General features: G+C 41.2%; 1 protein-coding gene across 2 annotated transcripts; it reads right to left on the bottom strand.

The window, feature by feature from the left end:
• Positions 1-24,050: 24,050 nt before the first annotated feature.
• On the bottom strand, positions 24,051-85,052 carry Zc3h12c (zinc finger CCCH-type containing 12C). Of its 2 annotated transcripts, none has more exons than XM_059267887.1 (6): positions 84,941-85,052; positions 59,493-60,244; positions 41,737-41,876; positions 34,698-34,932; positions 31,986-32,092; positions 24,051-31,430 (listed from the first exon to the last, which is right to left on the bottom strand). In XM_059267887.1, exons 1-6 carry the CDS (start codon positions 84,962-84,964, stop codon positions 30,034-30,036), a joined length of 2,655 nt encoding a protein of 884 aa, XP_059123870.1. In that variant the 5' UTR covers positions 84,965-85,052; the 3' UTR covers positions 24,051-30,033. The 2 variants fall into 2 exon arrangements, with proteins under 2 accessions (XP_059123870.1, XP_059123869.1); XM_059267886.1 differs by lacking the exon at positions 84,941-85,052 and adding an exon at positions 84,458-84,570.
• Between the last annotated feature and the right edge of the window lie 38,083 nt (positions 85,053-123,135).

Below are 123,135 nucleotides of genomic sequence, written 5' to 3' on the forward strand. Positions count from 1 at the left end.
GCTCTCCTCATACATCTTGGAAGTTGAGTGGACTCTGTATATTTCGGTTACATCATAAAAATGTCCAAAAGTTAGGTGTGGTGATGCACACCTGTGATCTCAGAATTCCAGAGGTGGAGGCAGGGAATCAAGAGTTCAAAGTCATCCTTGGGTACACCATGAGTTGAAAGCCAGCCTAGGCTAAATGCCACCCTGTCTACTCCCCATGCCAAACAATCAGACCATCACTTGTACTCCTGCTTCTACACCATAAATAAGCCGAAACATGGGCATGTTTGCTTTTTCAGCCTTGGCTTTTCAGAGAGATACTTCCAACTCCTGTTTTCCTTAGTAAGGAGGCCATCTTTCAGGAATTTAAGAACTGCCATTTCCTGATGAAAAGGCTGTGGCTCCTGTCTTGTCTGCTCTTTGACCCTTCAGCTCTGCAAATCAAGTGTTCTGACTCGGGCTTGTACACACTCCCTTAAGCATGACATTTTCCTTGTTACATACATCACCCAAGGGCTGAAGTGTTTCCTTCCTGCTTATATACACACCGCCTTAAGCATTGAAGTGTTAACTTTATCTCATATAGAGCTTTAAGGTAAAGCCTATGACTAAGAAAGCCCCATTTAGGTCACCTTTGTGTCTGTCTGTGGTGCTCCTGAGCACTTGTGGTTCCACATTTTTTATTTAATAACCTTCATTTAACCAAAAATGTTTATTAATTGCCTGCTATATTTGGGGACTTGAAGCAAGATAAGAATGACCATGGCCCTTCAAATACAAGACTCGAAATATTATTTTACCTTAATTCTTACATCAATTTGCATTTCTCAGTTACAGTATCAGTTTACTTTGAAAGTGTCAGTGCCATATTGTTGCTTTGTGCTATTTTGTATGCCTCGATTTCCTCCACACTTAGAGCTAACCTGGTTACTCCCATCTTTGAAGTTTATTCCCCTGTCCTAATTGTTCATTTTTACTTAATTTGAAATTTGGGGTTTTATGCTTGTCATGTCATTGGTTCCTAGAAACCTAGTGGAACTGGCTTTTGCTTTGTGTCTTATGCCTAGTAGCAAGCATGCTGTTAGGATTTGGGGACGTTTAGGTGACTTGGAAGCTTTTCTGATTAGATGTGGATTGTGACATTCTTCTCACACTGTTACAATATGTATAACCTTTTCACTTTCTCAGTTTGTGTATTCTCTTAGATGTAGAAACATACATTTCTTAGGATCCTAAGAGTATCTTCCTCCTCCCATTCCTTTTACTCATACTAAAAACCTATGAAACTCAAGTTAGCATTTGAGTCTTTTATACCATTATTCCATTTACATAGTTCTTTAAGTTCTGAATGCATTAGCTAAAAGACGAGAGTTGTACAATGATGAGAACGAGACATAAGGAAGGTCAGTAGCAGGAAAGTGAGCAGCCAGGATAATGAGTAATGGGTGTGGTGTTACCTACAACAATGTAGTTCCCAGGGAAGCTTGTTCTCTGATACATTACAGTGTCCATTTCATGGGTCAAGCTTTAAAAGTTGGTTAATAAAGATACCCTAGAGATGAAGCTCCTGATTTTAAGTCTGTAACTATAAGAAGATTCACTTTATACTCAGTCAAGTATGTGCATTAGGTGGGAGTTTGATGGAGTTAGAGATTTTGGTTGAATATTTATGGGCTTGTTTTGTGATAAACTTTGTGTAAGATGAGCTTGTTATTTTAATCACTTCAAGAGTACAGCATGGTAGTGCCACATTGTCATTGTTGTGCACCCATCACCAGCATCCATCTCCAGAGCATCTTCATCTACACTGAAGCAGTACTCGTTGAAGGACAGCTTCTTCCTGGTCCATGGTGGAAACTGTACCCGTTGAAGGACAGCTTCTTCCTGGTCCATGGTGGAAACTGTACCTGTTGAAGGACAGCTCTCTTCCTGGTCCATGGTGGAAACTGTACCTGTTGAAGGACAGCTTCTTCCTGGTCCATGGTGGAAACTGTACCTGTTGAAGGACAGCTCTCTTCCTGGTCCATGGTGGAAACTGTACCCGTTGAAGGACAGCTTTCTTCCTGGTCCATGGTGGAAACTGTACATGTTGAAGGACAGCTTCTTCCTGGTCCATGGTGGAAACTGTACCCGTTGAAAGACAGCTCTCTTCCTGGTCCCTGGTGGAAACTACATGTTGAAGGACAGCTTTCTTCCTGGTCCATGGTGGCTACTTTTGGTACTTTCTGTCTCTGAACTCTGGGGTTTCTAGGCACCTTATCAGAGTAAACCATACAGTATCTGTCCATTTCTGTCTGGCATACTTCACTTAGTATATTTCACTTAATATAATATTCACATTTTAATGCTTTTTTGTTAAGGTTGAATAAATGCTCCACTGTTCATCACATGTTATCCATGTATTGGTCTGTTGGCGTTTGGGTTGTGTCCACATTTTTACCATTGTACCATTCTACCATTTCCACATTGTTACTAATGGTGCTGTAACTTTGGTATGAAAATGTCAGACTCCCTAAATGGATTTGCTGGATCAGGTAATCCTATGGTTAATTTTTTGAAAAACTGTCATATTATTTTCCATGGCAGCTGTACCATTGTGTTCGTACTGGAGTGCACCTGGGTTCCAGGTTACTCCATCCTTGCTGACTATTGTTATCTTCTGGATACCTCCTTTTACTTTCCTGACAATGTAGTAGTAACTCATTGTGGTTCTGATTTACATTTTCTTGAATTTTGTAAATGAGAAAACATTGAGCATCTGTCTCTTCATGTACTTATGGCCATTTGTGTATCTCCTTTGGGGCATATTCATTTGCATTTGTCCATTTTAATTTATTTTTGGTTGAATTAGGTTTTTTAAAAGAGTTCTTTATATTCAATATTCAAGTTATATATTATCTCAGGATTTAGTTTTTGGTTTTTCTGAGACAGAGTCTCTCTGTATAGCCCTGGCTGTCCTGGAACTCACTATATAGACCAGGCTAGCCTTAAACTCCCAAAGGTCTGCCTACTTCTGCCCCTCAAGTGCTAGGATTGATGGTGTATACAACTACATTCGGTGAGAGTTAGAATTTTAATCCCATAACAAATATGAGTAGCAAATATTTTCTTCCATCCTATGAATTTCTTTCTCACTTTTGTTAATGTCCTTTGATTCATAAAAGATTTTGATGAAGTTTGGTGTATTTTTTGTTGCCATTACCTAGGGCTTTTGGTTTTTCTTTAAAAAAACAAACAAAAAAAAAACCCCTATGCTTTTGTTAATTTTAAGATCTTGATGTGTTACCCCGGCTGGCTTCCACCCCCTGTGCATTAACTAGCCTGCCTTAATCTCCGAAGTAGTTGGTACTGTACACGTGCTGCTGCCACAGGTTGTTGGTTTTTGGTTTTTTGTTTGTTTTAAGGAACAAAGTTTTAGGGTTTGTGTTTATTTAAGACAGGCTCTCCCTCCCTTAAACTTGTATCAGTTCGGTTTCAGGGCTGTTATCCCAAACGCTGGGATTACAGGCCACTGTGCCTGACTTAGGGAAAGTAGGCTTTGCTGAAGACATTGCTAAAAAGAAGACAAGATGGAAGAGTGCCATTTTCAGCGGCTAGTATGTAGGCAGGAAAAGTGAGTGGAAAATGTGAGTCACCCTGCGCTGACTATAGGATGCTGCCAGGAGTATGGGCAAGCTGGGAAACGGTGCCAGGGTACATCGGCGTGGTTCAAGGACAGCTGGTGGCTTTGATAGTTCACGTGCAATGGAATACATAACTAAAGAGTGCGGAAAGCCTGGAGTTGCCTTCTGTAGCTAGCCCGCAGGAAGGCTGTGGCCCGTGGAGGAGAGGCATACCTGGATGTAGTCTGTTCTCAGCTTTGCTGAATGTAGCCATGCTCTTTTTCTTCTGCTTGTTTTCCAAATGACCTGTTTGGGCACTCTTAGGACAGTTCCTGCTCTGTGACCTTTTGTGGTAAGGTTTCTGGTGAACTAGAATTGAAGATTCTGGGTTCTCATTTCAAGCCTAGCATCGTGCTATATTGTAATTCTGATTTCCTAATTCATAGTTTTGAATCAGATTGCCTGTGTCAGAGTATTTTCCTAGAATCAGATATGTAAAACTTCTACTTCAGAACTACTGGCTAACGCTGGCTAATATTCATGTACTTTTCAACTCTTGCTTGTAGTTGAAAAGCTGTTACCTCAATATGGTGCGTAGGACAGTAATTCTGTGCTCTCAGATAACCCTGATGATGTCATGACTGGAAGATGTCCATCCAACAGGTTTCTAGGGACTAGAAAGCCAACTTCTTCAGGTCATTGTGAAGGGTCATAATCAAGACGTGACCCAGTGGTGACTATCTCAGAGCACACAGCTACAGTTACTCACTGGCTGCAGCATCTTTGGGCAGTTCATTCTGGAAATTTCTATAAGCACAAGAGATAAAAGAAACTTACATGCATTCCATTCATATGGAAGCATGCAAGACTGAAATTCAGAAGGCAGCACGTGACACAGGAAAGTCATGAGGGGAAATAGGTTGGATGTGCTGTTTGGGCCCTGATGGAATCCCGGGGAGGAGGGGGGGGGGGGGGATGCAAGAAGAGAAAGTGGGCTTGGGTCAGAACCTTGGAGAGAGCACCACAGTGCGGCCAAGCTGGGGAGCACAGGGGAGGGAAGAGCACAAGCCTTGCACGGAGGGCTGACTCCCCTGAGCTCCAGTGCCATAAGAAAGGGGGGACTGTCAGGACACTTGTGATCACACTGGTATGGGAGACAGTGGCTGGAAAAGAGCATTAGATTAGATGAAGTGTACCATGTCTTCTGGAAGGTGTCCTCACAGACCTCCATGTCAGTAGTTCTCAACCTGTGGGTTGCAGCCCTTTGGGGGTTGAACAATCCTTTCACAGGGGTCGCATATCAGATATTTACATTACGGTTTATAACTGGGAAGATTACAGCTATAAAGTAGCAACAAAATAATTTATAGTTGGGGTCACCACAACATGAGAAAGCGTATTAAAGGGTTCAGCACTAGGAAGGTTGAGAACCACTGCTTTATGTGATCCTTAAGTCTCAAAGAACAGAGGAGTGCTCTTTCTAGCGGAGTCCTCTACTATCCCCAAGGCTCCCTCCAGCATGAATTCCACCTGGCACTCATGCCAAAATCCACAGGCTTCTCTCCAGTAAAGTGGCAATTACCCTTTGGGGCAAATATGTTCGATGCAGCACTTAAATGATTCAGTTCCCTCACCTGATCTGGTGCGGTAACACTTACTAATGATAAGGCCTAACGACTCCTAGATGCGTTAGAACAGCATGGTCAGGAGGAAGCAGAAGAGTCAAGGTGAGCATCAGGCCGATAGTCAGTCTCTTGGCTGCAGTCAGCTAGACTGGATGCTCCCTCTGCCCTGTGGCCAAGCAATACTGGTGGATGTGGAGAGCTGGTCTCCATGGCAGTTTGCGCACAGGCATCCAAGTATGTGACACTCCTCAGTAGTCCCCGTTGTTGGAACCAAGGGCATCTGCTATGTGAGCAGGGATTGAATTTGGGGACATAAGTCCGCCTCTGGAACTGGGTAAAGGGCAGTGCCAAGTAGTGGTGGGCTATCTTAGGTTATGGTTAGTAAAGTTAGAGCTGTGACCTGTTTGCAGAAGGCCTCAAGACAGAGCTATTGAACTGCTAAAGAAAGGTCTTTGGTGGGGAGAGAATGTCATTGTATTTATTCAAATATTTTAGTGCCAAGAACCTTCCAGACACTGTATACTAGCCATTCAAGACATCATAGTGACACAAGCCCTTGCCCTAATAAACTGACTTCCTGTGGGAAAAGCAAAAGACATCAGTAAGCAACATTAAATTGCTACACATTTCAGTACTAGATTGTATGAAACAGCCAATGTTCAACCATCCTTGACCTATAAAAGCAATTTTATTTCCACTTAACCTATGAAAGGGCAGAGTTGGATAAAACTTTGGGGGTGATAATCAGGGTTCAGAAGGTCATGAGCATCCCCATGAAGAGGTGGTGTATAAATTGCCACTTGAAGAAAGAGAACTCCTCCCTTTCCTTCACTTGGATCAGGAGGGTGGGTGCACAGGGGCTAGCCAGAACTGTCCAGGGCTCTCATGTGCTGTCTCTGGGGCACACATGGTTCCTCAGACACAGGAGCCCCAGCATAGCTGTACCTTTTAATCTAACAAGATAAGTCAAAGGCTTCCAGAAACCGCAGTAGAGAGGCTAGGATCAGAGGGAAGGAGGCCCTTGAGAAGTGAGGTCACACATAACACAAGGCAGGCTAATCATCCCAGGCAGTCTCAGCATATCTGGAGGAGAAGTATGCTAAATTCTCAGAACTGCGTGTGATTATTTTAACAAAGTAGTTAGTAGATGGAAGGTAAAATGTAAATTTGTGTGAAATCTGCCCCTTACTTCACAACTTTTTGAAAAAGCTTATCAAGCTCAGCAAGATATACTCGCCCGTGGGACCGCAGTAAACCTCAGTCTTGCCTGAAAGTGTTCCAGGAAGAGAACATCACCGCGAAGACCTTTAGGCAAGAACCGGCTGGACTGCTTCAGGAGAAGAAGGGGAGGGTTAGGACCGATGGCCGAACAAAGTCAGAGGAGAATAGTGGGGTGGTATACGAAGTTGAAAAGGAGCCAGACCACATCTTTCCTAGTTCATGGGGTTTAGGCTACATGTCCACGGAGCAGTTTGACCTTGGAGACCACATTATTCCCAGAGCTAGGCCCACATTGTTTCAGTAGAAGTTTGAGGGACAGAAAGCGAAGATACACTGGCTCAGAGATACAAGTGTTGTTGGTCCAGTACTTAATGAGCCTTGCACAGGGATGCTCCTGCCTGGAGGAAGGGGCACCTCTGCCTAATCCACAGAAATATGTCAGGAATGCTGCAGGCGGCTTGAAGTTGGTGAGCTATTGTACTTCGTAATGCAGTAGTTTGTCCAAAGACACCCATCATGGCAGTCTGTATTTGGACTTTGGTTTGCATTGAAGTGGGAACTGTGTATATCCACATCTCCTGTGTCTATATACCTGTCACGGCCATTCTGTATTAAAGTGACAAGACGTGCTTGAATGCTCTTGTAGGCCTGTCTTGTCTGCAATCCTCCAAGTGAGTATATCCATTAATGTAGAAGCCAAGCTGAATAAATTCTCAGTTTAAACGTAACAGGGTGGTGACTGAAAATTAACACCAATCAATGGAAAACTCAGCTGCTTCATCTTCAAGATGAGGCGAATGTGGCTTCGATGCAGACTGAGATAGGTGATGGGCCCTTGCAGGGAAGAGAATGCATCATTTGATTGTCTCTTAAAGCTGTCCAAATCAAAAGAAGCATATACCCCCAAGAGGTGGCTTTAGTCGAGGTGAAGAGCTATAGGCGATTAATGGCTATTGAGAGTAGAGAATCAGTCTGTTCCAAGGATGAGCCAGGGAGAGGTTGGTTATCCCCCCCAAAACGGTCAGGCCTAAACACATACATGTAAGCAACACTAAATGTGCTCAGCAGATTGTGTATGCATATATATGTACATATGCAACAGTAATTAAAGAAGAGGCCATGAATTTGAGAGGAAGAGAGCTGGACACAGGAGAAGCCTGCAGGAGAAGGAGGGATGGAAATGATGTGAATACACTACTTCTGTATGAAATTCTTTTTCAAGTTAAAAAAAAAACCTATAGAAAAAATAAAATTGGAGACGTGAAGAGAAACAGGCTTGTGCTGAGTTGAGTCAATGTTACTCAAAGGTGTTGAGTGTTTCAGGACTCAGCAGGAATTGGGGCATAGGCACTGAATTCAGGCTGGAGAAAATCCTGAGGTTGGAACTAGAGGGAAGAGATCAAGGGAGGGAGGAAGCCCAGTGGGCAGTGAGAAGTGAGGTCAACTGTGGCTTGAAGCAGGACTATAGTTGCCTGTAGCTAAGGGGCGAAGTTCTGTGTGTAAGAGGAAACCACTAAATTAGCTCTCAGAACTCAGTGTGATTATTTCAGTAGTTTGGGCCTTATTAGGGTATTTGAAAAGGAAAAAAATAGCGTGATATTTTACAGATGTCCTGTGTCTACAGATGAACACAGATCTAATTTACCTTTATGTTTTTATTAAACAATAGCATTTTTACTGTGGAATTGAAATGAAAACTACATTACTAAGAGAAAATCACTAGAGATGTGTTTAGATTTGTAGATACTAGCTATCCAGTTAGAGCAAGGATTGGGAAATATCTCTTGTTTGAGACAGGGCTCACTATGTAACCTAGGTGGGTGGTCTTGAACTCATGGTGCTCTTACCCTGCTTTCCTGAGTGCTGGGATTACAGGTGTGAGCCCCCATACCCAGCTTGACAAATTATTTATGTGACGATGTGGTTTTTGCCTTCATGAACCAAGTGTCACATGCGTGACTATAGCTAGCATGGGTGGTGTATAAAGGAGCAAGCCTGAATTCCAATATGGCTTCATTTATGTTTACTTCCACATTTCATGTACTTTTCATTGCTAGGGAGGCTTTAGATTTGGGAGCAACAGAGGGAAAAGGAAAAAAAAAAAAAAAAGCTTAAATCACTGTAAGAACCAGAACTGGTGGGACCATAGATTAGATTTACTTAGTCCACAAACTGGTTTGTCAGATTTAAGAATCCATAGCCAGGAAGATTGCACCAACCTCGGATGTATCCCATACTTGGCAGGTAGAGCTTGGAGGTTGGAAGAGTGCCTTTTGTTTGAGGCTAGTCTGCTTTCCGTAAAAAATCCCGGACTAGCCAAGACCGCACAGTGAGACCCTGCATCTGCAGAGGACCGAACCACAAATGGTCGGGTGTGGAGTTCTCAGCTGTCAGGAATTCTGCTGCGGTCACAGGGGAGGTTTGCGTTGTTGTAGGAAAGGGCATGTCCTGCCCTTTGAAAACCTTTTAGCATTGACTTAAACCAACATGCCTTCAGAGTCACCTGAAGGACATTGACCTTTGCTGACTGATGGACCGCATCTTCCAGCCTGGATTCTGTTTACAGCATGATCCATTCTATTACTCAGGCTTTCCACTGAGGTTTTTATTTGGCTTATTGAATTTTTTATTACCAGCATCAATTCAGTTAGGTTTTCTTCAGTAATTTTCTTTATGTCTCCTATTTTCATATCTTGAATTGACATCCTTATTTCTCTCTCTCTCTCTCTCTCTCTCTCTCTCTCTCTCTCTCTCTCTCTCTCTCTCTCTCTCGGTGTATATTCGTGTCTTGAGTGAGTATTGTTAGAGTCATTCTTTTCAAATCTTGGTGTGGTAGTTCTTCCAGGTCACTCTTGTTAGGTGGCATTATTATGGGTTTACGGACCTTATTGGGGAGGCAGGCTGTCTTGGATGTCCATATTTGTTCCTATACCACACATCTGGAGTAGTTTTTTGGCTCTTTTCCCTCTTGCTTCTTTGAGGGGAGGTGGTTTACAGTGTCAGGAGAGGACTGAGACTCTGCCCTTGAGGCTGGTGCAGGAAGTCCTGGAGTGACTTAGGCAGCCTCCTAGGAGGTGAAATATGGTCCCCTCCAGGGGGGCCAAAATTCCTGGGAGCTGCAGGTGGGTTTGGTTGAGGAGGCCATGACTGGCACCTGGTGCATGGTTCCCAGGCAGTGTGGATGGGGTGGATGGGCCTGTGGAGGGGGTGCCATGTCCCTCCTTGCTGCAGGAGGCTGCGTGGGCCAGGCTCCTCCTCGAGCGGGAAGGCTTTTCATGCTCTCCCTTCTGATTGCAATTACCATTCCTTTCTCAGCTCACTGTGTTGTCCAGTAATCAACAGTCTTGTCACTGGTCAGTACCATCCTGTCTTAATTGAACAGGTCTTCATCCCTTGTGAAGTTTCTCCATGTTATTCTGATGAGAAGTTCCTCTGTAGGACCCCACGTTTTTGTATAAATCTCAGAATTAGTTTGTTTTATGATGAAAAAGTTTTCAATGGGAAATATTTACAATATTAGAGACTCCTAAGAACAATGACATCATCTCAATTTATTGGCATGATCTTCCATCATGTGGTTAGGTAAAGTTGTTTAAATTGTTACAATAAGAACATATATCTTCTTGTTAGGTTTATTAATAGTCTTATCTCACAATCTTTTAATGGTTGTCGCTGAAAATATTCGGGGCTAGGGTGGAGAAATAAAACTAGTTTTTGTCTGCTGGCCTTAAGAGCATTGCTGAACCCCCGCAGTTTCTAATAACTTGCCAATTCTTTGGGGCATTCTAAGTTTTCTGCAGTGATGACAGCTCTAATCCTTCCAGCATTTGTAATTTCCATTCTTCTGCTTATTGGATGGCGTTTCCAATCCAGTGCTGAATGTTGGCGGCATCTCATTTCTCTTGAGATCAATGTTTCTAACATGATACCACTCTGTGTCCTAGGTTTGGGGACATGACCTTTACCGGATTAATGGAAATTCATTTTATAAGGCTTATTCATATTTTGCTAAGAGGTTCATTTACAAAATACAAAAGAGGGTTTCAAACTTACTCCATGTAATTCATGTACATAGTGAGATCACCGTTCAAGAATTTTTGGTTAATCTTCTGAACTAAATGAACAGATATATATATCGTTAAAGACAATTTATGTGTTTGAAATAACGCGATATAACATATGTCCTAGCTATGGCCGGTGCTCCACAAGTCCTGAGACACCTGTGACTATCCTGCCTATCTGGTCAGTATGTACCACCCTCTCCCCTGCAGAGGATGCATTCTTCAAAGAAGCTTAATCTAACAGCGCCACCTGCTGGCAATCTTGGGAATTTCTTCTCTCTCGCCCTGGGCTTCCTTTATCAGCGCTTGTCTTGTGCTTTTTTTCTCTTCACTCCCTGTCCTTCTCTGTCTAAACGTTAACACACACGTGAAGCTGTTCTTTTCCCTCCTTTGCTTTCCTTCCCTCTTGTCTCTTCATCGGTCTAAACCTACTTCAATAGTGATTAAAGATGGAAACCACAGAACTGTGAACCAAAGCAAACAGCACAGCCAGACGTACATTTGAAAGGGCATTACGGACCAGAGTGCCCGCCTGCCCAGTTAGCCATTAGCATCCTCCAAATGCTTGAAGTCCCCTGAAGATGTCCTCAAGTCTCAATTTTTTTTTTATCATTTTCTAACGAATTCTGCCCAGTTTAACAAGCTCAAGAATTAATGAAAAATTAATAAACTGTTAGTAACTCTCATTATTTCTATCTTATTTTGGTAGATTTGACACATTTGGAGTATTTTATATTTTACTGTTAGGGTTCAGTTTTTCATTATGGGTTCAACAACCTGGCTGCAGAACCACCATCCACTGCAGTTTATAGGGAGACAGCCCCCGACAGGTGCCTTTTGGTACTGCAGTTTATAGAAAGACAGCCCCCCCCCCCACCAGGTGCCTCTTGGTACTGCAGTTTATAGGGAGACCACCACCTCCCCCGACCTGCACAGGTGCCTCTTGATACACAGCTCACTTAAGAGACAGAGTCTTCTGTTTCTAATTGCTTCGCTGACTGGTGCAGCAGATACTGTGAGCTCCACTGTGGAGCTGTCTGATGAGTAGGTGTGGCCAGTGCAAGTTGCTGCTTTGGTGGGTTAACCTTCACCTTGCTTTTTTGGTCTGTATCTAAGTATGGCAGTTGACTATAATAAGGAAGACACCGTGGCCCCAACTGATCTCTGTAGCCAAGGACAGTGCAGCTATGAGGATGTTGTACTGTTTCTTTTCACCCCAGCCTACTAGGAGACAATACGTTGAGAATTCTTGCTCATTCAGAGATAGCAACTCTCGACTTCAAAGTGGGCACCACAAAACCTTCTGGGCCCACTAGGCTGGTTGTTACCCAAAGGACACAGGCAGTTCCTAGATCACAGGAGAGACTGTAAAATAATATAGAAAATCCAGGCTGGGCATGTAGCTCAGTTGTTAGGAGTGCTTGACTAGCTTGCAGGAAGCCCTGGGTTCCATCCCCAGCGCCACATGAAACCAGATGGTGGTGTACACCTCTACTCCAAGCACTTAAGAGGTGGAGACAGGAAGATGAGGAGTTCAAGGTCATCCTTAGTTACCCAGTAGGCCAAGGACAGCCACTGATGAAGTTCTGGTGTGTTATTGGCTTTAGAGCCATGATTGTTGTGAAACTAATTAGGCTGGGGAGAGTGCCTCAGCTCTTAGTAAACCCCCTGGCATCTGCCTCAAAGGGATCCCGAGGTATTCTTCTCTCCATGTTCAACCAGGAGAGTTTCAAAGGTGAATTTTAAGGAGAGTTAGAAAGGAGATCAGACTAGCAGTTGAGTTCCCCCGTTGGCCCTCTGACAGTCCAAGCTAAGAAAGATTTTCCTAGCTTCTAAACTGCTGAGCGTGCTGTCTGAGCCCCCCTTCCTCCCCTGCTCCTCCTGTGCTCCTCTGCATTCATGTTTTCTAACCTCTTGGTATCTCTTTCAAAAGGTGGGGACCCAAACTGTATGCACTGTTCCAGATGCGCTCCTGCCAAAGCAGCATAAAGCATATGTAACAGGATGAAGCCTCGCTCCTGATGAGGTAAGTCCAGCTGGCAGCAGCTGCTGGGGTGAGCCCGTGTTTCCAGGACACCTGCTCAGATCCTGGGGGACCTCCTCTGCCTGTTCACCTGCTGGCCAGGGCCTTCCACTGTCCAGATGAAGGAGCTGAGCTGAGCTGTCCAGATGATGAGTGCACTGTGGCACGCCATCCTGCCCCGTCTTGACCTCCTTAAGGGGCCACGTCTTCCAGGCTCTTTACCAGTCAAGGACGCCGGCCTCCACGGCAACCACTTTGCTATCAGCTCAAGTTTATGAAAATGAGATTTTTATCTGTGACCATGGTCAACTGATTGTAAGTGCTACTTTAGGTAGGCCATCCATTCCCTTGCGTTTGGGAGAGACTCTCTGGATGAGTGAGAGGTGGCTGTTAGATTGTGCCCTCATATGTGACACTTTCGATTTGCTGGGGTGTCAGAGTCACACAGCTGTAAGTAACAGCGAAGGGTTGTACATGCCCGTGGAGTCAGAAGACCAGAGAACTGGTTCATCAGCCTTATTAATAAAAGATTATGCACCTCCCTCAGTCTGGCTATTTTTAAAGATTCTTTTATCATGATGACAGATTGTTAGAAAATTACTTAATGTCTTTGGCAAAGACTGTTGTGACCCCAGTTCTAGATGAAACCACAGCACTGAAGTTTATCTTAGAGACTGTGATGGGTCCAGGGTGAGGTCCCCCAAACTTTGCGGGAGAGCTTCCCAAGCTTTGACCTGCCTGGTTACAGTGATAGATGCAGAGATCCTGGAAGATGCGACACGGGTCGATCCTAGCGATGTCTTCTAGACTTCTTTTCGTGCGTAAAACAGACGGTATATGCTCTTATAAGGTGAGGAAGCTTAAAATGACTTCCTTAGCCTTGAATTCACTTCTCTGAAGTGAGGTGCAGGTCACACTAGACTCTTGGACACCTCTGAAACTGTCCCAGTTGGAAAGTGAATTGGAAGGCCACAGTGCACTCATCTGTGTGTTCATTTGGAAAAGGGTGTGGCCGACTGTAAATTCATAGAATTCAGCTATTCTTATTCCTGGTATTTGAACAAAAATCTCTGCTGGGAACACATTCTACACATTCACAGATTGCTGCAAACAATATTCTCCATGGCTTTTCATCTTGAAACCTTGTCTTCCAGAGCAGAAACCCATTAATCCTTTTTTGTGTGTGATTAGCAGGAACCCCAGATTAAAATGGGCAGTATGTTCTCCTCCCTCCTGGTGCTTTTCACCTGTGAATACCTGTGCTCCTCAGAGTGCCTCCTCTAAGGAGGCTGACTCCAAGCCATTGTTGTCAGAGGCAGAAAAAGAAAAGTATCTGTGTGACTCACCAGAGCAGCCAAGCTCAAATGACAGATTTTGAATTATCCCGAGATGAATTCATGAAGGGAACAAGGGAGCTGGCAGTCACTGCATCTTTGAGTCTGAAATGTCATCCAGCTGTCAGCCTTTAAGGGCTGAGGCCTCTGCAGTCGATTGTCACTGGAAAAGGACTTAGTTGTCCTTTAGGCCTTAGTTCTCTGGGGCTTCTCTCCAGAACTGTCATCCTGCCTACCTGTGAGATTCTGCCGGCAAGAACTTAGAAGTGACATCCAAAGCCACAGACAGGAACTAGCTGGCTGGTTTGCTAAGTGGTGGAGCCCCCTAAAGTCTCAGGACCAGATCATAGCCAAATGACTAATCAGCTGGCACAGTGTGGATCATGGGCTTCCTGATCTCAAAATTCACGCCTTGGTTTCTCTGCAAGGTTCTGGGCTAATTTTTGCTTAAAAGGCCAGGATCCGATTTGACCTCAGGCTGCTCTGTGTGGGGGCCTGAGGTGTGTGCCAGACACATGGAGCTAGTGTCTGTAAGGGGAGCTCATGCCTCAGGCTGTTCTCTTCTCAGCCCCTCCTTCTCCATACCAGAAATGTCTGTGACTGTGATGGGCAGTGTACAGACTGCAGCTTTACATTCAGAACATGGTTCTGGGGTCAGAATGTTCCCAAACCTGCTGTTGTGATTTCTTTTGAAGCCCCAAACAATTCCGGATGTTCTGAGGTCAGAAAGAAGTCTGCACCTCCTGGCATTTCCTCCACACCATTCCATCCTCTGCACAGCCCTGGAACATTCCCTGAGTGCTAAACACGAGTTTTCAGGGCCATGCCCATTGCAACCCATCCTGGTAATGTGTATGTTGAATTTTTTTCTCTGTCTCCTGACTTTCCCATCATCTGGCTATACAGGTCCCTGGTGGCTGACCCATGATGAGCTTTAGACTAAGGATGTACTGAGACAGCCCTGTGTCTTGAATGCATACACCCCAAAACTTTGGTGTCTCCAAGACAACTGGATAGACTAGTGCTCATCAACCAGGGCACTTGCTGATTCCCGCAACCCCCACCCCCACCCCCATTTGCTCTTGGCTTTCTTCTTGCTGTTATTCTTCCCTAGACCTCTTCACTGTCTTTCCTAGGAACAGACCTCAGGAGATGGACCAGGACTTGGGATGTCTGCAGACACTGCAGTCCTCAGCCAGCCAGCATCTGCTGAGCTCGACTTTTAGATGCCATTTTCTCAAACAGATGCTGGAAGGCACCAGCTTCTGGAAATCCCCCAGCACACACACCCCACCCCCGCTTTTTTTTTTCCCCTGCATGACTAGCTTATAAGATGGAATCTAAGGGGAGAATTATCAAGACTTTTTCACTTTTTAAAAAAAAAAATATCTGTGACTTATCTTTGGCTTTTATCTGAGAGCAAACTTGGTGGTGTGCATCTCCTCCAGTGTGTACTCCTGTGGAATCTGCAGACGCTGCTGTGACATCCCCTTCCTGTCTGGGCTGTTTGTACAATTGTATATAAATGGCAATAAATATATTCTAACATCATCTGGAGCCTGGATTCTCGCTTCGCTTTGCACGTGGGTGGTAGGCAGTGGCAGGCACACTTTCACCAGCAGGCCCTGCTGACCGCCTGCCACGGGACCGACCTGATCCAGCCGGGGTTCTCATCATCTCGGGTTTCACCCAGTGAGCGTTACTAAGAAGCAAGGGCAGTGTTTGGAGAAAGGATGGGGAGGGTTTGGTAGCAGAGCTGGGACATGACGCGGCATTAGTAATTCATGCAGTGGCATCGGTCCTGGCTGACGGAGGTCTGAATGTGCAAAGACTAAAGCATTGGGTGACAGTTTGCAATGTGACTCAGCCATCCGACATTAGGGCGACTGTTCAGATAGCTGAGTCACATTGCAAAGTGTCACCTTCGGAATATGTTGTGCTACGACGATGTGGTGAATGTGACAGGTTCCTGCCAGGCACAAAGGTAGACTTTAAGGATTTTCATAAAAACCATACAAAATATGCCACGGTAGAATTTTTTTCGTTGGTCGGTGGTGTTTCAGAGGTACCAAGGCAATACAGAGGACACATAAACAGTCAGTCCTTTATCTGTCAAGCACAACATCGTTTATCTACTACCAGGGAATGTTTATTAACACTGTCCTCTCATGCACTTAAGCCCTTTTGTTATCAGCCTTTTTTATAACTTAAAAGATAATCATATGCTTTGCTGTGGTATCTTATCAAATTGCTTTGCTGATGTTTCTCAGTAGGCCTCTCCTTGGTCATAAAGAGAAATTGACACACAACCGTTCAGTCAAAAGAAAAAAAAAAAAAGACAAGGATATGATGGAGCCCCAGGTTGGAACATACTGTGGCATGGGAGGGTTTGGAGCACTTAAAAGGCGGCTACTCTTTGTGTATTTTTAAAAAGGGAAGGGGGTGGGCTGGAAGCAACTAGGAATCACCAGGCTGTGAGTTCTGAACGTTGGCAGTGAGACAGGACTGTGTATCACAGCTGTTCTTAATTCCTCCACTTAGCAGACCCTCCAGAGACTCCAAAGAGAGCCTGCTCTCCACAGCCAATACTGCTCTTCTGAACAGATCCTTTCTGGCTGGGACTGGAGATTTGCACAGGCAGAAGCCATTGGAAAAAGGATGGCTGCGGTGGGATAAGGGACAATCCTGTGGAGAGGCCTAGGATTTCCTCAGGGGATGGTAACCACAGCCTGCAGTGTGTGCTCTGTTAGAAATTAGTGTGAATTAGTGGCTGGACCTGGGACCAGCTGTGCCAGCAAGGGGCCTCTTACCCCTCTGCTGTAAAATGGGGTGACTGCATGGAAGGGGAAAGAGTCCTGTACCTCCATTTTTACATTTACTTTCTGTTTGTAATGTGTCTTCTTGGAAAAGGGAAAGGAAAAAGTAGGGAAGTCACCTCCTTTTAATATTAACAGAAGGCGGCTGGTTGGCACAGATGGGCAACGGAGACAGGAGGATTAAGAGTGTTTATGTTCAGATGCTAAAGCAAGTCAGAGCTTATCAAGTCCAGCCCCTGTGGAGACGGAGCACATCACGCTCTCACGGTCCATGCCCTGGTGGCTGGTTTCTGACTCTTCTGCACATCATTGGACAAATGGGCTGGAAGCTGATGGCTCAGCACCCCAAAGCCTACAATGTCACCAGCAGAGGGGGAGAAGATGATGCTTCTAATTCCCACCAACCCCACATGCACCCAAAGGAGCACCTGGGTAGGGAGGCTTCCTTCTCCCCAGAGAACCCATATGGGAAGAGCACTCAGCACCCCCACCTAGGATGCGCTCTGCCTTTTTTCTTTTTTTCTTTCTTTCTTTCTTTCTTTCTTTCTTTCTTTCTTTCTTTCTTTCTTTCTTTCTCCTTCCTTCCTTCCTTTCTTTTTTTTTTTTTTTTTGGTTTTTCCAAGACAAGGTTTCTCTGTGTTGTTTTGGTGCCTGTCCTGAGTCTCCCTCTGTAGATCAGGCTGGCCTCAAACTCAGAGATCCGCCTGCCTCTGCTTCCCGAGTGCTGAGATCGAAGGCATGCTCCACCACTGCCCAGCGAGCCATGTATTTCTTTCCAGGAAGATGGAGGCTTTCACTGGACAGTTTGTGGAGGACCTTGCTTCTCAAGTTTTCTTTTGGGGGAGCTGGCTTGTTGCCAGCTCCACAGTGACTCCCATCTCTTAGCCTCACCGGTGACCACAGGGAGGGTGGGCCTGCTTTCTTGGGATTCAGTGGTAGACAGGAAGTCCAGTTGCCCTAGACTAGGTCTGCACACGGTCAGGCTCGAGGTGATCATCCAGCCACCGCCTACTTGATCTTTTGCTCTGTTGCTCAGCCCCGTGTTTCTCATTTAATGTACATCAGACTCACCTGGAAGGGTGGCTAAGAAGTATGCTGGGCCCCTTTCTCAGACTTTCTGATAGAGCAGGCCATAGGCCTGGCCCTGGCCTCTGAATTTATAGCACATTTCTAGGTGAGACCAAGACTCCTCAGTAGGGACCACACTTAAGACCCAGAAGCACTTGTCGGAGAGAAGGAATTGTACTTGTTCTTCCCAGACACCACAAGAACTGAATGTTCTCAAGGCTGAGTCAGCTGGGTGGCATTTGCTAAACGGGCCGGAGAACATTCCTTGGTCAGCGTGAGTAACTTACAAATCAATATCCTCTTGTAGCCATGGCCTTGGGGACAAACAAGTGGTTATGGATTACACTCACTTCAGACTGGGTAGAACATCAGATAAGTGGATGCCAGCTGGACATCGATCCTGAAATGGCACTTTAAGGACAGAATCCCATTTTCCCTCAGTAAAACCACAGGCAGAGTCCTGTGCACAGATAAACAAACCTGTAACCAGGCCATTGAGCAAGGATGGGAGAAGCAGGCCATATGAGCTTCCCACTGAATCATAAAACTCAAACATTCACAGGTCAGGAATCGGCACGACAAGTCCTCACAATGAACAAGTCCGAGGAATCAGGAGAAGAGGGGACACCCTGATGGGTGCACTTCCCGGAAACGGGTATCGGCCCCAGTAGATTTCACCTACTTGTAATTCATGTAACTGGAGTTAATCTGCATGCACTCTTCAGATTTTACTGAATGATTTTACTTAACAAACCCTCAACAATTCCTTCAAATGCCTTTCCACCCCTTTGGCTTTAGTGACAACCATACCAAATGTTTCTACAGACTTAGCCATCATGGCTGCTAGAGGCCAAGCCAGCGAGGCCTTTCAGAGTCACAGCCCAGCATGGCTTCTCAGCTAAGCCTCTGCAGGTATTCACACCTAGACTCCCTGATTTCCTGCACTCCTGCAATCTGGTCCACTCTGGTGGAAATGTCTTCCTTGCCACACACTCCATTTTTGTTATTGCAAGGCTCCCTACGTTGCCTGTGGTACTCACCCACAGCCTCAGCTGTCCTTCTTCCTGGGTACTTTTCCAGGGCGTTTTGCCCCTCATAAGTTTCCATTGGATTAACACTTTCTGCTCCTGCCTAATGCAATACTCAGAAGTAGCCACAGAGCCTCTTCTAGGTACACACAGGGGAACGGTGAGCACAGGGCCTGTCTGGTGAAGGTGTGCTGGCTAGATTTGTCAGCTTGACACAAGCTAGTCATCTAAGACGAAGGAGCTTCAACTGAGAAAACACCTCCATAAGATCAGGCTGTAGATGAGTCTATAGGGCATTTTCTTAGTGATTGATGGGGAAGGGCCCAGCCCATTGTGGGTGGTGCCACCCCTTGGCTGGTGGTCCTAGGTTCTATCAGAAAGCAGGCTGAGCATGTCATGACGAGCAAGCCAGTCAGCAGCACCCCTCTGTGGCCTCTGCACCAGCTCCTGCCTCCAGGTTCCTGCCCTGTTTGAGTTCCTGTCCTGACTTCCTTCAATGATGGACAGTGATGTGGAAGTGGACATCAAATAAACCCTTTTCCTCCCCAGCTTGCTTTTGGTCACAGTGTTTCATCGTAGCAATAGTAACCTAAACTAAGGCAGGGTGTTAGTCTGTCTCTTCTGCTAAACTATAGGTCATGGGTACTTGACAGAAAAAATTTGTTTGACTTAGGAGTCTGATCATCCAAAGAGCCTGGCTCTGTGGTCCTGGTGAGGGCTAGGATACCCATCGTACTGCTAGTGGAAACAGAAAGAGACTTGGCTGAGTGAGGAAGGGCTGAGGGCAGGCTCACTTCATAAGTTTCCTGACAACCCTTCCCAGGATGGTGCCCTGTGACTTAATCACTGTCCACGAAGTCCCACCTCTTAAAGATCCCATTATCTTCATGTTGCCAAGTTGGAGACTAAGGTTCTATCACCAGAAACTCAAACCATAACCAAGTCGTAGTGTGAGCATCTCCAACTGTCCTGGTATTCAGATTCCTTCGTGAAGGGTCAGGGGACAGCCTACCTGCATTTCTGTGGATGGACACACCTGTGTTCATACACCTCTAGTGTGTGTATTTTCTACACCTGTGGCACTAGGGGATATGTCTGAGACATCCTTGATTGTTAGGATTGGGTGGAACTGACATCCAGGAGGAAAACCAGGAGTTCCACGAAGCATCCTCCAATATGTAAGGGACTTCTGAAGCCTCAAATATCGACTCATCATGGACATCAGGTACCTCCTACCCTCCCCCAGTCTGTGGCCTCTGTGCATGGGTCTGTCATGGCATTGGAGAGGTTGAAATGGCAGGGAAAGTAGTCAGGATCGACTGAGACCAGGCTGAACCATAGGCTGTGGCCTACATCCCTGGCTCCTTCAATAGGCCCAGTGACTAGCAGGACCAGAGTACAGAAGTTATAGAGAAGAAGGGCTCTGTGTGATATTCTTAACAGTCTCTTGTCTCAAAACTACAGAAGACAGCACATCAGTGGGGCTCCTCACCCCAGGAGTCCTCCCTCCCTCCCTCCCTCCCTCCCTCCTTCCCTCCCTCCCTCCCTCCCTCCTTCCCTCCACAGGATGCTCTCTGGGCCATGGGATGCCTCTGAGTGGACCCAGCAGTCCCCAAACATGTACACTCAGACCTCTTGCACCCTGAGCCCCACATATTGTCATCACTGAATTTTCCTTCTTGCTGATTGGTCATCAAGTCAGTAGGTCTGAGGCAATGCATGCCGCTGTCATCAGGGGGCTGGCTAAGGCCAGCGTTGGTCTGAAATGAAGCGCACTCTTAAGTCTCTCTAGCTTTTCTGCCATGTAACTTCACACCCCACTTAGCTTCTCTGGATTCCAAAAATATAAAAAAAAAATATATAGTGAAAGAACGAACTATTACATGCATGCTGTTCATGTGCCCTCTTTTCCTGGGACAGCTGCTCACCCAGTCCTGAGGAGTATTTATGAGTGCTCTGAAGGCTGAAATCATGCTTGGTACATTCTGAGAAGCAATTGTGTGCAGTCAGAAGGAACAGCATTGTTCAAAAGAATATCATTGTTTCCCCTATCTACTCAACAACCATTTACAGCCACCCTGAGCTCCAGCCCTGCAGGATCAGTGGGACAAAGGGGGTCCTGCCTTCCCCAGGGGCCTCTGTACCTCCTCTTCCTATACCCAGTGCTAGGGCAAGGACCACCCTGGATGATGACCAGGGATGAATGCAGAACTCAAAGTTGCAAGGTTCCTCCCACCCCAAGAAATCAATCAGCTAGCTAGAGCAGTCTGTCAGGTGTTGCCCCCCGACCCCCATGCCTGGCCCAATGTCCAGGAAAACAGCCCAGAGGCAGACAGCAGCCTGCACAGACAGGAAGAGAACATGATGTGAAATGCCCATGAATGGAGACTTGCATCCCGATCACCAGGTGCTACCTGTATTGCAAGGAATGCAGCTCTAAGATCTGGGGTGAACGATAATGTCTGCCGCTGGGGATTATGAAGCTGCTTTAGAAGTACTATACCCTTGTAAGGCTCATCCTGAAGTACAATAAACTAGCCTTGGGTACATCCTTCTCCTAGCTCTGTGGGAACTGGTAGCTCTGCTTTGGGCTATACCACCTGACCCTTGATTTGTCTGTTGTTATCGTTGGGCATATCCTTTAATCCAACATCATAAAATCAACACTCAGGATATGGCCCACTCCCAGATAAGACCTGAGACCCCACTACCCAAAGTTATCTTGGCTTTCTGCCTACCTGCCTATCTGGGTCACAGGGAAGTGATAGATCTAAGGAAAGGCCCAGCAGTAAGTAGCCTTAACTTGGTTAGGGTCAAACCCTGAGCCATGTGTACAGATGTGCAGCTGTGCTCATGGGGCAGCTCAGACATATTCCAAGTTGAAGTTTGGGATGGGGCAACCAAAGGACTTTGTCTGGTCATGTATCACAGATAAACTGAGACAGCTATAAATCAGGTCCATGCCCTCATGGCGTATTTATTTCAGGGCAGGGAGATGAGCAATACAGAAACTCAATCTCAGTGACAATGCTGAGGAGGTAATGTAAAATGGGGTGTGTTAGAGAGGAAGTGTTAGGATGTTCAAAGCTCAGGAAGGCTTCACAGAGGTAATGTTGGAGTAGATAATACACCTTCCGCCGGGCGGTGGTGGCACACGCCTTTAATCCCAGCACTAGGGAGGCAGAGCCAGGCGGATCTCTGTGAGTTCGAGGCCAGCCTGGGCTACCAAGTGAGTTCCAGGAAAGGCGCAAAGCTACACAGAGAAACCCTGTCTCAAAAAAACAAAAACAAAAAAACAAAAAAAAAAAAAAAAGTTCTAAGATAATACACCTTCCAAGCTGGAAGACTGCAGGCATGCTGAAGAAATATCCAGAAGGCCCAGTATCTGCTGCCCTCTCCAACTCAAAACATTTTAGGAGCTTGGCATAATGAAATAAGTGAGTCTTGGGCACACATATGGCCAGAGGCATCCAGCACAAAGCAGAAGGACAAGTGGTGGCTGAGTTGAGAGCAGTGGAGGGCAGGATGCACCTTGTGAGGGACAGGCAAGTGGCGGGGACGGCCTTGAGCTGCAAAAGAACTTCTCATTCCAGCCCTTCTACCCTCCCCAGTGCATGGCCCGACGCTCTGTATGGGCATCTCCTTAGCCACACTGACATCCTTGAGGTGGACATGATTCCATCTACAGGGGAGAAAGCCCCAATAAAAAGTCAAAGTCTTGTTCACATGGGGGCACTGCTCTGATGTTCATGCTCACGCCATTGTGTCCTTGCTCCAGCCTTTTCCCAAGGCGTCGCCATGTTAAGTTCTTGTGAGAGAGATGGAGAATCTTTCAAAGTCAGTTGCTTCCGGTTGCCCTACAGTTCCTGGCAACTGGCCTATCCCAATATCCCTGACAACCTTGGGCGGGTTCTCTCCAGGAGGCAGAGTTAAGGATGCTCACCATTGCAGCTGCCTCAGAACTAGGAGATGACGGAGTGTGGTAAAAACTCAGATCCAGGTTTTTTTTTTTTTTTAATAAATTTGCCATTACAGTTGCTTTTTGTGATCCTCCCCTTTCACTCATTGATGAGTGCTTCAAGTCATCAGTGTGTGCTAACTTCCCTCTAGACCTGAGGAAAGTGAGGTACTAAGTCTACTTAGCACTGTAGGCCATCTCCTATTCTGGGCTCAAGTAGTCCTGGGAAGGCTGGAAGCCTCTCCCACTAAACGTTGCTATTGATTCATTGCTTTTGGAGATGTTGAACTCTCTGACAACTATGAGAACATCAATACTTCAATGTGCATGACAGCTTGAACCAAAACACACAGTCCAAGTCTGCAAGTTCTGAGCTCCAACTTAGACAAGTAAGTGGGCAAAGGAGCAGAAGAATCTATGGCACTGGCCAATGGAAAGTACCAATTTTAGGGGCAATGTCAGAGGGAAGCAAAGGTCTGCAAAGAGACAGGAAAATCCCAGAATTTAATCATAACATCACTAGAACATGTTGTTATAATGACCACAGCAGCAGTGGAATACTCCCAATGACCAAAAATCGGGTCAGGAAGACACAGCTCTCTAGAACGGCAGGGATCACGTGAAGTCCCTGTTTCAAGGTTCAGGAGCAGGGCCAGGTAGGACTATACTTAGCTGCACCTGCCCTTGAGTTCTCCTCCCCATCATGCACTGGGGACAGGCACTTGTGACACAGGGGTCAATGCCATTTTATGAGGGAGTTTGGGAAAGACTCTGAGAGCTGATCTGCTTGTTTCTGCATACTGTGTGTGCTGTCTCTGTTATCATACTAACATGTGCAAGATGGGTTCAAGCACACGAGCATCACTTACTAACTTCTGCCTGCTGTCTCCTCTAACCTCTGGAAGAAATAAAACATCGACCTATAGTGATCTAGCGTTTTGAGTCTCAACTATTAACAAGATAAAATTTATTATGTTTTTCTTTTTTAATACTTACTTACTCATGTTGACTGTGTTGCTTTTAGACTCCAGCTTAACTACATGGAAGAGACCTTGAAGGATGCATGTGAAGCTTGTTTAGGGTTCACATGCATCAGTGCCCCAAGTTGGTGTACCATACTACCCCACCAAGAGAAGTCTTCTCAGTACCCTTTAATCCTTGCTGGCCTTCATCAGAACAAGGACACTGTATCATCCAGCCTTTCTATAAACTCAGTGGACAAAGTCCTTATCCACAATCACAGTCTTAGCTAGACAACCAGACATTTCAGAATCACCAGAAACAAAACACTTTAGAGACAAACAGAAAGAAAACACTCTCACCATGTTTTGAGTCATGACTAGTTATTTTTGACATTTAATTTCAGTTTAATAGGAGTTATTTGTGGCTCTAACATTTACATTGATGATGAACATGTGCACATCCTACAGAGAAGCCCAATGTCATTAACCACAGAATTCGGGCAAGCCAGGGGAACAGAGAAGGAAAATACTTTGTTCATTTAGCATCTATGCTGTCATATGAGATCCATTTCTTCATGAAACAACAACCTATCATAGGAAAAATGATTATTTAGTATTTCCCCCTCTACAGGAGAATCATATAGCTGGTTCCACTGCTTTGGGGATTGTAAAAATCCCATTACAGAAACACACAGAACAGACAGTGATAAACAGAATAACATGTTTATAAAATGGTTGCTCTAAACATATTCTTTACTTTATTTTTCCTATAAGAAAAGCGAAGGATCAATAAGGAAGTTCTCTCCCAGCATACAACTATAGTCAGGAGCAAAAGGAAACCTGACAGAGAGGGTACACCATGTCTGTAGTATTTGACCATTTGTGGGTATTTAACAGAAGGTAGAAAGTTTATAATTTAAAAAACCCAGGGGAAATCTATGTGTGTGTGTGTGTGTGTGTGTGTGTGTGTGTGTGTGTGTGTGTGTATCACACACACACATACACAAATATGGGTGTATATGCTTACACAACAACCATTGGGTTTCCTTTTCCTGTGAGACATGAGCTGCTTTAGAGAGGAATGGGAAAGCCCTGCTGGGAAACAACTTGTTGTTCACCTGAAATACCTGGATAGAAAGTCAGTACATGGTTTAAGAAATGAAACTTTACAAGTTTATAAAGAATGAAAACATGCATAGACATTTTCTACCGCCAAATGGTCAAAACCTGACATTGTGATTAAATCTGAAGGATTGCGGATTCTAGGGGAAAAGTCACGTATAAATATGACAGTGTTGTCATAACAGGAGTACCAGGCAAGGAGGTGAGAGCATTACAGAAGAAACACTACACACTGGAAAGTCAGAGTTGCACTCCAACTTTACGACAGTGTGACTACTGAAGTGGGTGGCGGTTTTCCTAGCTATTTAACAACCCTATGAAGATAGTGTTATTGCTGTGGTCCATGGATGAAGCCCTGGGAATGAGCATGCTCAGCAGTGTTCAGCTCCAGTCAATTCAGACTCACAGGTGATCATAAGAACACCACTCCCAAGGCAGTCCCTAGAGTATCTAAAACCTCTATAGTAGGCATTTGGACAGAGAAAGAAGACATACATGTTTCTTATTAAGAGTGACAATGTAAGAAATACACTCATTATAGCTGTTAGACTACTCGGTTTTAAATATTACAGAAAAACCCTAAACTGTGAAATTACATTATGTTAATCTTTAAAACCACTTGTAAAGAAGGATAGGTCTGGTGAGTATCAGAAGACAAAGTCAACAGAAAAATGTAACTGACAAATGCAATCTTTGAAAAAGTTGTAGCTAATTATAGGCTAAGTTTTAAAACAGACTTTTTTTTTTTTTTGGTCCACGAGGCCATTAAAAAACAAAAAATAAAGGATTCTTCCTCATAAATAGAAACTCAAAGCTCAAAGAAAAATTTCAATACTCTTTTGGCAGATTTGTTGGTTAGACAAGAAACATCTGAAATGATGGGTGTGATGAACTCAGCATAAACGCAGGAAGGTGCTTTGAAATGACTGGCACACGTCATCTTCTGAAGGACGCCAGGGACTATCGATTACCTCCAGATGTTTGCTGAGATACAGCTAGTATTCATTATATTAACACACACCAGAACTTACTGCGCAATATGTCTGGCTTTCTCCCTTAAGGGCAGGGCTGAGGAATGGCCCACAGGTAAAAACCTGATGCTTGTTTCTGTAAGTAAAATCTTATTTAAAAAAGTCACATTTTTATCTATATGTTGCCTGTGGCTTTTACACTGTAAAGGCAAAGGTGAGCAGTTTTTAAAAGACTATTTGATTCTCTGAGAAGCCTGAATTATTTATTACCAGATCCTACACAGAAAGAGTTGTTGGCACATCACCTAGGGTTTAATTCCTAAAGCATCTAGAACACAATGTCTTTGCTTTCCCACGCAAAGCTTCCTCACATTCTGAAGTACATGTGACTAGTCTTCTATGCTTTATTTTGTTCATTGGTGTGTATCCTGAAACTTTAACACTACAGCTGGATTTTTCACTTTTAATATATTTGGAACATAATCATTATCTCTAGCCATAATCTGCCTGATGTCAGGCATTCTCTAGGGATTAGAGATTAATAAAATGGAAGAGCCACCCAGCAACAGAGAGACTAGAAAACTGTCCCTCTTATTTTCTCTTGAATAAGGAAACAGGATAGAAAAAGGAGAAAGACAAACCAAATACAATTTAGGGTATATACCAGCAAGTCAGGGAAAGGGTTTCAGCTTTCACATACAGAAAGGCAGACAGCAGACAGGCATTGATACATGTGTGCATGTGTATACACACATACATATACATATACATACACACACATTCCTCACATCTATCATAAACTAAAAAATACAACATAAAGTATATTTATTTTATAAATATATTACTGTCTATATACATATAGATACATCCATAAAAGACATGTTAAATAATCATTTGTATAATCAATACTACTTTTTGTGTATTTAAAAATTACACATTCTATTAAAATTATCAAAATAATCTTTAAAATACCAAGAATAAAACCAACCAAGTGTTTCCTTCCATGTAAGTAGTTCTGAATCTTATCATTGGTCAAACAGACCCTAGACTTGGTCACACAACTCAAAGAAACATAGTTCAAGCAGGAAAATGCTATCCATTAAAAGACAACCCCCCATTTTTTTTAATACTTCATAACAAATATGTGTATATATAAAACACCCTCTTCAGGTATATTACATATTCTCATAAATGTATTTTCATAAAAACACAAAATTCAAGTTTCCACCAGTGTCAACTATTTTATACTGGTGACCATTACTTTCACTGTTTAGGTCAGTGACAAACTCCCATTAGGATAATGGGACTGAAAACATCTGTATGACATGCAAGAAAAGAGGAAATTCTAAGGGCCACTTTGGCCAGTTAGGTATTATTCCCTCTGGACTAAGACACAGGGACAAACAAACTGCTAATTACTGCATGAAGTACAGTCAACTGTCTATTATATTCAGGGGCAGAATATTCCAGTCTGAGTCCTTTTTATCAGCTGACCAATTCTGACATTTTTACTACTTATTAACACACCATTTTCAGGTTGTTTATTTATTTATTTTAGAAAGTCTGGTGAATAGGAATTAGCAATTGGGAAGAAATTTTTTAGCTAAAATTAAGGTTTATGATCAGCCATGAGCTTAATAACGGACTCCTGTTACTTATTACTTGAGATATTTGAGAATTGGATGTAGCTAAAGTCTGCCAATTATGTTAAACTCTGCAAGCAACGTTGGTGCTTCATTAAAGGGGACAGACTGTCCTCCTGTCCTCAGAAAACTTTTCCTTAGCACACAGCTAATGGTACTGAGAAACGTAGGTGTGGGTGGGTCAGGGCTGCCCACTCCGTGACAGTGGCATGGATTCTATTAAAGATGAAAAGGAGGGTAACTAGTCAGCTAAAATCATTAGAAGGCCAAATTTGAAAAGTCATATCCTTCTTCCCTAAGGTCTCCCTTAAGTCTTTCTAGTCAAGTTTGCCCATTTCCAAATAATCACAGTGCTAAAATGAAGCAAAAGTGACTTGCTCACCCGAAGGGACCCCCGCTCCAGCCGCACACTGCCTGGGGAGACGGGCTGGAAGGAGCCCTCCTCTGCAACCCTGCTTCTGACGCCCATTTGGCCTCCACAGTTCCACCTGTCCTTCAGCTAATGACTGACAAAGTCAAGGACAGTTTCACAAGTCAGTGGTGCCACTCAGACAGACACCACTCAGAATGGCTGGTGTGGCACCACTGCATCACTCTTGGTAAAGATGTGCGCCACACTCACTCAAACACAACAGCAGTAACTGTAGAACATCACTTTCCTGAATTAAGTTTGCTGAACATGGTTCAGATTATTGGATATGCTAATATGCACAATGCCGTTTAGAAGCATTTACTGTGTACCCAAATCCTACTCCATGCAACACACAGTGTCACACAAGTAGTGAAAATGTTATCCTAGTCGAAGATGCTTGGACGTTATTTTCAGGCAGCATTTTACCTTTATTTTAAGATAAGTTCACACTAGGTAAGTTTTAGGAGAAAGAAAATGCCAATAAATTTATTTAATATATTTTAATATATAAAACTAAGACAGACACCTTTATTTACCTTAATTGTTAGTTTTATTTTCTATCCTATTCTAGTCTTCAATTTTACTTTAAAATTTTGTATTTAAATAAGGGATAAAATGTTGCCCAAAAGTCTAATTATAGTTACACATTTGTGTTTTTAACTAGATCTACAAATCAAAATAGTTCTTATTGTTAAAAAGATACAATTTGTATCAACAGTAAAAGGTACTTTCTGGTTTTCAGGGCTTTGTCTCTCTCAGGCTGCAGGACCACCCAGACCAGAGCATCCAGGCTGATGACAGACCAGAGCTGGACTTGTCCTTTACACGAAGTGATTCAGAGTCAAGTTCTGTCCAGCACAACACTGTCTGCACTGATCATAACCCATTTTCCAATCCTCAGAAATGTCACTACAGCAAGCATAACCCATGACTTTGCAACCAGAAATATCCCTTACTAATACTAGAACAGACTTTAGTCTGTATCTAAAACTACACTATTTGTGGCAAGAGTCTGGCCTTAATAATATAGTAGGCCCCCAAAAAAACTACCTTCAGGAAAATGGAAAATATACAATATCTTACAAAAAATTTAAGTTACCATTTACATGTCCTCCATTGCCATTTCTATAGTGCAGTATCAATAAATGTTGCATATCCTCAACACATCATCAGACCACCTCAGGCCAGCCTTGATAAATAGCAGGAAAGCTAGAGTGTATTAAATAGAAAAGTTGCATTGAGAATACTTAGATTCATTAAAAACAGGCAAGAACTGTGAAAGAGTTATTCATCCAGTATTGTGCCTCCCACAGAAAGACAGACATCAAAACACACATTAATGGAAAGCCAGGGCTTCAGCCGTCTCATTTCTACTGTCAAGAAGCACATTTTAGCTGGAAAACAAAGCTTTAACCTGTAATAGTTAAGGCTTTTGCCTTATTCATAAAAAAGGAAATGGAAATATTTTTTCCATTGATTGCATCTGCTTTCTTTTAAACTGACCATTTAAAATTAACTATTTTTCTTAACAGGAAACATCCAAACAAAAATAAAATAATAAAAAGTGCCATACTGAAAATCATTCTAATATATACTATTACCCATTTTAATATAACTGGTAACTTACATTTTGTTTAAAATATAAAGTCAGTGCTGTAGTATATCTTTGTTTCTATAAATAATGATTATAGCACAAAGAAGCCCACTTTCCCCAAATAAAAATAACTTAAAAAGCTGTAAAGGATTCTAGTTAAGCTTGGCTTGAGGAAATAGTTTGCTAGGTCTAGTCCAGTACCTCCACATTTTGAAGGTACTGCAATTGCTTGCAGTTGACAGACAAACACCAAGTTAATAAGACAGGAAACAAGGATAAAAAGTGCTGCATATAAACCCCTGATGCACCAAAGAGGAAATATCAAAGATCACAGATACATCTATTAAATCAAACTGGAGAAACTTCCAGCCAAGTGTATAGCTTTAAAAAGGAAATGTTTAAAAAAGAGTTTGAATGTAAAGTAATCCCGTGATCCGTCCACCAAGTGGGGTTCCATACAGATTCCATGATACAGTAGTTCACATAAATGGATACTATATAACCTCCTTGCTGAGAAGGAGATCACATGTGCTATTGTAGCAAACCTCCCTCAGCATCTGAGCTGAACAAAAAACTACTCAACACCACAAAGATGCATCATCTTTTCAATAACCCAGCTGAGATTTTTCCACTAAGATGGCTGCAGCAAGCTGCTGGGCATCTGTCATATGAGGATTCCTTTTCATGACGAGCCTTACAAGGTCAGGTGGGAAGATGTTGCACAAATTGATATAAATCTTCTCTCGGTTGTCCTGGTACCTCGGAGGATCTTGTGGCATTCCACAGTACGGGACTCGCCAGGTGGGCTCCTGCTGCTCAGGCAGGCTCTGGAAGGTGACCGACTCATAGCACGGGGGTGTGGAGTTATCGGGTAAAGAGTAAGTCTGCCGATAGCCATACGCATCCATCCCGTAGCTTGGCCTATCCCAGCTTCCTAGGCCTTCCTGGCGTGAGTAAGGCTTTCTTTGTCTTGAAGGAGAACTATCATAGAGTCGAGAATCAGAAATGCTGTCTATTCTTGTGGCCACTAAGGACCTCCCTAGGTGTGGTGCCTTAGAGTGTGCGGAGCTTGGTGGAGAGGGGTAATCCCCGGGACAGCTGGACCGGGCACCCACAGCAGGGTGCTGCAGATGCATAGCCAAGTGTGGAAGAGGAGGCTTGTGATGGAACTTTGGTTCTTCATGACTGTAACTTTGCACTCTGGTTAAGGGGTCGTGGAAATTCTGCAGGAAGGGCTGGGAGTTAAGGCGGCTGTGAGGGTGCATGTGCTGACACTTGAGATTCTCCTCCAGCTGTGGGTCAGGAGAGCTGACATAGGAACGCTCATTGTACCCCACATAGGAGTCGCTGCTCCCACAGCTCAGGCTCCCCTCACTGCTGCAGTCTGAAGCTACAGAATTGACTCGATAATCAGTGTCTAATGAGAAACGCCTTTCAGGACTTCGGGGGCCTGAGATACTCAGATTTGAATATGCATTCAACATGGAATAATATCCAATGTCCACAGGAGAGTCACATTTTGGATACTGTTCATAAGGCATTGGCGTTCCATGATTTTTGGTTGCCATCATCATTGGAGGGTACTGCCCCTGTGGTCTTTGATCCTGAGGTGGGAAATGAACTCCAGATGGAAGGCCATTGCTTAAAGATGTAGTGCTTTGGGGTTTTGCAGTAGAAGTGGCCGGTATACTAACTAAGGAAGGTACAGACCTGGTTTCCAATTTGTTTTTGGTGGGAAGCTTTTCCTCTATGTCTTGGTAGACGTGAGTCCTTATGCTCGGGTCTGACTGCCTCTTTGGAGCACCTCGCTTGCCGTCCGAAGTGCTATCAACCTTGGTGCTACAAGGAACACTGTTGCTCTTCACCAGTCCTCCTTCATTTGTGGTTTTGACGGCTGTGTTTCTAGACATGGCACGCAGTTCATCAGCTACTGACCGCTGCGGCTGACTGCCCCTTTCTGGGTGGTAATATTTGCACTTGTGTCCGTAGGTACACTTCTTTCCTAGGGAGATAAAGTCAGTTAGGCAAAGGAGCACACCACGAGATCCTGCACAGTTAGTGAAGCATGCCTATCTGCTCCTGATAAAAAAGGCAGAAATGGCAGGCGGGCTGAGTCTTAGTCTGTTCCTCACGCTCTTTGGTCTTCTTGCTTACTATGAAGAGCACTGAGGAAACTCTCATATCTGCCTTTTCTCTTCCAGGTCTTTACAACTGTGTGGGAAATTCTGCTATCAAGAGCAACTATACTGCTGTAACATGATAAAGCTATGCTTATCTGATTTGTACCTAGATAGAAGAATTGCCAATTTTCATTCCCATGAAAACTAACTTCCAACAGAATTACCACTATTTTCTGACCATATTTTCACTCAGAGAAATTCATATATTGAACCAAAATAGGTAAAAACAGACTAACACACTTACTTAAATTTAATTATAATCAAAAGAACCACATAGTATACCATCTGAGATTTTTCAATGTTTATTTACATTAGCCAAAGTTTAACAGTATATTGTGCTCTAAAAGTACACGTAAAGTATTCATAAGGACAGTTACCATATGGACAAGGTTGCTTTTTGTGCTCAGGAACAATGGGTTTCTTCCTCAGAAAATTATCTAGACTTGGGCCATGTCTTCCAAGCGGGTCATCAGGGGGCATGAACCTGTCACAGAGACAATAATAAAAAATGACACCCCAGAAGAAGGTTAATTTAATCCCAGTGATATAGTCACTCATTCTATTTTCTTTGAAATTTTAATCCAAGTGTCTTGGCTAATATTTATAAGATTAAAGAAACCCAAACTTTACATCAAGTTTTCCTATAAAGTGCAGCTTTCTCCTGAACTTGTATCTGTTTTAATTTCATCAATTTTGAGACAGCATGTCCTAACAATGCTTTTTTTTTTCTTCTTCTTCCCAGTCTTGGGAGGCTTGAAAGGATTTGAAAAATGATTACCAGAGCATTTTAGGAACACCAGTCTTGCAAGGGAACGTGTGTTTTGTGTGTGTGTGTGGGGGGGGGGGGGAGTGGAGCAGCTGAGCAGGGAAAGAGGGGGAGGGACAGCAGTGAGGACAAGAGACTCACTTGCTGCCACTATTGCCAGATGTGCTACACACACCACTTCATTTCCAAGTTCAAGCTCCATTTTACAGACCAATCAAGAATTCTAATTTAGGCTCAGATGAACTAAGTCACATTGTGTCTAACATCCAATGACAAAGTCATGATTCAATTATACATGACTCTGAAGTCTGCTCTCTTCCCATTATAGCTAGCAATGGCTTCTCAGCTGAAATGGAAAAAGTAAGTTGTAAGGAGGCAGAGCACGCCTGTGATCCCAGCTGCCTGAGGTAGGAGGGCAAACCTCTGAGGCCAGCTTAGATAACAGAACAAGATCCCATCTTAAGAAAAATGGTTTTTTAAGATCAGATCTGAGCCAGGCAGTGGTGGCACACACCTTTAATCCTAACACTCAGGAGGCAGAGGCAGGTGGATCTTTGTGAGTTCGAGGCCAGCCTGGTCTACAAAGCGAGTTTCCAGGACAACCAGAGCTACAGAGAATCAATCAATCAGGTATGATGTCACGGATCTGAAATCCTAGTTACTTGGCAGAGGGCCTCGAGGAGGTTAAGGCAACAGGACTGTAAGCTGTAGAATGAGTTCAAGGTCAGCCTAAATAAAACCCTTTCTCAAAAACACTTAGAAACAAAAGCAGTAAGGTTGTAACTCAGTGTGGCAGTATGCTTGCCTAGCATGCACATGTGAGGTCCTGGCTTTGACCCCTACTACTAAAAGAAGGAACTAAATCTAAGGACACAAGCTTATCATTGGACTGGGTATCAAATGGAGGAAAGAAGAATTCATATCATGTACAGAAATAAATGCTAATACTTGTTACATCCTTGTTCTAATTTAAAATAACCCCAAGTGTTTACCTACAAAATGAGAATGTGCACAATATAAAAACTCAATGAGGAACAATCAAAATGGCTAAAGAAAACACTTAGCAAATAGTGTTACTATTACAAAAGCAAAATGGCAATGTTCCGTAAAAACTAGGGGTTAGGGATGTAGTTCAGTGGTAGAGCATGTGACTAGCCACAGATTCCATCCCCAGCATTGCTACATAAAGCTATTTCCATGTTTCTTCCCTCCACTTTTGACAGTGTCACTATGCAGCCCAAGTGGCCTTGAACTTGTTCTTCTCCTGTCTCAGCCTGTATAATGCTGAGATCATAGCCGTGTGCCAACTCAGCCACTTTCCACATTTCTCAGTGAATCGCTGAGCAATACTGCAGCAGGGATGCATTCTACTTGACTGATTTTTCTATGTGTGCTTAGTCGCCTTGGAATCCTGTAATTCTAAATACAGAAATTAGTTCATTTGATCTTCCTTTTTTCCTCATTAATATATTCTAAGGAATAATGCAAGGTTGAGGGTGTAAACATATTTTTGAAGCCTTTGCTAACTTTCGCTAAATCGTACAACACTTTTCATGCATTTAAATTTTTTAAACTTCCTTATTTTTCTGTGTACGGGTGTTTGCCAGCATGTCTGTGCAGCATGTATATGCAGTGCTCAGGAAGGTCAGGAGAAGGTGCTGGATCCCCTGGAACTGGAGTTACAGATGGTTGTGAACTGCCATATGGGTGCTGAGAATTGAACCTAGGTCTTCGAGAAAAGCAGCCAATGCTCTTAACTGTTGAGTCATCTCTCCAGCTCCAGTGTTTACACATCTTTAATAGCACAAGTGTTCATATTTTTGTGAATTAATCAGGTAGAAAACTCTTTTTGGGTTTACATTAACAATAGGTAAACTTCTTCCACAGTTGGAAATATATTTACGTCTTGTAACTTGTGCCTGTTTATATCATTTGTCCCTTTATCAACTTGAAGGCTGTGATCATGACCAGTCTTCCTTGGTAACACAACTTTTAACATGTGTGTGTTTAGTAAGCTATCATGCTCTAAGTTGACTTGACAGGCATTGGCGGGGGGTGGGGGGTGGGGCGGGCAGTATAGATGGTTCTGTCAGTCAGGTCCCTCAGACAGAGTCCAAGAAACTTCTTTGGCCTCAGGTCCTGTGAAAGCAACTCAGGGAGGGAATAAAGCTCACACTTGTCCTCCTACAGCACAAGTGTTCAGTTTTGGCTCCCATCAGAATTAATGGGAAACTGGTGGTGAGGAGAAAGCAGTCTCAGGTCTGGTCAGTGGCAAAATGGGAAGGCTAGCACTGCGGCTGCTAGGGACAGCTGGCTTACTTACTTGTCATTGACAAAGGAATACATTAATAACCGCTCATCTATGAACTTCTTCCATTCCGGTTTCTCATTTGCCAAATCTCTGTAGTTATCATTGGACACAATTATACCATCAGACTCAAAAGCCAGCTTCACGATGAACCGGTCATCATAGCATACCACTCGCCTGCCCTGGACGCGCCGCGAAGGTGTAAAGACCAGGATTTTTTCCTTCTCTAGTTTCCGCAGAATTTCCTGGTCTGCAATAACAACAGGGTAGAAATTCAGGAGTAGATACATAATTAAACACTGAAGACTTTCATACAATGAGAATGTTTTTAAGGAAAAATATTTATTTTATGGATACGAGTGTGTTGCTTGATGTAGGTTGGTGTATGTGTGTGTGTGGTACCCATAGAGGTCAGACAAGATTCTTAGATGCCACGGAACTGTTGTTACAGATGACTGAGTGCCATCTGGGTGCTGGGACTTGAACCCAAGTTCTCTACAAGAACAAGTGCTCTGAACCACTGAGTCCTCACTCCAGCTTCCTGGAGAGGTTTCACAGGAGCTGGAGCGTAGAGATTACAACTCACAGTTGGTGGGCAGAGCGTAATCTAGAACTCTCAACAATCCTTCTAGAAACATCAGTCAGAAGAGCGAAAGTCACAGCACTAGCGTGACGATCCAGCTTCTGAGGCACTGTGCCACGGGGACAATCACACCAAGCTGTTAGGCTGGCTCAGTTTTAAGCAACAGGCACTTTCCTCTCATCTGTGGGTGAGTTTTACAGTTTTGTTTTGTTTTTTCTAAATAGAAGATGTGATGGTGAGAGAATCTGAAGTTGTAATGAAGGAAGCCGAAGAACCATTTGGAAACACAGGTTCACGGGAACAAAGGCAGTGAGTGGGTCAGAAATGCTGGGACAAACACAGCACCATGTTCTGCATCCTGTCCTCTGAAAGGTGGTAAACAAATGTCAGTTAATAATTTCCAAAACCCACCAAAGAGTCTACAGATAGTTACTACCTGTTACCTAGTGGTCACTGAAGTTAAGAATGGACTAGTGGGAGAAATGTGGGTGTCAGAATAAGCAATCATGCATAAAATTCAAGGTTTTCTCCAGTTCACATGAGGAAATCACAATCTCACTGAACCTGCTTCTTTGTTTCTGAAATGCAGTGGGCAGGCTGTAAGGAGTAAAGGAGTTAACATATGGAGAGGTGGTGCCAGGAAGCTCCCCTCCACCCATGGACTTTGTTCTTTAACCTAACTTGAATGTATTTCAATCATATGCAATTGTCGAGCTCTTTCAAATTCACAGAAAATGAGCGCAAACCCTACAGGCCGGATTCAATAATAGAATCCAGCACGCTATAGTTATGACAGTACAGTGCTCTGTCTCATTGGGCTCGGTATCCATCCAGTGCATGAAACACATTAGTAGCTACTCAATGAATGTCTATGGAATGGATGGATAAAGGAACCACTAAAGGGTGCATACTCTGAAGTTTCTAGCTCATTCCCTGTATCTTGCTCCTGAGTAACTCATGGGCCTTTATTTCCCGAACAATGGTTGTTTGCTTTGAACCTCACTGAAGAAGCTGGCAGTGTAAAGGGCAGCCTAAGTCACCATCACTTGTTTAATTTGCACTTATGAAACAGCTTGTTTACAAGGTTGAAAAAACTTCTTAGGATGACACATAGATAATTCCACCTTAAAAATACAAGTTTAGTCTACAGCTAGTAAGTTAACATAGCCAGCACATGTTAAGTATTTGCTAAGTGAAAAGGAGATTAGCAAAAGTGCTAGTCTGAACCCATGACTCTAAATTTTAATGTATGATTTATTTATTTAGACCCAGTCAAAGAATACTGAACTATTCCATTCACCAGAGATTATGTGGCTGAGGGCTTTAGTCAAGAAAATTATTACTTTGGGAAGGAAAACACTTGAAAGACTATAACTACCATTCCAGCATCATACAAAGTAAGCTGCATTCTGATGTCTTCTGGGGCCCGGCATGTTGGGACTTTTCCCCGGGACTCAGCCATGCACGAACCAGTAGATTCTTATTTCCCTTCTTGATCTCATACTTTTCCTTCCTCAAGAAGCACAAAAGTCATCTGCATAATTCAACATCACTTTTATTTTCCTTTATTTTCTTTTTCAGATAGGGCCTTGCTAAGTAGTCCAGGCAAACCTGAGATCCTCCTGTCTCAGCCCCCTAAATTCTGGTACTGTAGATGTGTGTCCCCATGCCCAGCTGCTGTCTTTTCATTTTAGTTTAATTTACCGTACCCTACCACTGCTTATCAAAGTATTTTAAGGTACTTATGAAATAGGCAGAAATGAACATCCCATAAAAAAACAACTTAAGAGGTTATTTAACATTTTGGCATATTTTCTGTGATTTTTTTCTGTTGATATGTACATATATGTATGCATATATAAAATATATACAGGGAAAAACAATAAAAAGCAGAAATTTATATACATACATATATAATAAAAAGCATGAGTTTTATATAATACTATATTCTCTAAAAAAAAATTTCTGTCTATGGGCTGGGGAGATGGTTAAGTGAGTAAAATGTTTGGTTCACAATGAAGACCTGAGTTCAAATCTCCAGCAGTTCAAGATCCCTGTAACCATATAAAAGATGGGCATGGTGGCATGTATTTACAAGTCCAGTGCTGAGGAAACACAGACAGGGGACACAGACACAGTAGCTCAGTGGCTTGCCAGTCAAGCCTCTAGATAAGCTAGAAGGCAGCAAACAATAGAGGAGGACACCCAGTGTTGACCTCTGCCACCAGATGTGCAGACAGGGGTGAGAACACCTACACACACAGACACACACATCAAAAAAAATTCTGCCTAAATATTGTACCATTGAGGGATGTTCTAATTTACTGAACTATTCTTCTAATGAATATACAATTGGTTTTCATTTTCCTTCTATTGAAAATAATATTACATTGAATTTTTGGTTCTAAACCTTCACTTATATATATCCCTTCTTATTTTCTTGGGACTAATTCCTTAAAGTGGAATGTGAAAAATCTAAGAGCACAGTAATTCCTGCCCCATATTCACTGGGAAAAACTCCAAGACACCCCAGCCCCAGTTACAAGTGAAAACATGGACAGTACAAAATCATATATATATATACACACACACACACACACACACACATATATATTTTCCTTTACATACATATCTATGATAAAACTCAATTTGTAAACAAGGCACAGCAAAATTAACTTATAAAAACATGTCTTAGGTTTTTCTCCTGTTGATAAACACCATGAAGAAAAACAACTTGGGGAGGAAGGGTTTATTTCATCTTACAGTATTACAGGCCATCGTCCCAGGGAAGCCACAGAGGAATGCTGCTCACTGGTTTGCTCCTTGTTCCTCATAGCTTGACCAGCAGGCTTGTTTACAGCATCCCAGCCCAGGTGGTACTGCCCTTCCACATCAATTATCAATCAGGAAGCGCTCCATAGGCTTGCCAACTGGTTAATCTAGTCAGGGCATTTTCTTAACTGAGGTTCCCTCTTCCCAAATGAAGCTAGCTGGTATCAAGTTGACATAAAATGAACCATCACAAAAATGGGACAATTCTAACAATATACTGTTAACATATAACATATTTCTCAGCATATACTTTTTCCTTCTTTATAAACTTGAGAAGTTCTACCTTTTCACTTCAAGGGTGTACTTTACAGCTTTTCCGTGTCGATACTCAAATTGCTAGTATAACCCTTTAGCTTTGAGCTATTGTTAAATAAAGTAAGGGTTACTTTATGCATAAGCACTGCAATAGACAATCTGCTTCCCCAAGAGGGCTACCAGGTAATGGTTAGGGTCATGGAGGAGCACCTACAGGCTGGAGATGCTGGACAAAGGGAAGATACCTTTCCTGGATGGGACAGAGCAGGATAACACAGTATTTCATCACATGACTCAAAGCACTGTGCAATTTTAAATTTATGGTCTGTTTATTTCTGGAAGCTTCCATTTAATATTTTTAGATCACAATAGACCTTACTTGACTCAAATTCCAGAAACTTTGAATGGAGCAGGAACTACTGTGTCAACATTTTAAGATAAAAACAAGCGAGTGTGGCTGTGGTGATTTGTACTCCCTGAGTGTAAGAGTGGCTTCCTCAAAGACCTGAATATTAGCTTTTTTTTTTTTTTTTTTTTTTTTTTTTTTTTTCCTGAGACAGGGTTTCTCTGTATAGTTTTGGTGCCTGTCCTGAAACTCGCTTTGTAGACCAGGCTGGCCTCGAACTCACAGAGATCCGCCTGACTCTGTCTCCCGAGTGCTGGGATTAAAGGCGTGTGCCACCACTGTCTGGCTATTGAATATTAGCTTTCAATGTGAATTTGATATATGGAAAATAGTGGTTGTTTAGAGTTGTATGTTTTTAACTACTGAGGTTGGACTCTTTTTCCTTATTTGGTTCTTGTGAATTGTTTATTCCAAGCACTTTACTCCTTATATGTTAGAAACAGCTCTGTGTTTCTCAATGGGTGTGGATTCTTCATGTTAAGGGCATGAATTCTTAGTGTATTTTAAAATGTAATCAGTAGGTACTTAAGGGAGTCTACCAAAAGACTGAGACTGAAGTTTGTGTTAATTACGTCAATTTTTCCTTCACATCACTTCTGAAATCTCTAAATTTAGAAAGGCAGTTTCCTTCCCACCTCGAAGACTGTAATCTTTGACGGTTTAATTCTGACAACTAATTCCTCACCTATGTAACGTTTATTGTTCTAGGGCATAAGGTAAGAAGAATCTAAGCAAGTATTTTTTCTAGAGTTATTTCAACACTTTCATTCTTTTTGCTGGATCACACGGGCATTCCACTCTGTAGTTTCACATAGCTACAAGGGGTCTGTATAAATGAGGACATGACCCTCCAAGGTATGGTTGAGGGGAGAGTTTTTATTGTGGATAAGAGGGACAGTACAGCCAGAATCATCAACTGAAAGTAGTGAGGAGGGAGAGGGAGGGGGGCGCGGTGCAAGAGAAGAAGAGAAAACAGCAAAGAGAGAGGCAAACGCAAGGGGGCCAAGAGAGTGCATGGTCATCTCTGAGAGAGAGGAGCAAGAATGTGCATGGTCATCTCTGAGAGAGTGAGGAGCAAGAGAGTGCATGGTCATCTCTGAGTGTGAGGAGCAAGAGAGTGCATGGTCATCTCTGAGAGTGTGAGGAGCAAGAGAGTGCATGGTCATCTCTGAGAGAGAAGCAAGAGAGTGCATGGTCATCTCTGAGAGAGTGAGGAGCAGGAGAGTGCATGGTCATCTCTGAGAGAGAAGCAAGAGAGTGCATGGTCATCTCTGAGAGAGGAGCAAGAGAGTGCATGGTCGTCTCTGAGAGAGAAGCAAGAGAGTGCATGGTCATCTCTGAGAGAGGAGCAAGAGAGTGCATGGTCGTCTCTGAGAGAGAAGCAAGAGAGTGCATGGTCGTCTCTGAGAGAGAAGCAAGAGAGTGCATGGTCATCTCTGAGAGAGTGAGGAGCAAGAGAGCGCATGGTCATCTCTGAGAGAGAAGCAAGAGAGTGCATGGTCATCTCTGAGAGAGTGAGGAGTAAGAGAGTGCATGGTCGTCTCTGAGAGAGAAGCAAGAGAGTGCATGGTCATCTCTGAGAGAGTGAGGAGCAAGAGAGTGCATGGTCGTCTCTGAGAGAGAAGCAAGAGAGTGCATGGTCATCTCTGAGAGAGTGAGGAGTAAGAGAGTGCATGGTCATCTCTGAGAGAGTGAGGAGCAAGAGAGTGCATGGTCATCTCTGAGAGAGTGAGGAGCAAGAGAGTGCATGGTCGTCTCTGAGAGAGAAGCTGGGGAAGGGGAGCCCAGGAGCTGCAGAAGTTTAGGGTACAGGGCAGGGTGAGAAGAGCTGAGAAGAGCCACAGGCACTGAGTGATCCTAGAGGCCAGCAAGCTAATAGACACCACACATAGCCATTCGTCCCCAGTTCCTTTTGGACTGGGCAGAACCTATGGCTTTAGCCTCCACCAATACTTGCCAACTCACATCATCCTATTTTAACATTGCCTTAGTGACAGCAGAGAAAAAGGAAACCTTAAAACAATCTTTCTCACTAAAAGCACAGTTGTCTGTTTATGTCTCCTTCATTCCCTCTACTCCTCCTTCTTTCTCTGAAAAGTTCTCTAGTTCTGCCTACAGGGGGGAGAGAGAAGGACTGGATGCTGCCTGTGAGTCACTATAACTGAATCAAATGTTCAACAACAATTAACAGTTAAAGAGGGCATGTTTGCCTCAAACTCATACATTAAAAAAATGACAAAATAGTGCAAAAATAAATGTATTACTGGGTTCTGGTCACCTCCTCTTTTTGGGCTGGGTCACATACACCAGGGTCTTAACAGACTTTTTATGTCCTATAGCCATTAGAACCTGACAGCTGCCTAGGCTAATTTCATAGAGATGACGAAAGTGGTTTCTGAAGAGCTTTGGTGTGTTTTCTCAAGTACTATGGAGTGAATGCCAAAGCTAGAATAGTATGCCTAAGAGTCAGAATTTTTTAAAATTTGATGTCCAAGTTTTCATATAAATGAAAATTATCCAACTTACATAGCTATGCTATTTGAGTGAGAATGGTCCCCATAAGCTCATGTTTGAATTATTTGATCCCCAATTGGTGGAACTGTCTGGGAAGGATTAGGAGCGGTGACTTTGCTAGGGAGGTGTGTCACTGTGAGTGGGCTCTGAAGTTTCCAAAGACTCATGCCATTCCCACTGTGCTCTTTGCATACTGCTTTCTGTTTGGGCTGTGAACTCTAAGCTATTCCTGCTGCCAACTTCACTCCATCATCATATTTTATCATGGAAACAGAAAAGTAACTAATTAATACAGTATTTAGTTAATATAATTAGATCATTTTCAAACTGGCAAATAAAAAATGTTCCATGCAAGAAAATGGCAGTCACATAGATTGAATAAACAGAAATAGACTGAGAACCCCTCACGTGCAAGCCTGCACGGGTATGTCACAGGCAGAAACAGCCATTAGCAACAAGCTTACCTGTGATGAGAGCGTCAGGTCGGGACTGCTCTTTTCTCCAAGCAGGAACAAAAACTGTAATATCTTTGTGGCCTCTTTCCAAAAACCAATCCACTGCCAATTTTATTCCTCGGCAGGAGAATACTTCTTTGTTTCCATGGCTGAAAAATTATTTTAGAATACTTAAGGCACAACAAAACCTAAATTCAAGTTTATAAAAAGAAACAGTCACATAATTATAATAATAGTAAGGAATTTGAAATTTAAAGTTACACAACTCAGAAAAATTAAAGCTGTTAACTTCAATTAACTTAGTTAAAATCAGAATCTGTGTGAAAAAAAGAAAACTGAGATAATATAGACAATAGAGAAAGGTATGCTACAAGGGTTAACTAATCAAAAAGATACAACTTCTTTTTGTTGCTCGGGTAAAAAAAAGTATTCAACAGGAAGAATTTCAGTAAAAAATAGAGAAACCTCTCACACACAGACACACATATACACTGACATACACAGACACAGACACAGACACACAGACACACAGACACACACACACACACACACACTCAAATAAATAAAAACCAGTGGGGAAAACATGATCATTTTCTAAAATATTTGTCTTTTCAAAGAATTTTAATTATGTATTTCATTTAATGGGAAAAGAAGGCGACAGAGTGCATCTGAAGCAGGAAGCTTTTTCTTTAAGGACATTAGAATGTGTCATATTTAGTTACTAGAACAAAGGGTATAAGTAGAGCTGGCACCAGGGAAGTGCTAACAGAATGGCCACACTGGCACCGCTAGTCCAGTTCAGAACTGGCCTGAGTTCTGCTCAATACCACTGTGTCAGACAAGATTAAATGTCGCCTTTTTTTCCCGGATGAACATTGTAGGCTTCATTTCTCATATGTTTTCTATCATTTCTCATGTTTTTTTTCTTCTTGGAACAAAGAGGGCATAATAAAATAATATAGGTAAATGTTTTGCTAACTTTTAACACGTACCAGATATTATATACTGTCCTAGTTGGAAGCACCGAAACTTCTAACATATGGAAATCAATTTAGTATAAAACAGAAATAAAATCTACTTGCTTTGAAGATGTTGAAGGCTGAAAGTGCAAGTGCAGACTGCTTATAGTCCATGGCCTATGTTAATGGTCCAGGACAAGGCTAGAGGCGAAATCAGATGCACTGAAATGTTCAGAGGATGGGAGAAGGAAGAATCTGAGGTCACATTTCCTAAGTAAGACAGGCTGCTGGGCAGCAAAAGGTACACTGTGATATTAGGTTTCATGGGAAATACTGACTGAAATCTCATCTTTCTTCTGAAAACAAAACAAAACAAACAAAAACCCAAAAAACTAGGAAAATCTCAAGTTATCTCTGGAGAGACTATATACAACAAGGACTCCTAAATACACCCTACTTGGTAAACCTTAACTACAGTGTTACTTTGATTTACTAGTTGGAGATCTGTTTGTATTATGCTTTGCTAGTAAACTGTATTCTCTGGCAATGAGAGTCAACAATGTCATTGCGTCTTCCAGCTCTTAGTACAGGCCTGCATAAGTTTTTCCTTCTGGTGCTTCATTTGCTGAGAGAGGATAATTGTCACACTCACTCTAGAAAGTAAGATCATTAATAAAGAACTTTCATAAACTATGTATAAACAGCAGACTATTTAAATTCTAGAGGTGCCAGGGCAGGAGACTGGAGGCCACAAACCTAGCTGGGCTAATCAAGGCTGTCTGTCTCACTTCCCTCTGCTCCCCATCCCTAAGCTTCTGAGGGAGAAAGCAGGATAGAGGGCAAAGGCTGGCCACAGAAAGGGCGAAGTTACAGAGTCTGCACTTCTGAGCAGTGCACACACATCCAACCGTGTTCTCTGAGAAAAAAACGATTCTCCACATGCTTAAGTAAGTACAGTGAAGTTTTCTACTATTTGTACTTGAACTTCTTCTTAACTTCTATGAGGCATACTATAAATCAAAGAAAACTGGCATTACTCTATTAATTCTAGGAAAAAATATACTTATAGGAAAAACATTCTTAAGGATTTACAAAGCTATTACAAAGAGACACATACATAGGAAACTACAATACTTCTAGATTCTGTCTCGGGATTAGTAAGGCAGAAGAACCCAGGAGTACTAGAAGAAATGAGCAAATCCATACTCATACTAATTGCCACTTAAGAGACACAGAAGAAAGGAACAACCGTTTGAATGCTGATCTAATGGACACATATAACCCTGCAAAGATTAACTAAGAGAACATCTTTGCAAGAACACATGGGAGCTACATCAACAGCCAAGTCACTTCACAGAAGAGGGAACCAAATGACCAATAAACACGAAATGCTCAATGTTAAAAATGCAAATTAAAGCCAAAATGAGACACTACTTCACACCCATCAGATGGGTAAAAATAAAATCTGCAAACACCAGATGTTGCCAAGAATGTGTGAAAATAGGAACTCATACATTACAGGTTGGAGTGTAAACTGATGTAACTATTTGGGAGAACAATTTGGCAATACTACAAAGTTGAGGGCGTAGTTTCTCTAAGACATAGTAATTCTACATCCAGGTACAGTAAAACCCTATAGCAATCCAAAGCTGAATTTAATGCAGTTAGCCACTGACTTCCATCTAACTAGTTTTAGATTTCAAATAGACATAAGCCAATGTTCCTGCCTTTGAAAGGGGATGGAAAAAAATAAAAGGCAAGTGCAGGGTAAGTTCTGAGTATCCAAGACTTTCTGATCCAACCTCCAACTGATCAGGTCAGAAAATGAATGTTGTCAGTGGAGTGCTCAGATACAAATAGGATACCTATACCCTCCTTCATCCTAAGAATTAGGGACCATTGTGGAAGATGGGGAGAAAAGGTCGAGACAGCCAGAGGACTGGGGAAGACCAGAACAAAACGGGGTCTTCTGAACATGATAGGACTCATGGACTCACAGTAGCTGTGTCTGTCTGCACAAGCCAGTCAACATTCTAGCCTAGAGGAGGGATGGGAGGAGGGAAGGGCACATGAGTCCCCAGCCCTAAGGAGCTGCAGACAGCTGACTGCTTCCTTATGGCAGAAAGTCGGTTTCCTTCACGGGTGTGGCCCTTTGTAGGTCAACCATACTCCAGTGGATGACTCCACACTTGTGAGTCTATGAGAAGCACAAAGTAGACTCACTGGGTTACTAAAAACAAGAGGACAAGGATCTGGGAGGGGGTAAGGAGATAAGGGTGAGCCTCGGGGGAGAGGAGTGAATATAATAAAAATATGTATCACGCGGAGAAAGCCCTGAGTGAGTTAAATCCTGAGGAATGTGTGCTGCTGATGTGGGCACAGCATGCCAAGGATCCCACAGCCTCAGCCCCATGGGAAATAGGAGGGCCTTCCTTGGTAGTGGTGGTGTGCTGGGATATCCGAGTGTTCATACTGATAGTGTACATAAAAAACGTCTACAAAGCTCCCTTGCCCAGACATTTACAGCCTGAAGACTGCTCCCCTCCAGAGACTGCTCCTACCAAGGTTAGCTCAATGATGCAGCTGTCCTCAATAAACTCTGCCTCCTGTTTATCTGTGTGTAATAATTCCACCTCCTGTTCAGCTGTATGCAATAACCCTCCCTCTCTGTTTAACTCTGTAACCAACATGCTGAGCTTCCTGGTGCTATGGTTTCTCCATCAGAATGGAGTAGAGTCCACCCAACCCAACCTTTCTGTGTTTGTCTTTCCTTCACCGTCTTGCTGCCCCTCGGCAGGTCCATCCCTGGACTAGTGCTAGGTGTGGCAAAATATATTGTAGGAAATTCTCGAAGAATGAAAATACAGTATTAAAAATGAATACTTACTCACAGATCGACAAAATGGCCTTGGATAGAAGTCCCCATCAGCCACCAAGTCTCAGAATCATCCCTAATAATACATGAGTCTGAACAGAAAACCACCAGGTGGCTCCAAACTGCAGATGGGACTTGGACAGTGAGGAGAGTGTGGGGGACACTGAACTAGGTTTCTCTTTACTGAGGCATGGAGCAAGGTATGACCTCTCACATGTAATAGATACAAGGAGCAGCTGAGGGGATACTGAAGGAGAAGACAGAGTAAGTCTGAAAAAGTGGGATCTAAAAGCATACTGTAGCAATAGAGACAAATCAACTGTTCACTGACTACTAAAAAGCACTACACTTCTAATTCTACATACAAAGAGCAGACAATTTACTATAGCTTTGCAAGCGTTTATGAACTCTATGCATGCATTCAGAGTGTCTTCACACTCAATAAAAAAAAGCTGATCCTGTATTTATAATTAAACATGCTCCTTTACGTATCAATTTCTTTTTATTTTAATACTGTAATAATAAGTATAGTTGACATCTCTTATGCAAACCTCATGGTAGATGAGTGTGTTGGAGGATTTAGAGTCATCTTGGATTAAGTAAGAGACCATAAATATTTATTTACTAAGAGCCTCCCTCCCCAACTATTTTGGATTAGTAGGATTGGATTTCCAGGGAAAATTCCAAACCCTTACTGTAAGTACTAAGTTTCTGTGGAGCAAAATGGGTGAGAGCTTGAAGGTCCTATTGGACTCAGCAATTGTTGATGGTTGGTATGAGAAGCCCAGGTCTCATTCTTATAAACAGGAGGCTTATTGTATTCTGTTGTGCTTGGAGTTGGTATACTTGAGAATCCTACTTTACAGTGACCAGAGCTCATTTGAGGCAAATAAATTAGTATATTTACAGAGGTTCTTAGATAAATTCCATTGAAAACAAAAAGCATTGTTTGTATTTCTGGAACTTATTGTATTTCTCAGGGAATAAAAACGATGATCTAGGCGGCCACAGAGATTGAGTGAGAACCTAGAATGATGGTATACCTTTAATCCCCATCAATACTCATGAAGCAAAGGCAGGCTGATCCCCGTGAGTTCAAGGATAGCCTGATCTACACACTGAGATCCAGGATAGCCAGAGCTACCGAAAGACTCCGTCTCAAAAAGAAAGAAGACATTGGAGTCACTGGGGCTCCAGGTAGGCTTGTTTGGTGTTCTGACTCCTGGGTCCTCTTGTCCAAGTTACCAGGAATCCACATGCCAACCTGCATCTTTAATTCTAGAACAGATTCCAATCCACAGTGTCAAACTCCACATTCCTTCCTCTTCATTTCTTCTTTTTCTAGCTGTGTTTTGAATGTTCAGCTTAGGAGATTTTTGGAAAATGAATCTGTGTTAGATTAATCTGATATGGTTACAATTCTCCCCTTTGAAGGGCTAGTTATCCACACATTCTATAGGCAATGCACATATCTATCCATGCACCCCTTTTCTAGGTCTCATAATGAGGCAAACGGAGGTAATAGGGAGTAGAATCAAGAGAACAACAGTAGAGTAGGCCAAGGCTCTCAAATGTCTTTATAAAGAGTCAGAACTATCTGGAACACCAGGTACATAAAGAGTTCACAGGCCTCGTTTCTCAGTTGACATGACTCATCTTAAAAGTTAGTTTCTAGAGCTCTGGAAAAACCTGTAAAAACTCACCAAGGTGCTTTGTGGCATGTTTTCAGCTTACAGCCCTATGCATGAAGATACTACATTTGGTAACTGCCTGACCAGCGAAACAAGCAAGGCGGGGATAAAGGATACCCTCTTCATAACTATGCCATGGTTTCAGGAAGCTATCTCCTCCAACAGCTCTGGCTGCCCTCATCCTGGCAGCAGCTCATGAAATCCTTCTGAAGGAGGTGATGCAGAAGAAGCCCTACTAAGGCTGCTCAGTCCCTCACTGAGCTTTACCAGTGGTCCACTGGGAATTGTTTCAAATAACTGAGGACGGTGTTAGGAGCAGACTGAAACAGACTCTGACTCGTTTATACTCTGGGGCAACCATGTTACTGGAAACTCAAACCTAAGTAAGAGCAGTGGGAAAATATGGAGAGCGATAGAGAAGGTAAGGTGACTTAAGTTGCAACCTTGCCTATCAGTTAAAAGTCTGCCTAGGGGATGCTCGGGAAATAGATGGTGCTCAGTGGGTAGCCTAGTGCATGTGAAGCCCTGGTTTGATCCTCCTCAGCATCCCCCATGAACACCCCAAGAGAAACACACACAACCGGGGAGCAAACCTTCTTCTAGGGCCACTATCAAGTAAGAGGAGACTTTTAATACAAAGTCAGTAGGCCAAGTTGATAAGAAGCCTGGGAAAAGGAATGCTGGGAGAGACTGAGGAGGGCACAGGCTGAAACTCAATTCTAAAGCTCCCCTGCCTTCTTCCAATGCTTGTACCCTCAGGAAGCAGGCAGAAAGCAACTGGCAAATGAGTAAAGCAACAACATAGGTGTAATTGTGGCACCTCAAGGCTGGGAAGAAAACCACCACATGCTTGCCTGTGGGGTTTGCCTTCAACTTTCCCTGTCTTTCTTGTGAAAACTGAAGGCAATGTTTTGCAATAAGAGGAATAACTGGTCAATTTCTTTTGATAGCCTTCTGCCTGTTCTGTCTTCTGAGGTCATGGAGTAACTAAGTCCTGTCAGAAGACTTCTCATGCTCCTCTCTTGTGTCTCGAGGCCATGACCCTGTGGGAAACACACCTGCCACCTGCCGTGTCAAGCAAGAGCTTCCACATTCTGAAGCTTCTGGGAGACAAGTCACCTGACCTGCTGACTATGTGCCCATTTCAATGGCAGTGAATACTGATAGTCTTCCATGCCATGGGACAGACTGTGAAGAACACAGGCTGCTTTCCTACATTAATGGTAACAATAATATCACATGGAAAGTGAGCCACTCTTTTATAAGGGTCAATGAGACTTCCTAAGCAAATATACTAGAATATATTATAGACCTTGCTCAGGAAAGAAAGGTGAAATTAATTTATAGATGAAGCTATGACAGGGACCATTGAGTATTGGGTTGGCTAATTTGAGTCTTATTACTTCCACAAGGGCAATCATAGTTTCAGGCATATGCAACTCCCTATTCTTAGTAAATTGGAAATCAGCAGGAGATAAGACGGATACAAATTATCTTGACTAATAAATGTATTCTTTAAGACTTTTACTACTTTTTAATTACTCTGTGAGATCACTTTTTCTCATAGATGTAAAAGGATTATCTGTAATTTGTTTATATTTACCACTGCAATATATCTGAAAAACACATCTATTTTATTTTTCTGTCTTCAACATGGAGGCAATTTCATAAGAAGTCAAAACTTATTTATAATAATTTATATCATAATTACCACTAGAGAATTAAGGTATACTTGCTTATTAATGCCATTAAACTACCTCTGAGGCTTAATGGATTATAAAGGTAGTTTTTTTTTTTTATATAGAGAAAGATTCAGTGAACCACTTATTGAATTATAATTTTTGTGATTCAGAAAAGGGAGACGATAAACCAACCCTGGTCTGCCTTACCTAGTAAATGCAATTCCCTATATCATATTATCTTCAGTTATAACATTAACTAGGCTAGCCCAAAGAAAAGAAAGCTTATTTTAGAACTGTAACTGTCATCATCCAATGGGAGACACAAGCAGTAAATGATGGAGAATCTAAAATAGGAGTAAAGTCATTTATTAAGGGGACTGCTTCTTCTTAATGATTTATATGGCAGCCAAGGGCAAGAAAGAACACAGGTGCTACTTTTCAATTACCCTTTTATTTCCTTAAAATTTCATTTCACTACAGTTTGTATTATAATGCTTGTAATGAACCTTAGAAATTAGAGGTGACTTTTTATTACATAAAATTTATAAAATATATTTATACTTATTGCATAAATATATTAACTATATGATTAAAGGAAAGTTAGTCTTAAAAATAATTTGTATAACATCTACAACCCAATTATAAAAATTGTACCCAGAATGGCATGTTTTAATACTTAAAATAGGACAGATTTTTCAAGAGTAAGCTAATATGGTGAAAATATCGATTCTCTGGAATTAGATATGTCTGTTTTTAGACCACTTTTCTATAGGTCTTGGGCAAATTCTTATTCTGAACCTCAATTTCTCATATTAAAAACCTTGTATGATTGTGAGACTCAAAAACAGTAATATATATAGAAAGCCTGTCTGAGTGTTCAGCAAATTGAAGGCTTTAACAAAAATTAGTTCCCTCAGTTTCTTAAGAGCCCTAGTCCTTCCTCAGTGTCTAGAAAAGGACACTTGGTTTAGAATGGGGGAAAGACTATTAAGCTTCAGTCTCACCCTACAGTATAATGATTCTTACATATCTTGGGCTGGGGACGTCACTAAACAGTTCTAATTTTCAAAAGAAACCCTCAAAATGAGCAATGTACTTAGAGGACTCAAGAACAAAACCACTGTTTTCCTGCAATCCTCTATTTCTTTATTAAAACAACAACAATACTTGACCTACACATTTACTAAATTCTAAAATGGGTCTTTATATGATATTTTTCCTAGAAGATGAAGTATGGATATAGGAAATGCCTAAGACTTGATGGATCTTCATCCCAAACTACCCATCATGATACCCTACATAGGAGAGTGTCAGCAAAGTGTCTAGAATGAAAGACAGACAGGATGAAGAATACTTTTTAATGATTATGAACCATGTTCCAATCTCTAGTATTCAAGCCCTTTTTGTTTAAATCTATACTACAGAAAATTAAGAGTTCACAGAGTAATAGTAATATAATAATATTAAATATTTGAGGAACACTAAAGTATTTAGGTAAAGCCTAGGTGTTCTCCAAATATTTAAATTCATTTTATTTTTCAAGTTTTTGCCTTATGCATGAACCATCTTAGATATATAAAAATAGATTTTAATTTTAAAGCAACCTAAAAATGTCTTAAAAACTTCAATGTTTAATAATTTTTAGAAGAAAATGTATTTTTATTTATGCTATGTCTTAGGTAGCGAGAATTACTAACACCTTCAACACAGAAATGCAGAACATTTTATTTTCTGTTTTTGTAGTCCAGTTAAATCACATTGTACTCGAAAACCTACAATTAATTTCATGTTGTGGACTTGAAAGCATCTGGAGCCTTTGTCCCGCAGGACTGAGGTTAATAAGCATGTGTTTTCTTATCTAGGCTCGCCTGCTGTCACTCCTATGGCTACCCCACAGCACTGTCTCTGATCTCTTTCCCAACAGCAGCAAATCACTGTGGATCTCAGCCTCATTCTTGGGCTGCTACCACTACCCATCACTGCAGGACAGTAAACCCTGCTGTTACAGGTCACTTAAATCAGGGTTACAAGTTGTGTTCCAGCCAAAACTCCACAGGAGGGCAGAGAGGCTCTTTTGGGGAGAGGGGCAAGGTCATTTTCGCAGTGGGCAACAAAGCCCCACATACATGCCCCAAGTCAAACAGAATCCCACTTTGCTTTCAAGCAATTTTTGCAAGACTATATTGCTTTCAGGGAAAAGAAAAGTTTGAAAGATCACTGATTTACGAAAATGAAAACATTCAACCAAAATTGATTATGAACACAGCAAGAGAGGTAGTGCTGAGATTTGGAAGATAGAGGAAGAGGAGGAAGACGTTCTTTATCTTACAAGGTCCATGATCTGAGGAAGATTAACATGGAAGCACATCTTGCTAGTCTAGATCTGAATGGGCCACGGGTCTAAAGATGACAAAGGAAACATATCTGCTAAGGAAAAATTAATATGTGCATTAGTAAAAGTAGAAAATATGGACGCTAGCCACGTTTTCAGTTATTGTCATCAGTAATGCTACTTATGTGAATATCTGTAATTAACTTAACTAGTTTGCTATTTTTTAGGTTATGGTTTAAATAAACACATGTAAGGCAATAGGAGAGATTATTGCCACTGCTCTCTCAAAGTGTGTGATATCAATGACAATTAGAATTATGTACTTAAAGTGACAGGGTATCCTGGGATAAAATTAGGCTTTGTCTCAATCAAAATCTACACTGGTACAATTAAATAATAAAAACACATCCCACTTTGGATTCTTTCTATACTCTAAAGAAGCAGAAAGAGAAATAGGGCACTGTCAGCTAACTTGCAAGTAATACCAGTGATATACCTGAGGGAAATTATACTGCCCTGGAACTCATGTAGCAAGTTGGACTTAGCATTCTACTGAGAGGCTGTCCAACAGAAATATGAGAATCATATATGTAACTTTAAGTGACCTAGCACAGAATATTAGAAAAGTGAAATCACTTGAAATCAAATTTATTATGTGTATCAGTTAACATATAATCATATCAACATATAATCAATATAAATGTCATTGAAATAATTTACATATATTTTGTAATGAGCTTTGAAAATGTGTATATGTTTCACACTTTGGCTTCTCAATTCTAACTAGACATATTTTCAGATAAATAGCCAGAGCCGCTAGTGGCCACTCCAGTGGATCAGGAAAGTCTATTTTACATGATTTTGATACAGGTTTTTTGAGGAAGCCAAAACATATCTGAATGAACTCCAGCCAGTTAGTTTCTCCTTCAGTCTAATCAAAGCATTAGGATTTTAATAACTGTAAGTCAGTGCTATACTTAAATGGTAAACAGGCAACAGGAAAAAAACAACTAACCCACCACTAAAGGTGAATTTTAACTTGGGCAAAATAGTGTTCACTGCTGAAATTTAAGAGTTCTCAAGTTTATGTAATTTCATAGAGCAGATTACACACATAAGAAATTTTGTATTTGGGTTGGGGATTTAGCTCAGTGGTAGAGCACTTGCCTAACAAGTGCAAGGCCCTGGGTTCAGCCCTCAGCTCTGGGGGGAAAAAAAAAGATCCAAATTAAGAAATTTTGTATGTAAAAAAAAAAAAAACGACTCAGAAGTTTCAATCCCAAGTGTACAAATTGCTCAAATCTGCATGCATTTTCTGAGTGCATGGCTTGGATCACTGTTTTCATACCAAGGAAAGTCATCACGATTTCTGCATACCATTGTTCTGTATTTACATTAAAACCCTGCTTCTGATTTCTGTTCAAACTTTAGGAGAACTACCTTGATGATTCACTTGGAGTACTTTTCTACATGCCAGCTTTGTACTAATACCAATTGCTTCCCAACAGGAGTCTTTGCAGGAGGTAGAACATAAACTGTTAAGCAAATAGTTGGATTATTTTTCTGTTTTGTGTCTTTTCATTGGCATATAAAAGCATTGATATTATCAGTGCATCTTCTTCTCCAGTCATCCACAGCTACGTCCATATTCTTATCTCCAGTTTTAGTTCTCAAATACATTCTCTAAACTTCCCTAGAGAATCATCTTTCCTAAAAGCCAATCTATTATAGCACTCTTTCATGGATAAGAGTCATCTAGTGGTTCATCAATACTAACAGAGGTGATACAAGACAGAGCCTATGGCAAAAAGAAGTTATGTGAATATATTAGCCAACAAAATATTGATCCTGATACTTGGCACAAACATGTACTAAGGACTTCTGGTCTACCTACCAGTCAGGAGATTTCACCCAACCCAGAAACCTAAGTTTACTGACCAAGACAGAAGACTTGCAGTGATGGGGCAGGGCTATAATTGTTAGGTCATATCAAAAAGAGAACAGGTATCCCAGCTTCCTTTCTAATATGTAACAGGAAAATGTGTGCTACCGTGTTTTGTGGCAGTAATGACAAGGCTCTTGGTTTTTTCTTTTATTTTTGGTTGTGAGCCTATCCTTTAATGGCTGAGCCATCTCTCCAGCCCTCTTGTTGTTTTTTTCCTTTTTCTTATTTGTCATTCTTATTTTATATAAAATCTGGAAGAGACTCAAGTAGACTGTAGAGATTTAGTTTATTTGAATGTCAGATGATTAGGCCCTACAAGCATACTAAAGAAATAAAACATTTTGGGGTCCCAACAGCTAATTCTTACCCCTGATAGCTCATGTACTTTCTTAACAACATGACAAGTCATCGAAAACTGAAAAAATGTAAAATAACTGGATTTAAGGAAATACATTAATTTAAACTAATGGGAACATATGGAGAAAGACCAATTTTATATTCCACTGCTGAGCTATCCCAAATTTAATGAAATCACAGATTTTGAAGAAATAGTAATCATAACAAGAATTCCAGCAATTATGGCAAATATTGTGTTTTGTTTCCATAACTGTAAATGGAGTATAAACTTTATAACTATGAAATATTACTACTAAGGAAAGAGGCCTGTTTGCTAAATGAGTAATATATGAAATAATTTAGCTCATTTTAAAAAAGAGTTGATATTAGCTGCAGCCATTTGTCAGAGCTTCTCAGACTAGCTAGCTCTCTACTAAATAGAAATTTTATTCTGCTCCGTACTCAAAAGCAAGCAGTTCTTTGGTTCCCATCACTTTACAGGAAAGTTCAGGTATTTCTCTAAAAATAGCTCACCCTTCTAGTTTTGCATTCTCGGTCCTTGGTGATCCTATACCTGGTTGGTAGTGAAGTAGCTATCAAATTGCGGTAGGCTAACTGAGTATTCATCTGTCAGTCTGTGGCAAACTGTGCATTCAACAAACTTTATTCAATTCTTATCATTGTAACACATTACAAAAACAACACTAACATCAACTATCATCACCACCAAGAAGAAAACCATTAACTAAGCTCAAAGAGGCAGCATGTTCCCTAAGGCAACAGAAAAGCTCTATATTTTTTTGGACCCATGTTATATATATTCTGGAGACTCCTTTACGGCACTATGGAAACTGTCATTGGAGGCATGATGACTGAAATCAGTGCAATTATTAAAACATATCAATCACAGTTTCTAAGAACAAAGTGGACGATTAAGTTACTATGGCTATGAACTGCACAAGACCATAAAGATGGCATGTGAACATAGATGGGAAAAATTTTCAGGAGGCCACACTCCTAGCAGAAGAGCTATAGGCTGTCAATGGCCTCTGAGGGAGAGAAAAACAGTTTTCTTCAGGAACAAGCTCCCTGATAGGTTACTTAAGTGGTCATCCCTAAACTCATGTACAGAGGGTAATAATATTTAGACTCAGACTGTGCATGCACATGTGTGTATATACACATGTAAGTATGTATAAAACAATAATAATTATAGAAGAAGAGAATATGAAGTTGAGAGGGGGATGTGGCTGGGGAAAAATGGAAGGAGTTGGAGGGGAGAGGGAGGGGTAAAAATTATGTAAATATAGTGTACTTATGCATGAAATTCTCAAAAAATGGTTCATGAATAAAAATAAAACCAGGATAACTGTTTAAGATTTTGTTTCTCCTCTCTCTCTCTCTCTCTCTCTCTCTCTCTCTCTCTCTCCCTCTCCCTCTCTCTCTCTCTCTCACACACACACACACACACACACACACACACACACACACACACACTATTTCAAATTGAACCTAGGGCCTCATTCATGGGAGTCAAGTTCTCTACCAGTAAGCTACAGCCCCAGCCCAAATTCTCATTTGTTACTATATTCTCGATTGAGAGATTGGTTAAGGTAAGAGTACCTGTAATTTATTGACTGTCTATGACACATTAAGCATTGGTAACAAACATCTCTCATCCTGATAAACAATAATGTAAAATAAGAATTCTCCCTTTAAGAATCTGAAAGCAGGCTGAGACTTTAACCAACTGGAGGAAAGAGAAGACTATTACATAGAGAACTAGGTATTGTCTTCTAATTTTTTTAAAAATTTTCAGCTTTTCTTTTTTTTTTTTTTTTTTTGGTTTTTCGAAACAGGGTTTCTCTGTGTAGCTTTGCGCCTTTCCTGGAACTCACTTGGTAGCCCAGGCTGGCCTCGAACTCACAGAGATCCGCCTGGCTCTGCCTCCCGAGTGCTGGGATTAAAGGCGTGCGCCACCACCGCCCGGCTCAGCTTTTCTTTTAATTAATTCATTTTTTTACGTGTTGAGTGTTCTGTCTGCACGCCAGAAGAGGGTGCCAGATCCCATTACTGATGATTGTGAGCCACCATGTGGTTGCTGGGAATTGAATTCAGGACCTCTGGAAAAGCAGCCAGTGCTCTTAACTGCTGAGCCATCTCCCCAGCCCCAGAGAACTAAGTATTGTAAAAGCCCACAACACAGCTGGGGGAATTTTAGTGGTAGTTTGCCTAGCATGCATCAGGTCCTGTGTTCAATCCTCATCCCATTTTATATTTTGAATAAAAATAGTACTGCTCGCCTACTTAAAATTTGCATATAAATATGACTGGGTATATCAAGTCTGTGGTTAGCATTTAACTGAGAATGAAATACATTTTCTTATTTATAGAATCTGTCTGGAAATAAGAAAGATAGCAAAATAAGATTTATTCTAAACTAGTTCCATATTTACTTATCACATATAATCTATTATATGTGCAGATATAGTAGATACAAAACAGGTTTACTAAGCTTGGCATGAAATGAAAATGAATTTTAAAAGTGAAGGCATATACTATTTATGCAGTGTGAAATGGAGGCAATCTCTCTGTATTTTTGTTACAGAAAAATTTTGGACCTGAAGTAAATATGTATTTATAAGTGACTTTGTAACTGTAGGTAGAACTTATAAATGGCAGAATGTATAAGTTCCCTGTAAATTTTCATGAATTCTGGTACTTTCAAAATTACAGACATGGTAAAATGTCTTATTGTGACTGACAGAATAATACTGCTACAATAATAATTTTCTGTCAACTTGTTCTCTCCTGAATGCCTGAAGCACTTCAGTTTAGGTGTCAGATTAAAATATGTGAGGAAGAAAAGAAATGGATCTGCATGGCCCCATTTTTATAGCAAGGGCTACAGAATGGTGCCCAAATTAGGTGTGGGCAGATGTTTGTTTGTATAATTATATAAAAATGATTGTTTGAAATGTTTTAACTATGCCATGTGTCTTACATTAAAGCTTTTCTCTAGGTAATGCTCAACATGTCAGATTAAACTCAACAAAATCCTTCCCCAACTTTTCCTCCTTGCCCTTCTCTTCTTGTGTTAACCTTCTAGAGCAATGGTTCTCAACCTTCCTAATGCTGCCACCCTTTAATACCAGTGAGTCTCAGCCTTCCTAATGCTGCCACCCCTTAATACCAGTGAGTCTCAGCCTTCCTAATGCTGCCACCCCTTAATACCAGTGAGTCTCAGCCTTCCTAATGCTGCCACCCCTTAATACCAGTGAGTCTCAGCCTTCCTAATGCTGCCACCCTTTAATACCAGTGAGTCTCAACCTTCCTAATGCTGCCACCCCTTAATACCAGTGAGTCTCAACCTTCCTAATGCTGCCACCCTTTAATACCAGTGAGTCTTAGCCTTCCTAATGCTGCCACCCCTTAATACCAGTGAGTCTCAGCCTTCCTAATGCTGCCACCCTTTAATACTTCTCATGTTGTGGTGACCTCCAACATAAAATTATTTTGTTGCTACTTCATAACTATAATTTTGTTACTGTTATGAATTGTAATGTAAATATCTGATATGCAACCCCTGTGAAAGGCTCATTTGACCCCTAAAGAGGTCATGATCTATAGGTTGAGAACCACTGTTCTAGAGTAACAGTCTAGATCAATTTCTTAACGTTCAGCAGTTAGGCTTCTATCTTCAATACCTTATGGGATTCTTAAAGACAATTTCCTGGCTGTGATGTCCTGTGACTTGTTTTGTTTTGTTTTGGTACAACACAGGATATTCTCTCTTAAAAGCCTTCCTCTTCTTTTTGTTTGATGACATACTTTTTTGCCTCTTGATTTTTATAGCACTACAAATTTTTCTAACAGTGTCTTTCACATTACCAACTCTGGGCCAGCCCTTCCTTCTTTGCGCTGCCCACTAGATATCAATATTTTTTTAATGTTGTTGATTCTCAACAATGTCTACCCATCAAAATATCAGTGCCAAAAATGATAGGTATTTGGGCTTTCCTTCACTTGACTGAATCAAGCTCTGTAGGTCTAGAACACTAGAAGATGTTCTTTTGTTTGTTTTGTTAGTTTTTCGAGACAGGGTTTCTCCGTGTAGCCCTGGAACTTAGGGGCTGCCTCAAACTCACAGAGATCTGCCTGTGTCTGCTTCCTGAGGGTGGGGATTGAAGGTGGCTCTGGTAATTCTGGCATATGGCCATGACAACAGGTGTTCCCCTAAAGGATCTTCAACTGTCCTTACTACTTTCTTCACGACTTTTGGAACTATATATATTATCACCAAGGTAATCATTTGGTACTTTTGGGTTATTATAGGAAAAACTATCATTCTGTAACCAAATTTGGAAAGGATCAAACAGCAGAGGGGTTCTTACTGAAACACTTCTCAAAGTCATGTGTATGCTTTATACCTCTATGGTACTTGTCAAGGTTCTCTTAATCAATAGAATGTGTTGTTCGCATTAAAATTATCTCCTACTTGCTACACAAAAGTGACAAGTTGATGTAAAACATTCTTCTATTAAAAACCCTTGATTATCTTTGGATTGCAAAGCATTTAAGGTTTTATTGCATTGTTAGGGATTAACTCATAGAATTATACATCCTAGGCAAGTGTACTACCACTGAACTATATCCCCAGCTCCATTAAAGCCTTGTAAGATTTAGTTAGAACCTTTGCCACATTTCCTCTTCTACTATATGATGAAGGGTGTACCCACTGAAGTCAGGCACATTTGGTTTTGAATAATGTATAGCTGCGGTAAGTAGTTTAGATCCTGTAAATCTAATTTGCTGATAAATGAAAGATCCTGTTGCCTCCATCTGAAAGAGCCGCATAGAAGGTACATACTAGTCCTCTTCAAACTTTATATGATCTACAGGAAACAGCTGTTTTAAGATTTCAGTATAGATCACTGTCAAATAAACAGTTCTTATGAATGAATGTCCAAGCTATGCCTTGAATTTGAGGTGGGTATGGATATGTGACATTTTAAAATGACTACCTACTATGGCAGTCAATAGCCACATGTGCTACTGAGTAGTAAAATACAGCAATTCCAGGATGAGATATAACTGTACCACATTCTAAAAACTCATTATCACAAAAATAATGCTAACTGTCTTATTAGTAACTTTAAAAATTGACTATATGTTATTTTAAATGTCTTAGTATAAGTGCTAAGACATTTAAAATAATATGTAGTTTGCATTGTACTGACACTGAAAACACTGCTAGAAAAAAAATTTCCAACAGCTTCTCTTGGCAAGGTATCTCCAAGATCTCCTTTTGATACACAATAGATGAAGCTCTAAGCTCTTGAAGATCTTAGGTTTTTTTGTGTCTTTTCATCCTTAAATGCAGTGAATATTGTGGGCACTTAACTAGAGTGACTGAATTTAGATTCACTCTAAACTTTAGGGCATCAAATTCACTTGAATAAAATGTTTTCCTCTCATTTTTCCCTCAGTTCCTAAAGAATTATGTTTGAATTACATTTCTTGAATGGAGCACAGAACTGAAAAGTATACCTTTGATTTGTTATCCAACTATAGAATAGAGTTTTATCTTCTAGAAGAACTGAGTTTTCCTAAGTTCTTTTCATATAAAAATAGGCTATTTGATTAAGATTCCAGAATTGGTGAATGCCAACACTTTTTACTTTTGAAACTCACAATCAACACTAAGCTGGTAACATACACTAATTTTTAAGCTGTAGCAATTTAGACAGAGGAAGAAAAACAAAAACAGAAATATCTAAAAAACAATATTCAAGGACAGAAAAGAAACGTTTTCTAAAAGCTAATATTGAGAGATGTTTAGTAATACTGACTTTAATGACTATGAATAGGAAAACAGCCAAAGAACTGGAAATAACTTTCAAAGATTTAGTAATATCTTCAATAAAGATTTTAAAAAAACTTACCTCATTGCCACATTGCTACCATCAATAACTACTGGTCTCAGATTTTCCCCATCATCTGTTACAATCTCTTGCATTGGAGATTCAGACCTCTGAGATTCCAGTGATGATGTTTCCCGCATTACACTGTTTATAGTACTAACTGTTTGATCAGCTTCACTTTTATTTCCAAGTTTGACAAGTTCTCCCAATATATCATTGATTAAAGCATCAGTACCAAGTTTGTTTAGCACAAGCTGGACCTGTTCTTCAGAATAACCTAACTTCAGTGCAAACTCCAGTTTTGTTTGGTATTCTCGAAGCACATCAGGGGGTTTCTTCACATCCTTGGATGGAGTCTGGGACCCGTCTGGTTTAAAGTCTTGCAAAATGTCACTGTGTTTGAGCAGGTGAGGCTCTAAGCAGGGGGACCGACATAACTGCCTGTGAGTCTTGGTTAACAGGCAGGGCTCTACTGAAAGGCTACTCAGCTGTCCTGACTCAGGATCCGAACTTGTGCTCTCTTCTGAGTCGCCAGAGCTCACATTCTCTTCAGACACCTCTTTCTCTTCCTTCCCTGAACTGACTGTATCCATTGTCGGTTTCTCTACCATAGGCCAAGGCACAGCTGCACTTATCTGCGGGTCAGTGCTCTCCATGTAAAGGTGGCCAAGGTCATGCCCCAGGTGATCTTTCAAGCCCATGAAGCTGTTCCGCACACTTGACTCCACTTTGCTGCTTTTCCTGTATTCTTGAATGCAGAGCACCCCGTATTCCTAGAGAAAATTGTCAAATATTTAATATATCATATTTATTGTTTGAATCTTACCTCAGTGAACAAGTCAGAACTGCCAAACCATTGGATGGCTACTTTGTATTTTGTCTGAAGTCTCATCACTCATAGCAAACTTGCCAAGACTCCTTTTCATGAATCTCTCCCAAGACAGCCAAGTAAACACAAAATCAAACTGGAGATTTTACAAAAGTTTGTTCCCTTTCTCTCTGTATGTGTGTAGATGTGTAGGTGTGTAACAATTAAAGAATAAGAGAGCGGGGCTGGAGAGATGGCTCAGTGGTTAAGAGCACCAGTTGCTCTTCCAGAGGACCCAGGTTCAATTCCCAGCACCCACATGGCAGCTTACAACTGTCTGCAGCTCTAGTTCCAGGGGATCCAACAACCTCACACCAATGCACATAAAATAAAGTAAAAGTATTATATATATATATATATATGAGATATATATATATATATATATATATATATATATGAGTAAGAGAGAATGAATTTGGAAAGGAAGGGGTTGCATGAAGGGAGTTGAAGGGAGGACAGGGAAAAAATAAATGATGTAAATACAGTACTCATGTGAAAATCTTAAAAAATAAATGAATTTAGATATTGAAATGAAGGGTCACATATTCTAAAATGGTCAGTAAAGAATTGAATAATCTAAGCTAATTCCATCTCCGGCCAAGCCTGCTGCTGTATGCCTGTGATACCAGCGACTGGGACACTGAGACATGATGATGGTGTGCTTGGGATTAGCTTGGGCTACATACTGAGTTCCAATCCAGCCTGTGCTACAGAAAGACCCTGTCTCAAGAAGAAGAAAAGGCTAATTACATTCCATTTTGAGATGAATATAATTTTTATTAATAATTATGACTTCGTGAATACTGAACATTGTAACAGGAGATACTTTTAAGTATTATGATCCTTTTTAAGTGGCAGAGACATTGTAGTCTATTTCATTCAAGAAAAAAGGTTTTTTCTATATACATTTGTTGAGAACAGTGAAATTAAATATTGTACATAAAATCTGAGGCAAACAAGTACACTGTCATATCAGTTTCTTGGTTTTTATGATAGAAAGTATTTTTGTTTATTTATATTTTATTTATATTTGCATCAGATTAATTGACAACATACCTGCATTTCATTAAAAACTCACCTTTTCTCCATTTTCCCTGCAGGAATATTTTTACTGTTTAAAATGTTTTTGTTGTTACATTACTTTTTTTTTTAAGACCTATTGGAAATAATTTAGTGTTCTACCAGGGATAGGTCAGAAAAGTAAAGTTACATTTTCTTTATACTTCGTTATGAGGACTACATCAACACCAGGAGTTTATTGATTAAGGCAACTCTGGTGTTCTATCATTAATTGGCAAGTCAGGGGTAGCAAAACCTAAGGTTGTCATAAAAAACCTATTTGAATAATCTAATGAAGAAAGCTGGAGAAACATTTTCTTTAAAACTGAACCTATTAAACAAAATATACCAGAAGAAAGCTATTATATAACTATTAAAAGAAAATGCTGATTTTCTGAGAAATTTTAAAGTTTATCCAATAAACCCACTACAGGATCAAATATTTCTACACAGTGTAATGAATTTTATTAACTATTATAAATACTAGAAACCGTACAATCTTAAAAAATACAAAATTCCTGTATTTCCTTGGGGTAGAAGTCCTACACGTTTCTATAAGATTTTCTTCAGGGTTTGTTCTTTGCTAATAACTTGAATACCACTGTTCTACTAATACAATACTCAGTAAAGAAACACCCAACTTTCCTAGCTCCTGGATGCCCCACTGATAAAGAGCATCTGCTTCATTATGAAGCTGTGTCCATTTCAACTTTTTCTATTAATATGGATATGCATGGCCCAATTACCTAGAATTATGGAAGGGATTTTGAAAGCAAATCTGTACACCCTGTGATTTATTAACTACAGTAATGTACTAACACCATAATGCAAGTAACAAATCACTACAGCATCCCAATAATGGGATAAAGTTAAAAGAAAAATCTACACCGTGGCCTTAGTAAAGCTCCCACCAAAAGTATCTTAAACAAGGAAAATCTATTGGAAGCTGGGCTGCCTGGCAACCAGAAGATGGTTGCTAAGCTGCACTCCTTTAACATGCCATCATGAATGCTAGTGCAGTGAAAGAATAATTTGGTATGAACAAAAGCCTCTAAAAGAGACTGGGACTTAAGTGCGTCTGGTTTACCCTCCGAGAACAATGCAGCTGCCAAGCCAATCTGGAAGCTCCGACAGCATTGTTCTGCAAACCCCACAATCTGCTCTGACTGCAGGAAGTGCACTGAATGGCAACAGTTTTGATCTCCCCTGAAAAGTTTTGGTTCTGCATAAGTTGCTATTGTGAGATAATTCAAGATAATGACTTGCTGACCAAATTGCTGAGTCGAACTAGGGAATATTATTTTTAATATCGAGGAGTTTTGTTGTGTGTTTGAGCTAGAGGACCTATATTGGACATGATGAATACACAGAAAATACAGACAGTGAAAAACATTAGAATGAAATTTCTGATTCAAGGATATATGGATTTTGTTAATTTTCACTTTTCAAAGTGACAAACCCAGGTACTGCAAAGATTTGAAACAGAAAGTGAGGCCGCTCTAAAACTGCATTCCAATCAATCCTTCTATTTCACCTGCAGTCTAGTATTTGAACAAGGCCCAGTGGCAGGACCGAGGCCGCTCTTCTGTGTACTTCAGCACATGGCTATAGTGATAAGGCAGGGAGAAGCAGATGTTTGGTGGCTTCTGTAATATTAAGCCATCTAATAGTTAACAAACATGAATACTTTCAACTCGAGACAATTCATGTCATTTGTACATACTATTTAAATAGTGTTTTATAATATTTTTCAATAATGTTTCTCAATGTTAAAAATAAATAGGTTTTAAATTAACATCTGAAATAACCTGATTTGTATTGACTGAAACGGTAAAGATTTGGATTTTAAAGCTTCAGTCTGTAAAACACTTTGATCAAGTTGTAGCTAGAAAAAAGTTGCCAAAACTTAATAAGGTATTTAAAAACAATCCAGAATTTGACACTATCTTAAAATTATTCAGTAAAAATTTAAATGTTAGCCTAAAGACTTAAAAAGAGATAGAAATAGTAATAGAAGATGCAAAGCTTACAAGGAGTTAACATGCAAAACTACAGAATAAAGAATGTCATGATATTTACTTCTGTTCAGCCTCTTAACAATGACTAAGTTTTCAAAAGAAAAAGACTCACCAGAATGTGTTACTTATCATAGGTAATAAATAATATCTTTTTTTTAATTTCTAAACCATGAATATTCAGTCAAACCCAAGCTTATGTAAGTATTGATAAAACTCAAATAAAATCCACTAGTAAGGGTAACTCTTCTCTATTCATGCAAAAGCAGAGTCCAAGTGTCATAGGCAAGGCAAACCAGTTTGTACTTCCAGAGTCGCTGGAAAACTTTGAGAAGAAATTAGAAACTGTATCACAGAGGCATTATACACATATATTCTTGAACACAAAAGGTACTAGGCAAAGATACAATAATCTAAAAGACGTTTCCAGTTTCAACAATCCATAGATTACCTCTAGATATTATATATTATATCAGAAACTCATTTTTTCTTGATAAATACTATCTGCTAAAAAATTAAGTAATAGTATTTGTTGAAAAAGAATGAATTATGCTATTTTTGTCGATGATGATTTTGAAAAACTCATTTTTTTGTCAAAAAATAACTGTAGTGGCTAAAAGCAGGTTTAGGACATAAAGGGTACTGACCTGAAATTTACTGCATATACTGGAATTCCTCTAGTGAAAGGGCTGAAAGTTCTCAATTAGATGACTTGGATAACAACTCACCTCGAACCAGGTAAAGCTAGTGTAGCATTCTAAAGAGCACAGTGATCAGGAATATTAGACCACAAACTTGTTACATCCAATTATTTGTAAAGTTACAATGCCATGAAAGTAGGTTTTGGTTGTTATCCAAATGGCTATACTATGAGAACAATGAAAATAAAATAATGAATATGTAATAAATACCGACTGCTATGGTCTGTGTGTGTTTAATTACCATTGTATTTGAGGGAGCACTGTTGTCTGCATCTCTCTAGCTAACAAAGGAAGGATGTCCCTTTGAACAGATTGGTTAATGTTCTGGGGCAACAGATGTCTACTGGAACTGCAGGAGACCAGCAACTGGTGGCCTGCCTATCTTGTGAAAACTTTCAATAGACTTATGCATATGTTCACACAATAGGGCATGTGGTGGAAACGAAAACCTCCCTTTAACCCTTTATGTTCTTTTCCCCATCCCACCACTGCCCTGAACTGACAAGACGAAAGTCTTTGTGTACTCTTCACTTCCCCATTACAGAACTCTTGAAAGTAACTCAAATGGCACCTTCAATTTAATATCTGAAATTAACACAAGAGGAAAGGAGGTAGGAGAGAGGAAATAAATTCTACATGAATACTGAAATTGTTGACAAGGCAAGTGAATGCTTAATCATCATCTTTAAAACCAGCTGTTGGAAACATCTATCAGTATCAATCCATCTCTGCGAACTAGACTCTTAACACAATAGAAAAATCGACTGAATCTGATCAGCATTTCACAGGAACTAGCTATGGCAGTGATGCCTTAGGAAACATAAGCATTTGACAAGATAAAAATCTAAATTTGTTGTTTAGCACGATATTAGAACTTCCTTGTAACTTGTCTTAACCTCCAAATTCTTGTGTGTAATGCTCATGGCTTGAAAGCATTCATGAAGCTACAAGTAATTATTTGCAAAATCCCCAAACATAAAAATATAAAACTCGGCTTCACAGATATATTTTTACATAGAGAACCAGATTCTCTGGTATACTGGCACTAACACATTTGCATGTTTTCTTTTGTGGTGCTTCCTAGCCTTCACAGAGATGAAATTATAGCCCTTCCAGCAAAGTTTAACTTCAAAGCACTAAGTAGCAGATACTCACGTTAGCAGGAAAGTACAAAGACATTGGTTTCTGTGGCAGCTTCAGCAGTAACAACACAATTTTAGCTGCAGACTTCCAGGCAGGCAAGAAGAACAATGAGTGTTGAACAGATGGAATGGCAATGTCTTTGCTTAACCTATTACCGAGTGGAACTCCAGCCAATCACAGGCCAGAGAGCTCACAATTAGTTAGGCAGGCAGATGCAAGGCAACCTCAGCACCCTGCGTCAGGTTCGTAGGTTTCTAAGATAAGCAAGTTGATGTCATTCTTGGGTCTGCCCCGGGCAGCATGTGTATTAACAAGGGGTGTGCAGCAACAATAGGCCATACAAAGCTGACTAGCAGGCAGCTGCTCTCTGAGAGCAGTCATTAGGGAGCAGGCTGCCAACAAGGAACACCTGGCTTGGGCAGACCAGCCTTTCCTCCTTGTTTTTACTGCATGAAAACAAAGAAAGCAATTCTATTTTAAAGCAGGAAAAGTTGCATGTTTCCAAAAAAGTTGAGGCTATATGCTAGTCTATTAGTGTTTCATTTTTCTTTGAGAGATAAAGAAAATGAGGTGCGTCAAAGTAGTACTTAATTATTGCAGCAATCTCCTTTAATAAGGGAGTGACCGGTGAAATGAGGCAGAAGGTTAAAGTCGATCTGTTTCTCTGGCAATAGTGGAGAATCTGCACTTTAAAGTATCTGTTAGAAAGGAGGTGGTGTCACACGCCTTTAATCCCCGCACTCGGGAGGCAGAGGCAGGCAGATTTCTGAATTCAAGGCCAGCCTGGTCTACAGAGTGAGTTCCAGGACAGCCAGGACTACACAGAGAAACCCTGTCTGGAAAAATAAAACAACAACAACAAAAATCTGTTAATATGTTACAATATAATAAAACTTAAAGAGACCTGGTGAAGATTGCAAAGTAAAAGGCTTATGAATTTACAAAGAGAATTCATTTTAAAAAGTGAGTTCTCTAGAAATGTAATAAAATAAAATACAAATTTAGTCTAAGTTTGTGAAAACAAGTAACATAAAGTATAAATTTAACAAAACTAACTTCAACTTAAAATCATCAGGCCAGCCCAGATGAGCTATGCCAAATAGCAATGTAAAAACCTCTTATTATAGATACTGGTTAGCCATCTAATTAAATAAAAGCAAAATCTTTCATAACATACTTGCTAAAATGTATTTCATAAAATTTTAAAGTTGTAATACTCAAATTTAAGTTCAGAATATATTAATACTAAAATGAAATACTGGGATAATTTTGAAGGACATCTAAAGTACATTTAACAAGTACCTCTAATTTACTTCTATGTTACACGTGACAGTGTTTATAATCCTATTTGCTTCCGAGTGCTGCATAGGCTATATCTTGAGTGAGCTAGGATTATGAAAACATTTAATCCAAATGTTAACATTACAAGGCACTGTAGTATTTCCTTACTGAGAAAAAGCTACAGCTACTCTTACTTATGTGATGTAGACTACTCTTTTGTGTAGTGTAGCACCAATACACACACAAGCATGGGCAGACATGCACAGCTACACACACACACACACACACACACACACACACACACACACTCCCTTTTCACTGAAATGCAAATAAAATTCCAGTATAGGCCAAGAACTGCTGATTTATGCAAAGCTCAGACTTCAAAAAACAAAAAAACAAAACAAAAAAACCCCCACAAACTATGATCTTGAATTGAAAAGATAGAAAACTGAAGTACTCCAAACAATGTAAGACAACTTCCCTTCTCACACATCAACAGCGGTTGTTCACAGTGGGACCGTTTGTGAAAACTCAGGAAGAGAAAGTTCTAGTTTGGGACTTCTGCCCTTGTCTTTTTCTAGTCCACTCAAACACCAATCAGACTTTTCTCTAGTTACAAAATGAAAGAAAGATCTATTTCATACACTTAAAATTTTCAGCTATCTCACCAAAAACATTCCTCCTGCTCACTAAAAACTTGAAATTAGTTTCCAGAAAGAAAAGACAAAGTATGATATTGTAGGTCATCATTCGTGTCCATGGATGTTTTCCCTCAACAGAACTTAATATTTTACTGGTTTGTTGTTCCAAATGTTAGAAAAGTGTGTGTGTGTGTCACTGTGAGTGTGGAGATCAGAGAACAACTTTCTCCAGTTGGTTGTCACTTCCACCGTGGAGGTCCCAGTGTTCAAACTCAGGGTGTCAGGCCTGGCAAGCTCCTTCACCCACTAAGCCATCTTGTCAGCTCTGTGACAATATTTTTTAACAAAACGTAACTGCTAGATTCTAGATGTCATATTAATTTCTGAAGGGAGAACTATTCTTTTTCTGCCAAGCACTGTAGCAATATAGCAGAAGCAGTTAAACTTGTGATGTAGTTTCATTAGCCCACTGAAAATCAAGATAAAGTATCTCTATTGTCACAGTTTATTGTAAATTACTATGTCAAGTACACAGACTACAAAACCTCACTTTGGGGTAAGCATATGAGTATCACAGAATTGAGGAAAATTAAAATTTATCTCTGCCTCCCTCCATTTCCAGAGCTCTTTTAAAAGGTCAAAAAGGTATCAACTCTGAAAGCAATAAGCCTAAATCAGATAAAAATGATGAACACAGCATAAATCTATGCAAAGTAATTACAGCTATAACCAAAAATACCTAAATTGCAAAGCACTGACTAGAAGACACAGTGAGAACAGTACTTAAGTATTTCTATTAAGGCCTTTTTTCTGTTGTATGTAAAAGGAAACCACCTAGTATGAATGGACAGTCTCTTTCTTTATCACTTGCTGCCATAGTTACTACTTTACAGCTTTAATGCTGCAGCAGGAGGAATCCCAAAGAAGGAAAACTACCCCAGAGCGCAGCAGGAAGCCTCATCTACAGCACTGGATTAAGCTTTTTTGCAAACAGCAAATAAAGGCAGTGATCTGAAAAAGCTAATCAGATCCTGCTGTGATATTTAGACCCTCTCCGTTGCTAGTATTGGATAATGTTAAGCACATTAAAACATCTGTAGGTGAAAAGGGCCCAGTGTGGCATTTTCAGTCACATGTCACATAGGCCTGCCTAGTCCACTTCCCACTGCAGGACAAATACAAACAGCTGTACCTCATGAGCTCTGGGTCATTGCAAAAAACGACTGCACATATATGACAGAAATAAAACAAAATAACAAAAGGAAAAGGAGCCAGCATAGTTCTTGGTACTCTTTATGATCTCTCAATGCAAAGGGTGGATCTGACATTTAAAAAGCAGGCCTTGTACATGTTCTGAGGCATGAAAGGGAAACAAGTGTGCTTTGAGGCTGTGTTTGGAAGCAAGACTCTTGGCCAGAGGTGACTCAAATTGACTTTCTGTTACCTTTCTCTTTAATACATGAGCACTCTTGATCCCAACAGCAGTATCATGAAAGATTACCATATCAAAATTCCCCAATCATGCCCCTAAAGTTACAAGATATAGTTCTTGCCAAAATTTGTTATTATTTCTCAAGGTTTTAGAAAATGAACTAACCAAACATAAACGATAACTTACATACATAGTGTAAAAAGATGGAACAGATGAATTGGGTACTCATAGCCATATCTGAGTCTATTAGGAAGGCATGAGATGTTCCATACATTAAACTATTTTTCTAAGTGTTATCTGAAATGTTGAATCACAACACTGATAATACTGACTATATGAAGTAAATACAAACTATTGTAGATCTGCATAGTATCAACTAAACTCACAGGGTCAACTGTATCAAGAGCTGATAAATATAACTTTTTATATGCTGATCCTAGCACGTCCCCAAAAAAATCATACATTCTCCTAAGTTCTTTTGTCCAGTGAAAACCAGGAAGAGGAGGCATACAATGAAAACTTCAACATTAGTTCATGTTTGGATATGGCCCTAAATATAATCCATCCAAAAAAAAAAGTAATAGAAAGTATATCCTTGTATATAACACCAACTGTGAGAAGAGATATGAACTAAAACCAGAATCTTCTATTAAGGTAAATCATCAAATATAAATGATTTTGTATTAAACAAAGCTCATAATCTGAGAAAAATATTCATATTGGCTGGCTAGCAATATACTAAGAGGCCAGATGTAGTGGCACCTGCCCATAGTCTCAGCACTCAGGAGGTGAAGGTGGGAGAATCCCAAACTGGAGGCCAACTTAACCTACAAATACCTCATCCCAAACAGCAAAGTAAGAAAACAACAAAAAAATACACTACTACATTATAATACAGATGGAAACAAAACCTGATGGAAAGAGCCCTGCTGGAACAGTGCAGATTTCAAATTCCACACACATCCTCTGCTCCCACTTGCTTCAATGAGATAGTTGGCATTTCTCACTGTTAAGTTAAACACTGTTGGCAGATAGGGAAGTAGGTTAAAATTATCACTGATACATCTTCCTCTACAGCCACAAAATAAGCCAGTACTGTATTAATTAAAAAAAAAATCTTTCCCAATTCATACCAAGAATGAAATATCAAAAATCTTTAGTATAAGATTTACTTGCCCCTAAAAATACCACACAATACCAACATTAAATAAAAGCAGAAAGAAAGAAAAAAAGAGTAAGAAACAAGGTGTGGTGGTTTGTATCTGTGATCCTAGCACTTGGTAGGTAAAATGCTGAGTTAAGGCTGACCTGGGCTTCAGAATAAGATGTCTCAACAATCAAACAACACACTAAAAAATAATGAATGTATATGAATTTAATCTTTGCCCACAGGAAAAGCAGACTTCTAAAGAAAAATAAATTTAAAAAACTTACAGGCTTATGCTGGCTAGTTTTATGTCAACTTGATGCAGACTAATCATCTGAGAGATGGGAATCTCACTTGAGAAAATGCCTTCCTAAAAATCAGGCTTCAGGCAACCCTGTAGAGCATTTTCCTAATTAGTGATTGATGTGGGAGGGCCCAGCCCATTGTGGGTGGTGCCATCCCTGGGCTGGTAGTCCTGGGTTCTAGAAGAAAGCTGGCTAGTCATGGAGCAAGCCAGTAAGCAACACCCCTCCATGGCCTCTGCATCAGCTCCTGCCTGCAGGTTCCTGCCCTGTGTGAGTTTCTGCCCTGACTTCCTTTGATGATGAACTGTGATATGGAAACCAAATAAACCCCTTCCTCCCCAAGTTGCTTTGGTCATGGTGTTTCATCGCAACAATAGTAATCCTAAGACAAGGATCAAAGAAAGAACTCAACATGTACGCCTTTTGGAAGGCCAAAGACCAGGACAGAACTCAGGGTTTGACTTGTCATGTTTCTAGAGCGCTTTCATCTGATGATTCCGGGCTGGCTATTCAAATTCCCGAGACAGTCTTAGTAGTGTGGTTTTGGGTCATGAGTTAATCCTTTCACTCAATCAGCATGGTCTGGGGTATGTGGGGCTGTGATTGGCAGCTCCCTCAGAACTATATGGAGTAGGCTGAGAGTTCATCTGATGAGGTAGTATTAACAAAAACAAAGGGAAGAAAATGGTCAGTAATAACATTAAATCAAAATAACCCACATTTCAGGTTAATTTTTATGTTTATAAAACAAAAATACACATGCAACAATGTACCACCTTGGAACACAGCACTGGTTGGGTTTCACATCTGAGCTGTGTGATGGCTCTCACCTGCTTAAAGGACTCCATGGGGGAAGTAGTGCCTTCTAGAAACTATTCACCTTCTGTCCACTTCTCAGCTGCTTCATTCATTTAAGTTCTAGTTAATGAATTCCTAGTTGTTTTTCTCTTCTCAGCGCTCCCTCTGTACGGACATGAATAACCTCCAGGTAGGCAAAGCGTACCCTCCTCTCAGGCTTACAAGACTTGTTTCTTTTTTTTTTTGGTTTTTCGAGACAGGGTTTCTCTGTGTAGCTTTGCGCCTTTCCTGGAACTCGCTTTGGAGACCAGGCTGGCCTTGAACTCACAGAGATCCGCCTGGCTCTGCCTCCCAAGTGCTGGGATTAAAGGCGTGCGCCACCACCGCCCGGCTCAAGACTTGTTTCTTAATGCATCTCCTTAATTACCCCAAGTGTCTTCCTGACAGTCACTGCCAATGACATCACTCTCCGGCTAAACAGATAAGCAGCTTCAAATCACAAGTTGCTGATGGTTTTTGTCTTCCAGACTATGATCTGGGCCTCCTCTGGTTCTATTATCTTATTTCTCATTTCATTTATAGGGAAGAGACAGCAAAAGCAAAGGTACACATGTTAAAAGGTCTGCCTTACTTCTCCCCATCACGTCTGTCATTCAAGGCTCACTTCCCATAAGATCTTCTTAGACTTTAATGATCCCCAGCTCCTTTGAACGTCTATAGCATGAGTAGTCTAGACTGCACTATTTATGAACCAGGTGAGCTTCTGGAGAGCATAATTACTTTGTCTTCAGTTATGCCTGTGTACAAATGATTTAGCATGAGCAGTGTACTAACACCTGAAGATTCTTCAGTAAAAGGGTAATCATAAAAACAGGTCTTTGCCAATTTGAATACAGAAACGCTACCGTTATTTTATTTCTATGTGACAGAGTGAGCATGTCAAAGTAGGGCTAACACTCAAGGAAGCCCAAGACTCCTCGTGCTGAACACTCCTCTACATTCCTGGTTATGTGGCCTCCACTGGGGTAACACTGCAGCTCTGTCTTTCCCCTGGAGTGCAACTGACCTGATATGTAAATCTAGCAGGAGCTCTTTTAAAAGCTACATGCATGTCTGTTATTCTTTTGTGTTGATTCCACATGGCATACTAGTTAAAGCTGATTAGTGAAACAGGTCACAAAGAATAATCATAACTTTCAAAATCAAAGGCAGTTCCATCATTGATGTCTGTCTGTAGCACTCAGCACTATCTGAAATTTCAGGCATCCATCAGGGTCTTAGAAAGTATTTTCAACAGACAATGGGAGACAGCTGTATTTCCTGTGGGAGGAAATGGCTCAGTATTCTCTAGCTAATTATTTGTGGGAACTTTATATGACAAAGCTACAGTGAATCACAAGAATCCAGTGTAATTGCTCTCCTTCTTGAAAATTCTTCTAGCCCTATAATTTTTTAATACCAGCTTTCCTCTAAACTGAGTATGTGCTCAGTGTCTTGCATGAAGGACACTGCAGGGTCAAAGTGCATCCTCTTGTCTTACAGCACAGTGTGTATGGAGGGGCAGGGGAGGTGACAAGGACTGGGAACTAAGGCCAAGGAAACCAGAGTGTTAAAGGGCAGTGCTCCTCAAAACTTGACACTGCATTTGAACCAAATGAGGATTCTGGAGATTCTGATTTAAACAGCCCACATTTTAGTATGTTCATAAAGGCCGTGGGTCCCCAGGTTGCAGGTCATAGGAAGAATCTGTCCTTTATTCTGATGGCAAACTATAGGAGGTTTTGGATAGAGGGGTGCCAGCCAGTTCCATATCGTAGCGTACAAACTTGGGCTTATTTGCACCATGTTCCATTGATCTTTTTCTATTTCTGTAACTTGGACAATAAATGAAAAACTTGATTACAATAGATTAGGTACGCTATATGTACAAGTCTCTACTGCTCTATTTCTCCTGGTTCCAATTCCATATCCTTGCCGTGGTTGTATGGACATGCTTCCATGTGTTGGTTGTTTTGACAAAGTTTTCAGCGAGAGCTGTTGAGAACTTCCTGGGGACCCTGCTGCTGCAGCACTTCTGTAAGGAGCCCACTGATTGCACTGAGTCCAGTGAAGTTGTCTTTGTTTTTCAACAAGGTCCTTTATGGGGTCATAGGTGTCTCAAGAAAGTTGTCTTAGAATATTCTGCTGTTTTGTTTTCTTCTCCTTATATTTTCTGACTAGCTATTGTTGGTATCTTAGAAAATACTTGTGAGACATGAAACTTCAGTGAACTACAACTCAACTTGTCCTTTAGTGTTTCCCTGTGACCCTTGAGTGTTCCAGGTATATAGATCAAATTGCATCTTCCCAACCAACTCTTACATCTGCATCACAACTTCTGACTAGTTGTACTGTAATATTAAAGAACAATGTGCATGCACATGCATGAGTGTGTGCTGACCCTGATACCCTATAGCATGAATGGCTGGGTTTTTAAAATGCTACATATGACATAAAAATATGGTTACATATATGCATACATTTGGTGGAAGATTATATTTACTAATAATTCACTAACAGAGAACATGTGTGTGTTTGTCTATCTACCTACTTATCTATTGACCTACCTAAGGTCTTGGGCAAATTAATTTCTTCATGCCTAGGTATCCCTAGTTGTAGAAAATAAAGGCATATAATATAGTTATTTTGAAAATTAATGATCAAACCCTTAAAATAGTGTTAGATGCATAATAACCAGTCAGTAAGTATTAGTTATATTAATGCATATCACATGCATGCCACACTATGTATAGCCTTGCAAAAATCAGTTACACAAATACATTCTCTCCTTTATCAAAAGTTTAGGAAAAAGCAAGGAATGCTGATTGCATTAAAATGATCTATTAAGCAGATCATATACTAGAGGCGGAGATAAGAGGGTCATGAGTTCCAGTACCCTAGACTACATGGTGAGCTCCTACCTCAACACCAAACATTATCATGTACGTTTTTATTTAACTCATTAATATGAATATGCTACTAGACTATCTAATATAAATAGGAGGGGAGGATTTGTCATTTTCTATAACTTATCCATTTGCTACACATGGGCCCCAGTGTTTGCTGACTTAAACGAGATATGGTTAGTTTATTCAACAGTATCTCTCAATGGCCAATGCCACACAAATGAGTGAAACCACTTGTTCCTATTTAGGTGCCGCTATTTCTAAAGATGATTCACTGGTATTCTGAAGTTTGTCTCTGAATGCTTACTACAAATCCTAGGGTATAGTTAACTGCAGCATGGAATCTAATGAGAAGATGAACAAGGTAAGAATAAGTTATAAGTTTACAATGTATAGATGTAAAACACAATAGCATGTCAATGCTCTGTCCCGAACTATCCTAGTACCTACAAGTTACTCATCATCTCTCAGTTCAACATGATTGCTAGAATAGGGTTGTTGCACAGACCAGTGGAATTAATACACATCATAACTTGTAACAGTGCCTGTGACACAGTAAAAGCAGAAACATGTACTTTAAAATGCGTGTAAGTGAAACTATAGTACGAAAAAGTAGAAATCTTGACTTTGTCCATGTGTAGCAAATGGATAAATACTGTTATTTATATTCTCAGTGAACTAATTGTAAGGGTTCTCTCTTTATAGAATTAAAAAATAACATGCAGGCGAAGGCTCTCATTGGGTCCCACTCACCACCTCTTTAAAAGAGCCAAGAAATCAAATAGCTTACACTATTTATTTACATTCAAATGGAAATAATTCTAAAGTTCTCTCCTTATTAACTAATTAAGAAGAAAGAACATCATTCAGGAAAACCCTATTATTGCATCTCACCAGCTGTCCTTACCCTGTTTACAGAATGGCAAAATCAAATGCCTCAGAGTTCACATACCCTATTATAGTCCTTTGTTCACGATATCACATCACATGAACTTATGAACAAAAACAATCTAGAACTATGTTTCTCCAGGGAAAAAGATATGACACTTAGTTCAGAAAAGCCAAAGATACAGTTTTTTTTTTTTTGGTTTTTTGTTTGTTTTTTGGTAAGAAACACCAAAATTACATGGCCAGAAAAGACTTCAGCTGGTGATGCTAATTACAGAATGTTAGTAGTACCTGGTGAAAAAAATGTATGAAAATTGTTGGCAATCAGTAATTTAGAAAAAATATATTGATTTACTGGTGGGCAGGAATAAGGGAAAAGATAGTAACTGGGCCAGGTGTAGTGGTACAAGCCTTTAATCCCAGCACTAGGGAGGCAGACACAGGTGGATCTCTATGAATTTGTAGTCAGCCTGATCTACATAGTGAGTTCCAGGCCAGCCAAATCCATAGTGAGATCTGTCTGAGGAGGAACGGGGAAGACTGGCAGAAAGAATGAATGAAATTACAATTACAAGATATATTACAAGTGCCTAAAAGGAAAGCAGTGTTTTTCGAGGGAATAACACACGACCATTTGTTTCAGTTTAGTGATGCAGATGGTAGATATTAACATTTTCTTTAAAGCACACAGCTGTGATAGACCAAGAGCAGTCATCCCTCCTACCTATGCACGGCACCATCTCATTAACCTTGCCATTTCTAACCACAGAAGTTCCCTAAAGCAATACATTACTATCTGCCACACTTTTCAGTTAGCTTTGTTCATGGGCCTACAAATTAACTATTGAAAAGTTAAAGTCATAGTAATTCCCTCAGATATTACTACTGAATAAAATAGTGTATTTAAAAACATCCCTAAAGAATCATTTGATTTGCAAAAAATCCAACAATGACTAGTTTGTTTTATTAATAGTCATTTAACTGAAATTCAGAACATATAAATTATACATGTTAGCTAGCTGACTAAACTATTGCAAGTCTGTTTAAGTAACATAGTTTTAAAGTAATACTTTGATGACAAGTGAGAAAATAACATGGTCCACAATTAGAAATTCAAAGCAAACGGGAGGTTAAGCCAGCGTCTAATAAGTTCATCAATTCATTTATTTGCATGCCTGTCATGAGAAAGAGATATGCTAAGTGACTCAGACAGGTCACATAGGTGAATATAGCTCTTGAAAGTTTCTCTCTCTCTCTGGTGTGTGTGTGTGTGTGTGTGTGTGTGTGTGTGTGTGTGTGTGTGTGTGCGTGTGTGTGTGTGTGTGTGTATGTGTGTGTCTTGTGCACGTGCGACCTTTCGGGGAATCAATGGAACATATGTTAAGAACTCTTGGATATAGTTCAGTGGTAGATTGCTTACCTAGCGTGCATAAGGCCCTAGATTCAATTTTTGCACAGAAAAAAAAAATTAAGTGTGCATACTTCAGAAGAGATGACATATGTTTGGTAGGAAAGGATTAAACTACAGAAACATTTCTTTTTTAAGGGGATGGTAGGAAGGGATAGGAATAGTTTCAAAAGAAGGAGTCACCTGTCCCTCCCCACTTTTTGAGGTGGGGACAGGAACCTTAGAGGAGGAGTATCTCAGCAATTAAAGGTGAGTACCTGTGTCTGAATGGATGCACGCATGCATGGGACTAACTGAACACGTACCCCAAAAAGAGGGACATCAGTGAAAGGGGGATAAGACTTGACTGTCAGGAAAGCAATGGCCCCCTGTGATCCTTTGCTAAAGCTAGTCTTTCACCCTCAATTCTATACTTCTTTCGAGGTTCTGCACGATGCAGGGGCAGGACCAACTGGGAGTGGAGAGTGAGGCAAGGAAGGCCTGTCAGGGAATCCAGGCTTCAGGAGACAAGGTTAAGTGCTTGCTCTGCCTCCTTCCCTATCCCTTCTCTAACCTCTCAGCACTTCGGATACTCAGGCTTCATGCTGCCATCTACCAGCCCACAGCCACCTTCCTCACCTCTGCCATGATCTTTCGTACCAAAAATCAAAACTCCCAAAGAAAGGTCAGTGAGTGTTAGAATCCTTGTATGATTCAAAGAATTAGGTATTCAAGTGTGAAGGTTCTTGAGATACAGCAGAGTAACAAGAACAGCTTACTAAACCACATCTTAGGGCTGCTCCTGGTCTCTGGACCTCCTTGTTCCCTGAATCCCCTTTCCTCTGCATTAGTGGGGGTGGGGGTGGAGTAGAAGTAGCTTATCTCAGTCTCTTATGTAAAAAATTAAAAAGCATTCACTAAGGAATACAGGGTTAGGGTTTGCTAACTGCATTTCTCACTTTTAACAAGTTTTTAGCCCACTGGAGTTTGGTAAACAATGCCTAAAGACTATGGGGGAAACAATGATTTGGTAAGTGAATGTGTCTGTAAGGAACCAGTATTTGTAAAATAAGTAGCTGAGCATTTTACTTTACCTTCTAACTTTATCTTTTAAAGAGATAACAAATGTAACAAACTGAGTAAGAGGCCATTCCATATTGAACATATAGTCACATATAACATTCTAATCACTTTACTCATAAAATACATTTTCATAGCATGTAATTTTTTTACTTGGGGCATCACGTTAACATTCAGAAGTTTTGCATTTTGGAGCATTTCTGATTTCAAATTACAGGATGCCCACATTACCATGCTATGTATAATGAGAAGCTGTTCATCGTAAAGAATGATAGCTAAGGCCTGAGTGCTTCAGTGTGCATCATCAGTCCTTCCCAACAGTCATCTCACATGGTCACATCAGGGCAGGAAAGTGACTCGGGGAAATGAGAAAGAAACTTGTCCCCAATCACACACATACCATGCAGCAGTACAACAGGGAGGCAGACTCGGGCACCCTGACTATAAAATGAGCTTGTGGTACTACGGCCACTCACATCTAGCAAATCAACAAGGCCGTGTGGAGACTCCGTGCAAACAATGACGGGTGCGTAGAAACGAAGATTCCTATACTAACAGTACTAATCAGCGTAACTTCTCTAGAGGTCAGCTGCCGTGATCACAGGTCAGAAATGGTTTAAAATACAGGCTGGGGAAACGGTTCAGCAGTTAAGAGACTCGAGTTCAGTTTCCAGCACTCACCAGGTGACTCACAACTGCCTCCAACTCCAGCTCTAGGGCATTTTGGTGTTCTCACCTGGCCTCTCAAGACACCTGTACACTTGTGTGCATACACTCACACAAACACACACAGTTAAAATAACAAAAATAAAAAAGAAATTCATATGTAGCACACTTTGGGCACAGATCCCTATACAGACATTTGTCCCACAACTGTATTATGGGGGAAAACTGATCAGAATCTATGTGTCCAGAAATGTATCCATTTCTTTCAGGCTTTCCTAGTTGGTAGCATACAGTTTTTCATAATAGGCCACAGTAATCTCTTTTTATTTTGTGTTATCAGTTGTAAAGTTTCTTTTTTCATTTCAAATCTTATTTGACTCTTTTTTTTTTTAAATCAAACTGCAATATTTGAATATGTTCAATGTCATCCAGGCAGTAAAAATAATCTCTGAAAGCAGTGGTTCTCAACCTTCCTAATGCTATGACCCTTTAGCACAGTTAGTTCCTCATACTGTGGTGATCTTCAATCAGAAAATTATCTTTTTCAGAAAATTATTTTTGTTGCTACTTCATAATTGTAATTTTGCTACTGCTGTGAATCATAATGTAAATATCTATGTTTTCTGATGATCTTAGGTGACCCTTATAAAAGGGTCATTCTACCAACAAATGGGTTGTGACCCACAGGTTGAGAACCTAACATTTTAATTATCTCTCAGGGAGAACTATAGGTGTTTTCATAATTATTTTACACCTTTTATATGTTTGACAAATATGATAAAATATGCCAAAATATTAAACTGAAAACTTAAGTTTAAGAGATAGGTTGAAGTGGTAAAATAATAATAATAATAATTGAAATGGAGTTTAGAGAACACTCCTCTTAGCCGGGCAGTGGTGGCTCACGACTTTAATCCCAGCACTCAGGAGGCAAAGACAGGTGAATCTTAGTGAGTTCAAGGCCAGCCTAGTATACAGAGTGAGTTCCAGGACAGCCAGGACTGTTTCAGAGAGAAACTCTGTCTTGAAAAACCAAAACCAAAAGAAAGAAAGAAACAAACAAAAAGCAAACAAACAAACCCACTCCTCTTTATTTGAGACAACTTTCCCTATGTATGTAACCTTGCTAACTTTAACTGACTTGGAACTCATGACTTCTGTGTTACTCAAGGCACTTTTGTCTTAGCAACAAAAGGAATAATATATTTCATCTAAACAGACCATTTATTGTACAGTTCAAGTTTTTTTTATAGCTGTACTAGTCATCTTAAAATTAAGTAATTCCTAAGATCAACTCAGGCCAAAGAAAATGACACAAATATTTTAAAAGGGTAAGTTACATGAGATGGCTTCAATTATATGAGCAAACCATTCAATGTATGAATGTAAGTGTATGAAACAATGAAAATAAATTTTGAAGTAAAAGCCAAGATCTGAAACAGACTAAATCACAGAATAGGATAAAATTAAGCCCACATAATTTTGAATAGGAAATGAGTACAGATGACTAAGAACAAAAACTAATTTTAGCTTCATCCTAAAAGACATAAAGTAATAGAGTTAAAGGACTTTTTAAAACCCAAAAATATAAGCTTACATATTTCTAACAATAAAAGCTTGATTTTACAGAAGTTTTACATCTGGCAACTTCAATTACTCTCAATACAACTAAGAGCCAGGGATTAAGTAAAAAACAAAATAAATAAATAAAAGCTCCTATCCAATCAAACCAATGATAACTGTTAAATGTTTTTTTCTTACTAACTTAATGCCTTGTCTAGCATTTTTCATTCATTTAAAATTTTTATTACATTTATTGAGAGAGAGAGAGAGTGAGAGAGAGAGAGAGAGAGAGAGAGAAAGAGAGAGCCCGAGCACATGTGTTGTGGAATTATCTTTTTGTACACTGTGAAGATGTGACCCTCTGACTGCTTTAATAAAAAGCCGAACAGCCAATAGCTAGGCAGGATTTCCAGACAGAGAGGATGCTGGGAAGAAGGAAGATGCCAGGAGATGCAGAGGAAGCAGCATGGGCAATACTGAGTAAAGGTAACAGACTCACGTAAAAGAACGTAGATTAAAAAATATGGATTAATTTAAGTTATAAGAGCTCATTAGAAACAAGCCTAAGCTATTGGCCAAGCTTTCATAATTAATAAGTCTCAATGTTGTGAGCTGGCTGGTGGGCAGAGAAAGACTTGCTGCACACATGCCATAAAATGCTTGTGGAGACTGGAGGACAACCTGTGAGAGTTGGTTCTCTCCCTAGACTGTGAGAGTTCTTGATTCAAGACATCAGTCTTGGAGGAAGCAAGCACCTTTGCACACCAAGCCATCTCACCTGCCCTCATTTATTATTTTGTACCAGTAAAAGCAAGGCTACAAAGTAGACAATGTTTGGTGGGTAGAAACAGAAATAAAATTTATATTCTTACTTAGGGTGAGAACCAGAAAAATGACAGGGCTAGAGCTAGTCTTTTCCATACAATATGAATCTTCATTCCTCAACCTATACTATCGGAGCAGCCTCTACCAACTGTGTCCAAACTTCTGACACACTGACACACACATATTTGCAGGGCTTGAGAACTACACAATGAAGTTACCAAAAATAATGCAAAACACATAAAATCTCATTTGAAGCAAGTCTACAGTGTTGTATTGGGCTCCATTCTTAGCCATTCTGGGTCTCATGTAGGTAGCAGGCAGGACACACCCACTAGGCCTTCTGACACTGACTTTCTAGGTATAAGGTTAGCTTGCTATCATTTAGTTTCACAATGCAGAGCTGATATCATTTGCAAATTAGAGAAAGTGAGTGACAGTATCACTAAGGAGTAGCTACTAACAAACAGAGAAGACAATATCACTGATGTAGTCAACATAATTAGTTCTTCACACTTCCCACATTTAACACAATCTGCATAGCTACTTAAAGAGTGAATCTCTGTCAACTGGACCAAAATTCTTAACACCTCTAGCTATCCATTTCATGTGCACACTCCAGTGCTCATGGGAGGTCACAGGACAACCTGTAGGAGACAGTTCTCTCCTTCCACCATGTGGAAGGAATCAAACTCAGGGCATCAGGCTTGGCAGCAAGTTCCACCAGCTGAGCCATCTCACCAGCCCAACTGTCAAACATTCTTCAAGTTACTCTTTAATTAGAGCATGATGAAATCAGCCTTCTTACTCTGTTAGTGGGTTTACAAATCAATACAACTTGTGGTCAAAATGTATTCTTTTCAATCATTGTACTTAGAAATACATTCTTAAACCACAGACATGGAAAACACATTTTTACTGAGATATTCAATCAAACCATTATGAAACTGAAATTTTAGGAAAACACAAATGTCTGAGCAGGAGGATGATTACATAAAATAACATTGTTAGAAAGAAAATATTTGAAGTATTGTTAATACAATAAGTAAAATCTTTTTTTTTTTTTTTTTTTTTTTTTTGGTTTTTTTTCGAGACAGGGTTTCTCTGTGTAGCTTTGTGCCTTTCCTGGATCTCACTCTGTAGACCAGGCTGGCCTCGAACTCACAGAGATCCGCCTGCCTCTGCCTCCCGAGTGCTAGGATTAAAGGCGTGTGCCACCACTGCCCGGCTACAATAAGTAAAATCTTGATGTACATTATTATAGGAACTGGAAGGGGGATTCAACTCCTTAAATAATATAACTCCAAGTATGAGAAAAGTGTTCTGCTGTCCTAAAAACAAACTCCCAAGGATGATGCTATTGCATTGTTTCACCTTCACAATAATATGCAGGATAATATACTAGGTTACAGAGACTTTAATACTGTCTCAACAAGGATGCAGCATGACTAGGTTGGAAACCCTCACTGTCAATGTTAACTACAGCTGAATGCTGCAGGTAGTGAGGCTTATCAGCACTTAAGAGCAGTAAGTTGTTTTGGAGTAACTGATACACTGCAGGTCAGCACCAGGCTCTCAACAGTGGGAGGCTAAACCTGGAATCCTCCTTCAGTGTTCAGTGTTCACTCATTTGTTACTGTCCTTCCAAATACAAACCATCCCACATGACCACCGCATGTCCTAGACAAGCCACTCCGCTTTCCCCGCAGCCTTCTAGGGCATGGCTCTCAGTATAGCTACTTGAGCCTAATTTTGAGGCCTTACACAGAATCTGAATTTTCCACTTCTTCACTCACAGCACTTAGGGACTTCCACTAAGTATTATGTCCTACCTGTTAGTAAGAAGTCCTCTAGAGGTTAGGGCCCTTACTCCAAACCTAAACAACTATTGAATAATGAACCAACTTCCAATGAGCAATAACTGGCAGGTCAGTTTGTTACTTCACAGTCTAGAAAGACTTTTAAGAAATTCCCTCAACATCTTTCTTTAAAACTTCAAATCAGAGCCGGGCGGTGGTGGCGCACGCCTTTAATCCTAGCACTCGGGAGGCAGAGGCAGGCGGATCTCTGTGAGTTCGAGGCCAGCCTGGTCTACAGAGCGAGATCCAGGAAAGGCACAAAGCTACACAGAGAAACCCTGTCTCGAAAAAACCAACCCCCCCCCCAAAAAAAACCAACAACTTCAAATCAGAATGAAAGAACTCTCCTAAGCTTAGATAAAAACCAAATCACCAAGCAGGTATCCACAGCAACACTTTTAGACATATACAGTAGCTACACGCAAGGACCACTGAACTCTGCTAGAAAGACAGCAAGGTAATTCAATTTTGGACTAGAAAAAATGTTTTCAAGGTACATTTTCTAGTAACCGTTTGGGCTCTAATTTGGCAGTTGTAGCCCATTAAAACATCTCCAAAGAAGCCCAAAATATAAAACAGGATTTATTTATTTATTTATTTATTTTGGTTTTTCGAGACAGGGTTTCTCTGTGTAGCTCTGCACCTTTCCTGGAACTCACTTGGTAGCCCAGGCTGGCCTCGAACTCACAGAGATCCACCTGGCTCTGCCTCCCGAGTGCTGGGATTAAAGGTGTGCGCCACCACTGCTCAGCCAAAACAGGATATTTTTATTGTGATCATCTAAAAAAAAAAAAAATGGTAAAGGAAAGTGACTAATAAAAGCTCCCTTCAGCACATAAACATTCCAAGTTCTATTTCCCATCCTTTAATATTTTCCATTACACTGAAATAGCTCCATTAGACTTCCATTATTAAATATAAGTTAAAAATATTGATCTCTTGGTTGTCATTCAAACTGGGTTATGGAATACAAATCAGTGGTAGAAAACCTAGCCTATAGGAGGCCCAGAGTTCAACCCCAAATATCAAAAAGAAAAGAAATGTTCATTTACTTTGTTTATAATGTTTCCTGGTTTTGTTTTGTTGCTTGTTTGGAGACAAGGATGCATACTTTATAGCCCTGGCTGGCCTAGAACTTGCCATGAAGAGCAGCCGGGCCTAAAACTCGAGAGATCTGCCTGCTTCTGCCTCCCAAATGCTGGGATTAGAGGTGTGTGTCCTCTTCTTAATGGTCAGCCAGTAGAAGAATTGCAACTTACTTTAAAAGTAAAAGTGATTCTTTAAAGAAAAACATTCCAGCATGGATTCAGATGCAACAAAACAGACCATTTTGATGTCTTTACAGTACCCTCAAGTAGACAGCTATAGAATAATGAACTGCAAGAAAAGATGTGAACAGAAAGTATCTGAAAGATGCCTGGTCCTGGGCTTAGACCAACAATAAGGTTGGTTTTTAATAAATCTTTAGTGAAGCTATTTATTCCAAAGAGACACCAAGATTAAGAAACTGTAAGCAAAATTAATTATACATGTAAGAGACTAAATAAACTTAAGTCACGCCCTTTACCCATGATTTTGTTTGATACATCCTTCTATCCAGCCCTGGCTAGCCTCGAACTTAGAATCCTGTTGCTTCAGATGAGTGCTGGGATCACCGGCCTGTGCTGTGTCCCACTGCTCCTAGCTGTGGTCTTTTAATAGGTCTTGGAAAGTCAATAAATAAATAAAGTGTTTGAGGCATGTCTCCTGTTTTCTGTTTATATTTGAAGTAGAGAATGAAAATCTCAGTAAGGAAATGAGTGAAGAACTGTACAACTTTCTCACATTTCTAAATATACAACGCTTAGGCCCAATTATCTCTTCGTCTATTCTAAGACGGTTTAAAAAAAAAAAAAAAGAAGAAGAAGAAATCTGAATCAATAAGCGTCTAATGGAGCTGGAGATACTCCAAGACAGTCTTGCAACCAATAGGAGAACTTTCCCTAAATGTAGATTACGGTTTCATCTCTTTTATCACAAAACTGAGAACACAACCCCCACCTCGGAGTGTTAACGGATACCCTAAGCAGCAGGAAGCCCAGTTAGAGTAATCAGGACTGGGAAGCAACCGCTGTTTGTAGGGACTTAGTGAAGGATGAAACAGTTTAGGGCAGAAAAGCGGGATTCATTTCTCCAAGTTAAGAAACACCTTGTCGCACGCAGGGAGTTAAAAAAACGAGCCTAGCTGAAATGGATGCGGGCTTTGGGCGGGAGGCTGAGGAGTGGGGGACCCCCGGGACGAAGGGTGAAGGGTTTGCCCTAGGACCCGCCGGAGGACGGGTGGAAAGGATGGCTAATGAAAGCGAATGGCGGGCGGGCTGGATGGAGATGCCGGGTGATGCCTCACCCCACGGGCGGCGCGCGAGGGTCCGAGCGGCAGGATCACGGCGGTGGGTCCGTTTCCCTCGGCGGCGCCCGGGCCCGCCTCCATCTTCGCTGGCCGTGGCCCTCGAGCGGGCGGGCGGGAGCCCCTGGACCGGCGTTCTAGGCCGCCGGGCCCGGCTTCACCTCGCCCGAATTCCCCGCGGGGCCGGCGCCGCCCGCGGGCAGGATGCGCTCGGCTTTCCCGCTCGGCGTTCCCGAGCGGCGGGCGCTGGGCCACTCGACCTCGGGGGTCGGAGCCGCCTGGGCCTTGGAGTTCCCTGAGCGCGGCCGCTCCGGCCCCGGCGGATCCTGCGCTCGGCGCTCGGCGCTCGGGCGCGGCCTCCCCTCCCCGCGGGGCCTCCCCGCGCCGGCTGGCTCGGGAGCATGGCTCACCGAGGACGGCGAGGGAAGGCGACCGCGGCCACCTCCGCCCTCCGCACACCCCGCGGGCCGCCGCGCCACCCACCTGCAGTGTCTTCTCCGCAGCCATCACGACATGCTCTGGAAGCCGGGCCGGCCGCGGGCCCCCCTCCGCCAGGCGGCCACCTCTCGCCTCAGCGCCGGGCCGCCGCGGCCGCCGCTAGGGCTCGGGCCGAGCGGGACGCTCCCCCATGCCGCCGGCCCGCCCGCCCGCTGGGCGGACCGCACGCCAGGGCCGCGGCTCTCAGGCGCCCCCGGGGCTCCGCCGCCCGCCGCCGCCGCCGCCGCCGCCGCGCTCCTCGCTCGCCCGCTCGCCCGCCCGCCCCGAGCCGCTGCAGCCGCCGCGTGCCGCGTTCCTCCCCTCCGCTCTCCTGCCTTCCTTCGCCACCACTGGAGCGGAGCTTGGCAAACCAGCACCTGCTGCTGGAGAACGCCGAGAACTGAAACAGGAAACCCGAAGCCAAGGGGGGGGAAACCCGGGAGGCGTGGAGAGGGGTGAGGGGAGCTGTTGGAACCTGTCGGGCTCTACCCGAGCCTCCTCCCCTCCCGCGCTTTCCCCTCCGGGCCCAACCCTGGGGTCTCGGATCCCTCCTCTCCACTCCCCGGTTTTGCCCCGGACGGTGCCTCTTGAACTGGCCACATCATCTCCACCCTGCACCAGCTCGGATTATGCTCTGAGCAGTCAAGGAAATCGCATTGCTTTCTCAGGGCATGTTCCTTGTTGTTGACTTATTATTAATACCCTGAAATGGGGCGGGGGGGGGGGGAGGGCAAACAAAACACCACACCCTGCATAATAAAACTAGTAAGGAAATTTAAGCAAATGAAGCTGTAGGGATTTCACCCTTTGGGAAGGACTTCCTTCAGCTAGGGAACTGGCTTTGCTGGAAATGGCAATCACTTCGGAATTGAGGTTAAACCCAAGATAAGCTCAGATCTCTTTGGGCTGGGAGCAGGCAGCCCTGTGCACCGAGATGGACACGTGTGAATAGCTCTGAGCTCTGTTTCAGAGAAGTGAACAACACCTAGCACAATCTAGGTCAACTTCTCGGAAATGCTCCCATCATCTTATTCATCTGCTTATGGAAATGTTATCAGGAGTCTCACTTCTTGACCTTGCTGGATGCATCTAATTCTGGAACAGGAGGAAAAGACACCAATGGACCATGTACCGCCATCAGTAGTTTCCTTATCTCATGAAATTGCCACTATAGCCAGGTGAGCTAGGTATTATGACCCTGTTTATCGTCAGGCAATCCAAGTTCTAAAATTTTTACACAGCTTGAATAGAAGAAAGATCCCTATGTGTTACATACAAAGCACGTGTTTTTCTCAGGACTGGCCTTTGGCGCCTTTGATTACACTTCTCGCCTTTATTAGAATTGTTTCTTGCCTTTCTGAACTGTTTTCAATAGGGTATAGATCATTTAAGCCTGGATCTCGGGCTACTTAATGTTCTAGCATTCATGATGTTTACTGAAGCTCGAACTGTATAGTTTAGTGTTTCTTTTCTTTTTACAAAAATAAAATTTGCCTTCGTGGCTCAGTTGAGCAGCACATCTAGCCCCATCGCACCTACTGCACTTTAAGTTTTGAAGAGGTCCCAGCTGAAAGCATCTTTCCCAGGATGCCCGTGGACGTTCTCAGCCCGAGAGAAGAAAGTAGAATGCCTTAGCCCATTCTCCTCTCCACTTTCAGCAGACCAGTCTTGGGGCCTCTATTCAATAAAATGGCAGACAGGAGGTTGGCGTCGGTGGTCCACAGTTTTAGTATCACATTGGAGACCCCGGGAAGACTAGCAATCTGCTCTCTGCAGCAGGTCAGATTTTTGGCAGGAAAGTTAGAATACTCTGGGAAGGCAGCCCCTATACTCTGGGCCAAACCCACAGGTATCTCTGGAACAGGACTAAGAGGGCGGCAGGGACTTAGAAGGAATTTGGCTGGCAGACAACAGTCAGTCCCAGCCACTATGACATGACTTTAGTGACACCAGGAAGTTTCTTCATTCTACAGTGTCCTGCCCACATAGCCTTCCTCTTGCCGTGCCCTGCAATGGACTCAGCCAAGTTCCAAGATCAGGGCACTCTTTTGAGTACTTTGGAGATAAGGTGAATGTTGTTTGTAAAAGCTAGTATTTACTGGATGATTACAAAATTCCAAATAGTAGTCTTCGCATGCGCTTTCTTGTATAATGCTCACAAAACCCACACAGAGGACTAGTTGCCATAATCTCCCTTTTTGCAGATGAGAAAACTGAGACTCGGTTTACAGTCATCAGGTAACCAAGAGGGCAAGGACTACAGTTTAGACCGTTCAACTCTAGAATTAAGACCTATTATATGAATAAGATGCAATGACTGCCCTCGATCACATTGTTACTTAGCTGAGGAGATACGAACACCCAAAGATGACCCTGAGCTTTGAAAAGGGAAATCTGAGGCGGATTATGATGGGTGAACAGTATTCCCATGAGTATAGAGATAACGATCGCATACAAGGACAGCGTTAATGAAGAGCCAGGGAAGCCTGGGGAACAGAGATTCAAAGAAAAGGCTAGAGAGGGGCAGAAGGGCAGAACCATAGAGATTTGTGAGGGCAGAAAGGGGGAGAAAGGAGGAATGGCAGAGAGGGGAAAGGAGAGAGATGCAGGTAGATATATGGTTCCATGCAGCCTACAAACCAGTGGAGAATCTGTGACAGATTTAAGAAGATCATCTGGAAAATGTCTTATTTTAGGAAGACAAGGCTGGTATATTGATGGGATGGTTGGAAGGCAATGGGAAGCAAATTTTGAAGCTCAAGGTAGAACCAACCTGAACTAATGATGCAAACAGCAAGGTGAGAGAGAAAAGGAAGAGACATGTTATTGTGTGACTTAAAACATAGAGGCCCCGCGGATATCTGGAAATACACTCCATAGAGAGATGGGCTTGAGAAAGGGGGGGTCAGCAGTCAAATGAATGTGATGGGAAACCTGATGTAAAGGCAGTGTGGGGTGAACGGAACAACTTCTGAAATTCAGATCGTTTGCTTTTACCTGTGCGTTTGAGATAATAACCAGGTTCTGCGTGTAGGAATGGCATAGTGTTATCTAAAAATGGCAGATAGTTTAGTAGAGGCACTTATCTGCTAATAAGAGAAAAAATACAAAAATCTAACAGGGTCTCCATTACAAAGTAATCAGATACGATGGGACATTTTTGTAAAACAGCGTTGAAAGAAAATTTCTAATAAAAATGAACTTTCTGTGGCTCTGAGTTAAATGGGCTCCCTGCAATCCCACTTACATCATCTTCTTTACCCCAGGCTATACTTCCTTGTAAGGAAAGAGAAATAAACAAAACAGTTTCACAGGTTCAGAGGAGGTTCGAGTGTTGAAAGGAAACATCACTTAATCTGAAGCCACTTGTCATTTGGGTGACATCAGGGATCAGATTCTGCTTGTCTGATAGTAAGGCTTCACCAGGCATCAGGCAAGGATAGCACCTTCTTACTATCAGTTCTGGGGAGCAAATCTGTATTTCAGTCATAAAATCAAGCCTGGACCTTGAATTGCAACTTGGAATTGCATATAGTTACAGAACTCAAAAGGCCATCTCTGTACAGTGACCAGCTCTTGGGACAGCATTGCTAGTTGATAAAAATGCCCTTGGATGGAAGGCTGTGAGGGCAGTACTTCTCCCTCCTAAAACACACTCTTAGGTAGACTGTCACACACTTAGGTTTATGCTTGAACCATAAAAGGTACAATTTGAGATGCCTGTCCCATGCCACCATGGCTTGCCTTCGTCAAGAATTTCCGCCGGGCGGTAGTGGCGCCTGCCTTTATTCCCAGCACTGAGGAGGCCAGCACTCAGGAGGCAGAGGCAGGTAAATCTCTGTTAGTTCAAGGCCAGCCTGGTCTACAGAACAAGATCCAGGACAGGCACCAAAACTACACAGAGAAAACCCTGTCTCGGGAAAAAAAAAAGATAAAATAATAATAATTTCCATTAGCTCCCTACCTTACATAAGAGCTCCAGAGGCTTCTAACAGTTAGCTATCAGGTTCAAAATGGCCATACATTCTTGGCAAATGTTTCTACTATACTCAAAGGTTTCTCAGTGATATCTTGGGGCTTTTCTTATGGGTCATTTATGGACCTGTAGCTATACATGGAGTTTCAAGAGTTACTTCTTAGCACTCTGGAGTCTCTTCCTCACGCCTCCCCCATTTCTGCCAACCATTCCTACCTTAGTTGGAACGATGTTAACAGTTCCTTCAGTGTGCCTTTGTCTTCGGCTCTTGAGTCAAAAATGCTTTCCTCTGGTGAAGGGCTTCGTTCACAGCTTCCTTTATAATGTTCTGTAATTCCAACAACCTGTAAATGAAACCTAGCTTCATTCACCAGCATTACTGCAGAAAAACTATTTACTAAGCACATGCCCTGTGTAAGACACACAGGGCGATACGGCATACTCCTGCCCAGTGAGTCTCGGGGGCGGCTACAGTTACTTATTAATGCTGTGTTCTTAGAGAAGGAAACTGGAAGACACAAGATACGTGCTGTTGACCAATCCCAGGACTTCTTTTTTTCTGATGGGTAACCACAGATTCCATAGCAGCGGTGTGACTGTTTCCTCCAGCATTTGAGAGAGGCCATCAGGGAAAGTCACCAGAGAGCCACAGAGGCAAAGTTTTCTGTACGCCAATGTCATAGCCATGTGCTTGTTTTCTCCACGAGCCTGGAATGGCAGCATCACTTTTACCATGTTTGGCAAACACAGGGGACCTGAGAACAACAGAAATATCGCTGCTATCTTGAGGAGGACTGTGATTGCGATGCCGCTGCCATTTACACTGCTCAGAAGTTTCAGAGGATTTCTTCAGAGATGGGATTTCAAGTGAACTAAAACCTCTTCCTTACCTCAACAGTCCTTGGCTGTCTGAAAAGGAAACCAGTACTTAGAATTGTAAATATGCAAAATCGGGCTAGCTGAAAACAGGCTAGAGTCTAAGGTCACATTCAAAGACCATTACTTAGCATTATTTGCAAAGGTTAAGAAAAAACAGTCAGTTTAAATGCACACAAATGGGATACTATTTAAATTAACATACTCTTCCCATTCATTGGTGCTACATGCAGCTGTTAGAGTTGCTTTATGTCTATGGAATAAACTTCAAGATACATTGTTTACTGAAAAGTGAAGGTAGAGCATGCTTAGCTTCTGAGTGAAGGAAAGTCTATGATTACATAAGCACATGGTATCTCTGATGAACACACAACGAACTAGGGGACCTGGTTGTCTACAGGCAGAAGGACTGAATAATTGGAAAGAAAGGGTAAAAGAGATTTTGTTGCTGTTCTGTATGCTCATGGTTTTTGAATTTTAAATTGTACTTATGAATTCACCTTTCAAAAACACTGTTTAGCCAGGCGGTGGTGGCACACGCCTTTAATCCCAGCACTCGGGAGGCAGAGCCAGGCGGATCTCTGTGAGTTTGAGGCCAGCCTGGGCTACCAAGTGAGTTCCAGGAAAGGCGCAAAGCTACACAGAGAAACCCTGTCTCGAAAAACCAAAAAAAAAACAAAAACAAAAAACCAAAAAAAAAAAAAAAAAAAAACCAAAAAAACACTGTTTAAAAGGAAATTTTTATTGATAATGTGTCTTTTTGTTGATACATTTCTGTTGAATTCCGTACCTAGTCAGGTGTTTTTAAAGTAATAGAAATAATTCCAACTTTACACATGGCTGATGGGAATGCAAATTAAAGTAGTCACTGTGGAAATCAGCATAGAGGTTCCTCAAAAAACTAAAAATAGAACTACTAGATGGCAAAGCTCTTTCGCCACCCAAAGAAATGAAATCAGCACATTATAGAAATACTGATGTACTCACAGAACTATCCACAATAACCTAGATATAGAATCAGCCTAGGTGCTAGTCAACAGATGAAATGATTAAAAAATGTGGTGTATACACAATGGAGTATTATTCACCCACAATGAAGAACATGCTTTTTGTAGAGAATGAATGGAACATGAGATCATTATGTTAAGCAAAACAAGCCAGACTTAGACTTAGAAAGACAAATATTGCACTTTTTCCTCTCATATGCTGAAACAAGTTTGTTTGTTTGTTTGTTTGTTTGTTTGTTTTAAGAGATTCAAGCAGCAGGGGAACTATTTGAAAAGAAAAAGAGGGCTCGTGGGAACAGGCAAGGGGTTAACAAAAGACAGAGTTATCAAAGTACATTGTATGTATGTATAAATACACCACAATGAAGCCCCCTATTTGGTCACGAATAAAAAAAGAAAAATTATTCCCAGTGATGAGGAAGAGGAAGTGAAGGAAGCCCTGTGAGTTGCACGTGTGGAGTCTGGGGCTTCCCAATCAAGGGAAAGATGTCTATGATCATGTGGAAAGGGAGAACCCATGATTGCTTAAGGATTCCCAGACTGAATTAATGGGATTAGTCACAGTGATTACACTTTAGTTAAAACTCTAACCTCAGGTTCTATGAGGATTTTTGAAAGAACTACTTTAATTAAGGGAAACATTGAGGGGATGTTCTCATAGCCAGAGACTGAAAGGAAGTGCTTATACATAGACTGGAGACCTCATGGTAGGTCAGATATAGGCACAGGCAGACTGAACATGTGTGTTTTTTCATAATGTACATCACATATAATTCTATTTGCTTATTCTACTGTCTTCCTGTATCACAATATGAAGTTCCATGGAGGCAGAGGCTCTGTCTTGCTTCCCTAAAGACCTCCAAGTCTTTTGTCATAGCAGAGATGTGACACTCAGGGTGGCTCTAGATAATTGGAACATCCCAACATTCCAGTCTGTGGCTATTTATTTCTGTTTGATCGGTTAGAAGCTCCTATGGAAGGCATGTCCATAGGAGCTAGGACTCAGGGCTGTAGCCTTTGAAAGCGTGGCCACGGTAAAATTCAAATCCCAAAGCGAATGGGAAATCAGAAAAATACTCAAGCAAAAAATACTCAAGCATGGGAAAATAAGGAAAGGAATTAGCGACTCAGATATCAGGGTAGTACAGGCATGAGGAAAAAGAAGAAGAAAAGAAGAGAGGAGGAGGAAAGGAAGAGAATGAAAAGGTTGCCAACTGGTCAGCAAATACATGAAATGAAACTCTGCCTTGCAAACAAGCAACAAAGCATGCAACAAGAAAGGAGAAGTCAGCCTTGTAACCAGGGCTGCAGTGACAGGAAGTGCAGGATTATCAGCAGAGCATACTGGCTGCTGAGTCACTGTGGGACCAGAGACTTGAGGAGTGGGGGTGGATCCAGTCACCCTGACTGAGGGTCTAGATTGGCTGCAGCGTCCAGGAGAGTGGGACGATGAGTAAGCTCGGTGGCTAATGTCAGACAGTTGGGGAGAAGCAATCAATCCAGATAGCTCCGAGCACCCACTTTCAACCTTTGCGTAGAAGTCAGTGGAAAATGACTGACTTCATTTTCAGTATTTCTATCAGTATTTCAGTACACTATCAGTATTTCTGTCTGAACACTGAAATTCTTAGAGCTACCTGGGAAAAGAGTGTCTAGAAGCCAAGTATGGTAATCTACATCTACAATCACAGCACTCAGAAAATTGAGGCATCAGGACTGAGGGGTCAAGATCAGCTGGGTTACTTAGTGAGACACTGTCTGACAAAGTAAAACTATCTAGGAATCAGAAAGGAGGACCCCAGGCAGGAGATGCTAAGCCCATCTTTATTGGTTTAGTATGTAAGAGCCACAGCATTAGGTTGGAAATGACTAAAGCCTTATAAAGGGATAAACATGTTGAAGGCATTTTGTGGATTTAATGATCTTTGTCAATCACAGGTCAGGGATTGGGTGCAAGTGACTCCAGAAGACCTTTTTATTCTGCCTTTTTCTGTTCTATAGCCAATGTAGAGCGTTAAAGGTACTCATCTACTTCTGTGTCTCTGGTCCATCATTTTGGTCTCCTTATCTGAATCTGTATTGGTGGTGCCCTGAATTGCCTCCCCAGCTCTTCAGTCATCATGCATCTTCCTCTAGCTTTTGAGTTTTATACACAGATTTACTGAGGAAGGCTAGGTCCCCTGGATTATCCTTACGATATCTTCGTGTTGGGGTGTGTATCATTCCTGTGTGTGTGTGCCTATGCATCCATGTATGTGGAACCCAGAGGTCAAGATTAGATATTTCCCACTCTCTTTCAGGAATCTTCTTATGTCTTCCTTCTCAGAGCTGGGATTAAGTGTACATACTGCCATGCATAGCTTTTTGTGTAGGTGATGGGGATCCAGACTCAGGATCTTACACTTGGGGGTAAGTATTTCACCTACTGAGCCATCTTCCCATCCCTACAAATCCTATTAGTTTTGTTTGTTTGTTTGTTATGTTTTGTTTTTAAGCGAGCATCGTTTGGCGTAGGCAGTATCAACTTTCTGATGAAGATCTTGCTAGAAGGATTCAGGAACCATTGATCCTAGTTTGGACAGCTACAGTTTACAAATAAACACCAAGCTTTGGCAATGTTGAGAGGACAGAGAGCGGCTGAAGTGGTGTGCTTCACTAAAACTTGCTTTTGTAGGTACACGCACATTTGGAGACGGTCTTTGCAATCACTTTTGTTTTTTTAGTGGTTGGTTCTTTACGTTCAAAAGCAAGAGCTGGCATTTTCTGAGACCCTCTGTTGTGAGGCTGAGCACAACTAACTTAGCTGTGTGGAACTGGAGTAAGAAAGAGTTGGTAGAGGAGGCTCTTACTTGCTTTAAAATCTGGGAACATTAAGCATTCTAATGTTATTTTAAATTATAGTGGATACATGATCCTTGCAGAAAGTTTTAAAGTCATGCTGTTTCTAAAACATAAATCATGTCTAATCCCATCGCGCAGATAACCGACCACCCTTTACTATTTTTTTGCTCTCATGTTTTATACCTGTATTCACTGCTGTATTTAACTCAAGCAACAAGTCTTGAGCACCAGCACTGGGCTCAGAATCACGACATTTAAAAAACACACTCCATATCCTAAACTATGGTTTTACAATATGAGACACAACTGAAAAACAAACCTAGAGGAAAAACTTGATGATAAAATCAAATGCCCAAGTTGCTGGAAGCAAGAATTCATTCACTTATCTGGGATTCTCAGGACGCAGTTTTCAAAACAATCTGTATATAATGGGGATTCATTCAGTCAATAAACATTTATTGATCCCCACTGTATACCAAGCACTCTTTACATATACCATGGTGACTCCTGAGGTGACTTGAGAATTTCCAAGTGGAAGAAAGTTGCTTCCATTTGTTTTGACAACTCACCTTCCATCTTTCTTTGCTCATTCTCTTCCAGTCACGTTGGCCTTCACAATTCTGGTATTTCTTTCTCAAACAACCCTTCTCAAGTGTCTACAAGATTTTCTCCCTAATATTCTTTATGTTTCTGTTCAAATATCACCTGATTAGAGAAGCCCATCCTATATAACACCTTATTTAGAATATCACATGTATTTTCCCTTTATATACATTCTGGTCACTTTCAGTCCTCTTAGCATAATATGAACACTATAGGGTCATAATATGACCATGATTTGAGAGCTCTGGAATAGGAAGATCAGAATATAAAAATGGGAGATTCTGTATTGATAAAGATGAAATAATTTTATAAGAAACCAAGTGGTTGTATATGAATGGAAGTCTGTTTATCTGTAGGCAAAAGTGAAGGAAGGCTTATCTGGCTAGGTAGAAAGACAACAGGCATGATATTATGATTAGGACACATCACAGGAAACTCAGACAGATGTAGATCCGCAGGCACTTTCTTCAGCAAAGTCTCCCGTGGGCATAAGAATGAGGCAAAGCAGTGAGACAAGAGTGAGACAAAGAAATGAGATAAGCCTTGGGCTAGCCAGGTGTCCGCTGCTCATCCCATCCCCACTCCCTTCCCCGGAGCAAGGAGCAGGCTGTCTGATCAAGTCTCAGTTTGCACCCTGAACTCCTCCTTGCTTCTTCAGATCAGTCTCTTTGTTTTGTTCCTCTACTGCCTACTCCTCTAAAGAATTATTTTGTAACCCATTATCGTGTGTGTGTGTGTGTGTGTGTGTGTGTGTGTGTGTGTGTGTGCATTCTTCTGCCACATAAATGCCAGAGGATAATATAGAACTCACTAATTAGGCTAGACTGGCCGTCTGGCAAGCCCCAGGGATCCTCCTGTCTCCACCTTCCCAGCACTGGAATTACAAGTGCGCACCACCACTCCCAGTATTTTTACAAGGGTTCTGGAGATCAAACTCAGGCTCACATCTACTAGAAAAGCAGATGAGATATGCAAATGAGCAAATGAACAAAAGGAATTCCAGGAAACAGCTAGTACTCTGAAGAAACAAAGTAGACTACTACCAGGTTTGAGGCTGGTTTGTGGCTGGTGGTGAGAGGGAGGATCTCTTCCTAACCCTCCTTGAGCTCCGGTGATGTTACGGCTGTAGCCACACAAAGAGCAAGTGAAAGAGACTCCAGAGAGCAGAAACTTGTTAAGGATCCTTTGTAAGAAGCAGCATATTATGGAGAGAGAGAGAGAGAGAGAGAGAGAGAGAGAGAGAGAGAGAGAGAGAGAGAGAGAGAGAGAGAGATCAAAGAGTAGCATATGGTCAGTAGAGGGGCATGGTCTGGGAGGGCAGGCTCTTGGTCCAAGTATGGGCTGGCTGCTCTAAGTGGGTCATGTTTTCTCCCGTTTACCTGGGACGTCTTATCTTCCCCTTGCCTTATCTTAGCCCAGCCTCCCTTCTTTATCTGACCTGTCAGGCCCTTGCAGACGTTTTAGTTTGCATGCCTTTTATGTTCTTGGTCAAGCTATTGGCATGTGGAAGTTTCTGGACCCTTTGTTATCAATGACAGGCTGATCTCTTGGTCTATAACACTTTTCTCCCAATAACTTAGTGAGGCAAGATTTATCTCAGCATTTCATTCCACTCTTGCTAGTCTCATCTATATGTGTTAGATGTCCCTCTTCTAGGCTCTCAGAGTCCCATGTGATAAACCACAGAAGAGAGGAATGTGCTCACCCAAGTCACACAACAAAGCTAGCATTTAAATCTGTTTGTAACCACTGTGGCTCACAGGCCTGCTGCTGGGAGTACTGACTACATAGGATGACACATATACAGCACTTAGGACAAACCTTGACTTTTAGAAAAATACTCAATAAATGCTAGACTTGATGACAGACAGACAACCTTGGCCACTGAGTAGCTTTAAAAGAGGGGACGGGAAGTTTAGTAAATGATTAAGTCAGAGAAAACAAATTGAATACCTGGAAGGATCTTGACTATTGTTGTGTTTCTCTGACTGGTGGCTCTTTTGGTAAAGTACCAGACATTTAATAATAGTGACAGCGTCATCTTAAAACAAAAAAACAAAACAAAAAAAAAAAAACAGAGAAAGGAAGAGCAGGCGTGTTTGAAAAAGTAATTAATTCAGTTTCAGACAGATTGAAGTTGATGAGCATCTAGAATGTTCAACTGGAGAAGGAGCAGTAGACCAGACAAACGGCAGCACAAATCATCGCATTATGTAGGCATCTTGCTTACTGTCTCCGCCTCCAAGTTACCTCTATGATACACTGAGTTATTCAGCTTGCTGTTGCTGTGGCAAAATACCCAAGACTCACAGGAAAGATTTACTTTGCTTCCTAGTTCCAGTCCATAGCTGGTGGCTGGCTGGTTCCATTGCCTTTTAGGCCTATGACGAAGCAGAAAATCATACAGGCAGCATGTGACAGCAGAACAAAGCTGCTCAAGTCATGACACCCAGAAAGGAAAGCCAGAGAGAAGAAAGAGGCTGGAGGTCCAAGGTACCTTTCAAGGGTAGTCCCCAAATGACCAACTTCCTCAAAATAATGTCCATCTCCTAAAATTGTCACTACTCCCCAATAATAGACTACTTTAAGAATCCACCAATGGATTACTGCCTTGATAAAATAAGAGCACCCAAGATCTGATCATATACAAAAATCTCACCTAAGAACATTGCTACATTGGGGACAAAGCTTTCAGTGCACGAACATGGGAGAGACATTTCAAATGGCAACTTATGGCCTCTTCTCCTCTACCATCACTTTGATACGAACCCTTGCCTTGCCCCGGTGTCTGGCAGTCTTCATCAGTCACACGACTATACAGATAATATTTATTTTGTAAGTTTGCTGTATGCCTTAAGGCAATTTATACAAAATACTCAGAATGCCTTTTAGCACATGGATCAAGGAAAACACAAAAAGTGGAAAAAGAAGCAAGATTGCACTGGGGTCATGGAGTCCAAGGAACAAATGTTTCTAGAGGAAAAGTAGCTGTCAGATGGTAAAGTAGATGGGGAACTTCCAGATGTATGATTTTTTTTTTCCATGTTAGGACCTGTTTACACAGCGTGGTGAAAGAAAAAGTTGAACAGGGTTATTCCGCCCAGTCAGTAATCAAAATAGTGTATGTAGCCGTTATGTGCAGAAAGGTTGAGTCAATTGGAAGCTCCTGTTAGAAAGAACAAGACTGGGCTAGAATCTGGTTTATACAGATCACCTCTGTTGAGTCAAAACTATGTGTGACAGGCTGCTGACTGGCTTCCTTGTCGTTGCCTGCTCCTATTCAGTCACTGGAAGCTAGGGAGGTGTGATCAATTCATCCTGAACACAGAAGACTGCCGAACTGGGACAAAGCCTTCAGGACATGCACTGTATACACTGTCTTCTTCTCTACCCAGCTCCTTCATCCAAATCCTCACTGGTGGCTCTGGGGTCCGTGGGTGACAAGCACCATAGTTAAAGTTACAGTTGTGAGATACAGTTAGTTGTGGAAAACAGAAGGTCTGAATTCTGGAGGCTGGTTTTGAGTTTGAGCAATCTAGTTTCGCTTGTGATAAGCTGCATGCTTCAGCAAGCTGGTGAATCTCACTCATGCAGGCCTTTTCTCTGCTAAGATGATGTGTTCATAATTCAACAGGAGTTAGATTTTGTGATTAACTACATTTACCCCAAGCATCTTTGTTTAGTAGGTGAGACAGTTACAATTGAGTTATTCAAATGAATTCCTAAAGCTCTTACAGATTCTGCTTAGAGGGACACTAGTCTCTGGGAATAGGACACAGATGCAATTCTCACCAAAGAGTTTATCTTCTTTCAGAAGTACAAAAAGAAAGAAAATTTCTTCCTGCTCATGACAGAGAATATGGAACAGCTGCAGGATGTAGAGCTTACACTGTTCTACTTTCTGATAAAATGTATGCAATTTATTGCTGTGAGTTTATCTCCAAAGAAGATGAAGTAGACTAAGACACTTCTTTTTAAAAAATTAATTATGGAAGCAAAGACAGGGGAATCATGAGTTCAAAGACAATTTGGGCTAGACAGTGAATTCGAAACAAATCTGGGCTACATGGTGAGACCCTGTCTCAAAGAAAGTAATGGATAGGGAAGGAACTCAGTAGCATAGCATAAGCCTCAGGCTTGAGTGTGATCCTCAGCACCACAAAAAATACGACTAACAGAAGTCTATATATACATGTTGTATACAATATAACATCACTTTGAGCTATGGACCCATCCATCACTTCATATACTTCTCTTGAATATAGTAACAACATTTAGCTTTTATTCTCTGCAATTCTCAAGCACAGAATATTTGTCAAGGCTCCTTTTTGGAGAAGTAGAATGTTGTGGTAAAGAGCTTGGACAAGGAATAGAAAAAAAGAAAGAATAAATTAAAGGGAAGTCTGACGGAATGAGAAGGTCAGCCTAGAAATCCAGAAGTATGGTGATTTTTATTTGTGCTGAAATATGATTTTATTTGTATGTTAATAAATAAAGTTGCCTACGGGTCAGAGCTAATAGCAAGCCAAAGCAGAAATCTGGCGGTGGTGGCACATTTTATCCGATCACATAGCAGGCAGAGTCTGTGTGTTCAAGGACATAGCCAGCTTGGAGACACATACCTTTAATCTCAATACCAACCATAGAGACCTGGAGGTCTGTATAGATAGGCAGTGACCAGGAGGTCATGTGGTTGGGTTTACAACCAATGAGAAGGCAGAACAGAAAGTCAAAAAAAAGACAGACACACAGGAAGTAGGTCTCTTTCTCAGGGGAAGGACAGCAGCGGCAGCGGGTGGTAAGAAGGCAGTTTTAGTCTCAGCTCTTAGCTACTGCTCTGACCTCTTGGGCTTTTAACTCTGCATTTGGCTCTGTGTTTCTTATTTAATAAGACCATTACATCTACACAGAAGTTCTCAATGGATGAGGAATTACTTTTTATGATCATTAGAAGTGGTAGAGGATCAGGCTTGAAGACTATGGAACCATCCACCATGTCCAACACCCAGAAAGATCCCAGGCAAATGCAATCCTCTGCTGACATGCATGGCTGTTATGGTCTCACCTCCAACCTGATGCTGCTACGTGAGGTGGCCACTCAGACTTGTGAAAAAAGACAGTTTCTGTCCTTGCCAGGGCAGACTAGAGGAGATTTATCCCCTTTCTTTGTGTGTTATTAGAGTCTTGCTTAAAAACTATGGTGAGAGCCTCCAGTCAGAGAGTCTAGGCCACAGTCCAAAACCTTTGCTGGGAGAGAAGCTGGATAATTAATACCTAGCATTGTCATTTTCTACAGTACCAGGAGGCACCTGCCTCAGGATGATTCCCACAGATGGAAAGCAGGGTTAGAGGCTATGAAATAAAAACAATAAACACCTGTATGCATGTGCACTCGTACATACACACAGTTTGTAAGAATCCTTTGAGTCCAGTGAATAATTACAAGATATTTTGGCACAGAACTCCCAAGTAGTTTGACTTTAGCTCTCAAATTCTTCTAGTCAGTTTCTAAGAGTTCTCCAAGAAAGTAAAGGCAATACTGATTTCATTATGTTTCGGTCAACAACAGACCACACACAGACAATGCTGATCTCGCCAGCAGTGGACAGAGCTCCAGCTCCATGCTGCCTGCCGACTTCCTGTCTCTGGAAGCTCCACTGAAGCACCCCGGGGATCTTGACTAACAGCAGAAAAGTACTTCAGGCTGAGTCAGCATGAAGCAAAGATTTATTAAGGAAGTGATAAGAGAGAGATAATACACATTTTAGTGTGGGCATAAAGACTGACATATGTTAAGCATCTTAACAACAGCTCTATCTGCAATGCTGTGACTTCGGAAGCTACAACCAGGTTTTTTGTTTTTGGTTTTTTTTGAGACAGGGTTTTTCTGTGTAGTGTTGGTTGTCTTGGAACTTACTCTGTAGACCAGACTGGCCTCCAACTCATAGAGATCTGTCTGCCTCTGCCTCCTGAGTGCTGGGATTAAAGACGTGCATCAGTCACCATCTCCCAGCTAACAGCCAGGTTTAAAGAGTAAACAGAGTTTAAAAACAAAGTTTAAAGGTTAAGTATAACCAAATCAATGATTTGGTTTACATGTTTGTTTTATCTCTGTTGAATTTCCTTTTGTAAATAAAATTGTAAATAGCTTATGAGGTATATTATTCAGATGTTAGGATCAGTGAGGAATGCTGATGAAGTTAAGTCAGAGGTCCCATATGCTCTGGCTTAAGCAGGATTGGGTCACTTGATATTTTACCACTTTTTTTGAATGTTTTCTGTAGGCAGCCTCCAGAGTGGGTTTCTGTCTGTTTCCTGCCAGTAGTATTGAGTTCTTGACTCTCAGCTAACAAGAAATGTGTGGGAGCCCACAGAGGTTTCCTAGTGAGATCTGAGCTTGCTTTACCAGCAGGACTGCATAAGAGGATGATTTGACCACAGGCCTGGGTAGTGGGTGTTTGGAAGGGTCTACACTTGACTGTATCTAACAAGGGGGAGGTCTTTTGCTTCACCCCTTGGCATTGTTATAAATAGCCCTTTTAAATAAAATTCTGGGCCAGTGGATAAGGATCCAGGCCCTCCCGAGGCTATCCTGTGTTTCTGTCTGTCTCTCTCTCCCCTCTATATTTCTGTCTAAATCTCTTCTCTCTCACTCCTCAAGAGTACCCAGGTAAAGGTGGGGGCTGGCCCCCACAGAAATGTAAGGGTGAGTGGCTTCTTTCTATTCCCCATGCCTTTTTCATTTTCCCAGTCCTTCTTTCCCGTCTCAGTCTTAAAAGATTTGATCACCTGATCACTCGCTAACCCGCTGACCTTGTAGCCATCACAGTAAGTGCACAGAAAACAAAGTCACACAACAAAGCAGTTCTCAGGGTGGGCCCACAATGCTAAAGGATGGGTGATTGACGTTTTCTCCCTGAGGAATATCATCTAAAGAGTATTTTTAAGTGGGTAAAAGTGCTTCCTATGCATGCATAAGGACCTGAGTTCAGATCCCAATACCCACTTATAAAGCCATGCATGCTCAGGTACTGGCCTATAACCAGGGTGCTGTGGAGAGCACAGGAGGATCCTTAGGGCTTCCTGGCCACCAGCCCAGCTCCAGGTTCATCGAGAGACCCTGTCTCAAGGGAATAAGGCAGGGGAACTAATGCCTTCCTGTGGCCCCTATATGCATATACACACTCTCCCTACACATATACACAAACATACACACATGCTTCAAAAAATCAAGGTGTCTCTTTGTTGCACAAATATGTACTCATTAATATTACAAATGCATAAAATATGTTCAATAACTACCCACTGAAATAAGAAATAGATTTGAAGTAAAGGTAATTGGACTCCTTCATACTTAAGACACACCAAGATTAGGTAGCCCTAAGTAATGAGTAATAGTAATAATAATAACAATAAGCAAGGAGAAATAGAGCATTAAAGATTTTCTCTAGCATTAAGTTTTTGCTTGAGGTTTCTGTCTAGACCTGTGACAAGATATACATGTAGTGAAGAAGCTTCAATTTTGTTTTTCCACTGGTAAAGCATCTTTGTAAACCAGAATATAGACTGTAATAGCTCATATCAAATGCATCTAATAGTCATCTTACAATTTATCTGCAGTACTGGCTGTGATGCTACTGTATGCCACACACAGCCATCTCTAATAGCTCTGTGGTCTTTCTGCATTCCCTCCCAGCACCTAGAATGGCTAATTCATGTGAGGAAATCTGATGGGAATTAGACATTCCTCAAAAGCCTGGACATTTTTTTCATGCATATTTTTCTACTCCTTCCATCTGGAGACAATATTTCCCAAGTGATGGTAATGAGAAGAAGGGTGGCCTTTCGTTGGTGCTTCCTCCGTCTTTGCCTTCCCTATGAGTCACTGTTGTTTTCCAGCCAGATGCTGTGGCAAGGCTGCTTTCCCGTGTGCCCTTTTCATTCATTTGGAAACTAAAAAGGTACGCTGTGCACCACGTCCTTCATCTTGGCCGTGTCCTTCATGTCGGCCGCCGGCTCTGCTGCACGCAGAGGCAGAGGTACGTTCACAGCGACTGCAGAGTGCAGCGTGCTGTCTGCTTCGGGGAAGCGGTCACATGGGGCTTGTTAATGGTATGCTTAGAGGGCTTTGAAGGCTAGAGGCCTGGAATAATAACACCTCATGGCTGGGCTTGGGAAGGAAACAGCCCTTTATCTTTATGACTGGGAGATAGAAATGGGGCATGTTAGAACTCCCGATAACACAGTGCTAGGATATTTATCCCCATACCCCCTCTGAGACACTTGGAACAATGCTTAGTTATTAGAGTAATGACAGCTTTTTATAAATGTTATGTCATGCAGTCTTTTTTATTTTTAGTTTTATGAGACGGGGTCTTGTGGAGCCCAGACTGGCCTTGTTATATAGCTAGAGATGATCCTTAATTTATGATACTTATGCTTCTGCCTCCGATGCTGAGGTTGCAGGTGTGTGGGGAGACCCAGTTTATGTGATGATGGTGATGGAGCCTGGGAATCCCTGCATGCTAGGCAAGCACTCTACCAACTGAGCTGCATTCCCAGGCCCAACATGCAATCTTTACAGCAATTCTCCTCCGACCAGGAAACTAGCTCCTGAGATAACAAGGAGCTTGTTGAGGGTGACACACCTCATTCATGGTGCAGCCAGAATCCAAAGCCAATTCTGTCAGCATCCACAGCTCTCAAACTTTACCAGAAAAGCCAAGTTGAACATTTAGAATCATATAATATGGAAGGCAGGAGGGACAAAGCATTACATTTCACACAGAAAGGAAAAAGTACGAATTCAAGAGAACTGCTTGAGTGTAGTGTTCAGATAAAACGAGGAGACTCTCAGCATACTCCTTGGAACGTCGAGAATGGAGTGATTCAGGGTATGGACAGAAGCTGCTTAAAACTGGTGAGAGAGTCTATTGATTGTTGCATTCTTCAGTGTATTAACTCTGCCCCCAATTGCCTTACTATATAAGTACCTCCCCAGCCCCCATGTGCGATAATGAAGAAAAGAAATAAAGGATTTAAACATTCAGGATTTGCTAACCTTGGAGCTAGTAATAACTGCCTCACCATTATATGTTCAACAAATGTTTTACTAATGGAAGAATTGAGAGGCTAAGAATGTTGTAAACTGGATGGTGGTTGTGGCGCATGCCTTTAATCCCAGCACTTGGGAGTCAGAGGCAGGTAGATCTCTGAGTTCGAGGCCAGCCTGGTCTATAGAGAGAGTTCTAGGACAGCTGAGAGTACACAGAGAAACCCTGTCTCAAAAAACTTAACACATAAACAAGTAAAAGAGAATGCTGTATGTGTAAAGTACAGACTACAAGAGTTGGAACCAAGGCTTTTTAGATCATCATCATCTATTGGTGTACAATTTAACAAGTGTTTAGAGACAACCTGGATCTTATGATCAGATGTTTTCTTACATGAACTAGGAAGAGTCATTGCAGTGAATCCTAAGAGGCCAAGGAGGACCTAGTTAGTATTGCCACAGGGACCCCTATGGTTTTAAAAACACATTCATATTTAGCTTTGTCAGCTATAAGAAATGAATACCCTTCAGGAAGTAATGCTGCAAGGAACCTAGGATTGCCCAAGACCCACAGCACTGCTCTCCAAAGTGTCCTGATGACTGTTACTATTGATAAGGGCGGGGAGGTGGGGGGAGTGCCTCTGGGCAGTTGATTGATCAGTTATTAGTACAGTGGGCAGAGTACGTCTCCAAATCATGTGGTTCTAGTTTCAGGGAGATTTTTTTATTTCATTCCTTTATTCCAAAATGTAACTTAGCTGTCTCTCCTAAAATATTCCATGGTATTTTGTATAATATCTCATTATGAACCATTCACTCATTCACATCACTGAATTGAGCGTGTCTACATAACTGTTTTCTTATTTCTTTTCAATGCTCATGTAGGTGTTTCTACTGCATAGCACATCACTTGGCCTATAGTCGGTAATTAATGTATAATCAGTGACCGATGGTAAGCCTGGAGGGACAGGATATGTTTAAGAAGGCATTGGAAGAGGAGAAGTATCTCCAATTGCACTCAACATAGTTGTCCTCACAAGTTGTAATCAATAGTTGTCCTCACAAGTTGTAATCAGTAATTCCTTGTATCACAGTATATTAATTAAGCCATTTGTTTGTAGCTAGAGTTTTCCTGCCTGGCCCACAGTCAGGACAAATCTTTGTCACCCACCAGTCCCACAGCCACTCAGACCCAACCAAGTAAACACGGAGACTTATATTGCTTACAAACTGTATGGCCGTGGCAGGCTTCTTGTTATCTACTTCTTCTATCTTGAATTAACCCATTTCTATTAATCTATAAGTTGCCCCCTGGCTTACCGGCATCTTCACATGCTGTTTGTCATCGTGGCAACTGGCAGTGTCTCTGACTCAGCCTTCCTCTTCCCAGCTTTATTCTCCTCCTTGTCCCGCCTATACTTCCTGCCTGGCCACTGGCCAATCAGTGATTTATTTATTGACCAATCAGCAACACACTTGACATACAGACCATCCCACAGCATTTGTTCTTTATTATGGAGTTTAACTTGAAATGCACATGTTGTATGTTTACTGGATGTTGGGCATTATGGTATGGTTCCAATTCTAAGAAGTTGACAGTCAAGTGGAAAAGAATGAACCTGGATAAATAAGTATAGTCCAAGGTCACATGATCACTGCGATCAATACTGCAAAAGTATTTATGTGTTAGAAAGTATTCTAAGTGTGAGGCATTCTTTATGTCATTTAACTCTAACAATATAATGAGACAGATGCTATTATTGCCCTCTTTCCAGATTGGGAAATAGAGACCCAGAAAGATTAAACAAACTATTGAGTATCATACAGTGACTAAGTTGGTAGAGTCAGGTGAAAAACTCAGATTAAATTGCATTCAAAAATCAAGCTGGTGGGGGGGAGCTGGAGAGATGGCTCAGCAGTTAAGAGCACTGGCTGCTCTTCCAGAGGACCTGGGTCTGATTTCCAGCACCCACATGGCAGCTCACCACTGTCTGTAACTCCAGTTCCAGGGGATCTGACACCCTCACACATACATGAATGGGGACAAAACACCAATGCACATAAAATAAAATTAAAAAAAAAAATCTTTAAAAACAAATCAAGCTGGGAACTGTTGCACTATTGCCCTCGGCACAGAAGAAGGAGGGATTATTGGGGGGCAATGACAATGGGCGTCAGAGAGGTAGAGGATTTCAAACGCGGTTTTAACGACAATGTCAGATGGAGGAGTTGACAAACGAATTGGAAGAAAAGACAGCATTACTGACGTCATCCAGGATTCAGAAATGTCATGTGGTCAGGGAAGTGGGAAGCTTGATATTAATTAAGGAAAGAAACCAAGGAACACAGAGGGTGGAAAGACAGACAAAGATTACATCATGGGAATTAAAATGTCCTCAAAATTCTATAGTTTCTGAAAGAATTTGTCCTTTTTTTCAAGGGGTTGATGAGCAGGAGAATTTTCATGATTTACTATTCATGTGCCCGCTGGGTGCATGTCTGTTGTCTGCAGGATGTCCCAGATGAATCAGTTCTAGGGGCTGACAGGCAGAGCAGAGCCCAGGAATTTTGAGATAGAAATTCTGCATTTGCACAAGAGCTCAGGCTAGCCAGGCATAAGGTAACTCTAGTTTAGAATGTGCTACAGTTTGCATGTCCCTCAAAATTCGTGTATTGTGAGCTCATCTCTAAACGAGGGGATCTTGGCAAGCGGAGCCTTTAAGACATGGTGCCTCTCCGGGGTCCTTCCAGTTCCCAGAGCTGATCTTTCTCCTCTGCATCTTACCATCATTGTGACACCATCTGCTCTGAGGCCCTCTTCAGAGCTGAGGAATGGAAGTGGCTTGCCCCGAATCTTCACAATTGCAAGTCTCCTTTCTTCAAAAAGCTGACGTGCCTCAGGTACTACATTATAGTAACAGAAGAGAGGACTCATGTGGACTCTTACACTGGCAGGCAGTTGGCTCCCAGGACATCTCAATACAACGTTTTTTTTTTTTTTGTTGTTGTTTTTTTTTTTTTTACATAAATGAATAAAAGGGAATTTATCATCAGAAAGACTCAAGTCTAACAAAATTGGAGGGAAAAGCCAAGAAGGATTGAAGATAGTTGGCTTCTAAAATCAAAAAGAGCAAGCAAGGTCTAGAATGGCCATTTGAACTGGTAACGGCCAGACAGAGCTGCACTGTGAGCAGGGATAAGTGGGTACAGAGGAGTCAGCAGGTTCTGGCATGCAATTCTGTTTGACCTGAATAGAAAGGAGAGAATACACACAATTTCTTTTGAGTAGCCAGAACTTTCCTACTCTTTTTTTTTTCATTAAAAAAGAAATAACACACGAAACTTCACATAAGGCATAGTCTTTAATGACTCGAATAGTATTTGATATAAGAGATCAAGTAACAATTTTTTGATGGCTATTTCTTGCAGGTTTTGCTGAGAAACCACTCGTTGGACAATTTGATTTGACTCAAGGCTATAACACACTATCTAGAACAGAGGGTTTATAGGCCACGAGATACTTGGTAAGTAATTCCTCTCTCAGCAAAAGGCTCTTGGCAGGAGACAGATAGTGCTGAGGAAGGCTTCTCTCTCCAGGGTCTGATGTGCCAGTGGTCTTTGTGGTTGGTTGATCGATGCATGCCTTGAAAATAAAAATAGCAGAGGGCAGACTGTCATTGTATTATTAACATACAAAGAACTTCCAGCTCACTCTTGGATGACCCTTTCTATTTGTGGCAATGCGTTGGATTATCGAAAGTATAGCATCTAAATGATATGAAGCATGGTGCTAGGAACCTGTTTTCTTCTCTGTCTAACTTACTAGAATTTAAAAAAAATCCAATGGAACCATGAAAAAGCTGCTTCTATATTCATTAAATTGTAAAACAGATCTTACGGGTTTTCTAATTCTCCAATGTCACCCACAAAAATCTTATTTCTCTTTGTGGTGGTAAAAAAACAGAAAGAACACCAGTTATGAACATCTTGCTCTAACTCTAGACTCCTTTGGCATTTTTTCTACCCTGCTAACATCCTGCCTGCTGACTAATATCACATTCCTTCACAGCATCACTTACACAGTTATGTGAATTACTTTTCTGCCATTATGATAAAATACTCTGATCAAACCCAATTTAAGGAAGAAAGGGTTTATTCTGGCTTAAGGTTCACGGGTTAGAACCCATAACTTTGGAGGGGTGGCATGGCAGCTTGTAGCTGGAGCATGAATCTGGCTGATCACATCTCAACCAGGTACAGGAAGCAGAGAGAACAAACAGAAAGTGGGGTGGGGCTAAAAACATTCAAAGCCCACCTCCAGCGAAGTAGCAAACCTCCATATGCTAAAAGTTCCATAACCCCTCCAAACAGCGCCACCAACTGGGGACCAAGTGTAAATACAGGAGTGTATGGGGCCCTTTCTCTTTCAAAACACGACCTTCAGATGCACATAAGCCCTCCTTCCTAACTTGAGAGTATTCCTGTCTGTCATAGTTTCGTTCCTTGTTGCTTATGTACTACATTTGAAAATGATTCCAAAGCAAAGCTTTTAAATTTTGATCTGGCAAAATCTTCAACCTTCCTTTCTTTTTTTTTTTTTTTTTCCTATTCCAACATTTGCTATTTCAGAATTCCTGGAGAATCAGTAGGATATAGCAACAGTTACTTTTCCAGCAGGATTGAGCCCCAAACTACAGAACAGGTGCTTCCCTTTCATTCTTTTCCTCATAAAAATAAATCAACTCCAGTAGTTAGATACTCAAAGTAGCACTAAAAATTTCCTAGGGATGTATTTTGGATTCACTCTGACATTCATTCATTTATTCACTCATTAGTTGCTTCATAAAACAATTATCCTTAATCAGATATTATGTGGGGAACTAGGGATTAAAACAACAAGACAGTCCTGTCTCTTAAGAGTCTGTGGGTTACCAGGAAGACTAACATTAAAGAAGAGCGTTAAGAGTGAACTGGAGGGGCTGGAGAGATGGCTCAGTGGTTAAGAGAACCGACTGCTTTTCTGGAGGACCCGGGTTCAATTCCCAGCACCCACATGGCAGCTAACAACTGTCTGTAACTCCAAGATCTGACACCCTCACACAGACATATGTGCAGGAAAATAAATAAATTAATTAAAAATAAATTAAAAATACAGTAATAAAAAGAAAAAGAAAAAAATTATAAAAAAAAAAAAAGAGTGAACTGGAATAAGATTCATGAAAAGCACCATGGAGCCATCAAGAGTGAGATGGCAAGCTCTGCTCAGAGAAAGCCAGGGGATTTTCTAGAAAGGAAGTTGAGGACATTTTCTAGAAAGATAGATGCTCAACACAAATTTTGAAAATTTAGAATTCACTTACTACATGATGGAGGGAGTACTCACAGGTATGAAATTTTGGTTAGGTGGGGGAAATGCAAGTATACCACAGTGTGTAAGACAAGAAATGAACATGGGGGAGTAGTAGAGGAGGCAGGAAGCGAAGTGGTGTTTGGAACGCAAGGAGACACTGCCACATTTGCCAATAGTTAGCCATGTTGACAGTCAGAGGAACCATGAAGAATTTTAAACAAGAGAGAGCTAGTGCAAGAACTTCATTGTAGTAAGAGTCCCCAACCTTCATCTTAGGGGATAGATTAGAAAGAGATGTGGCCAGAAGCTTTTCTAAGTTCCCTACAGGCTATTAGGTGCCAGGGGCCCAGTGGAGAGATTAGAAGTATCCCTTGCCCAGTGACTATTCTCAAGACACCGGAAGAGGAGAGCCACGATTATGTGCAGGAGAGATGTGGGGTGACAAGACAGACTGTTGACAGGGAACTATCAAAAGAGCATAAAAGACTGAAGTGATGGGAAGAGAGTGACAGCTCGGAAAGCATGGGACAGGAGGTGGCCGGAGCCAGCTCTGGGAAGGGAAAGCGGCACTCCCAACAGACCTCTGCGTGTTTCTGTTGTGCACCTGTATGGTTTCACAAGTTTTGTGTTGACTGGAAGTAACTACAATGCGATAAGCACACAGGAGCCTCCTTACCACACAGGGAACTATCAAAAGAGTGGTCCACTGTCCGCTGTCCACTAGAGGTGATGGCGGAACTGATGGAGGAGAGATGGATCTTAGGTCTTTCAGTTGCCTTCTGGGCTATTTTCCAGGACCAATTAAAAGAACAATGTACTACCCAGAAACAAATCAAATTAATGTACAAGGGATTATCCTGCACTAATCTTTGCAGTTTAATTCAGTGGAATATCAGAGACAATGCTTTTAGCTTTTGCATATTAATACAGAGACATTCTGGCAGTAGGTGTGAGAACAAATTTTATAGACTCCTTTCCTTGATTCATAACAACATTATATTAATATCCTTTGGGGGGGGATGCTTACTCCTACTGTCTGTGCTAAGGGACATCCTCCAGATTGCCTGAAGTAATTTTAAATTATGAATGCGTGAACTGAAAAGAAGTGGAGCTAGAACACACGGAGGTTAGCATCTGACTTCTCAGGGGACCACTGGCTCTTACGCTGGCTTTGTGTGAACATACATAACCAGAGGCTATATTGAGCTCATGCAGCTTAGCCCAGAGCCACTTCCTGCCTCAAGAGGGGAAGGGCAGTGACAGGACATTAAGAGATAAAGCTGGTTGTAATGGAGGTGCCTGTTCTGTTCTCCCCCTGTTGGCTTCTTGAACCATTCTAAACCTAGGCAGGAGAACGTCTTTCTACCCCAGTGGTCACACGGTTGTCTGAATGTGATTAAATGTTTTCATGTGTGGGGACTGAAATACTAGTGGGGCATAGGTCACTCCATTTTTTTTTTTTAAATAATAAGGACCCAGAGAAACTCTGCTCAGTTGTTTGCTAATTTCTTTTCTCTAATCTCTTAGTGGTCACAGTGTCCTCAGCTCAGCTTAGCACATTACTGTGTATTCCTCTTTACCCTTGTGTGTTAGTCAGCTTTCTGTTACTGTGACAAAATGCCTAAGGTCATCAACAGAAGAGGAGAAAAAGTTCATTTTGTTACGTGGTTTCAGAGACATGAGTCCCCAGTTGCTTGGTTCCATTGCTTTGGGTCTGTGGCTGCATAGAACATCATGGCGGGACTATGTGGCATAGGAAATCTTGTGACAGTCTCTCTCCACTGTTGCATATATGAGAGGACCTGAACTGTGAGCATCTGGTAATGCTCCTGTCTCAGCCACCACCTTACCATTAGGAGTGCTTAGAGGACAGACCCAAGCGACTGTACCTGGCTTTCATGGGCTCACATGGCAAGCAGTTTACCCACTGAGCCATCTTCCCAGCACCTGAGTATCTTTTTTTTTTTTTTTGGGACAGCGTTTCTCTGTGTAGTTTTTGGTGCCTGTCCTGGATCTCGCTCTGTAGACCAGGCTGGCCTCCAACTCACAGACATCTGCCTGGCTCTGCCTCCTGAGTGCTGAGATTAAAGGCATGCGCCACCACCTAATTTTAAGAGTGTAACTCTATGTCAACATAGGCTTGGGAACCACTAACGTAAAGGTTATGAAGACAGAGGACTTTTTCCCATTTATGTCATTCATTGACTTATTTAATTTATTTCATTCATAATTTTTCACTATTAATGAGTATAGAAAATATGAATTAAAGAATATAGAACGTATTTCCCAATACACATGAATATACTTATGGATATAAATGACAGGAAGTAATGTTACATAAACTATTAGTAGAATAACATAATTTTAACTAACTCAACCAACATAAAGAATAAAAGAGAATGTGTAGTTTGCCTAAAATTCAATTGGGACAGACATGAGTAAACTTTGCTAACCATTTTTTCAAATATATTATGGCAGCATAAGTAAAATATATGATGTGTTAACTATATTTATGCATTAATTTATATGCATATTTTATATGAATAGGATATTATATATCTTCTTTTTATCATGAGTGCCTGCAATCTCAGTCCCAACCCCATTAAGACTTCAGTATTCCATTTATGAACCAGGACCATCCCAAGTGGCCCCATGTTAAGACCTAATGAGTTCTTTTACATGTCTGAATCCACAGTTATATGACTGTCTATAGGCCTATTTATTTGGCATTTATCTATCATTTATCTATCTATCTATCTATCTATCTATCTATCTATCTATCTATCTATCTCTATCATCTACCTACCTACCTATCCATCATCTATCTATCTTACTGTCTATCAACATCATCTACCTATAGTAGCTGGAAGTTTTTCTCTGGTCCCACCTGGCCCCACAGTCTGCAGCTGCTTATAAAATAATCACTCAGAAGCTTATATAAATTATAAATGCTTGGCCATTAGCTCAGGCTTATTACTGACTAGTTCTTAGACTTAAATTAACCCATAATTTTTATCTATGTTTAGCCATGTGGCTTGGTACCTTTTTTCAGTTCTGCCTTCACATCTTGCTTCCTCTGTGTCTGGCTGGCGACTCCTGACTCAGCTCTTCCTCTTTCTAGCATTCCTTTAGTCTGCTCGTTTATACTTCCTGCCTGGCTACTGGCCAGTCAGCGTTTTATTAAACCAGTATACAAAAACGTTATCCCACAGCAACCTATTAATCATGTTAAGATTTAAAAAGTAATCCCTTAAACATGGGAATAGATGCCTTGGTTACCAGGCATCCCCCAACAAGGCTTCAATGTCTGTGGGTTGGTAAAGGGTGCAGAGATGAACCACTCTGGAGATGGTTTCAGGGAACAGTGTCTGCTTTATAGCACATGAGCTACTCATATAGTAGAAGCCTGTCGGCTGATTGGTTAGCATATTATCTCGGATAGGACAGTGAGAGCTCATACCACCCAGGTCTCTATATGGAAGAAGCACATGAAAGGAGACATGGAGAGTACAGACTCATCCATGGGCTAACTACCGACTACCCACACTACTTCAGAATTCAGTGTTCTGACTTCTGGGAATACTCAGGAGCATGGTGTGCCATGCTTCTTATTTAGAAGTGCAGTGTGTCAGGTAAGCTGCCTCCTCCCCCCCATCATACCTGCATTTCCTTCTACAAATAGATTCAAATACCTTTACTCTGAAGTTGTCCTGTACTCTGAAGAAGCTAGCTCCCGGGGCCATCTTCATCCATCACTCTTTCCTAGTGTCCTTCTGGAATTCTGTGGATGGACTCCCATGTATTCAGCCTTCTCCCCCATTAATAGACTTCTATTCCGTTTTCATTTCTTGGATTTTACATGTGTCCTGAAGTCTTGGCACTTTGTTTCCAAAGGCTGGTTCCCACAAGTGAGATGAGGCATTGATGAGTGCGTAAATATGAGTTTGCTGTCCACAAAAGCTGTAACATATCTTGATCTCACTTTCCACACATTTCAGTAATTTCTTTATATCTCTCACCAAATGCCAGTGTTACCATCATCTCAAGCTTTTCAGTTGATTGGTATAAAGTACATCTTAAGATTATTCTTGCCGTAAATTTACCCAACTCTGGGTGAATTTAAACATTTTTACACAGTTTTTGACCATTTAGGTTTGCTCTTTTTTTGAGCTGTTTGTTCATATGTTTTCATTAATTTTAATACTTTATATTTTCCCTTTTCCTACTCATCTGAGAATGATTTTGTACATTGCAGGCAATAAAAATGGTCATTTTCAATGTGATTTAAAATATGCATTCCAAGATTAGTAATAAGAAAGGAAGAGATAACTACTAGAAAAATCTATGAAAGAAGTGAAATTTACAGTAGACTAATTTCAGAGTCTTCTATTCAGCAATGCCTGGTGAAATTTACCGATTAGATAGGAGATTTTTTTTTTCATTTAGTTAAAATAGCTTTCTGTAGAGAAGCAGCCATGCCAAATGGAAATGATCCTGTTGGCCCAACCTGTTGGAGGAAATGTTTTGGCAAGACTACTGCTCATCTTGACATTGTAATTTTCAGAGATGAATATCACTTTTACTAGAGATAAGACGCCTGAACAATCAGCATGCATCCTGGTAGGAGAATAAACACTAAGCATATTGTGTTCATCTCATCAAAGAGTGGGGTCAGGTATGCACAAGCAAGTTGTTACATTGTGATCTTGGGAGTTGAGTGACAGTCCATTTAACAAGGTTTTAAACCAGGCTAACCTTTTCTCTGTTATCTTTGTCTCTAAGAAAATTAATAGGCTTCCATGACTGATGATGGGGTCCTTATAAATTTGGATTTGTAAGTAGAATAATATCCTGAAGCACACCTAAACATAATGTGGTTGTAAGATGTTATCTGAGTACAAACATTCTAGGGGAAATCCCTGCTTGAGGGAATGACCCTGAGTTTGTCATTGTCCTTTTACCTTTCTGTCTGTTTATGTATCTACCTACCAATCTCTCATTTATCTATGTACTCATCTGTCTTCTACCTATCATCTGTCTATCTACCTTCATCCTTATTAGGGATGATTCTTATCATAGCTCACTTTTCTTTGAACATTAAGCCAAAGTAAAGGAAGTGGAAGACCCACTCAAGAATGGAACTTGTATGCCAAATTTGGAGACTAGATTAATCACATTAGTTACAAATAAGCGGAGAGTGTTTATGTGTTGAGGTTTGTGGTGCATCTTCCATGTGGCTCCTTTTTAGGAGAATTACCCTAATGTCTGAAAAATTCCTTTGCTGAAATGTGCTTGGGGACAGTGTGAAAGAACCCTCCTCCCTGCCCAGAACCTCTCCCAGGCATGGTTTCCACACATTGGCTTTACACTGAGGGACCATGGACTTCAGATCACAGAAACTTCAAGAGAAGAACATAAGCCGGGCGGTGGTGGCGCATGCTTTTAATCCCCAGCACTCGGGAGGCAGAGCCAGGCAGATCTCTATGAGTTCCAGGCCAACTTGGTCTACAGAGCGAGACCCAGGACAGGCACCAAAACTACACAGAGAAACCCTGTCTCAAAAAAACCAAAAAAAAAAAACCCAAAAAACCCCAAAACAAAACAAAAAAAAGAAAAAGAAAAAGAGAAGAACATGATGGATGACAGCAGAAGAAACAAACACTATTGTAGCTACTGTTCCACATACCGATTCACTTGACTAAACAGTCTCTGCGCAGTGGGCCATTGTGTTTACCCACCCTTGGCAGCATAGAAAATTATTGTCCAAGGAAGGAAGGGTAACCTTTGGATTTTCTGGGATAAAGGTTTTTTTTTTTTAATTAACTTTAAGAAAATTCATTTACTTTAATGTGTATGAATGTTTTGCCTGGATAGATGCATGTGTATTATGTGTGTGTGGTACCTGAGAAGGTCAGAAGACACCATCCTCCTAGAACTATGGTTATAGATGATTGTGAAATATCATGGGGGTGCTGAGAATCACACTCAAGTCTTCAGAGACCACAGCAAGTGCTTTAAATCACAGAGCCATCTCTCTAGCCCCTGGGTTAGTGTTTTAAGCTGAGAATTTGGAAGCTGGAGAGGATTGGAGAATGTCTCTTAAAACTGTGTCAAAGTTGGTCATGGTGGTACATAGCAGAAACCCCAACATTCAGGAGCCTGTGGAAGAGGACTAGCATGAGTTGGAGGCTAGCCTGGGCTACAGACCAAGTTTTAAAGGTAGTGGCTGCCTGTGTAAAGTTAGAGGCTTACTCCAACTGGCTAAAGAAAAGATTAAACAGAAATAAATATGTCTGTTACAGAAAGCAGTAAAATACTTAAGCCTAGAAACTTGATAAACTATAAGCCTTTTAATATGATCAAAATGTAAAATTTAAATAGTAAACAAGGACAAAACAGGCTAAATTCTATTAAGATAAACTCTATAGAAAGAAGATATTTAAGATATACATATATTAATGAAATATGCTGAAATAATACCACTAAATAATTTATTGTCTCAGTAAATTAAAAAAAAAAGTGACTGAGTTAGAAGGAGAAGTTAAAAATAGAAAACACATAAAAAAATTTCAATTCTCCAGGAAGGAACAAATCTTTATGGCTTCTAAGATGAGGCCATAGGTGTGGTGATATTGTGTCCCCCAATATATTGTACACCCTAATAAACTTTTCTGTTCTCTAACAGAACAGCCACTAGATAAACATAGAGGCCAGAAAATGGTGGCACACACTCACCTTTAATCCTATCACTTGGGAGGCAGAGATCCATCCGGATCTCTGTGAGTTCAGAGCCACGCTGGAAACAGCCAGGCATGGTGACATATGCCTTTAATCCCAGGAAGTGATGGCAGGAAGCAGAAAGGTATATAAGGCGTAAGGACCAGGAACTTTAGCCCTTTAAGCTTTTAGGCTTTGAGCAGCAGTTCAGCTGAGATCCATTCCGGTGAGGACCCAGAGGCTTCCAGTTTGAGGAAATAGGATCAACTGAGAAGTTGGTGAAGTGAGGTTAGCTGTGACTTGTTCTGATCTCTGATATTTCAGAATTTACCCCAATACCTGGCTCCTGGGTTTGTTTTTATTAATAAGATCTTTTAAGATTCGTGCTACACACATGTAAGTTCCCTGGGAGCTAAGGGCCTCTCTGCTGCACCTGGCAGGCTGGCTCCCTATGTGCCTTGTTTGGTTAGGTAGACTCCATGGGTGGGACAGTCATACTTCCCTATATCTTACATTTTCTCTGCACAGCACAGCCTGGCAAAAGAAGAACAGTTATAAAATGCCAGGCAATATTGTCAAAAACTGGGCAGTAAACAGGTCTGCCAGAGGATCTCAGATAATGCTTGAAAATATTTCAGTTTAAAAATATTGGCCAGGCAAGGGTGGTGTACACCTTTAGTCCCAGCACTCAGGGAGGCAGAGGCAGGTGATCAATGTGAGTTCAAGGTCAGCCTAGTCTACAGAACAAGTTCTACGACAGCCAGAGGTACACAGAGAAACCCTGTCTTGAAGAAATAAAACTAAACAAAAGGAAAATATTTACCACAGGGTGTGTTTTTTTTTGTTTTTTGTTTTTTTGTTCACTTTAGTTGTTTCTAAGTGGCACCAGGTGATGATGAAATCTGGTTGGGAAAGCAAGGGCATCCTGAGCATGCTTTCCTGTTGTGGAAACTGTGGGCTGAGCTATTATTACCAGAGGAGGGAAGACTGGAAAAGTCTTGAGAATTCTCAAGTCCCAGGATGGTAAGCAGTTAGAAGGAAGGTGGTGACTGGAATTCCGTGGGTAGCATGAGGCAGATCTAGAGTCACATTCTCTCCCCTTCACCAGCATGTCAGCCAGCTGACAACGGCATCCTGGACATGCTCTATGCTATGGCACTCTCCTCCTAATGCAGTGACCTAAATTTAAATGACTTCCAGGAACAAAGAGATATCTGCCTGATTCAGATCTCAACAGCCCTTAGAGAAGAGACTTGCAGTGTTCATCATGGACACCTGCCAAACCATGTCACTTCGTTTGTGCATGATGTGGTATTCAAAGGGCTTTGCATATGCTGTGTGTGTGTAAAGATATTTTCTGCATCCTCATGCAGAGAGGGTGGATTTTTCCACAATACTTCCCAATCCATCTCTACTCTAGTTGACCACCTTGTTTTTTACTATTCAATGAAATACTAACGCAGATGTGAAAGGCAGTCCGAAGTCCTGAGACTACATCTCTCCACTGTGTTCAGAAGGCTTGTCTCCAAGAATACTGGTGAGTACTCTGTGTGACTAGCTCTTTTGGGTACTAGAACCATGCTTACTCAGGAACATATTTCTAATACTGCAAGAATCAAGTGATCTTTTCCAGTAGAGCATGGGCCTCTGCTGATAATGCACAACTGCCCTGTTGGTATTTTGTATTCTCACAAACTCCAAAGCCTCCACACCGCTTCTCTCTCATCCTGTATCTTCTTTCACAGATGCTGAGTTACAGCACACTTTGCTCCATGAGAGATTTTTTTAAAAATACCTTCCTCCGACCCAGTCAAAGGCAAAGTCTTATCAGTTACATTCCCATGCGTTTCTCCCTCCCCTTGTGTCTCTCCCTTTTTTGCTCACTTCCAGTTACTAAGCCTGATGATGTATTGCTTTTCTTATTTCTGTGATGCCTAAGGCTCATTCGGGCTCACAGTCTGATGGGGATACATCCCATCATGGCATGGGAAAGCCTGGTTGGTAATTGAGTGACATGGTCTGAGTCTGGGAATTTGTGGAGTGGCTTCTTGATAGCTCAGAGAAAAGGGAACCAGAATCAGGGTCTCCTCATAGTGGCCTACATCTGCCAGCAGGGCCCTACATCTGGAAGGTTCTACAACAGCAGTTCTTAATCTGTGGGTCTCGACCCCTTTAGGGGCCCTTTCACATGGGTTGACTACGTCCATCAGGGTCATCAAACATTTACATTACAATTCTTAACAGTAGCTTAATTACAGTTATGAAGTAGCAACAAAAATGGTTTTATGGTCGGGGGTCACCACAACATGAGGAACTATATTAAAGGGTCGTAGCATTAGGATGGTTGAGAACCCCTGCCCTACAACCTTCCTAAGACAGCACACGTGTTAGGTACAAAGTGTTCAAACACATGGGCACGTGGGGACATTTTAGATGCAAACCATCCCACTGCCCAGGGTGTTCCTACTTCATGACCTTTCCATTTGCTGCCGTCTGGAATGTTCTTTCCTGCCCCTTCACCTCCTGTTGGATTTTGCTACTAAGCAACTTTCTCTTATTTCTACCTTGACAATGGTGCTTAAAATTATTCCTCAATCCACACTTCCTATCTGATTTCTTTGTTTCTGTCCTCTCCCACCCATTTCCTCCAAGATTTATGACCTTCCAACAGATCACATAACTTATTTATTTCCATTTTTTCTCTATTAGAATACTAACCTCATGGAGGAAAGTATGCTCAGTCAAGATCCTGATAACATAAGAGTCCTTCAATTAACACTTGCTATTTGAATGAATGAACATAAGTACAGAGGACTGGTTAGCTTGCCCCTTGCTCTAGTTCCAATGCTAAGGATGCTGTCTGACTCATAATAAATTTTCAATAATTATTTTCATGAATAAATGAAACGAGTTAGAAACCAAAAAATTATACAATGCAACTCAATGGCATTGAGGGAGTTAGAAACCAAAAATTATACAGTGCAACTCAATGGCATTGAGTCAGTCATCGGCTTGCGAACATTTGAACTGGCTAGCCAAGTTATTTGACTCTGTATTTGCATTTGACTCTGATTTAATCCTAGATTAATTTTTGGTCTTCAGTCTCAGCTGAGTGCTCAAATATCTTTAAAGGATTCAGTGAGCCTATAGAGAGAGGAGACTGCAAGTTGGGTATGGAGTTGGGAAGGCTTAGAAATATAACTGCAGAAATAATACTTTTTTCCTGGATAATACTGGGTAGTCAAATTACTTAAGCATCCAAGCAGTATCCATAAATGCTTATCAATGTGTGGGACACTCAAGATACAATTAATTCATCGATCCTTCCACGCACAGTGCTGAATATCGCCTCTGTTCATGTGACTATACGTTGTCTTTGTATAATACTAACTGTTCAAATGTAGGGAGTTGAGACTTGGCCTCAGGAAATGGTACAGAAACTAATTCTGTTCCTTCCTGGAGGGAGGTGACGACTGGGGGGGGGGGGCTCCTCAACTTGACCCTGGGTTTCTTTCTGGGCATTCTCTCTGATCCAACACAATATTTGAGCACAGTGTTAGCAGCAGAACCCAGATTATCCTGTGTTTCATGGCTGCCTGAATCCAAGCAGGCACTTGATTAACCCTTCGTGATATGCAAATGAGATCTTGAACTCACCAGGGAGACAAGTTTTCCCTTCATCCTCTGTTGCTAATCTCTCATCTGACCTAAAAGCCTGAAAGATTGTTTGGGAGTCATCCCATGACCTCAGTCATCTTTGTCTTGAGCATTTCTTTTGTTGCTGGTGGCTCAACATATTTTAAATCAAAAGTAGATCATAAGACCCTACTATTAAGTAGCTAATACTGTCCTATAGTTTTATACACACATATCAACCTCCTTTATTCTCTGTGGATTTTTACAGGCAAGGGAGGAGAAAGTCTGTTTCTTTCCATCATCCCTCTAATTTTCTTCATTTTTTCCCTCTGTTCACTGGAAACCTACATAAAACCAAACCATTAGTTTAAAAAAATCAGTCATCTAGCTGGATGCCGGCCGGTACAATGCCTCTTCATTGGGGTGAGTTGGAAGAAAGGTTGCTGAGACAGGTTCATCTTAAAAACCAGATTGTAAAGTCAACAAGGTGATAAAGAATTAAGAGAGGCCTTTGGAAAGAGGGTGCATCTAAGTTTACCACATATATGGGCTGAGGAGAGTCAGGTGAGAGGGAGATTTTTGGAATAATTAGAAGACTAAGGATTCCATAATGATTAAAGAAAGAAAGAAATGTGCCCAGGGAAAGCAGGCTGTTGTGGGGATAACAGGAGGAGAGGGCTTGAAGAGATGGAAGAAAGCTTAGACTGTCCCCTAAAGCCATCAGATCATGGTCTGACACAGGAACAGACACTCCAATGCCTGAGACTCTCACATGCTCAGTAACACAGGGTAACAGTGTTGCTTCACAAGACCTGGAGTTAGCAATGCTCCTTGAGAAGGCAGCTGCTGTATGGCATAGAGGGGAATATGGGGACACTTCAATGAACTGATAAACATATTTTGAGGGTAATATTTTATTCTAAAATAATTTGAGACTTTAAAAAATTGTAATAGTTTTGGGAGTATAGCTCAGTGGTGGAGCACTTGCCCAGTGTGGTGGTTTGAATGAAAATGGCCCTCAAAGGTTCGTAGAGAGTGGCACTATTAGAAGGTGTGGCCTTGTTGGAGGAAGTGTGTCACTGGGAGTGGGCTTTGAGGTTTCAAATGTTCAAGCCAGGCCCAGTGTCACTCTCTCTGCCTGCTACCTGAGAGTCAGGATGTAGAACTCTTTAGCTCCTTCTCCAGCACCATGTCTGCCTGCATGCTGCCATAGTCTCTTCATGATGATAATGGACTAAACCTCTGAACTGTAAGCTAGCCCCAGTTTGTGGCATGAATCTTAAAGAGTCTTATTAATAAAAACAAACCTGGAGCTAGGTATGGGCTGAACGCTGGAAGATCAGAGAAGCAGAACAAGCCACAGCTTCCTCACCTCGCCAGTTCCTCAGGTGATCCTGTTTCCTCAGGCTGTATGCCTCTCTGTCCTCATCCAGAATGGGTCTCAGCTGAACTGCTGGTCAAAAGCCTAAAAGCTTAACCAGGCCAAAAGCTACTAGTTCCTGGTTTTCACGCCTTATATACCTTTCTGCTTTCTTCCATCACTTCCTGGGATTAAAGACATGTGTCACCATGCTTGACTGTTTCCAGTGTGGCCTTGAACTTACAGAGATCCAGGCAGATCTCTGCCTCTGGAATGCTAGGATTAAAGGCATGTGTGCCACCATTTTCTCACCTCTATATCTAGTGGCTGTTCTGTTCTCTGACCCCAGATAAGCTTATTAGGGTGCACAATATTTTGGGGAACACAATACCACCACACCAGTTAAATGCTTTTTCTTGTAAGAGTTGCTGTGGTCATGGTATTTCTTCACAGCAATAGAAATACTAATTAAGACACCCAGTATGTACAAGGCCATAGGTTTGGTTCTTCAGAAAAACAAAGAACAAAATGAAGGAGTTGAGGAGGTTGAGAAGTTGCAAAAATGATGTTAAAATTCCTGTTTACCTTCTCTCCACATTTACCAAATTCTGACAGATATCTATGTTTGCTTTATGATCCATTTTATAGTTTTCTCTTTGTATGTGTATGCATATAACCTTTTTTCTGATACGATTGAGAGTAAGTCGCAATATAATAATCCTTAATGCTTCAAAGTATATTTCTTAACAAACAAGACAATACTCTTATAAACCCATAGTACAGATATTAAGATCAGGAAAGTAATATCAACCAGATGTGACTAGCCAACTTACAGACTTTGTTCAGTTTTGCTTTGGTGATTAGAAAGTGAAATGTTGCCTTAGACTGAAAGAAAAACTTTAAAACTTTTTGCTAAAATTATATATTCTTAGAAAATCAATGCAAAGATGATTTGAAAGCACGACTTTAAAAAACTAAATGAAACTTTTAACAACTGTATATCCAATTATGGAAAAAAAAAGTAGATTGATTTAAAACAGTTTGTAATGCTTACAGGAAAAAGCACTCTGTTGAAATAAAACTGCTAATGGGGTTTTCGGTAATGGGAAAAAAAAAAAGGATGCCTGGGTCATTATTTTTCCGGTAATGTGTGCCAGAAATCAGGATTATAGAACATTACTAATGGGAGCACAGAATTGTACCATCACATTTCTCAGGGCTCCTTGAAAATTGTGGAATTTTTATTTCTAGCAAGCAAAAATGTCATTGATGTATTCAGAGAAGCACAGAGTCCCAGAAGCTCATCACACTCAATAGCCAGGGTCCCAGGGTTGAGGAGGAAGTAAGAGGTTTGGTTTCTCTAAGACTGAGGACACTGAAACACTCATGGACAAACGGCAAAGAGAAGAGCCTAATGGGTGTGCAGCAATCAGAGGTGGGCAAAACTGGAGTGTTGCCTTCTCTTGCACCGCCTGGCACAAATCCTTCAAGTCCTGCCTAATGCTGCTCATTCAGCTTCATTTAACTGAAAACTGTGCACATATTCCATGTGCATTTCCCTTCCCTTTATTCATTTATTTAAATGGCAACAGCAGTATACACACACACACACACACAAAAAAAAAAAAACCTTATCATGTTGAAATGAACCTTAGGAAATATTTGTGGCTCCAAATAGTTGAATAAGTAGTCATGCCACTTAGTCTGGTTTGATGAAAGAGGCACGTTCCAATGACAGATTCAAATGAAAGAAAACGCTTCTAGAAAAAATGTTAAAGACGATTTTTATACTTAGTTGTGTCCCTTACCATTCCTGGAAGAAACCACTGTTAAATTTTTGAAGTGTAGCCCACTCTATTCTTAAATATTTATGTAGTGATATCTAACTATACAAAACACACATATATACATGCATACACTAAAGATGCACAGGTAGGGTCATTCTGTGTGCATTGTTTTATAACTATTGTGTGTATATGAAAAATTTCGTGTGTATATCAGAAGTCTAGTATAACTACTGGCAAGAGTTATATAGCTCCATATAATTGCTTCATGGTGTACGAAACTAGTTATTTATAATTCCCCTATCAAAATGTGTTTTAAGTGCTTTAGTTGAAACTAATAAAGAGCCCAATACAGATATGTTTGTGCATGTAGACAAAAATGTAAGAGTTTCTCAGAAATAGAATAGCTGGGACACAGCCATACACAGCTAACATATTATTAAATATTGAAAATTTCCTTCCTCAATATTTTTCCAACTGATTCTCTCAAAGTGCCCATTTTTGTGTGCTGTTGCTGTTATTATATATTACAAATGTGTTAGGTTCTTATTTACTTGATGGGAAATTGTGGTAATATTTTTTTCATGCTTGCTAGCAAAGTCATACAGCTTTAGATAGCTTCTAGGGGCCACTTACATTGCTTCCATCACTAACTCCTTTATAATTGTTGATTTTTATTTAGAAGTGTAACACTAATGCTATTTGAAGTTTAGAAACTTTTAATTTTGATGAAAGCCAATTTGCTAGCATTTTAGTAATGCTTTTATGTTTTTTCCAAGAAACACTGGCTTGTCCCCAAGTCACAAACATATTTTCCTATGTTTACATCTAGAAAATGTATAGTTCTGGCTTTTATGGTTCAGTTTATGGACTACCTCAAAGAAATTGAATATAGAACAAATAGGAGAAAGATTCATTTCCCACATAAATATATTCTGGTGTTGCGGAAACATTTTGTAGAAAATGAGCAAGTACATATGTAAAGATTTATCACCGAGC

Source organism: Peromyscus eremicus, chromosome 7 (genome assembly GCF_949786415.1).
Source record: "Peromyscus eremicus chromosome 7, PerEre_H2_v1, whole genome shotgun sequence".
Lineage (NCBI taxonomy): Eukaryota > Metazoa > Chordata > Mammalia > Rodentia > Cricetidae > Peromyscus > Peromyscus eremicus.

Coding starts and splice junctions, on each gene's coding strand:
- Zc3h12c (XM_059267886.1), bottom strand. CDS start 84,541: ATGGAGGCGGGCCCGGGCGCCGCCGAGGGAAACGGACCCACCGCCGTG. Junction 41,877..59,492: donor GGTAGCAATGTGGCAATGAG/GTAAGTTTTTTT, acceptor ATAATTTTTCAG/CCATGGAAACAAAGAAGTAT. Junction 31,431..31,985: donor AAAGCAACCTTGTCCATATG/GTAACTGTCCTT, acceptor TTATCTCCCTAG/GAAAGAAGTGTACCTACGGA.